Source organism: Phoenix dactylifera, chromosome 1 (assembly GCF_051530095.1).
Source record: "Phoenix dactylifera cultivar Ajwa chromosome 1, Ajwa_hap1_PhDact_Kaust_v1.1, whole genome shotgun sequence".
Classification (NCBI taxonomy): domain Eukaryota; kingdom Viridiplantae; phylum Streptophyta; class Magnoliopsida; order Arecales; family Arecaceae; genus Phoenix; species Phoenix dactylifera.
In genome coordinates, this window is record NC_143190.1 from 2,462,086 (window position 1) to 2,596,933 (window position 134,848).

At 39.2% G+C, this 134,848-nt stretch overlaps 10 protein-coding genes and 1 pseudogene across 18 annotated transcripts; 6 read left to right on the plus strand and 5 right to left on the minus strand.

Moving 5' to 3' along the window:
* The first annotated feature begins 4,891 nt into the window (after positions 1–4,891).
* On the plus strand, positions 4,892–15,174 carry LOC103702717 (uncharacterized protein At1g01500-like). 5 transcript variants are annotated; one of them, XM_088716904.2, is made up of 3 exons: positions 4,892–5,008; positions 6,055–6,913; positions 14,606–15,174. In XM_088716904.2, the coding sequence occupies exons 2-3, from the start codon at positions 6,215–6,217 to the stop codon at positions 14,831–14,833; spliced, it is 927 nt and encodes a 308-aa protein (XP_088573030.1). In that variant the 5' UTR covers positions 4,892–5,008; positions 6,055–6,214; the 3' UTR covers positions 14,834–15,174. The 5 variants fall into 5 exon arrangements, with proteins under 5 accessions (XP_088573030.1, XP_088573048.1, XP_038970432.1 ...); XM_088716922.2 differs by having other exon boundaries at positions 4,901–5,008; positions 6,097–6,913; XM_039114504.3 differs by lacking the exon at positions 4,892–5,008 and adding an exon at positions 14,152–14,396 and having other exon boundaries at positions 5,015–6,913.
* Positions 15,175–18,068: 2,894 nt separating this feature from the next.
* Positions 18,069–23,741, minus strand: LOC103702716 (cholesterol 22-hydroxylase CYP90B27-like). The gene is made up of 8 exons (XM_008785259.4): positions 23,039–23,741; positions 22,617–22,941; positions 22,374–22,526; positions 20,860–21,111; positions 20,687–20,779; positions 20,508–20,586; positions 20,316–20,425; positions 18,069–18,792 (listed from the first exon to the last, which is right to left on the minus strand). The coding sequence occupies exons 1-8, from the start codon at positions 23,245–23,247 to the stop codon at positions 18,565–18,567; spliced, it is 1,449 nt and encodes a 482-aa protein (XP_008783481.4). The 5' UTR covers positions 23,248–23,741; the 3' UTR covers positions 18,069–18,564.
* A 3,436-nt stretch (positions 23,742–27,177) lies between these two features.
* Positions 27,178–27,594, plus strand: LOC149768476 (cholesterol 16,22-dihydroxylase CYP90G4 pseudogene; annotated as a pseudogene).
* A 2,404-nt stretch (positions 27,595–29,998) lies between these two features.
* On the plus strand, positions 29,999–32,318 carry LOC120104091 (cholesterol 16,22-dihydroxylase CYP90G4-like). Its single transcript, XM_088712557.1, has 5 exons — positions 29,999–30,011; positions 30,152–30,201; positions 31,399–31,477; positions 31,613–31,719; positions 32,088–32,318. Exons 1-5 carry the CDS (start codon positions 29,999–30,001, stop codon positions 32,316–32,318), a joined length of 480 nt encoding a protein of 159 aa, XP_088568683.1.
* Positions 32,319–34,728: 2,410 nt separating this feature from the next.
* On the minus strand, positions 34,729–36,245 carry LOC103702751 (BTB/POZ domain-containing protein At3g50780). Its single transcript, XM_089927455.1, has 2 exons — positions 36,060–36,245; positions 34,729–34,980 (listed from the first exon to the last, which is right to left on the minus strand). Exons 1-2 carry the CDS (start codon positions 36,243–36,245, stop codon positions 34,729–34,731), a joined length of 438 nt encoding a protein of 145 aa, XP_089783581.1.
* Positions 36,246–44,798: 8,553 nt separating this feature from the next.
* LOC103702750 (uncharacterized) lies at positions 44,799–51,492 on the plus strand. Its single transcript, XM_017841709.4, has 5 exons — positions 44,799–45,025; positions 47,539–47,600; positions 47,686–49,977; positions 50,242–50,350; positions 50,541–51,492. The coding sequence occupies exons 1-5, from the start codon at positions 44,914–44,916 to the stop codon at positions 51,146–51,148; spliced, it is 3,183 nt and encodes a 1,060-aa protein (XP_017697198.3). The 5' UTR covers positions 44,799–44,913; the 3' UTR covers positions 51,149–51,492.
* Positions 51,463–69,639, minus strand: LOC103702714 (succinate dehydrogenase [ubiquinone] flavoprotein subunit, mitochondrial). 2 transcript variants are annotated; one of them, XM_008785256.5, is made up of 16 exons: positions 69,340–69,639; positions 68,130–68,288; positions 66,371–66,458; positions 65,939–66,085; positions 65,694–65,834; positions 57,559–57,644; positions 57,381–57,473; positions 57,226–57,289; positions 56,890–57,033; positions 56,615–56,802; positions 56,333–56,507; positions 56,062–56,232; positions 55,809–55,878; positions 55,605–55,725; positions 55,471–55,508; positions 51,463–51,826 (listed from the first exon to the last, which is right to left on the minus strand). In XM_008785256.5, exons 1-16 carry the CDS (start codon positions 69,454–69,456, stop codon positions 51,724–51,726), a joined length of 1,905 nt encoding a protein of 634 aa, XP_008783478.3. In that variant the 5' UTR covers positions 69,457–69,639; the 3' UTR covers positions 51,463–51,723. The 2 variants fall into 2 exon arrangements, 1 of the variants encoding a protein (XP_008783478.3); XR_005506538.2 differs by lacking the exon at positions 55,809–55,878 and having other exon boundaries at positions 69,340–69,637.
* A 5,355-nt stretch (positions 69,640–74,994) lies between these two features.
* On the minus strand, positions 74,995–83,667 carry LOC108511131 (uncharacterized). The gene is made up of 2 exons (XM_088716972.1): positions 83,485–83,667; positions 74,995–75,711 (listed from the first exon to the last, which is right to left on the minus strand). Exons 1-2 carry the CDS (start codon positions 83,544–83,546, stop codon positions 75,504–75,506), a joined length of 270 nt encoding a protein of 89 aa, XP_088573098.1. The 5' UTR covers positions 83,547–83,667; the 3' UTR covers positions 74,995–75,503.
* A 5,560-nt stretch (positions 83,668–89,227) lies between these two features.
* LOC103702713 (glucan endo-1,3-beta-glucosidase 7) lies at positions 89,228–92,349 on the plus strand. The gene is made up of 4 exons (XM_008785255.5): positions 89,228–89,539; positions 89,760–90,757; positions 90,829–91,123; positions 91,884–92,349. The coding sequence occupies exons 1-4, from the start codon at positions 89,473–89,475 to the stop codon at positions 91,916–91,918; spliced, it is 1,395 nt and encodes a 464-aa protein (XP_008783477.3). The 5' UTR covers positions 89,228–89,472; the 3' UTR covers positions 91,919–92,349.
* Positions 92,350–93,205: 856 nt separating this feature from the next.
* Positions 93,206–107,572, minus strand: LOC103702711 (uncharacterized). The gene is made up of 9 exons (XM_008785254.5): positions 107,283–107,572; positions 102,520–102,568; positions 100,033–100,121; positions 99,825–99,881; positions 97,874–97,936; positions 97,719–97,784; positions 94,399–94,485; positions 94,122–94,215; positions 93,206–93,991 (listed from the first exon to the last, which is right to left on the minus strand). Exons 1-9 carry the CDS (start codon positions 107,385–107,387, stop codon positions 93,477–93,479), a joined length of 1,125 nt encoding a protein of 374 aa, XP_008783476.1. The 5' UTR covers positions 107,388–107,572; the 3' UTR covers positions 93,206–93,476.
* A 4,546-nt stretch (positions 107,573–112,118) lies between these two features.
* On the plus strand, positions 112,119–132,488 carry LOC103702710 (Sugar isomerase (SIS) family protein). Of its 4 annotated transcripts, none has more exons than XM_008785253.5 (24): positions 112,119–112,340; positions 113,904–113,960; positions 114,059–114,135; positions 114,302–114,383; positions 114,454–114,501; positions 115,005–115,160; positions 115,237–115,333; positions 115,452–115,494; positions 119,785–119,852; positions 119,954–120,038; positions 120,135–120,183; positions 122,670–122,742; positions 122,828–122,888; positions 124,614–124,680; positions 124,763–124,819; positions 124,944–124,997; positions 125,092–125,220; positions 129,167–129,230; positions 129,366–129,439; positions 129,520–129,573; positions 129,660–129,728; positions 131,533–131,622; positions 131,807–131,914; positions 132,232–132,488. In XM_008785253.5, exons 2-24 carry the CDS (start codon positions 113,910–113,912, stop codon positions 132,277–132,279), a joined length of 1,704 nt encoding a protein of 567 aa, XP_008783475.2. In that variant the 5' UTR covers positions 112,119–112,340; positions 113,904–113,909; the 3' UTR covers positions 132,280–132,488. The 4 variants fall into 4 exon arrangements, with proteins under 4 accessions (XP_008783475.2, XP_008783474.2, XP_088573119.1 ...); XM_008785252.5 differs by having other exon boundaries at positions 112,183–112,495; XM_088716987.1 differs by lacking the exon at positions 112,119–112,340 and adding an exon at positions 112,486–113,136.
* Positions 132,489–134,848: the final 2,360 nt, after the last annotated feature.

Genomic DNA, 134,848 nt, shown 5'->3' on the forward strand with positions numbered 1-134,848 from the left:
ATGTAAACAGATATACTTGCATTGAGAGGAGGGTTGCCAACAAATGGAACCAAGTCCCCTCGACCCTCGCATTTAGCCTATACATGTTCTGTTTCCTGGTTATTGCAGAACATTTTGCTAGATTATGCACTCCTTCTGGGTTCCTTAGTGTGAAAAAAGAAAGAGGAGGTTATAGGCTTTTAGCATTTCTTGAAAATATTTTTACTTATGAAACATTGCTTCAATATTCTTATTTGTATTTAGAGGACTTATATTGGCATGTTAATGTCAATTTTATGTGAGAAATTTTCAATCACGCAAGTTCAATTAGTTAATGCATTGTTTAATTGATAATAAGGTATCTTTAAAGTTTCTTCATTGCTTAGTTTACTTATTCCAAGCCTGGTTTGCTTCCCCTTTCATGATATAGGATGCTCTTTACGCTTGCGACCAAGGTTTACTGGTTCTGTGTTGGGCAGCTAATTTATAGAGCCTCTCTTTTATCACTTTGAGAGCCAAATAATGTAACAGCGTAGAAATCTCTTGTTGTAGTAAGCAGCAAATGGAAACCAATGTTACCGAATTATTACTACTGATGCATTTGAAAGAGAGCATGTCATCTTTTCAAAATAAGGCTACTTAGTACTATAATCGTTGATTGAATTTTGGTGCTTTGAGCATCATGGAATGTATTCTTTGTTGTTTCTGAGTGACATAAACTTATAAATACTTGCTTCCAATGTCAAAATGGAAGCTCAAGCTTATCGTTCGAAGAGTTCAATTTTCTGCAAGTCCTTAAAAGTGGTAATCAAAGAACTTCATAAATGTCCAAATGTCTAATACGTATTCAACTTGGATATACATTTGATGCAGATTTCTGGAGCTGGATGTGAGCGTCTAAGTAACATAGTTATGAAAATGATATCATGAGTCTCTAGCATAGAAACATGATATTTGTTATCCATGCCCTAGGCATCCCCAGGTATCGCATTTGATGCCACACCATCACCAGCACAAGAGATTGGAGCTTGCAGATATAGCCGCATCTAATCTCTTTAACATTGATATAGTATTTTTCATATTTTAGTTCCCTATGCTGCAATAATATTTAGTGGATCTTATAGGAATTATACTGGTTAGGACCATTCTGTTACCACAAAAGGTGCCTTTAGGAACTCAGGGAACAGATTGGACAGCGCACTGGACCATGTAGAACTCTTCAGTTTGTGAGTGCATGAATGCTATGCAAAATACTCAAAATTTAGGGGCTTGCTTTAGTGTAGCATACTATTGTACATAGAGATCAAAAACAATAAAAAAAAGCATGCAACTTGCATCTGTTGTGTTTATCTGACCACTGTTCAAAATTCCATATTTTGTTATAGTAATTCAGTCTCTAGTTCGGTCGTAGCAATAGTGTGATATTCTTTATCTATGGTCAGCAGTTGGAATCATATCTGTTTTATGCAACCCCTGATCAGTGAATTCTATTGTCCATTTTGTTTACTTATGCTAGACTAAGTTTGAAGTTGAGGTTGTATCAGAAATACACCAGTGTTTCTTTTTAAGGTAAGCCCCCATTTGTTGTTTGACTAGTAATCCTTTACCACCACATTCAAGGCTTGGTGAGTAAAATGGTAACTTGTTGCATATCACCTATAATTCAGCACTGGTGCAGCAAGAACCTGTTGGCAACCTCAAAATCCCTTCTGTTAAAACCATGATTTGTCCCTATGTCTCTTCTCTTTGCTACAGATGATCGAGTGATAATTCTTATTGTTCGTCTGTCTTGGTTGTTTCTTCAAGAAAGTGAACTTCATTGCTCCACATAGATTGTCCTGCTCAGGGTTTTCTTGCTTATGTTGCCTAGATGTTGCTGGTCCTCGGTGATAAAAGATAGAAGGCTGCCCAAGTTTCAAGCAACTTGAGCTACTTGTTATGCTTATTCAAGAGCAACTCTTCTTCAAAACCCTGTGACTGTGCTCTATAGGAAAGATGGTACTTCCAAAATCCTCCTTAATACAGGTCATGCTTGTTGAGTCGCTGGTGATCCTTGAACTTCACATATTCTGTTACTCCTTTTCACTATTGCTATGCTTTGATTGCATTTTGGGGATGTTAAATCGAAGAAATACCATCGATTTGTGTAACGTCAGTCTTATTCCTAATCTTTAAAAGGATATTCTACAATTAAAACCTGTTTTGATCATGTTGCACTTTTGAACGATAAAATTGTCGAAGCAAAATAACATGGACATGTCTTTCCTTCTATCACTTTCAAAGGTTTTTTTGGTGTTAGATATGACAAATCCTCAACATCTAAAAACATCAAAACTCCGGACATACATCTATATTACCGTATACATAGATACCTAATGCATGGTTATATTAATTTATGGAACTAGTCGGAACGCTCGGTTAGCAAAAAGAAATAGTGAAATAAAGATGCCCTAGGGGAAGTCGGAGCCCTGCAGGTGGACTGCTGGCAACTCGAGTTGCATTGCAGCTTGAGCTACACTATAGGACTATCTACAATGCTTCAAATGGCTCCTTAACAGTAAATTTTTTAGCACCATGCAGTCATGCACTGTATTTATGATACACTTTATATGTGTGCAAGACATGTCATAACACATCCTGGCAGGTATTTTCTTCATCTCTGCTGGAGTGACAGATCTACAAGTATAGCATATCAAACCTAGCAAGGGTGCAATTACTGTCACTTCACCTTCAAGCTAGCACCTTGGTCATGCCGGACCTTCGCCTATCTTTTACTAAATTTTAAATTAAACTCCTTATGTCAAGGACATGGATTTGTTATTTTCAGAGGAATAAATTAAAATTTTCTGTTATTACAATTTTCAAGCATCCTCTTTGTAATTTGTGATTTCAGAGACAACACAATTGTTGTGAATCAGCATTACTAATATATACATGTAATTTAATTGTGGCCTTTGAAACCCTAACACATTATACTGGCTGTTCTTTTAAAGTATTATCCTTCTACCAGGTAATCCTGCTTCTATTCCAATCTCTCTGTATCTTTCGAATTCTATCCTTAACAATGCCACTTCTCTCAAACCCTTCAGATTAACTCCTTTCACCATCTAATCTTCCTCTTCTAATTTTTTTTTCTCTTTGAGTCACTAGTTAAAGAAAAAAGGCAAAATAAGCATGCATCATATGTGAAATGTAGCTCGTCGCACCACAAGCGATAATTCCCGCTTGCTCATGCAGAATGCTAGTAAACAGCTGAACATTGAAGAAAGACATCACTCCTATGCATGCCCAAAATGTACCTACCTGCAATGGGCAACTGCATTCTTTTTGCAATTCAGCTGAGATTGGGGTGTTCTTTGTGGCCTAGACGCTGCAATGGGCAACCTCATAGTTCACCAACAATGAACAAACCTTGTTTGCACTCATTCCAGGATACATATACCATTTTCGAAAGGATAACATTCTTTGAGAGAATTTGAGAGGGTTAACACTACATATCCTTCATCAAGTGGAAGCAAATGATATTTTTTTTCAAGATGATGAATACCATAGGATGAGCAGACCTTCAGAACATCTTGGAATATGTGCATGATACGAAGCAAAAGCAGCAAGCACTGCTACAGAATAGAGAACCTTTGGCTATAAGCAACCAGAACAGGTTCCATCCAAAGCAAAAATAAAATCAGAAAGTACCTGCAGAAAGGGCAGAGTCAACCCTCCGCCAACATTCGAGCAAGGCAATGGATATGGAAGACACGCAAGCAAAGGCATTCGACTCACTTCTATTTCGACATTGCAGTCCTCCATGCATGGTAAACATCCTCTCTCTCCAAACTCATCTTCAACGGTATACCTCAACACTTCCCCTCGCTCTCCTTCAACGCCATCATTAATAGAAAAACTCAGCACATCAATCCATCTCCTCGGTATTCTTCTTCTCGGGCGATTCTTGAACTGGGTTGTGGATTACATCTATCTCAATGACCAGCTCCGTTTCTTCATCATCGAAATAATACAGAGCCATACTGCTCGTCATCTTCTCCAGTGATGTCTCGGAAGTCAACTCCATCGATCCCTTCATCAATGAACGACTTTGGGGTATTGTTGAAGGGCAGCAGCTTTTGCAAAGGTTTGAGGACAGTGTATAGGGCTTTGAGAAAATTTGCTTGTATAGTAGAAATTACTCCCTATATGGCCTCGTATTAAGCAAGGGCTATGCACATAACTTTAAGCATGGCTTGTCATGGTCGCTTGAGAGCAAGCATGGATGATTACGATCTTTTGTGATAAATATCTTTTTGTTTCTATACGGGGCATGCTTTCTACTAATAAAAAGTTTATTCTGACATATAACATCAACTTTCTCGATGTGCCTGCATGCGAGGGCTCACCATATATGTCTGTCATCTTCTCTTCTTATGTTTTTTTTTTTTTTTTTTTTTTTTTTTTTTTGCTGCTAAAGCAAATGATTTGTACCATTTTAATACAGATCCTTAAAAAAAAAAAATCAAAAAATAGTAAAGTATGAAGCACTCTAAGCAACTTTTTCTTCCAACTTAGTGGACATCTCTAACATAATTAGCTACATACGAGGCCACCCACTCGCGTCTCCGCTAGCTTCTCTGAAAATGTGCATGGCCTGGAACCATATTACTTGAGAATATATATGGTATATTATTAAAAATAATTTTAAATTGTAAAATATATTTTATAAAATTTTATGTTAAAAATCAATGTTGATGTAACTAAAAAAAAATCACCCATAAAAATTACTTGATGATGCGTGGCAACTTGAATTAGTCAAGTATTAAGAAAGGCACAAGATGAAGTTACAGATTAAAATTCTAGGAACCTTTCTCAATCATAGCCACCATGTTTGACACTAATCTTTCTTTAATTCTAGAGTTTTATTTTTTTTTTGTGGCTGTAATATATAGCTACCTAAATAAGCCTTGTACAAATGTTTTGGTCCCGGTATTAGGAATGAGACGGGAGGAAGATAGCATGGTAATTCCACGTTGCGGTGAAGGTAATCGCTCCTCCTCCTCCTCGTCTTTGAGCCTATCGAGGTCAAAAGACAAAAACCCGTTCTTTCGTTCTAATCACAATTGTTCTTATGAATTTTTCCTTCGTTGCCCTCCTCTCATCAACGCATGGTGAGAATTGAGAAGGGGATTGGGGGACGGCACGTGCTCCGATTCGGATTGTTCGTTAGCTGCTCATTTGTTGTAGATTTTGGACGGATTTGTTATAATTCTTTATTATTTCATATTTGATGTTGAAGGTGATGTTTTTCTTATCTGCTTCACCTGTTTCAGTCATGCTGGTAGGCTATCTCTCCTCTTAATCTCCTCTTTCTAACCTTAGCTTTTCCTTTTTTGTTTTTTCTTTTACATTTGCTTTCCTTACTTTTATTTGATGGAGGCCTTCTCTTCTTTGTGAATTTAATTACGTGGCAAATCGATCTTTTCTTCCTTTCTTGTTCATCTTCTGAATTTCCTGTTAGTCGTTTGACTTTTCCTTCTTTTTTTTTTATAAAAAAAACTATAGAGGTAGAAGTGTAAAAATAGGTCAGTTTCTGCCTTGTCGATTATTGTGATTATAAAACTGTTTTGCTCTGTATTAGAACTAGGTTTACACTATCTGTGGGCTCTTTTTCTAGATCTTAGTCTCTTTCTTTCTTTTTTTGTAGTTATCTTCTATTTGTAGCTTTCGTATGTTATGGCTTTCTTGCAAAAGGAAGAAAGTGTTTTCCAAAGTTTTGATTGGTATCAGTAGTAGCACTGCGATGCATGAGGTGAGAATACATGTGACCTGATCGATTTATTCTCTTCTGTGAGGGATTCTTTTTATTTAAACTTGAACTGTTAAACAAAACCATTTTCTTCAGAGATCAGTCTTCTTGTCATTGAGTTCTGCTGGTTTCTCATTATTTTCCTTTTTTTCTTTTTATTGGCTTGTGCTTCATTTAATTATACTTATTTTATTACATCCACATCCACCAACCCAGCAACTTCATCTCAGTCTGAATATCTAGTTTAGGATTTCTTTTAGTTGATTATGTTCTTCCTGCAGTTCCTTAGCATCAGCTGTTGATGCTGTTGCTTGGCTTCACAGATGAAAGAACTGTGACGGGCCTGGCACTTTTGTCCAATTGTTAACTCTTTCTCTTCCTGGCATCCGAATTAATGTGATAAGAACTTTTGCTAAGAGGGTGTTACTTCTTACTTCAATCATGGAGTCTCATCATGATCCGCTCAGTAGAGAGTCATCGCAGGATTCTGAAAGGAAGATCATTATGCACCCCCTTTACCTTCCCAAGTCTTCACCTTGGCTCGACCTGAAGGTCTTTTATGTGAGGGCAAGCAACTTTGAGGTTGATGAATCAACACCAGAGCATCTCACCCTTAACCATATTCCACTGACCCCCGACACCATCCTCGAAGTGAATGGTCGTAGAAGTAGCATTTATTCAGAATGCGTTTCTTCTTTGCTTAGAAGGGACAGAGTTGACAAGAAATCAGAAGAAGCTACATTTGTCAGCACGGATAATATAAGGATGACCGGAAGTGTGAGATTTGAGGTCTTTGATGGAAATAATCTATTGCTTGCTGGAGTCCTAGAGTTGTGCAATAGTAGTGTCCTGAAAGGGGAATCAAAAAATCATGGCAAGAAATGGAGCATGAGATGCCAATCTGTGATGTCGGTTGATAATGGCTTTCTGAAAGGCAAGCAATATATGAGTCCAGAGATTCCTTCACCCGTGCTAGAGGTGTATGTTGCTGGGTGTTTCTCGGGCAATCCCATTATCTTGACTAAGACTCTGCAGCTGGATTGCCGGAGGAAGCAACAGAAGACAGTGGGGCTAAATTCAATTCTTGAGTATGAGACAGATGAAGTGAAGAAAGAGGTGCCATCTGAGGATGCTTTGCAGGTAATAGATGATCTCCAAGATTCTCATTATGCATGTGATAAACGGATATGTTTTTATCATTCTTTGCGTTGTTCGATGAATGAGCCAAGTTTCTTGAATTAGCATGATCTTTTCCAACATATTTCATATGTTGGATTATGCTCTTTAAACTGCATAGTTTTGCTTGTGGGCACTTATCTGGCAACATAATCATGTTCTTATATGGATAAGGTTATGAGCAACACATATGATTCAGTCTTTAAACTTCTTGTTTTATGTACTTTTTTTCGGTTCGAAATCCATTTGATCCTGAATCATATCACCTTTTTCTTAAATTTATTTTAGTGATTATACATACCACTTCCATAAATGATATAAGATAACTTATAATATTTAAGCTGTGGACAGATTCACATACTGTAGAATGTGTCTACAGAATGTAAATATGAAAGAAACTAGAAAGGATCTTGTGATCCGTGATCCTATACGATCTGACCCCTCTATAATTTGCCACTTGATCTCGATCCAGACAACATTAGTCAAAATCCACATGGGAGGCACTAATATTTGTTTTTATAATGTTTTGGCTTCTGGTATGGTTTATAATTCTGGGTTCTAAGGTTGGTCGAACCCTTATCATTTCTTTCCTTTTTCCCCGTTTATGCATTATAACACTGTCAACCTGCTGGATTTGGGCTTTTTTTCACATGTAGATCATTGCTGGTACCTTAATATTTACTCTTTATAAGTCAAAATGTTTTTAATTTTTAAAAAATCCCTTTTTAAGATTATTTTTCTTCATTGTGGGACTTGACATCTTTTAGGAGGTTTTGGTTGTTGTAAGGGAAGTTTTAAAGGTGGGAAAGAAATGTAAGATTGTAAGGATAGACAAATGTGGATTTGAAAAGTTCTACTCAAAGTAGACATTCTCAATTTCATAATTATCTTTTGTCCAATTTCATCTCACAACCAAATACCCCATATTATCATAATGTTAGGTACCTGGTTAAGACCTAAGCCTAATGCACCTCTAATGCCTAGGCATTTTTTTTGTTGTACTTGGTTGGGGGTCTTAATGTTTGGTATCAAATCAAGCCCTATGTCTGGAGTTTGAGTCATGGAAGAGGCAATCGGTGGAAAGGGTTGCCTGGAAAAAGAAAAAAGGCTAGAGCGAGAGCCACTGTGGAAAGGGCCTAGTGTCATTGACTCACAACTCAAAAGCTTAAGCTGTTGGAAAAAGGACTAGCCCAGGCTAATAAACCCATGTGGCATCTCTTTTATTAGTTATTATGCGACTACGATAATCTCCCCCACCCAATGTCGTGACGCTTTCGTCGTGGTTGGCTCCTACTCAAGAGAGGGGGGGACCACCCACAGTTGAAGTCCTACTCAACCCTACCTAGTCTACCTTCGACCCTGGTATCCCCTAGTGAGGAGCCCACATGATCAATACAGGTGGTGATAAACCATGGGCCTAGCTCTAGTACCACTTGTTATGGACTCGCAACCCAAAAGCTTAAACTGTTGAGAGAAGGACTAGCCCAGGCTAATGAACCTATGTGGCACCCCTTTTATTAGTCAATGTGGGACGATGGCACTAGTGACAAGGGTGCAGCCGCCATAGAGAAAGGGCTACCTGATTGTCCTAGAGTGAAAGCTATCATATTGGAGGGGCTGCCTGGACTAGAGTGAGAGCCACAATAGATTGGGTTGCCAGGTAGGCAGGGATATAGGCTACGGAGTGTGGTGGTTTGTTATGTTCCTAGTTTAGATCTTAGCCTAACACACCTCCAACGCTTAGGCATTGTTGATGTATTGGTTAGGGTCTGAACATATATCTTGTAAGTTTAAAAATCATGAAACTTTATGATTTTCTAGAGCATCCAAAGATTCCAAACAAACCTTCAAAGCTATTAATTTCTCCAAGACTTGTTTTTCTTGGATATTTCTTGAGGTGCATACTCGAGCCCTTGTCCATGTACTAATTTTCTCGAAGATAGGAAGGTGATGCACTATCCATTTTCTGGATTTGGAAATCCATTGATTTACAAATATATTTATACTAAATCCTACTGAGAAGGAGTTAAGCCACTACATTTTTTAATGTGCTTTTCTTACCAATAAATTGTTATTATATGTAAATAAACTATATTATATGCATACATACCTAGTATATATTCGTGCACATGCATATATACATCTAGTGTACACACATGTATAAATCTTTGCTTTGAACAAATTATCCTTTGGACTTCACATCAAACAGTCATTTATTAAGCAAGTCTTTAGACAATGATCTTTCTCTAAATGCAATTGCATTTCTCAAAGATTGATGGTTTTCTTTTTCTTTATTGATGAAGTGAAAAATATGAATAATCTGTTTTCTAAGGCCGCGAATTTTCATTTGTCCCCTCTAAACCATCACAAGCAAGTATTATTCCATATATTTAGGGTTGCTTTTATTCTCTATTGGCTCCTTTCTAGAACAGAGTCTGGTAAAATTATATCTTCTAATCTTTTTTCATCCATATCTATCAGAGTTTTATGTGATCTACCCATTCTTTTGTGTGAAATTAGAACCAAATTATGAGGCAATCTTCTTATCATGATACAAGTTACGAGGCAACCTTCTTATCATGAAAAGTGTGAAATCATTTCATGATTTTGTAGTGGCATCCAAACAAATCCTTAATGCACCAGTATATAGTTTGAGCTTGGGATAGACTTGCATCATCTTGTGTCCTGGTGTGCTCCTCTACAATCTCTCGTAATCTTGTGATCTGAAAAAGGCTCTCGTTGACTTTACCAAGTGCCAAAGTTGCCCTTGTAGAACTTAGGAAGTTAAAATGGAAAATTTCTGTTGGTCATCTCCTTTGTCACCATGGATCATATGCACTCATACCACTTTGTTGAATTAATTATTTAGGAATATTGGATTCTATAAATGTCTGTTGCTTCTTTTTTTTTGGATGGCAATTTGATCATCTAGAACAAGTTCCTTAGTCAAATTGCATGACTAACACATGAAAAAGATGACTATATACTTGGGTTCAGAAGTAGAAAGTGTCACATTTATGTATGTATGTATGTATGTGTTTGTATAAGGAATTCCAGGTAAAGCATATAACAAGCCTTACCATATGCAGGATAATGTGAAAAAGTCTTAACAAAATCAACAACTAGAGGAGAAGTTTTTAAGGACAACCAAATATACGTTAGAAGGCATAGCAATAGCATGTGCAAGAAAAAAGTTGAGTATAAATGTTTGTTAAATATAATGATATACTTCTATGGAGAAAATAATAACTGTATGACAATTGATCCTAGAGAAATTTTTATATAAAAAAATTATCATCTTGTAGAAGTCATGCAATTGAGAAACAGAAGTCATGCAACCGAGAAGAGGTTCAAGTTGACATGTTTAGGAAGCTTCAGGCTTCAGCATAATTGTTATACAAAATCAAATAGATAGAAACATTGAGTTCTGGCTGAAGATTGAGAGTACCAGAATCTGAAACTGTGCATATGCATGCACAGGAGATGAAAAAGAAACTTAAACAGAAAAAGAAGAGCAAATCTGACTATTATGTATATGAGAATTGATAAGAAGACCTGAGAAAATACTGTCTAGATTTTTAGTTAATTTGAAGACATTTTAACCTTTTGCGAGAGAAAATAAATAAAACACCCAAGCTCTTTCTCTATTGAGCCAAAACGTGAAAAGCTTATAATTTCTGTAGCTTGCTTTTTCTTAACTCCTAAACATTGCATAATGATATGCAATACAAAGCAACCAAATGCTGATTAAAATTGAGTTCTTTAAGATATCATAACTGATTATGCTTAGTTAAATGCGAGGAACTTGGTCTATTCCACTCATAATGAACATCCCATTTCAACAAGCTGGAATTTAATGAGATCATTTAAATTAAAAATAGCATCAAAAAGTCTAATTAACATTTATTTTCTTTTTCTTTCTTTTAATTTGAGGATTGTACTTAGCACTTACAAAGAGTGAAGGATTGTACTAGCCTACATCAAGTAACCCAAACTCAAAATACTGTATCATGCCACTACAACTATATTTTTGGGATGACGTAATGTGTAGGCATTTCAAAACATATAATTTTTTGTCCAAGGACATTTACATGTTGTAGATCACATCCAATGGGTTAGAGTTTGATTTTGCAATTTGGACCATTTAATTTTATGGTGGGTATAAAGTTCTCTCTTTGTACCCTATTCAATATATTTGTTAGGTCAGATTAGATCTTGATGGGCTGGATCAGTTGATATATTCTTATTAGTCAGGTTCAATCAAGACCTGAAGCCAAGGTACGCAGTACCGACTGTACCGACGTACCAGTGGGCATCGGTACTGGTACGGTACCGAACCAAACCGAGCCGAACCGGTACAGTACCGATGGGGTTAAAAGCCAAAAAAAATTTGGAGCCGGTACGGACTGGTCGGTTCGGGTCGGTACCGGTTCGGTACGGTTCGGTACCGGTCAGTACGGTTCGGTTCGGTACCGAAATATGTAGCTGTACCGTATCGGTAGGGTCCGGTACCGGTATGTACCGGCCGGTACCGACTCGTACCGACCGGTACGGCAGACCATGCATGAAGCCTTCCACTAATCTAAAATTTTACATATCCAATGCTTCACTTGTTATTTACTTATGTTTGGGTTCATAATGCCTATGGGTGTAATTGAGATTTTGTGGGAATAACATCATTCACGTACCCGATTCCTTCTGATACCTCAATTACATCATTTCAAATGGTCCCGATTTGTTGCCGAAAGGGTCAATATAACATTCTGCCTACTGGATCCCATGTGTATATGTTTTCAAGACTCATTACAGTATCTGATCTAGAAGGATTCTTTTCTTTCAAGTCATGTAAGTAATGATTCATTTTCATCTAAACCAATGACATGATTTTTGTAGTTCTGTTATACCTCAGAATTGCACAAAGTCTTCCTAGTTTTTCAATCACAATTGAATAGTACTTTAGTGAATTAATCAGAATAAAGATGTGCTCAATTTGATTGGAGTGAGATTTATGTGTAAAGTTTCATGTAAGAAAATTCAAAATTTCACTTCTTGTACTTGTCTTATTGGCTTACTTGCACTGATAACTAATGTCAATTTCTTGTGGTTTGACTCCTTTGACAAGGTGCTCAAACTTTTTTCTTTTTTCATAAGCTCTTGTCTGATCAGTGCAACATAATCAAGTCAGTTAGGATTTAATGGTTTAAAAGTAAAGGTGATGTGCTAAATAGGGACTCTTGCATGTGGTTCATTGAGAAGCTTGAGGTCCATAATGTTTGTTTGAAAGGAGATGACGATAATACATATCCAATCCAAGGTGCGTACGAACTCCCATACTGTGAGTATGTAAAGCCTTGTATTGAGGCATTTCAAGCTATATACTGTGGTTTAACAATGCCATATCATCCTTTATCTACAAAATGTGAATAGGTATGCAAGCATACTGGGGTAAGTATTCTGCTGGTATGTAACCCTCATCACCATACTTGAAACCTTGATCAAATCTCATTTCCCAATGTTTAGAATGCTGTAAGGGTGTCTAGGCTCACTAATGATGTATCCAGAAGTGACAAGAAGTTACAAGATATATGCAGATCTTACAAAGAGTTTTTTTTTTTGTGAATGTTGGAAAGCTATTTGGAAGGTGGCTGGAAGTTAGATAACTAGTCCAAGCAGTCATTTATTTCATCAGGACTTGGCATATTATTGTGTCAAACAACTAAACTTGTGACCAGCTCCAAGTATTTTTCTTGATGTTGCTGATGTGGCCGCCTCTCTCGTATATAATTGAGAAAGTATGTATTTGACTGTTTGATGAAGTGAAGCATTATTACCAAAAATTAGCAAGTGAATGTGGGAGATAAAAGATAGGTCTTAGAGGTTTTTTTTTTAATTTTTGGAGGTACAATATCTTAACATATTATACATATTATATTGTTCTCATTATTCTACAGCTGTTGTGAAGTTATTTTACTTTGATATAGTCCTAGGCGATAGTCTGGTGGTTCATCTGGAGATTCATTCGATTGGGGAGTAGGCAGATGTGCTTGTTTGAGAGAGAATAAAAAAAAAGCAATTGGGACTTCATGACTATGGGTGTTACATTTGGTCATAGGATGGATTATTCCACTGGTTAGGTTTAAGGATATATTCATATTGATGATCCATGGTGCTAATAATTTGATTTTTTTTTTTCAGTGGAAATGGACTTAGAATTTGTATTTGGATCGATTTCTCATTAGTGAGTTATACTTAGTCCAGAGTAATGTGAATTAAATTCTTGTTATGACAATTCTATGTATGTCTAAATTGGCTGGATGCTACAAGGCATGTTGCCCCTGTCCCAGTCCATTTTGATAGGCAATGAAGTTCATTCATATGCAAAATTGTCAAGTGCCATCAGTTACATCTTCATCACCTATCAAAATGGACTGAGACAGAGGCAACATGCTTTGTAGCATCCATCGAACTCAGAGATGAATGGAATTGTCTTAACAAGATTTTTATTCATATTACTCTGGACTAAATGTAATTCACTAATTCTACAGTAGCATCTGCTGAGCTCCATAGCCACAACATCTCCCTTGCCTCTGTTGGAATGTACTGATAGAGGCTGTAAGCTTTGTGGAATCCATGTGATTCATTGATTTACAAGGTTTGTCTTGAAGTTATTTCATTAGTCTGAATGAAATGTACTTTACTGACAATTCATGGATCATCATATGTTCTAGTATGGTTTATCATACAATGATACAATTCACTTTTGAAACTATATTCAGCTGACAATCTTTTATTGAATCATGAGTATGAATGTTACGTAACTAGTGGAACAACGCAGTCCATGGCATGATGTAATGTTTATTCACCTATTTTCATTTTTTTTTCATTGTCTCTCAAATGAGTTCATCTGTCATTCCTCAAAGTATGGTGTCTCTTGATGCATTGGTAACTATGATGTAAGACAATATTCAAGTGAAGGAACTATACATCAATTGTAGAACAATGTAGAGAATATAATGTGAATACATATGTTAGATAGTTACCATGTCATAGTTCCAAAAATAGAAGAAAACCTCTAAGACCTATCTTCTGTCTTTCATCCCTTTCTTTTTTGAGTTTTTGCCAACTATTTTAATAGATGCCGAATTCTATTTAAGATAGTGGCAACATCATCAACTATGTGAAATGCTTGGGGGTGCTTGTAGGCTTTGTTGTTGGGCACAATAATTTCACGAAGTATTGACAGAACAAATGACTACTTTGACTGGTCTTATGTTTTGCCAACTTCTAAATGGATTTCTAGCACTCACGATGGAACTCCAACGAGTGTTTTTGTGTGCCTTGAAAGATGGTTGCTCCACTACTTTAAAGGCGCAGCTGAAGTTGTGCTTATAATGAGCAACCGCTTGGCATTTTGGAACAATTAAAGGGCAACACCCCAGATGGCAAGGTTTGATACCGCATCCTTCTCTAAGGCACAAAGTTAAAGCCAAACAATCAAATTGAAAGACGGTCTCTATTTGTGTAGGCTACTTAAATTCTTAGAGAAATTCATTCCATTTTTTAGGTACTTACTTTTTGGCTTTCTTAAATTTACTCTATCAAATTTGAGCATCTTATACTTAAAACAGATTCTACTCTTCTGAATTTGTTTTGCAGGTGTCAAAGTTCAAGGACTTTAAACCAGAGAATGATGTCGATGTGGATTATAACAGTATCTATTCTTGTGAAGACTATGCAGAAGGGGAGGATGGGGAACTCTCATGGTTCAATGCTGGTGTCAGGGTTGGAGTGGGTATTAGTCTCGGCATTTGCCTTGGCATTGGAGTAGGTGTCGGTTTGCTAGTTCGTACGTATCAGGCCACTACCCGAAATTTTAGGAGGTGACTTATTTGATCATTTTGGTGGTACTGGCTTCCCCCTACCCCTTGTAACCACTGATTCGTCCTTGTTCTCATCAATTGAGCAACTGACTTGGCGGTGCTCATGTGGTACTTGTCCAAGCTGTGAATTCTTATTGTATAGGGATCTGCTTGTGGATGACTAGTTCTCTCTGTGATTTTGCCATGTTAATGGAGTCTTTTTTCTTATTAAAAACAATTATGGTAAGAATGTTTGGCAGAAGTTGTAAGCAGCTAAGCTTTTGTGGGCAACATATGCTGATTTTTATATGTTCTCATGATTTCCATAGTGGAATATAAGATGGGGATTAATCTGTCTCTTCCTAAGATTAACTACTCTATTCTGTGATACATGGACCATTTAACTAGATCTCATGATGTGGATGTTTCAGTGGGGAAAAATTCAGAAATAATTGGCTTAAATTAGAATTCCTTAGTCAGATTTCTGCAGTTACAAAGACCATGCCTGCTTTTTATGTCCTGATCTGATATACAAAGGCATGATAAATATTTTCATTATGGGCATGAGGTCTGCAAAGTTTTATATAAAAGATAACAATGATTTCAATTTATGTGAACCGGGTTACTTTGGAGTCCAAGAAATGCATAGCTTAACTTCTTATCATCTGATCTTAAATTTCTTCTTACAACAGTTTTTGAAATAATATGGCGACAATGGTTTTGTTTATTTTCTCATGAATTTTTTTTTTTTTTTGATAGAACGGCGACTCACAGATCGAGCATGAGTGCGACTAATAAAATCAGAAAACTTTAAAAAAAAATTTATTGATCAATCAAAACAGTCTACTGCAAATTAAATCTGCGGCTGTCTTATATAAATGAGATTTACAAAGTAAACTAAAAAAAGAATTATTCGGCTATAAAATCTGAAAATTAGGTAAAAAAAGAGGGTAAATTACAAAAACTACCTCCTCTGATGGAAAATGTCATGGAATTTTAACATAAAACTCTTCTTCTTCCCTAAGCATCTCTAAAAATAACTCATGAATTGGCATCTCTCTAGGATGCCACGATCTTGGGCGCTCCATACGCACCTTCATCTTGAAGAATCATTTGGCAATAATCAGCTGTTTTCCTGCAAGCTATAAAGTGAGTCATCTTGAAAAAACGATTTACAACGGCAAACAGAGAGTCTAATCCCCTTGCATCCTCAGCTACCCAAAAGTAAAATTCATGCTCATATTTTCCCATGGGGCTGCGGGAATAGTAAATAGAGAGCACAAAGGACCAGCATTTGTAGCACTCTCCTTTGACATCCGGAAAACATCACCTCTCTAAGAACTTGCTGACGTGACGCTTCATTACTGGAGACCAATGCAAGTGTCCTGTTCCTGTACAAGTGTCTCCCATGGAGCTCCTTAATGATCTTCTCCCTCAATGAGCAGTCTGGAATTCAAAGCCAGACTTCCTTTCGCACTCTGTGGTCAAGCCTCTTCCCAGCCCCTAGTTCATCCATGCAAGTTCTTAAAATAGGTGCCCTTTGCATGCAGATCTTTGAAAGCATCAAAACCAGCCATCAAACTGTTAGAGCCTGGAATAAATCTTCTATACAAAGAAGCTAGACCATGGAAACTCCGAACCTCATGGATGTCGTAAGGAACGGGCCATCCTGAACAGCCTGCACCTTGGAGGTTATCTGCCTTCAAGCCTTCAAATAAGAATACATATAGCCCAAGAATTTAGACCATCAACCATGGAATTGCACTTCTTCAGATTGGCATAGAGCATTACTTCTCTGAGATGCTACAAGTGAGCTTCCCATGAAGCACCATGCACCAATATATCATCAAAGTAAATTACGATGAATTCACCAGTAAGAGGTTGTATAACATGATTCATCAGTCTTATAAATATTCTGGGAGCATTAGAGAGGCTAAGAGGCATCACCAACCACTCAGGGAGATCGTCTCATGCCTTAAACTTGGTCTTTCACTCATCCCCAGGCTTGATCCAAAGTTGTTCATATCGACTTTCAAATCTATTGATTGATTGATTGACCATCCAAACATATACACCATGTCTCAACCTTCTTTGGAGTCAGCAAAGTGGGTACTGCACAGGGGCTCATGTTGGGCCAAATTAGTCCGTCAAGCAGCTCCTGAACTTGTCTTCCAAGCTGCTCATAGTCCATAGGATTCATGCAACAAGCTTGTTTTTCAGGCAAATTGGCTCCAAGAAAGAGAATAATATGGTGTTGGATATCTTGCTCTGGTGCAAACCGACCTGTACATCTAAAAGAACATCTTCGCAGCCTTCGAGTAGGGGGAACATCTTCAGGAACAACAAAAACTTGTTTGACTCTTTCTTTCCACCATCATGAGAACAACTCTAGACTCCATAACCTCCACCATGAAAGACTTCAAGCTGAGCAAATTGATACTTCTTGGCTTGGGCTTGGGGCTAATCTTCCTCTCTCATCGGGATAAGAACAATTTTCTGATTATCCTTCTAAAAATAACAGGAAACTATTAGGTCCACTCAACCACCAAAATTTGAAAATTATGCGACAAACTAATGCTATTTAATGAAAAAATCAATGAAATTTTGACCACAAACGCGAAATCTCGTTTGTTGGCTGTGAGGACCCGTGTGGACGGATATTTAGTCCCAAATCGGTTATTCATTGGGTAGATCTTGGGTACTTATATAAGATCAAGGAACCCAAATAATACATTCCGGTTAACTATCTTGGATGGGGTTCTGAGTTGTTACAAATGATATCAGAGCAGACCCAACCCATAATCTATAGAAACTAGGGGACATTGCAGCATAGATCCATTGGGGCCGACCACGGGTCGATCGTAGTATTTGTAATTAGATTTGAATAGCTTTGAACTCTTAGTCTAATGAGGACGTCAGGGCTTAAACGGAGAGAGTATATGAGGAACCGTGTTGATATTTTTGGATAAGGTCCTACATTGTTACATTGGCACTCTCGCTCACTAGATAGAATAGAACTAAATTAATTGTTGAATTACAGGTCGGGTAAGACAAATGATCATGGTACCCTGTCTTGCATTGCACCACTTCTTTTTCATCCATCTGTTTATTTGTTTTGTTGCGAAAGGAAAGTGTTCTGCGTATGTATATACTAGATATTCCATGATTTGTATCTGGCCTTGCGGCTGGATGGAAACTTGACACCTCATAAATTTATTTATTTATCATGCAAAAACTTTGCCACCTTATAAATTTATGGTACTAGCAGATGGTGGTTGTCTCTTTTAATTAATTAACCTGAGAATTTAGTCTAGTCTCTCTAGGAGAGAAGATAACTGAGGCTGAGCACGTTCTTCATGAGGCAAATAGAACTGTAGATTAGGTTGTCATATTTGCTGCTCCACACTTTGGCACGATCCTTTAGACTCGGCACACTTCGGTTCCACCCCCCCTGTGTAGTCTTATCTCTATGGATTTAGCTGGCCATACTCATACGAAAATAGTATGAGCAACCGATGTCCCAAAAAAAAAAACCACAAATTTATAACTTGGTGCGCATGTTATAAGTTATAATACACAAGGTTGAGAATTCAAGCATTTGCCCGTGTGCCACTGAAGAATTAATAGCATCTGTTTTCCTCGATCACAAAGATTCCAACTGCATTCATGCACCCCAAAATCAAACTGATCTTGGTACAATCATTTAGGGACCTAAATAACATAAGCAGCACTAAGAAAGTGTGAGGCTCCTACGCTTCAGGTCCACTGGAGAAGCCGGACTTTGATGCGCAAGCCTTTGGGGAACCCAAGGAAAGGGAAGGAAACAGGGTAGTCATGCTCTGCAACCTCCCACTGGTATCTCCGAACAAGGTGGTGGAGGAAAACTGCAATCTCTAACTTTGCGAGCTCCGCGCCGGGGCACAGTCGTGGACCACCGCTGAAGGACATCACATTGCTGTTCTTCGTCAAGTTGGCAGAGATAGCCTGCATTTGAATGAGGATGGTAGAACATAGTATAGATCACATAAAAAGGAACGATGTACCGCAAGATTAAAGCTGATAAAATTTTATATAGGCCTGGCCCGAAGCCTGATTAGAAATAAATAGGGTTTAGGTCCGAGGCCCAGCCCATGATCAACTCTACAAGATGACGATGTTTTGTTGATCAACAGAACCCGCTACATTCACAGTTCCTATATTTAATGCGACAATTGTTGAAAGAGACCAAAGTAAACATGATTACGAAACATTTGTTGCAAATCCAAAATGGCATCAATTGTTTTCTGTGATAGGTCGCTACTCATGATTCACCTTTCAAATTGTTTTTAATAGTGATCCACATGACTGAACTGTTGCGGTTTATTTTTTATAGCTAAAATCATGTAGTATAGGTCACTAATTTGAGGAAGTAACAACATAGATTCTTGTTTGTCTTCCTGTTTGGAAAGAATTTCCATATGTAGGATCATTGGGCACATGATGATGGAAGTTACATCATCATGTGACATTGCTTGTTATGGCATTATGACAAATCATGCATTAGTCATGGTAGATCCAATAAGATTTTTCTTGAAGATTAGGATGAGGGAAAGACCAGCCGAGTGCAGAAATAATGGATGAGTCTAAGTCTCTTCTATCAAATTAATGCAGCCCATTCTCTCTCTCTCTCTCTCTCTCTCTCTCTCTCTCTCTCTCTCTCTCTCTCTCTCTCTCTCTCTCTCTCTCTCTCTTCCAAAGCATGATTTCATGGAGGATTTGTAGGTAAGAAGGTGTCAATAGAACATCTGGTTATTAGTATATCCCCCTGGTTTGACCAATTCATTTCTATGTTGGCACAAATTGCTGCATGGTTCCACTAAGCTTGAGCATTTCAATTTAAGCAGGCCTTGTATTTAGATTGCACATAAACGTCCCTATTTGTGAAGTTAAAAGTGATCAAAGACAGGACAAGACAACAATGGTTCTACTGCCTGATGAACAATTTAATTAAGTGTTAAGTCTTATTGGCAGATCAATGTATAGGCAAGTGCTTCGAAGACGACTAAAAGTGTCAGCTTATCAAACTGGTAAAGTTATTGGCAGTGGGACCAATGATGAAAATAAACTTAGAAGAAATAGATCTGACCTCCAGTCATAGAATCCATACTAGTCTATGTTATTGGCAGAGCTCTCTCTCGAGACAGACTTCTGCCAATCTTACTCTCTTCTCGTGCGGATCTTGAAGTGCGGCAGACTTTCTTCTTGCGCAGATTTTGAAGTTTGATAGACTAATCTGGATTCTATGACTCAAGGTCAGATCTATTTCTTTTAAATTTATTTTCATCATTGGCATCAAATCAAGTGATCTGAGATCAAATCCTGCCTTCATCAAGGTTTGGAGGTTAGGAATATTTGGAGAGGGAAAGCTACCCTTCTCCATTGGATAGCTCATTATCTAGGACCCTTCTATTTTACAAAGATAACCATCTCATATATTAGTAGGTGTACATGGCTTGGAGAGAGCTAACCTGCAGCCATCTCCATGGATTGTAGCGCTGCGGATCATCGTAAATGGATGGATCCAAATGGGCTGCTGATATGATTGGCACCACCTCCCACCCACACGGAATGTGATACCCTTAAAAAAAAAATGTAGACAAAAAAAAAAGTCTGTGTCATTTTGTTGATATATAAAGTACAGCTAAAGAGCACCAACGTACCCTTGAATTGAACATCCGTAATAGCCTTCCTGTGCAAGAACTTGACAATATTGCCCAGTCTAAGGGTCTCGTTGATGACCTTAACAAATTAAAGCACACAAGATTAATCTTCTATGAGAACTAGCTTTCATCCGCCCTTTTGTTTTTAAGGATAAGATTATGTGCTCATGGGAGGTTACACAGTGGGTGAATTCCATTTGCTTGTAGTCATCCCAGTTGAGTCCAGTCTCGCCGCGTTCCTTCTTCAGTCTTGCGATCTCCTCATGCTCTTCCTGTGAGGTAAAATGGAGAATAACGGCTATAAAATTTGAAGCACTCTTATGAAAAGTTGAAGGAGAGATAGGAGGCATACTTTTAGTTGCTGGACAGCTTTGGGACATGACTCGAGGAAGTAGATGGCCAAGGCGATGGCAGCGGAGGAGGTTTCATGGCCGGCGAAGAGCATGCTTAGTATTAGGTCAAGGATCTGTTCTTTGGAAAGATTTGTGTTTCTAGATACTGAAGCTAGAAGGTCATCTTCTTCCAAGCCTTCACATTTGTCATTGACCTTTTGGATTCTCTCCTCCAGCTTTTGTCCCATGATCTTGAGGATTATGGCTCTTGACTGTACAACCAGGAGGAAAGAATTAAAACCAGAAAAAAAAAATATTCAACTTATGATAATAAGATATATATAGATATATACATATGTATGAACACATATAGCTGTAGAAAAAAATGCTTTCAAGATTCAAACTTTTTCTACAGTTACTAGAAAAAAAAAACTCTAATTTTTAATGAATATTCAGATACATATTTTCTGAAAAAAATTAAAAGAGCAAGAATTACATAGACTGCATTTCTATAGTATATGTTTTCACATATATTTTATTAGTTTTTAGTAATCCACTCGAATGACCCTACGAACCAATGTATTGATAGAATTCCATGTGCACCATTTTTTTCTGGATTTTTCTCAGCTGAAAACATTTTTGGTGTTAGTAATCTTCAAACTAAAAGATTTTTCTAATATTATGGCTAACCGTTGCATAAATTGGACGATCAGACCCAGTGAAATATTTTTCTCAGAAAGATTATTCGTTGACACCGGTTAAGGCCAGAAGATTTGCTATACCTTATCTATGTTAGATGACGACATCTAACTCTTTTCCTTTGGGGACAAAATGGAGTCTGGACGACTCATTCTCGGGTAAAAGAAAGTCTGAAAATTCTCACTCTCAATCTCTAATTGAAGAGGGGTGGGAATTGATCACCAACGTCTCAATCTTTAATTTTTCCCAAGAAAGGAGTTTTAATTTCTTTGTTCTCCTCAAGGTCTGCCATCCAGCTGCAGCTAAATATATTTCATACGGAAAACTAACAACCAACTTTCTAGCGAAGGTCACGTCTCCAAATATCGTAGCAATCAATCTTCCAGTCTTCCCTGTCATCATTAATTTCCTATCAGACAGGAAGTACTTTCCCAAGGGAAAGAGAGCTTAAGTTGGAGGACATATTCGCCACGCAAACTCTGCTTCCAAGAACAACAGGCTTCAAAAATAAATTGCAATGTTACGTATAAGGTGGTCATTTCCCCCTGAATTTTTCTAACTAGTTTACTAAGATCCCATACTTAGGATGAATCTCAAGATGTGCCGTCTTTCTCGTTCTTTCTCCAGTGGAAACTCTATATCTATTGCATGGCGGACGTAATCAACAAGAAAAACTCAAGACTAGAGCAACATGGGAGGTGATTTAGTTTGCAGGTTCCTGCAAATTAATCTTTGGCATAGTGATACATGCCAGTAGCACTATTCATGGATCAGCTCCGACTCCTCCTCCCCCACAATGCAAGTTGGGATAAGGTAATTATTAAATTAATTATACCTGCAGGGCTTTTCTGTATGCCGTTCCAGGTAGATTCAAAGGGATGGAGGCCATTCCCTTCATGAATGCATGGTACTCCAGCCTTAGCTGCTCGGTTTCCGGCATCCCTGGATCCAAGCTCATCAGATGCTTCACCATCAGATTGAAGGCAAACTGCACCCATATTAGTCACCTTTCTATCACTATCTATCTTCGCATGCAGTACAAATAATTGTCACAATGATACACTGGTTTTAGAGTAACCTTCTTTCCTTCTTCTTGGGCTGAGAAGGTGGAGCGGTCCTCCCAGGAATGGAGAACCTCCAGCGCCTGCTTCTCGATGTCGGGGAGGAAGAAGGTGCGGAGCTTAACATTGCTCATGAAGTTGACGGCGATGGAGCGCATCTCCTTGTGCGCGTCGCCCGCCAGCGCCAGCATCGACCAAGGCCCCATGATCTCCTTGATGCTCGTCGGGCAGCTGTTCTCGAAGAGCCTCCCCTCGCTCTGAAGGATGAATCGGTTGAACTCCGGGTCCGCCGACACGATCGTCGCCTTCCCCAACAAGTTCGTCCTAAAGATCCTCCCGTACCTGCCCAGAAATGCAACAAAGAGAGAGAAATTTTAGAGGGGAAAGACAGTTGGACTTGGCATGTAGAGAGATGCGAGGGAGAGAAAAGGGCGCAAACTTTGCGATGTGTTCGGCCATGAAGGCTCCCAAGGAGGCAGAAGAGTGGGGCTGCATGAAAGGGATGGTCTCGCCGATGAGAGGCCATCCGAGGTTCCCCGGTGGGAGCTTCGTCGACTTGCCATCGGTCCTACTACTGCTCTTGAATCTAAAGATGAGGATAAGGGCTATGATGGCAGGAGAAAGCACAAGGAGAAGCTCCAACGCCATGGGAGGGGCAACCTAGGAGAACCTTCACTGTTCGCAGCTCTCTCTCTCTCTCCCTAGTATAGAGTTCCGTGGTCGCTGCAAGATTTATGATAATTGAATATTGAATTGTTGATCGTTTAGAAGAATTGAACCGGAAGATCGGACCCACCATCTAAAGTGGTTGACTTGAACCATCTAGTTAGAGAACCTCAACGCATTTCGGGGAGAAGCAGCTAGCTCTGGGTTCGAGTGGCATTTCAAGTCGAGAGGAAATAAGTCTGGCCAGGGGAGTGGTTTATCTCTGGGCAAAGAAATGGCTTTCCAGGCCAGACTTTTCCGGCTAGTCTAGGGCCCTAGACCTGGCGAAGATTCTTCCACAATGGACTCTGATAAGTGATATTTCGAGTAAGTGTTTACAGAATCTTCTTCTGTCCGAAGAGATGATTCATCGAAATAATGAGTCACCCGTTCTTGGAGGTTTAGCAAGAGACGACAAAGGGGATATATGCGCTCTCTCAAGCAGTTAAGAACCCCTCTCACCTTCCCTTTTCGCTTCGTATACTCCACTCGTTATAACTTCCTTCTTCCTTCGACAAGTTCCTAAAAATGCTCCGGGGGGAAAACCTTCCCTTCCCCAAATCTCGACGGTGAATTCATAAATCAAAACACTACTTGATCCTCATCTCAAAGTTGAGAATAATCTCGCAGCATTACCGCCGCATATTGAGAGGCGCTGATCTATCTTTTAAGAAAAAAACTGACTCATATCAGGATACAGAGCTTATATAAATTACTTATGAGATTGTTCAGCTTGTTGAATAGTTTAACAGATTTACTTACAGACCACTAGCTTCTATAAAAAAAAATTTATTATTTTTTTATGTTTTTTTTTCTTGCCAATTTTTTATAAATAGTTTTTGTAAATTCCATTTTTCTAATAAAGTTCGGGTGGCTTAGCCTCCCTCTTCATTAAAAAAAAAAAAGAAAAAAAGGAAGCCCACCCACGCATGCACATGCACGAGGTAGGATGCCCCCTTCGGCCGTGCTCATTCTATAAGAATAAATAAAAAATAAAATATGAAAATATGATGCAAACAAACACTTATTCTATTTTCGTAGAAAGCTAATTTAGTGATGCAATCACAGTACTGCTAGAAAGACTTTCAAGATATCATAGTTATTTATTATTCTAAGCTTATTTTTTAGAACAAAATAATAGTTATTACAACATTAACTTTTAGCCATTTTAATGGGACAAATAACCTAATACAAAAAAACAACAAATATTATATTACAAAATTACCAAATTACATTATTATTTCAATAATTATCTTTTTCATAAAAATTATTTGCAAAAACCATGTAACTGAGAAAATGCAAAAAAGAAAGAAATCAAAAGTCTATGCATTTGTTGCTCCTTGCCTTCTAATGCGCGTTATTTAGATATGGTGGTATATCCACCGCACTCCAACACTATGTACGTAGCATAAAAATATTAGAACATAGTCTTCAAACATAGTTAGTATCCGATATTTGTGGATTAGAAATATATCTAAAATATATCTAGCAAATAATCGATATAGGACTAAATACACATCTGCACAGATTTTGATAGGATACCACCATAAGAAATAAAACTTTAAACGAGAATTTAGATGGGCATTTGAGCACCATGTTCCAAGAAGGCATGAAGAAGCGTAGCGGCAACTTCTCGCCTCCTCTCCGTGCATGAAGTTCTCATGAGCAGCTTGCAATTTGCCTGATTTTTGTTCATGATGATCCCGTGGACGACGTGCGGAAGGCATGAGCCGTCGCCTAGCGATAGAAGAAAAAGGAGGTGCAGGGAGAAATAAGAGGGTTTTTTTTCTCGATAGAGGACGTATCTACCTTCGGAAGAAGGCCGTATCTATCTTTGGAGGCATAGGAACGTTTCTTGAACCTCTAGTAGCCGGGATAATGCCAGATGTGACGTACTCACACGTGGGACTCGAGCTAGAGCCCATAGGGATAGCTGAGACGGGCCCACGGATGGAAAGAGTATGAGTAAAACCGATCGGGATGCCCAACACACGGCTATTTTTGCCCGCATCGAACATTCTCCTGGCGGGACGGAGGCTCAGTGAGGACTGCTACGTGGGGTGGGCTTGTCCCTTCCTCCTCCTTTTTCTTTTTTTTTAGAAAAAAAAAGGGGTCTATCATATCCAGTTTCCATCGAGTCGTACTTCCAATTGAAATGACTGATGTGTTACCATCAAGTCTTACTTCCAATTAAGCTCAAAGTCTGATTTCTTTTTTCTTTTTTCTTTTCTGAGGGAAAGGGGGCTCTGGAGTTTGATAGCAGAGGAGAGAGGCGGAGCACCTCTATTTATTAGCTCAATTTGAGATTTCCATTCTTTTGAAATGTTATAGATTTGTTAGTTAATTATCATAGTCCCATCCCGGCTCATAAGAAGTGTGATACGGATTTATAAACCCGGTCTTCCTTTCAATAGTTTAAATTCTTTTGAGCTATGAATATGTGATAAATAGAATTAAAGTTAGATCCAAATATGCGTTGTGACGAGGGTATGATAAAGATGATTGCTCATAGTCTAACATTAGCTGATATAAGAGTGCCACAAAAATTTAAACTTTTAGACTATAAAACTACGGCATAACATATTAAATAATATATGTGCTGAGAAATAATAGCATGGATAAAGATTTTTATAGTGTTTGCATATTTTTAGGCCCATCTATCTAACCATAATTTTTAAATAAAATTTTAACAAAATATTATATTTATATTAGAATGATATATATTTAGTTGCAGGAAATTTATCATATATATATATATATATTTGGTGAAAAATGGTAATTCATATAACTCTAACGTAAGTACATCCTGCCAAGTCAGAGGAAAGTAAAAAGTATAATGGGGACGAGAGCTCTACTGTGGACGTCCATAAAAACTTTCCGAAGTATCGTACAACATAGGAGGCGACCCATTCTGCTGCCCTATTCGCCTTCCGAAAAACATTTGCTACCTGGTACTCACCCATCTCCACAACCATCCTGCGTGTCTCACAAATAAGTGGATGACTACCTCCATACCTATCCATACCCTGTATCCACTCGATCACCATAGATAAGTCCCCTTCGATGTACATCCACTCGACACCAAGCGCCCGCCTCGCATATAATATACCCTCTCAGGCAACCCGAAGCTCTGCCCCAACTATGATAAGACCTTGCGTGCGATGACCCTCTGTTGCGACCAGACGACCACGATGGCCTCTGATCACAAGTCTAACACCTCCGGACCTCCCATCTATCAACTATGAATTCCATCCGAGAAAATAAAGCCTAATCTGATAGAGTTTAGATAGAGTTTATATTACGGTTGTAATATAAGGCGGACAGTGAGATGAGGACATGGATTAAAATCCTAGAACTCTCTCGTATCTGGCACTAAACTCTACTGAAATTTAATTTACTCTGGATGTTTTGAATTTCTTTTCATCCAAGTATTTGACATAGAGGAAAAAACCAAAGCCACAATGCAATGCGGCCTAAACTGTTTCCCCTTGGGCTCTCTTTGGAAAACATTGCACGAAAATAACACAGCACCCATGCAATCCCTGCTACGGTTTCCAACAAACCAACGAAATGAAGAATTGCTTGCTCAAATACCATTCCTCCCGGCGCAATACATGAGCACTTCGTCTGGTACTGGTCACCAGCACTACTTCCCCATTCGTACTTCTTCATCTGCTACCAGTCACCATAGAGTCATTTATCAACACTTTCCCACACGCAATTCTTCATCTGGTGTTTTGGCAAAAATCTGGTATTAGTCACTCTAGAGCTAGCAGCTATATTATATATCCACCAATACTTCCCCGTATAAAGCTCTTCTATGCATGATCCTTCTTCCTGCAAGAGAGGCGAGGACGACGAGGGAGAGAGTAAATGGAGATATCTTTCTGGTTATCTCTGGTGTCGCTGCTTTTTCCGGCGGTTGTAGCCCTCGCAGCCTGGGGTTGGAAGGGAACTGAGAAGAGATACAATGGACTCAATATACCACCAGGAAGCATGGGGTGGCCTCTCCTTGGAGAGACCATTGCCTTCAGGAAGAGCCACCTATGCACTCGTTTAGGAGAATACATGGAGAAACGCATCAACAAGTAATCTCAAACTCCACCATCCAGCACACTGTTTTATCACAATAGGTAGTAATATCAATAATGTACCTGAGTTTTGTCGAGCTGCACCAACTGTAGGTATGGAAAGATCTTCAGGTCAAACCTGCTTGGGACACCTACAATAGTATCAGCTGATGCAGAGCTGAACAGGTTCATACTGTGCAATGATGGGAGGCTATTTGAGCCAAGCTGGCCGACCGCCTTGGTCAACATCCTTGGAAAGAAGTCGATGCTCACCGCCTCCGGGGATACACACCATTACCTGAAATCCCTCGCCATCAACTTCATGAGCATCCCCAGGCTCCGCTCGCATTTCCTGGGGGATGCTGAGCAGTCCATCCTACAAACTTTCAGCACTTGGATGGAGCACACTCCTTTCCCTCTCAAAGCAGCAGCAATAAAGGTGAGGAGCATGTGCAAGTCCCTGTTTTCTTGATAGTATTTTCTTTTCAGACCTATGTTGAGACATTTTTGGCTTGTTTGCAGATCTCATTTAACCTGATAGTGAAGCATATCTTAAGCATGAAACCTGGAGAGCCAGAAACAGAGCAGCTTCGCAAATTATTTATGTGCTTCATGAGAGCGGCAGTATCCATGCCCATCAATTTGCCAGGCACTGCATACAGAAAGGCCTTAAAGGTATTCAGGATTTCTTCTCTCTTTCTTCCTCCATTTCTTCCTATTTGGCGCACATATAGGTCACAAGCATGACTTCTCTCTTTAATGTATATGTGAGCAATCAAGTCGCGAGCGGCCATTTTGAAAATCATCTATCGGTTGATGGCGGAGAGAATCCGCCAGAAGAAAGATGGATGTGATGAAGTCGGAGAATCAGACCTCCTGGGATTCATTTTGCAGCAATCCAATCTTGATGCTGAGCAGTTTGCTGATCTCCTGCTTGGTTTGCTCTTTGGTGGCCACGAAACCTCTTCCACAGCGATGACATTAGCCATCTACTTCCTCAGAGACAGTCGCAGAGCCTTAGAAGAGCTTCGAGTATTAACCTGGCCACCCTAATTTATATTCATTAATGTTGTTATCTTGCATGAGCACAGCTAACCAATAATAGTAGATGCACCTAGGCCATAATCATAACACAGGTAGGACCAACCATGTCAAGTCCTCCACTCCAATAGACATGTTCCAGAAGACGATTAAAGTTATGTATATCTGATATCTTATCTTTTGATAGGCAATAAAATTTTAAACATGAAGTGTTTCTCATGGTTTCAGGAAGAGCACATACAGATAGTCAAGTTGAAAAAGGAGAGAGGAGAAACAGGAGCTCTGACATGGCAAGACTACAAGAAAATGGAGTTCACTAAATGTGTAAGCTCTTGTAATAACCCGGAGCTCATAGAAATGATCTGATAGATTAAATAAGAAGGCAAACCAAGTCCTGAATACCAAAGGAAATGGCGACGCCTATTTGTTTATGAAGCATTTTACCAAGCAATAGGATACCATGTGTAGAGGCTTCTAAAATAAATTTTCCTTCCCCCTAGCCACAGAAAGCAGTAATACTACTTGCAGCCTGTCTGCACAATCCTTTTTTTTATCCTCTTTATAGGGTTTTACAGCAGAACTCTCACTGTTGGATTAGAGGCTACCCGGTGCTGGAGAGTCACATATAAAACCTCATATAATAGTAAAAAGCAAGCAGAAAAAGATTTTCTAACAAACTAGTCTATGCAAGTAATCTTTTCCTCCTGTAACATGTCTTAGTGCCTACTGTAAGCAAATCACTTCAAGTTCCAAAGACCTCATTCACTGACAAAGAATGAATAATAGAAAGAAACAACTACACCATATGGATTACTCTTCCTATTAGCTTCATCTGTAAACATCAAAATTTTGAAGGTCCTACTATGAGACCTTTCTTATACAACTGACGAATATAAAATACTTGTTTGTATAATCATTGCATTAAATGCCAGATTCTGACGTAAGTGCAATAGCAATGACCAACACAGTATGCCAACTGAATCCTTTGCTTGCTTTTAAACCTTCTGAGTAACAATTACAACCACAGAATCTACACAAACAATAGACACTTGGAGCCACACAGCATGTCAGCATGCATACAATGGAAGAACCATGGCATTCTGGTCCAGAAAACCAATTGGCTTTATGCTTCCACCATCTAAAATTTTTAGTTGTCTATTAATTGCAAAAAAACTATATCCACATAACCAACTAGCTCATTTACACCATCATAACAAATCCAGCACTATAAGAATCTGCCAATTAAATGTGAGACAATTACAATCTAATGGTCTCTACTCAAATTTGTGATACATCAAGTTATTACTTTCACTGCCACTCAACTCAAATAAGCCTTAGTCCAAACTAGTTGGGGCCCAGCTTCATGAATTACTTTCCTCTGTTCTGCTCTGTTTAGGGCTACATTTTCTGAAAGATGTAAAGATATCAAGTCCTTCCTTACTACTTCATCCCATGTGAATCCCGGTGTATATCATGTAAAAGTTATCACCTTCAAAACCTTTAAATTATTCATTCTAGTGCAAACCAAGGATCCAAAGAGGATGAACCATGAAATTCCACACATCTTTTGGTAATCTAACTCAATGCAGGAGGAAGGTAACTCATGGATTTTGAAGTACCACATGGCTTAGTAAGTAGGACTCTTCACATATATCCCTTTCACAACTTGTTTACATATAGCAATTCGTATCTGACTGCCTATGTACATCTTTGTTTATGTACATCTTTGTCTGCAGATACGGTCATTGTATCTGATTTAGCCTCCACTGTTGTCTTTATGTATCAAGTTTGTGTTCATTTTCTTATAGTCCTCTTTTTCCTCAAAAATACTGTAGTTCTCTCAGACTGAGGGCTTTTGATGCTAGATTAGTGGCCAGCATGTGCAAGGCACAAGCACACCTCTTAGCCCCACCAGTATTCCAAACATTTTTTTTCTCCTTTCCTTATCCTAGATTTCATTTCTATTTTCCTTAATTGATTTGTTTCAATCCATTGAGTTGTGAGTTTACATATAACAACTCAATTCTTTCTATAAAAAAAAAAAATCGAAACTTTAAAAGATTTAGTAAAGGGAGAAATAAAAATAAAAGACATGAACCAAGCACACAAAACAAACTATCAACAAGAACAATATATCTCACAACCTTCCTTTTTAGCCATTTTATTGTTACATTACTAAGTGACCTAACCAAGGTCTGCAGTATCAGAGCCAACACTCATGCCAGTTTGGTACAATACATCTCCATGCCGTGTTGTTCCGACGTGAATTGATAGGAAAATCGACAAGGAAGGGGGATAGGAAGAAGAGAGAGAGGGAGGGAGGGAGAGGGAGGAAGGAAAGAAGAGAGTGGGAGAGCGTGGCAAAGAAAGAGAGAGAGGCGGAGGGAGGGGAAGAGGGAGAAGGAAAGAGAGGAAGAGAGAGAGAGGGAGGGAGAGAGAGAGAGGGAGGAATAGAGGGAGAGGGCAGCGGGGAGCAACGGCTGCTAGAACAGGGCCAAGGTAGGGAGGAAGGAGGACTTTCGAAGACCTCTCTCCTCCATGCATTGGAACAGGAGTGGAGCCCCTGTTTCAAAAGAAAAGAAAGAGACCTCTCTCCCTCGACCCTGTTCTAGTGGTTGTCGCCGCCCTCTCCCTCTTCCTTCCTCTCTCTCTCTCTCTCTCTTTCCTTCTCCCTCTTTCACTGCTCGTTGTTTTCTCGATTTTATTGCCGAAACTATCCCAATACGCTGTCGGTACGGCTCGGTATGCCCCTAACTAGGTGCACCTTCCTTGGATCAAACAATTGTGCTTTGAAGCATGAAAGTTAACAAAGAAAAGACAAAGGGCCATGAGATTGAATAAATCACGGTAATGAAGAGGGCCCCACTTAAAAAGTCCTCGCACATAACATCTCTCCTAAAATTTAGAAAAAACTCAAAAAAAATAAAAAAAATTTGGTTCCACTTGTTGACCATCCTCTTTTTATTTTTTTTAATGGGTGAAGATTGTAAGGGAGACTCTTCGTCTTGGCAACGTTATCAGGTTTGTTCATCGAAAGGCAAGAACCAATGTCCAATTTCAAGGTACAAGACATCTGTGTAACCTGCCTTCTTTTATTTCAATCAGATCATAGAAGTATATCTATCATAGACTGATTACTAAATCAAGTACCTTGATGTGTTTTGTAATTTACTATGTTCTATATTTTTTTTATCAAGGATATGACATTCCAAGAGATTGGAACATTATTCCAGTCTTTGCAGCTGCACATTTGGATCCCTCTCTGCATGATGAGCCTCACAAATTCAATCCATGGAGATGGCAGGTGTGTACCTACCTAGTATGAATGAATCAACAAGGAATAGAAAGATTAATGTGCAAACAATTCATAATAGTTAGAAGCAATTTTACAAAGAAATCCCCAGTTACCCATAGATAAGATTGGCTTGATCAAAAATCAAAATCAGAGGGAAAACATTCAATTAGTCTCTCTCTTCAGTTCTCCCCCTTTTATCGTGGTTCCTCAGTAAACTTCTAATAAGGCCAGTGGCATGGCTTCAAAGGATAGGATAATATGCTCCAATAAAGTTTCAATGTTCACCAACTATATGTGAGTCCAATGATTCAGATTTGGTTAAAAATCATGAAATTCTGTTTATATCCACTTACTTATCTGTCTTCTTCTCCTTGCAGACTGTCTCTGCCAGCACTACAAGAGATGACAGCTACATGCCGTTTAGTCATGGCATAAGAAGATGCCCAGGACAAGAGCTAACAAAGATGGAGATTACTGTTTTTCTCCATCATTTTGTCCTAAACTTTGACTGGGAATTAGCAGAGGCTGATCATCCACTTGCCAGTCCTTTCCCTGACTTTCCCAAAGGCCTCCCCATCAAGGTCCACAAGTTGTCACTTGACATGTAAAACACCAAGAAATGTGTTGAAATGGACTAAAAATAGGCCTTACAAGACTTGCGCTTTGTAGGGGCTTTGGGGGCTCTGGTGTTGGAGTTCTATTCTACATTTCTGTGTTGTAGTTAAGGAAACTAGAATTCTATGCATGCTATGCATGTGATGTGATCCCAAGATGATCATATCTATATTTGATGAAACATGGAGGGATGTGATTTATATTTTTCCTATTTCATTCAATTTTCTTAAATAGTAAAAAAAATATTTAAATAGTAAAGAAACGGAAAGATTTGCTTCAGCAGAGTCTAGGCATTTTCCTAATAAGATTCCAATGGACTTCTTAAGAAACGTGATTGAGTTTTTAAAGAGTTTAATGCCCATAGGGAGTCTCTATCTTACAGCATTAAATTCTCATTGTGCTCAACTATGACTTTTTGGTGAATCATTAACCATCTTTAGGCTAATAATAGGTTAAGGTCCAATTTATCATTAGTGCCTTAGAAAAAGTCACTTGAGCTTACCTGGTGTTTGATTGCAATTCATGCACTAAAAAAAGTGTTGCAAATTATGAGTCACAAGTAAAATATGTCAATCATCAAAAACATGATTGCATGATTCAGTTACAAGTATAATTCCTTTCCAGAACAGTACTTACAAGGTGATCAACCAACCGCAATTCGTCGTCATCGTTCATCAATAAACAAGAACCTTGCGTGATTATGCATAAAGATTTCTTCCTTATACGAAAACACTTATAACCTTGACAATCCATCAGACTTGGGTCTCAACAAGTTTTGATACCATTTCAAGTGATCCTCATTTCTCCTCACAGATCAACCAGCCTTAATACTGTTTTTTCATCTCATGTCTTTTAAATGCAGGTAAGCTATGACAGAGAAATACATCAATCTTTTCTTCTTCAACCAACCCTTACCATCTGTAAATAGTTCATTTAAGATCCCACTGAACAGATTCTTATTTTTTATCATTCCTCAAGCTATAAAGGTGTTGTTTTGGAAAAAAAGTTAGAAGTTTCTATTTTCTCACAATGCTGGTTTGAACCTTAATCATAACAAGTATAATGTATACACCTAAAATAACATGACACAATTAACTAGTTTATCAGCATTGTGGAACCTGACTGCAGTACCTAGAAACCATTCTGTAATAGCATAGAAATATGGCTGAAATCAATTTTCTGTAGGTTAAAATGATTAGCAGATTTTGTTGTTTTTGATGTGCCTAAATCCTGATACCAGCGGTGCATATTTCGATTTTGTTATTTCAATGCCCCTCACAGAAGCAATGGATTTTATCTGCTGCAAAGGAGTGACAGGCACATATCCGAAAATCCGGTACATCAATCAGTTGAAAATAATATAAAAGATCAACAAGAAGGTAGGTTATGAATGATTTTAGCAGCTTCTACATCCAGAGATAGAGAAAAGAAAATGATTTCAGCAACAGGCAGTAATAGGCGAATTGATCTCCCAGGTAGTCGTAGATACCAGTATAATGGTATTCAACTGGAACTGCATTTCTAGTAAATTTATCACAAATCAAGGGAACATAGAAAAGGAGAAACAACAACAACAGCAAGTTATTGCACCAAGACATAAGAGTCAAAGAAAAACAACAAGAAGCAATCACATGATTGAGCATTCACAATGAATCATCTTTAATAATTAAGACTTTTCCCCTTAATAAAAGGTAAAGAGAGTTACTTTCCAATTCTTGTGCAAATATTGTGGTTTAAATTGTTGACACTACCAGAAGAGAGGCATAGTAAAGATGTTAACTGAAACATTGAGGCCTCGTATTCTGATCCATGCCTATCTGCTTCCTACAGAAAACCAGAAGGTTTCAAAATTAGCCCCATGCAATAATAATGGATATCAGAGATTACCAAGGGAAGTGAATGCCTGTGCGAAAAGATATATATAAAGAAAATGACCAGATAACATCCTAGTTCATCTAAGAATAAATTATTGGGTGTTCATACTGAACAATTTGGATTCGTTGATAAAAAGCTGGGTCCCATGGATCAGAGGTGGCTAAGAAGTGATAGAAAACATGTAAATGTCACAAGCTTGCCAAAAATAATTAATACAAATATTTGGTTACTTCATCTCCACTTCGTATCACAAAAATGAAGATTTAAGGCACGAAACAGACGAAGTTACAACAAAGGAAACTATTCACAAAGTATGACAGCAAAAGCAGATCAAAAGGCAGTCTGACACAAATATGGAAAGAACAATATAAGACAAGTTATCAATATGTAAGTTACATGTGAAGTCTACTGTAGCTCTTTACTAAACAATAAACAACATCATCGACATGATCATATATTCAATAGTCTATCCACATTTTATGCCACTCACATAATCTACTTTCAACCGGTACTGCCATCGTGTGGCGGTCACTTTGCCCGCCTAAACCAGGTATTAAATGCTGAGATCAGGTGTGGGCAGTCATCAACATTGCGGGTGGAGAAGCTGAGGCACTGCTGCAGCAATTCTTGGGCATCTGACATTGGCAGGGTGGAGATAATCCTTAGAAATATTTCTTCCATCTCCTGATAAAGCATTTTGTGACCAGATGGTATTGGTGAAACCATATCTCTGCAAACATTCAACACAGGGAGCCACTCCTTCCCAAGATTCATTCTCACCTGAAAAAGAACATATAACAAAAAGCTTAAAGTACAAAAACCCAATGTCCAGCATGCACCACTACCACTATGCAATATATATACATATATATATATATATATGGGATGTCTAAAAGCTGTCTTGGCTTCCAAAGTGGGATTAAAACTGGTAAAAGCAGAACCCAAAATTACAACATAATCTGCTATGTGTTTGATAAAATCTCTAGCATCAAGGTACTGCAAAACAGAAGACAATTTTTGTATTGTGAAAAAACAAAATAATAGAACTTAACAAATACAGATCCACATATACTGATTGAGTTTGTAAAGACACTCACAGTCAGAAGTGGTTAATTATACATAGTTTGACATTGCATCAGACATGATCCATATTTGTCAGTTCAAGACAGAGAATCTAGTTCTTGAGCTTTCTCAAAGGTTTAACATACAGTAAAGTTTTTGTCTAGCAATGAGATAAATACATCAAACAATGTGGAGAAAAAAAAGGAGAAAAACCAAGTATGTACTGTCTATATGGAAAGACAACTTTGACATACCTGAACAACTAACAGCCTTTCAAAGTCCAGCATACACGATCAGATTGTTTCATATTTGAGGACTAAATCACACTTCAGCAGTACACTGTGGCCCAAAATTTCCACATACTGTCAAAATCAGATCTTGATTCCAAAATCACCAGCATTGCAATGATACACTAGAATCTGTTAATGGAAAAAAATTTGTGGCATTTTATCATTGCAGTTATATGACACAGACATAACCGAACAATGGGATTTAATTAGAATGCTTGGTGAATCAGAATTCCTATAGCCAGCACTTTATACTTTGTGATAATTCTTGGTATCGGCGGTTAATGTTTATTGTTTATGTTATACAGGCAAAGTTAGATTAGGAAACAGCTATTTTAGCTGTTGAACTATAAAGACGGAACTCTCAATTTACAGCATTGAGAGCAAGAAGAATTCAAGAAGGAGGTGCAACCACAAATACTAAATGATCGTCCTCAGTGGCATTAAAACAAAAATTCAACAACTAAAGCTTAATCCTACAAGGAGAATGAAGAAATTCCAAAGCAAGACCTGTCTGGGAGCCAGGATCGACCCAGCAGCCACAGCATTGGCGAGCCGGCTGGTGCACCTAGTGAACGTCCTCTGCAGGTCGGCCACGAGCGCAGCCTGCTTGCTCCACTCCCTCACCGCCATGTCCGCCACCCTCAGCTCGATCATTCTCTCCACCAGCCACAGCAGGTGCCTTGCATTCACCATTGCCTTGTGGAGGCTCAGCCTCTGTATCGCCTCGGTCTCGTCGTTGTCCTCCGCCACCCTGAAGTCCGGGCTTGCATACTCTCCAAGCAATTTCTTCACCGTTTCCAGGTTATCCAAGAATGCTCAGTCCAAGACGCTTCTCACCGAGTCCCGCCAGGGGTAATCTCTCAGTAACTTCGCCACAAAGGCCTTCACGGTGGCCACCTTCGGATGGCTGTGCACGGCCGAGAGGATCAGGCCGTGAAGCATCTCCTCCGAGGGGAGCTTCCCGTCGGGTCTCGTCTCCGGCCGGATCCTAGCGAGGAGGTCGTGGGATTCCTCTTCTTCGAGGAAAGGGATCAAATTGAGCACGGCCTCCTCTTCCTCCTCGGTCCACGGCACGGCCTCAAGGAATCGTACGCAGGCCTGGATGCAATCGTCGAAGAGGAGCTCGAGGGCGACGGGAAGAATCTCCAGGGCGTCGGCGGCGGAGAGGATCGACCCGGAGAAGTCGAGGGTGTAGAGAAGGCGGAGGACGGCAACGTGGGACCCGAAGGGGCAGCGGGAGCGGGCGGCGGCGGAGGGGACCGTGTGGTTAAGGCGGAAGACAGCGTCGGTAGAGTCGCCGGCGTCAGGAAGCCACAGGTCGGAGAGAAGGGCGGCGAAGTAGCGGGAGCGGCGGAGGGCGAAGGAGTGGAGGTGGAGGTCGAGGAAGGTGGGGTGGGGGACTGGGGAGAAGGTCGAGGAGGAATCGTCGAGGTGGAGGCGGAGGAGGACGTCGGCGGTGGCAGGGTCGTTGAGACGGCCGGCGGTGGGGGCGGAGGAGGGGAGAGGCGTCGGGGGAGGAGAATTCTCGGCTAGGGTTTCGTCGGGATCGGGGTCGGGTTCGGAGGAGAGGCGGGCGGTGCTGTCCGCGCGCGGCCGTTTACGGGCTCCTCCGCCGCCGCCGCCGGGGGCCATAATAACGGGAGAATGTAGGGAACGGAAGACGTCGGACGGGGAGATCTGGTAGCCGTTGGGCGGTGACAAAAGGAACGGTTCGGACTTCGGGTCGGGTCGTGTTTATTTATAATCGTCTTGGGTTCGTGGCATATGGTTGATTTGGGTTCGGACTTCGGATCGATAGCCGGTTAAGGATTTTGGCCCAAAGCTTCGTGGGCATCTAAAGTCCCTCGTAATTGTACCCAAGGAATGGGTGTCACGAGGTTGTCATATAATTAATGTTCGTAATGATCAGTGTTTGACATGATTCCTGTTTAAGAATTATAGGAATGTTGATGCTTATGACAGTCGTTGATCATTGTTTGACATAATTGATTAATGTTCGTAATGATCATTAATGTTCATAATGATCATTGTTGGGCATAATTCCTGTTTAAGAATAATACAAATGTTGGTGTTTACGACAATCCTCGCTTCGCATAATTACGGCTTTTTGCTCACCAAACATGAAAGCTGGTGGGAACAAGAGGATGTCATCTTTATCGTATTAGTATATTACCGTCCCTCTTGCAGAGATGAGGCAAGCCTAGAAGGGCCATGTCTATTTGGTTATGATCTTGAGAGCCCCTAGAGAAGGATTCAGAGATAGTTATTAGTTGGTTATCGGAATTTCTTTCAAAAAGATGATTATCAGAATTTCTTAGAGAGACAAATTGAACTACGGATCGAGTAGCTTCCTTTATAGGTTTGGTATGTATGTTATATGTTGATATTGTTGATTCTATTTACATGTATGTTATAATCACATTGCCGAAACACAACGAAAAATTCTATATTATTAATTTTTAGTGGCCTCAACATTTTGGGCTATCAAGAAGAAAACATAGGGTAATTGTCCGTTACATGCAGCGGGTTTGAAGTTGATCTTGATCTGCCAATCTGCATGAACTCACCTAAAATAAGTAGGTCTTGATTGTGCCCCTTCAAATTTGGATTGAAAAGGGGTTTATAAATAGATGATAGGCATGAGTTTTAAATTTGGAGGGTGCGGAATAGGGCATGCATGCTGGTATACCTTCTGACCAATACCATCCTTCCGAAGAACCTACTTACATACATACATACAAATATCCATACATACATACATACAAATATATATATATATATATATATATATAGATGGATGGATGGGTGGGTGGGTGGATGGATGGATAGATAGATTTTTTTTTTTTGAAAACTAGTTTTCATCTTCTGTGAACAAAAAAAATTCAACCAAGGGGGATTTCAAAGGCTGCAAAAAAAACAAAAAATACATTGTTACAGTCAGAACAAAAAAAAAAACTCTAATTCTGTTCATCTAATCATTTTTTTCCTCAAATCATGATGATTTAAAGGGTGGGAAAAAAAATGCTCTCGCTTCTTTGTGTCCCTCAGCTCATGCATTTTTTTTTTTTTTTTGGTGAAAACGGCTACTCATATCATATAACTCGAACGTGAATACATCCTGCCAAATCACGGGAAAGTAAAGAATACAAAGGACAGGGAACATCTGAAACAGACGTCCAAATAACATCCCCAGAATGTCGGGCGATATAGGAGGCGACCCAGTCTGCTGCACTGTTCGCCTCCCTAAACACGTGTGCTGCCCGAAAGCCGCCCAGCATCTGAGCCATCCTGCGAATCTCCCGGATAAGGGGATGACCATCACCAAACCTATCCGCCCCTCGAACCCAATCAATCACCATGGAGGAATCTCCCTCGAGGTACACCCGCTCGGCACCAAGAACCAACCTCGCATAGGATATACCCTCCCAGGCTGCCCTCAGCTCAGCTCCCACTACCGTAAGTCCCGGCGTGCGGCGACCTCCTGCAGCTATCATCCTACCAAAATGGTCCCTGATCACAAAACCAACCCCTCCAGTCACACCATCCACTGACCTACTGCCGTCGAAGTTAACTTTGATATAGCTAAGGGGTGGGGGTACCCAAGAAATAAGGGCAAATCGGGGCGCTAAAAAAGCGTGACGAGTACCCCAGGTGTCCCTAGCCGTCCCAGAAGAAAACACATCGGCAGCCATCAAAACCTCCCTCGCATGTGTCAGTGCTCTATCCACCACCATCCTCGGTGACATCCTCCTCCCCTCAAACAGACCAGCATTCCTGTCCAACCAGATGTAGTAAGATAAGTAAGCCATCAGAATCCCTACCTCCAAAGACCGAGGGCCCCGCGTGGAATCTCTCAGCAGGCGGATCAGGTCATCCACTGAAGCCACCGTGTCAGGGAGTAGGACCGGTGACCTCCTCCATATCTCTCGGGCTCTAGGGCACTGCACAAGAACATGCTCGATGGTCTCCTCAACATCTGCACAAACCTCACAACACTGAGAGATCCGCATACCACGATGAACTAACAAACTCCTAGTCGGGAGGCAGCCCCATGCCACCTTCCAGATGAAGAGCGCCACTCGAGGATGGATCCGCAACCTCCATATCCAACCACCCTCAATCTGCCGATCTGGCTCCGATCTGAATAGGCCGAGAAGATCTATCGCTCGCACTCGCGACCGTCCCGTCGGCATCCACACTAGCCTGTCAGACTTCCCCCCGATAGGAACCGGCAAAGTCAGAACCAACGCTGCCAACTGCTCTCCAAAAGTCTCCCGAATCAGCTCCTCCCTCCAGCCACCGGCCTCTGAGTCCAGTAGATCGCTCACCCTCCAGCCGGCTAATCTCGCCGAATCCACCATGGTGGGCATCCGACACATCGGCTGCTCAGTCACCCAGCTGTCCTCCAGCACATCGATAGATCGTCCGTCACCAATAGCCCACCTAATCTCCGGGAGCACCACCGCAGCTCTGGCGCACATCTCCCTCCAAATCGGAGAGTGGTGACGCCCAGATCGTGCCCCAGGTACCAAGGCTCCATACTTGGCCCTCATCAACGAGGCCCACATACTCTCCAGCTCCAACACTAGTCTGACTGCATGTCTGGCCACTAGGGCCTCCCGTCGCGCCACCAGGGACTGCACCCCCAACCCTCCAGACCCGGTCGGCTGACACACCACCTCCCAAGCCACCAGATGGATACCATCTCTGCCACCGCGCCTGCCCCATATGAAACTCCTGAATAGCTGCTCAAGGGACCTCAAGACCGCCACTGGAATAATGGCGTTAGAGAGAAGGTAGATAGGGACGGAAGTAAGCACTGATCGAACCAGAGTGATCCTGCCCATCATAAAAAGTGTATGCGCCTGCCACCCCTCCAATCTGCGTCTGATGCTAAGCTCAAGAGCAGTGCAATCCCTAATCCGTAGCCGTCGGCCGGAGATAGGAATCCCCAAGTATGTCATAGTGCCCTCCTGCTCTCCTACCCCCAAAATCTCCAGTATAGAGTGCCTCGCTGCCAAACTGGTCCTCGGGCTGAAACTAATAGCTGACTTGGTCAGATTGACCCGCTGTCCCGACACTGCACAATAATCTCGGAGAATCCTCCCTATAACCCGTGCCGCCTGCCGAGACGACCTGGCTAGAAGCAAACAATCATCAGCAAAAAGCAAGTGAGAAATCGGAGGAGCCTCCGCCACCGGTCTATAGGCCTCCAGCTCCTGAGTGGTAACCGCCTGCCTCAAGGATCTAGACAAAGCGTCCGCACAAATAATGAACAGTAACGGGGAGAGGGGGCATCCCTGGCGTAGCCCTCCTGACGACACAAAGAACTGGAAAGGAGTGCCATTCACCAAAATAGCAAAGGAGGGGGCGTGGATACAGCCCATAACCCATCTGATCCATGTCTCATGAAAACCAAACCCCTGCATAGACTCCTGCAAAAAATCCCACCTCATCCTATCGTAGGCCCTCTCCATATCAAGCTTGATCCCCATCAGACTCTTCCTCATCGGAGCTCTACCAAGATCAAACATAAACTCCTGGGCAATGAGTACATTATCAGATATACTCCGCCCCTCCAGAAAAGCCCCCTGCTTCGGACTAATAAGTCTGGGGAGAACATCCCTCAACCTGACGGCAAGTATCTTCGCCGTAACCTTGTACAGAGTCGTACAAAGGTTGATCGGGCGAAAATGACTCGGCTCCGTAGCGTCCTGCCGCTTCGGTATCAAGGTGATGAAAGTCCTCTGCCAGTCTGTCGCCATAACTGTTGTACTGAAGTACTGCTGTATGGCCGCCGTAAGAAAAACAACCTGCAGTACATCTTTTGCAATAAGAAAAACTTTAAACTACAGAGATTTCAAATGCTGAAAAAAAAATTCTCTTTTTCAACCGACGATAATTTTTAATAACAGAAAAAAATACCTTTTTTTTCTTTTTTATTTTTTCTCATAAAAGGAAAAAAAACTTTCAACCTATAAAGATTTCAAACGCTAAAAAAAATTATTTTTGCAGCCAACGGTGAATTTAAAACAACAAAAAGAGCTTTGGTTCCCTTCTTTTTCTTTTCTTTTTGCTAAAAAAAAATTATTATCATTTTGGGGGGAAAAGAAGATCTGTTTCCATTCTTTTGTTAATCAAAGTTTTTTAAATATTTTTTACGAACGCCCTCTGCAGATCCAAATATTAAAAAAAAGAAAGAAAAAATGGAAACTCAGCAAAGGATAAAATTAAAAAATGGAAGCTCAACAAAGGTTCTAGCCATTCTTATCTAGATCGGAGAAGAAAAAATAAGAGAAATTCCCCCTCGGGGGGAGTTGCATGTGTTAAAATCAAGTTATCGTTTCGTTCGGACTTCCGGTCCTCACTTCACTTGTTTTTTGAGGGTGATTTCTCTATCGAAAAAAATCGGGGATGGCAACCCAAAACAGAAGATGTTGTCCTTTTTTTCCGAAAATATGGTTATTTCTCCATCTATCATGAACCAAAATATTTTTGGGGAAAAAAATTTGAAAATGCTACGTTTCTAACATGGAAAGAAAAAAGAGAAAGGAAATCGAAGTTTAGCGGAGTATCTCGCCATTCTTCTGTAAATCGGAGAGAAAAACAAGCAAAAAAAAAAAAGAATAGAAATAGAGATGAAGAGGACGGTTCGCGACAGATGGATCTCACCAAAATGGGACGCTGTTGAGCGAATAATGACGGAGGAGAGCGGATGGGGCATCCTTCCTTGGGTGCCCTAGAATTGCCATTCCGAGTGAAGGAGGGAAGAGAAGGCCGGATGCCCTAGGGTTTTTCGTGGGATTCTCTAGGGTTTCAGCAAACAATGGGGGTTGGATGGGCTCCAGTTCTCAATGGGACCCTCGAGAATCCAAAAAGAGCGTGGGTCATCCTTCCGTGTATGGATATGTAGATTTGCATGATATTCCGCTTCATCCACTCAGATTAATAGTTGAAGCAAATTTTTACCGGATATTATTTTTAAAATTTATCTAAATATCAGATCGATTGGAAAAAAAATAATAGTTGATTCTGCCCATCTAAGCATCTTGTTGTTTTAGCTTTTCATATCTGCATCATTTATTTATTTTTAAATATTGATATAGAGATGTTATATAGAAATTATTACGAGATCCATACTAAAAGTATATGAGTCATCTGGTATAACAAAAAAAAAAAAATTTACATGAATATTTTTTTAAAATTCAAATTTGTATAAATACCTTCTTCAAATTTATATTTATTCGTGTGCCTCATAAAACATTGTTTTTGCACAAATACTCCTAATATAACGGTTCTTCTAACACGGTTTAAAAAAAAAATTAATAAAAAAATAAAATAAAATTTTGAAATTACTTTTTTGTCCCCTATCGCGATAATCTTATAAATTTTTTCCGCCCATCTACCTATTAAGAATATTTTAATCATTTTAATTTAAAACTATTAATTTTTTAACAGCATTATATGATGTGAGTATATATGCAAAAATAAAAATAAAAAAAAATAGAATAGCAAAATAAGTATTTTAATATTAATTTTGAAAGGATATTTGTGCAAAATTTGATATTTAGAAGCATATTCCTAAAAAAAAATTCAAAAAAAATATTATGAGATTTATTTTTTATTTTTTTTGCAAAAGTAATACAAAAGCCGCTGCAAGGCGCGGCTTCCTTGCCATTCTTGAATAAAGAGGCGACACCAAGTGCCCGGCAAAAGGAAGGGAATGCTTGGATAACATGTTAACAGAACCAGAACTATATGACCAAATATTAAATGATATTTGCATACCTTATACGCCTTTGTAATCTTGATATCGTCACTGCGATGAGAAAGAGTAGACGGCACGTCTATCTAGTCCATAGATTGAGTACCAAATACATATCCATATACATGCATGCATTCACTGGTGCATGTCACGTACAATACTTTGATTCTCTTGATTCAATGAAAGAAAGGGAACAGCAGAAGAGATCGTGGATGCATGCGACTCCACAGTCCTAAGAATTCTGGAATACTGCAAGGCACCAGTAGTACTGGTAGATTCCGATCCAAGTAAAGGAGCATGAAGGTGTGTCCCCTCCATGTTATTGCACTTCATCCTTAGTACGTCAACCTTCTGTGTAGGGGATCACCAGGAGATGTCATAGTTGGGCATCAAAGACCACGTTAATGCGAATGATATTATTATTTTATCAAGCGGAGAAAAATTAAGTTTCTGGATGGCCCAAACTTAGTGAAGAATTCTATATATAGAGAGCCTATTACTTAATGCATTGCCACCGACTAAGAACAGGCTCAATCCAATTTACCTAAAACTTAACCCTTACCTACCAGCATGAATGCGAGTGAACTAAATCGTAAGTTGGAGACGATCTCAGAAGGTGCTGAGATTGCGGACCAAGTTCCTCCGGATCTATGTTTCTAGAATATTTTTAAAGTCTCATTTGGTTCACGAAAATATTTTTTCTGAAAACTGATTTCTAAAAATATAATATCTGAACAAATAATTTTGGTATATTTGGTTGACTATAAAAAAAAATGGTACATTTCAAAGGGAATTATGTTTAGTTGGATATCTATTGTTCTGAAAATATTGTATGAAATATCTATTATACCTTTAATAAAAAAAGACCTTATCTAAATTTTGATGGCTTAAAGATATTTTTGAAAGAAAAAAAAGATCCTTATTTTGATGAAAATATTATTTTTTTCATCTTTCGCTTTCAAAAACTTTAATCAAATAAGAGGTCCTTCTTCTGTTCTTACGAACCAAAAGAGTCCTTTGAAAGCGTGGATTACGTCGGTCCCACGGCACCAAGGATGAATTACGTCGGTCCCAGGGCACCAAGGATGAATAGCTAATTCAGTACCGGACCGGCACAATGTTCATGCGACAGTCCATCTCTACTGTGACCTCCCACCATAAATGGGTATCAGGATCTCAAAAAGGTTTCGCATTTTAATTATCGATCCTGATAAACAGCCTGATGTATCTCCTCAACTGGATTCTCAAACCAGAAAATTATGGGATGGAGAGACTTCTCCTCGAAGGATTTTGCTTTGCTTAGAATGCGGTGGAAGTCGGGCACTCATGCAACAACAGGAACGGTCACCAAATCTAGCGTTCACGTCAAACTTCCCCGTAGAAAGAAAATGCAACTCTCCTTCCTTCTGAGAGGACAGCCCACCTCACACCACATAGCCGAAAGCATAGAGAGATATAACCCACCAACTCTATGGAAAGAAACACCCACTCTATCCTCTCTCTCTACGTCCATTTGCCGAAGCCTCAGGAGGAAAGGTCCTAAAGTTTGGACATCTGAAAAGCTGGGAGAAAGGAGAAGGGTGGTCTCATTACCAAATGGCTAAGAGATCGGATTTTGCACAGAAGCTGCTGGATGATCTCAGGTTGAGGAAGGAAAAGATGGGGTTCGCGTCGTCGAGCCAACGGTCGACTCCGGTGACCTCCGGCGGTATGTTGTCCAAAGAAAATTTGGTTTAAAGAAATACTAGATGGTTAAACATTTAGCTTCTGAATGTAGTATATATAGGAAGATATTTCAAAGTTCTATGACTCGGCTATCAAGATCCAATGCTGACTGACCCATTAATTAAGTGGGCAGGATTATGTTGGCAATGGTTATAGCTTTCCTTGTTGCCTCTCATATTCATCAGAGAGATTGTGAATTTCACATGCCAGTCCAAGTTCGGCCATACATTTATAGACATAATATATCTTTACATGTACTTTATTTATTGATATTCTGTATTTTGCCCTTAATTTACAGAGTGACCATCTATGCAGGGATGTTAATTAGGTTTTGTGCATGATTACGGAAAAGTGAAAGGTTTTTGTCTGTAATATAAATGTTTTACAGGTAATTAATGGGAAAATTTTCTTAGCCTTTCAGAGGGCTTTATGTAGAAAGTCCTTTAAAACAAGTGAAGACAGCTTCCTTTAGGATGAGAGATGAGAGTCAGGTTCCTCCGGACCAAACAAAAAAAGAGAAGAAATCATTGCTAAACATGTAACCTTAAATTGTAGATGGGAGTCCGCATAATATATCAATATATCAACAGCAAATTAATACTTTTACATCATATATACAGAACTGATATTTGATAGCACGTCAAACTACTCTGCAATGGCTTGACAAAGACCCCATCTAATAACAATTCTTATATGCAAGATCAGAATCAGATTATATAGGAAATCAAGATCTCAAAAATATTTTATTATTCAATCAATAGTCAAGTTGCATCATCAAGTAATATATGAAAGGCCATATAATAATCATCAGATGACTTTGGAATCTGGTACCAGACACATGGTGATTCTAATGGATGAGGATGCTGTTACTGAAAGCAAGCTCAGATTTATGACCATGATAGTTGTTGAGTTTGTATCTCCGATATACATAATCACAGATGGTGATTTATGATTCCAAAATTGTTCTTGGATCGCAGAATCAATTGCCTCTCCAATGCCTTTCTGGCATCAAAACCTGCAATGGTCTATAGTACTTTGCCAGAATCACTTTATCATAGTCACAGCTTCTATCCAAATTGGCACCTCACTCTTCTCTGCAACTATGCTACTCAAGCTCGTCCTGCCAATGCCTTGACTTAAGACCCAAAAATCTGAAACCGTAAGGCAAAAACCCAGTTCAACCACTTTTCATGTCAGCCAAACTGCTGAGCCACCTGATTTCTTGTATAATGTCCATCATTTGAGGCCCAACCTATAAGAAGCATGTGCAAGTTCAACATCCGTAAGTTTCTACTATAATCTCGTAAACAAGATTGGTGCTCATTAGAATTATCCAGAGTTTCATATTTGTAAACTAAACCAGCGACCACCTCCTCTACCTCCTCCTCATTTCTAATTCTTGGAAGCACTGCACAGTGTTGAGAATTCAGTTATTACAAAGATGAAGACAGATTAAATTCTTGATATCAGGTGGCTTCAGCCTCCCATTCCCTTGGAAAATTAAGGTAGATTCTTGAGGATTCCATTTGGTCTCCATTTTTTCTCTCTTTCAGTTGTACAGCAACCCTTCCTTGAGCACAAAGTGGTTCTGCTAATTATCCACATATATCAAAGAATCAAGTTTCAAAAAAAATATCATCATGATACCTTGAAGGCAAATGAACATCCATCATGTCATATCATCCAAAAAGAATTTTCAGCCAAACCATTAAGTAGAATTCGTTGTTTCAAAGATCTCACAGGTTGTTTTTAATGACCGGTCGTAAGTTAAAAGTTGATCAATGGATAAAACTTCTTCCATCAAAGCAAAAACAAGAGCCAGTTTTGAACCAGCAATGCATAACGACCACTTTTGAACTCAACGATTGCACGCCATATACTTGTATATGGTTATTCCCCTAATTAGATAAACAAGTTCCTAAGTTGTTGATTCTTTAGCAGTGCTGGAAGCAATACAAATGCCATCCTCTTACTATCGTGTCTATTTTTAAACAATTATCTGTTCTAGTATGATACAATCTCAGAGCAACAAATTACAAGTGTCCCATAAGCTTAATCCTTGCATTCCCAATCAATAATATAATTGATATTATGGAACCATAAAGAAAAGAATGAACATAAATACCTCCAAGATTCTTAGTTGGATGAAAAAATAAACTCCATGGTCCAATACCAGTTTCACAGACTTTTGACTTACTGAAGGATAGGAATCCTAAGTGGTAAGTTTATCATATGAATCCTATGCTGTTCAATGTAATTGACAGATAAGTTGCCACCATACATTCAGCAACAACTTAATCATGGAAAATAAGTTCCTAGAAAAGAAATCCTTCAGCTACCCCGCAATTACATCTGAGTAACAAGCACAGATAATTGCATCTGAAGATTATGCGGCAAGGGTCTCATAGAAGCTTGGTTCCAGTGCTTTTATCCTCACCTAATCATGCAATGGTCTGAGAAACTTCTGGCTATCTATTCATATATTGTGCTCTGCAGGGGCTTATGTAAACTCTCAGAGGTCTTTTCGGGGTCCAGTAGAAGCAACCACAAACAAGTTTGTAAGTTTCTTAACTTTATTTTGGAGATTATATCAAATGTCTGATTAACTTTTCCAATAATTTTTTTTCTTGGGGGACCTCACAGAGTGGCAAGAACATGGCTGACACAGAGGTCACAAAATTGTGGATTGGTACCAGCAGACATCACAAGACAACTGCTCAAGAAGGTGCTTCACGAGCCATTGTTCCTGTTGGAAGAGCCACAAACACAGAACGCACTGTTGATGTGTCAATGGCTCTTGCCCTAGCCCTTAGCAAGACTGGGAAACTGCAAAACATAGAACTTTTTACCAATGCCACAGTTGGCAATGAGCGTATTCTGCACCGTGGATCAATATCTTTCAGAGAAAAGAATGGTCGGTATATGTCAGACAAGAGGAATTTAACAGATCAATACCCTTTCCTATCCCATCAACAAATCAGCGAGATATCAAAAGGGGTTCAGAAGTTGAATAAGATCCTTGAAATCTGCTCCAATGGGCCAAAATTCAATAGGAATTCAATAGAACTTGGAAGGGAACTACTGAGAGGGGCAGTAGATTTGGAGGGGTCATTGAGAATGCTTGTAAACCTGCTAGAAGCTTCAGACCACATGGTTGGTTCTCAGGGAAAGCATGTTAGATTGTTGAAGGACAAAGATGAAGATGAGTCATCCTCTAACACAACAAGTAGAAAGAAGTCAGTGAACAGGCCTAGATTTTCTTCTGATGGGTTTCAAGAGCAGAACATCTTAGCGTTATCTTACCCCAGAAAATCCAAGACTGCAACAGATTCTAATAAAGGCTCCCCAAACCCTTCCATGCAATTCACTTCCCACAGGAAGTCCCTGAGTTGCGGTCCTGGTTTCAGACCTGATGCCCAGTTTTCAGGCATTATGAGCTCCATCAGGGAGGAACCCAGGAGCACCTCAAGCGGTAACAATTCCTCTACTCCAGAAACCATCAAGCAGTTGGGTTCTAAAGGAAGTCCTGCATGTGAGAAAGTGAGAATACCAAACGTTGTTGCAAAACTGATGGGCCTTGAAGAACTTCCGGTTCCACCACCCAAAGCAGATGTGAAGAATGGTGAAGCACAAAAGGTCCCCAAGTTGAAGAAGGAAACAGAGATGGGTAAGACTTTAATAGCAAACACAGGAGTCAGTAAAAAGGAAGTTGATATGATGACATCTTTGCAAAAGAATTTGTTCAAAGCAGGTGGACAGAAGAAGGTTCCACAGGAAAAAGGCATTAGGGAGGATAAGGTAGCACATAGCCAAGGCAAGACAAACTTAAAAAGTCTAACTGACATTGAGAATACCAGTCCAGCTTCAAATTATTTACCAGAGTCCAATCTCAAAATCAGTAAGCAGGCAGATATTGCCAACATGGCTCACAGTAGAAAAGATAGAGTAACCAAGAAAGAAGTGAAGGAATCGAGAGAAAATGCATTCATAAAGGAACAGATAAGCAAAGTTAAAGTTGTACAGACCATCCATGATGTCAAGAAACCAATTCTAGTAAACCAGGATGATGCAGCTAGAAAGAAGGATTCATTCAAAAAATATGAGATAAATGTACAAGATGGATTTTCTGTTCAGAGTAATAGCTCAATAAATGCAAATGATAATGTACCAAAGCATATATCTACAATGCATGGAGCGAAGTCCAAATATTCAGTTCATGATAGTGCCATGGAAACAGACAATGATGCGGAAAACAAGCCAGAAACCACAATAACATTGAAGAGGGACCCGAAATTGAAAAAAGCAGAAAAATCTACCTATGAAATGAGCAGACAAAAGATGTTATCTGGCAGCACAGTCATTACTGCAAGGAAAAGAAGTTCATTAAAGAGTGCTACGATAGATAAACCAGAAGACGATCCAAAGAGATGTCATCAAGGAAGACCAAAAAAGTGGAATAGAAAGTCTACTTACCATGAAGCGGAGAGGAAAACAGCCAGAGGGAACTTGGAAAATAAAAAAATCACGACGACAGATCTAAGAATTGATAAAGAGAAGACCATGCCTCCAATTCCAGTGACTGCAAGGAAGACACCTGTGCATATCCCAACTGTACAAAAGGTGGATACTACAGACACAACAGTACGTAGAGTTGAAATCAACAGAATATTAGAGGACAGGTCTGAAAATATTGAAAACCCCAACGCAGAAGGCCAGCACTTCAAGGAACAAGCCTCATTTTCAGATGAACAGGTGCATAGATGGAAAGATAGAACCAATAAAGCTGATGGAGCAAAAGTCGACATTCATGCAATGAACTCAGACAAGCATTTGCAGCAGCAAATTGAATCCATCACCATTTCAAGCACTAAGCACATAGATGATAGCAAACATACAACAAAGATGCCAGAGAAGAGATCAGCTGCAGAGACCAATGTAGGTTTGATTCTCCTTTATCAGTTCATTAGATGGAAATGCTTGTTGTTTCGTATTTCATGACAATAAGTATTTCAGAAATCCTATTTATTTTGGGAAATCATCTGGAATAACTATAACCTTCATAGAACCAAGAAACTTGGCATTAGTGTAAAAATTAAGAATGACTTGCGGGGGTGGGGTTGGGGGCGGAGGCAGTAATTCACAAGCATTTGCATATGTTCTATTCTGCAATCTGACAGCATTTTTTTCATGTTCATGCAGAGCTATACTACCATCAACTTAGCTACTGATACCCAGCAAGCCCCACAAGTCTCTCCAAGTAATGTTCCAGAACTAAAACCTTTCAAGTCGAAGGGGAAAGAGTCAGAAGGTAACCAAGATGTTTCATTTAATGTGGCTCTTTACACAGCATGCAGCAATGAGATGCAGAAAATTACTTATGCCTTAATCCATGAAATAGAAATCTAACATAATTATTTTTAAATCTGAAAGTTAATTAAACAACTTTAACAGGAAAATTAGGACGAACTTTAAGGGTCACATATTATTTTTTGTTACAGGTTCAATTGATAGCAGGGAAATCAGCAGCAACTCTAACCTGTTAGAGTGGCCGACTCGGGCAGCATCTGAAATTGATGGACAAGATTCACTTACAAACAACCAATTCCTCGTGCAAGTTCTAGTAAACAATCAGCATTTCCTCAACACTGTACAGGCACTTTTCAAGCTCAAGATTCCAATTGGTTTTCTCAAAGCCAATGACAATTCATGCCCAGACAAAGATAATAAGCTTCTTTTAGACTGTGGATATGAATTACTAAGAAGAAAGGGCAAAAGAGAAGAAGTAATTTATTATACACCGGTGAAAGTCAGACGCTTGGATACATTGATTACAGAGTTGAATGATGATCTTGAGAGTTTGAAGTTCCCAACCAACATCGAGGACAACAATTATGACACTGCAGAATTTCTGCATGAGATGCTTGAAAGAGATATCCAGAACAGGAATCCAGATGTCAACTGTATGTGGGATCTTGGCTGGAATAGCATGATACTTGCACCAGTTGAAAAGGATGAAATCATAAGAGATATGGAGAAGCATGTGTTGAATGTACTTATTAATGAGCTTGCTGGAGATCTGATGGAAGAAAGTATCACCGTTTCATAGAAAATCTACGAAAAATTTCTGCCACCTTACTTCTAGTAGTCATGTCAGAAGATCAAATCTATGTATTGAGAATCAACATTACCGCAGTAACACAAACTACTCTAGATGCAGAGAATACTTCTACTATTTACATACAGCATTCACAGAGGCCAAAACTGTGTAAGCAATTACTCTAGACTACAAAACTCATGATATCACTATAGTGAATGCTTTTAAGTTTTACCACATTGTCAACTACATATGAAAAGACCTGCTTGTATAATCATTATTTAGAGAGACCAAATTACTTTCTGCACAAACAAAAATCAGAGGAGTAAATGAAACCTGTTTTATATTTGAGATAAGGCATCTTGATCATAATTCAGAAATATCAGCATTTCCCTATGAGATAGGACACAGCATGTTGGCACTTGGCATTTCCCACTGAAATGGGTTGCACTTTTTCCCTTTGGAGAGAATGTTGCAATTTAACTACTTTACTTGACCATCAAACTCTTGTAATTGGGTTGCCCTCAAAAAGCAATTCTTTTGTGAGCAAAACTTCAAAAAGCAACTCAAACAAGAAGAGGAGTGTTTTAGTAAACACGTGCTTTTGGTGGGAATGACTCAACTTCATCATCCAGGGTATTCATGTGGACGGGCCTATATGCCAGTGTGACCTTCTCATTCTCCCAGTATCTGTCAACCAAAACAAAAACACTCAAGTTACAAAGACTGAAGATACATACGAAGAATAACATGTGCATTTTGTATTGTCAAGATATTGCGTATATATCAAAGAGCATAGGACTTCTTAAGAATGAGAACACCAAAGTCCAGTTATGATGAATAAAATTATTCAGATACATAAAATATAGAATAATACATGTAATGATTCCAATTCTTTCCTTAAGTACCACAGTCCTGCATTAAAAGTAACTCAGCACTCCAAGGGGCAGTGGATCATCCTGCCAGGGCCTGAGGCCTTGAGCAAATGCATAAAAGCTTTAACAAAATTTTCATGTACAGTGAATACTGGCCTAACTTTAGTATATCAAAACGTTCCGGATTTAATGAATTTTACATACTACGATACCATGGGCACTTGCATCTCATTGTCTAATAGGCAATATGCTGTCATTAAGGTATTCAACAGCAAGTATGTATGCTAATAACAATCTAATGCAGTAATCAAGATGACCACCGCTGCGGTAGTCCAGACAATTTAACTTGAAAATACATCATTATTTAACCATGTAATGCCAAGCAAGTGATGTCAATACTCCATTGAAATCCTGACAGTGATGTCCTAAAGTGACGTATTTGTTATGCTTCCACTTTAGCATACCAAGGGCTGAAAATTTTATGGTCATCTACGAAATTTTTTATGCTCAAATGTTCACCAATATCTTCTGATGAGTCAGTTGGAGCTTTAGATAAGCTTATTAGTTTATTTCATATATGATTCTAGAGGGATGCTAGATAGGCATGTAGGTCTCTTCCACCAACATGCTGTGTAGATCCGCCACTTGGCATAGTTGACTAATCAACAACTTAAATTAAAAAATAATAAACAGTTGGATGGTTTTGTTTCAATTTCCCAAACCCTTCTCTCTCACCATCTCCCTTCTTTCCTCCCATGGCTGCCAACTCCTCAAGACGAAGTCTGCCTTGATCTCCCTCCATGGACCATAGCCATGGATTTGGTGATGGCCATGGGCCTGGTTGGTGGGTGCTCCAGTTGATTATATTATTTCATACATTAGGTGAACAACATAAAGCCAATGCTTGGCATAAGCCTGATATAAGCTTGATGTTCCTACAATGGATATCATCTTTGAGACATTGACCATCCCAACCTGGTGAACCTTTAGTGCATCATCCATGACCTTGAGGCTTAACATGTTCTCAGCACATCTCCACAATCATGATTCTTATATATAGCTATAATGGTGAATTGGAGGTGGAGGTCTAGGAAGATGTGAAGATGGAGAAAGGAGGAAAGTAGAGGCAGAGTTGAAGGTGGGAATGGAAGGAGAAAGAAGGAGGTAAGGAGGATGAAAAATAGAGGTTGTAGGTTTCTAATAAAGCAAGCGAAGAGTTTAACTGGTCTAGGAAACTCATTCTAGCAGGTTACTTTTCTCACTTATGTTTGGATAATTGGGCTGAAAATCTTATGAGATTCGTGGGTTGGGACAGTACGGCCGCCAAAATAATAAGATTACAAGCTGGGTTAGGCCTATATTCATAAATACCCAGGAATAGTTTTGGAGTAAGCCAGCCCAAATCCAAAATAATAGGATTCCGGTCTTTTTTTCTCCCTATGGAATTCGGGCCAGCCCACTCCGAAGCTACTCCTAAGTATTTATGAATATAGACCTAGCCCAACCTCTAATCCTATTATTTTGTTGGTTGTACTAGCCCAATCCACGAATCCATAGGATTTTCAGTCCAAGCATCCAAACAAACCCTATACGATTCGTGGTTAGGTGGGTGCTCCAGTTTTATGCATAAGAGATTATCAAAATATCTAATTCTTGTCAAGTCTTAAATTGGATATATGATTGCATTGGATCATCTCTACTATTATAATGATAGAAGAGAAGCTTTTGTGACTGGGCACACAAAAGTTGCAGCCTTGTAAAAGAAAAAGCTTGTGTTGCAATGTTCATATGAAAGCATTATTGAAAACCTTTTCAATTATGTGAAACATACTCTGTGAGATTGTAGTAGTTAAAATGATTGGAATGGTTCGGTATGATTGCTAGTTTAGAAGTTTAGTCAGTTGTTGGAAAACTGAGATGTCCATGCTTGATTTCTGTTTTTGCCTTTTTATTGCTCTTAATTGTTGGAAATGTTGAAAAGGGTAACATAGGGGGTGGGGGGGGGGGGGGTGGTTTGCAGGAGGAGGGAATGATGGTTTGTTATCCAAACATAGGATAGGATCAGTTATACATGGGATTTTTCTCCCAACAGGATTTCATATATAATCATATAGGATTAAAACCTAAATCCCATAATGAATTTTATCCTAAGGTTATAAATCCTAAGTACCCAAACAGGCCCTTAAATGATAAATTACCGAATGTGATAGATGTTGGACCTACACTGCGTGTAGGTGGAAGAGACCTACATGCCCGTGTAAGTCTAGCAATGCTCATGATTTTAAGAATTTACAGAGTTTAGCACCTTTTTGTCCCATGCGGCATAAAATAAATTTGTCTTTTCCATAAAATACAATGCATGAACCATTAATGACCAGAAGTCTGAAGTATTACTCACCACGCTCTATAATATATATAATCTCAAGCAGGATTTGCTGTGTCGGTATTGGGCATCATATCGATTGCCCGGCAGTACAAGTCGGTACGGATCCACGTCGTGCCGGGCCGAGCCTATACCGACACAGAAGACCGTGGGAGAGAAAAAAAGAGAGAAAGCGAGTGGGGGAGGGAGGGAGAGAGAGAGAGGGAGGGAGGTAGGTAGAGGTTGGCGGAGCCCGGCGGGAGCCAGCGTTGGTGCAAATGGCGGAGGCCGCGACTGAACCCCTGTTTCGCAGCCTCCGCCATCTGCACCAATGCCAGCCTCCGCCGGCCTCCCTCCGTCTCCCTCCCTCCCCCGCTCGCTCTCTCTTTTCTTCTCTTACTTCTTCTTCTCCTCCAGCAACGGCGTCTTATTTTTTTGCCAAAATCGTCCCGATCCACCGCCGGTATGGCTCAGGACGCCCCGAACCAACTGGGTGGTTCGTGACGGTTCCACCGACCTTGATCTCAAGCATTCTTTTTCGAGGTAAGACTTTACTTGCAAAGTATTTTTTACCTCAGATTTTATGAGTATAAGTTTTATAATTTCTTTTGGGTCCAATGGCTACAAGGGATACGCATATATTATACCAAGTGATAATGCAAAAATTATCAAAGGTGGCCCTGAACAGAAGAACTACTGAGCAAATGAGGATCCGTAAACCCAACTCCAAATATTTGGGAAAAGGTTGTAGATGATTATGATTATGACCATCCCTTTATCTTTCTTCTACAGTTTCTGAATAATTCCCTAAAAACTCTGCTGCTGCCTGTTATTCATGTACACTGAGTCTCTACAGCTGACATTCACCTCCACAACTTCAACATCAATGGATGTCTCACATTACCCTAAAAATAAAGTCCCTCTACAGAATAGATTAACACATTGAGATCATGGAATTTTTGCAAGCCTTGACAAAGCTTTTGACTATGACATTAAAACTACTTATAAAAAGAATACCAATGTAATGGTGTCTCTAATGTGATAGAGATTGACAATTACAAGATGCTAATGTCAGAGAGGAGATAATAGATACTGACCCTAGTGAATGTTTCAACCAGTTCTCATCGTCTCTTTTCTGCAGAAAAGGAATGTAGTAGCCTCATGTTAAAGAAATTAATCAGGAAAGGAAACAAGTGATAAGTTTTTATTCCCTGCAGAAAGTAAATCTGACCGTAAAATCTTCACGAGCATGAGCTCCTCTACTCTCCTTCCTTGCCTCAGCTGAGTGCATAGTTATACATGCATTTATTAGAAGATTTTCCAGCTCTACTGTTTCTATTAAGTCAGAATTCCTGCAACCATACCAAGTAATTAGATACCTAAGTAATTGGAAACAATGAAAAGACATCACTGACAGCATGAATTGAAAAACAACCATATCAAACTCCGATCACGAATTTTGACATCATGAAAACTCTCCCAAGCTTTGTCAATTAACTGACAACCTAAAATGAAATTCAGGAAACTGTAAGCAGCCCACTGAATTCACCAGAAGAAATGTCAAACTACTAATGCTCATATGGGTAGAAATATATCCTTATCATAATGACAGAGATCCCATAAACAATGAGGAAAATTACCCAGCAAAACTTGAAAGGAAACAAAAACTTAATTTTACTTCAACTTACCTTCTTCTAGTGTTTCTTGAGTTCGAAAAACAGCAGCATTGTTTTGCATTACCCGTTGCATGTTGAGACGAATTTTTGAAGTTGACAGTGAACCATTTGAGTTTCTTAATTTATCAAGCCAGGCAATGGTCCTTTCTCCAGCATATTTTTCAAGAGGTTTCTGTTTCTCTCCTAAAATGTTCCATAATTGATACAGTATATTATGGTGGGAATTCCACATTTTAAAATTGCTTATTACTTAAAGAAAATGTTAAAAGAGGGGTGAAATTACCTGGCTTGCAAATCTCTGCAACCCTGTTAGCACAAGCTCTGCCGAAAACCACTATATCAAGAAGGGAATTTGCACCAAGTCGATTTGCACCATGAACAGATGCACAAGCTGCCTCTCCAGCAGCCATCAGACCAGGAACTATGCAATCTGGATCATCACCTTTGATATGAACTACCTGCAAAACAAAATACATGGTCGAAAAGTGTATATATAAACACATACTGAAAACAACTGGAAGAAGTTCTCGGTATCAGTTCCATGAGCAGCGCAGTTCAACATTACCTCCCCATGATAGTTTGTGGGGATTCCACCCATATTATAGTGCACTGTAGGCAAAACAGGGATGGGCTCCTTAGTGACATCCACACCAGCAAAAATAGCAGCTGTTTCAGATATGCCAGGAAGTCTTTCCTTGAGAACATCCGGTGGTAAATGATTCAAATGCAGATAGATGTGATCCTTCAGTGGTCCTGAGGAATATTAGAAGAAACCGGATGTTCTAGGTGAGCATTATCCAAATTATTGTCAAGAGATGTGCTCAAATATTAAGCTCTCACCTACACCACGACCTTCTCTTATTTCCATTGTCATTGATCTTGAAACAACATCTCGTGATGCAAGATCCTTGGCAGTAGGAGCATATCGTTCCATAAAACGTTCGCCTTCACTGTTTCTAAGGATACCACCTTCACCACGAGATCCTAAAATAGCAGCAAATAGCTAAGCAAACAATAGAATATACATCGAAAGATTGGCATCCATATAGACAATATAATGTATCATGAAGCTAGACAGGAGACACTGGTTAGAATGTGAGAGTAAGATCATATCGCATGAGAGTACGGCATATTACAAAATATAAAACTCAGAACTAGGAAATAACAAATAAGAACCTTCAGTGATGAGGCACCCAGCACCATATATGCCAGTAGGGTGGAACTGAACAAACTCAAGATCCTGCACGTTAAATAACCAATAAAGCATAAGCAGAATGTTTTATGCTCTGAAATTGCAGCTTCATCCATCTTGGTGAAACCACTGCACTGACCTGGAGAGGCAATCCAGCACGTGCAACCATAGCATTGCCATCTCCTGTACACGTATGAGCTGAGGTTGCAGAAAAGTATGCTCTGCCATAACCCTGAGACCCAAGCCAAAACATGGTTACAAGACCTCTTTAACATCTAAGAAGAGACAGTATATAGTTTGAAAGATAATATAGCTACCCCAGTTGCCAAAATTGTGTTGGCAGCATGGAAACGGTGAAGGGTCCCATCCTCCATGTTCAGTGCAATCACCCCCTGGCAAGTCCCTGAAACATAGTTGATGAAGTACTCTAACAGAAAATGTGAATACAATCACTTTTCTTCTTCTGCCAAGCAGAATGAGAAAAGAGGCAGAAAACAAGAAATAGAGCCACATTCATAAAAAAGATATGGGACACATAAAACAGCACAGTTAACAATCCAAATCATAACAAGCATGATATTTCCAACAGTAATTTGTAATATCCCACATGGGTTTCATGTAAGCTGTTAAATGGGAAAGCTGTTCTTGAACCAGCTCATGTTTATCTCGAAATAAGGCTCAAATTCAGGCTCTTTCAATTAGAAAATGAGTCAAGCTATGCTACGCATAGCACCCTCAAGCTCAGCCTTGAGCTAGGCTTAGCTCACTCGAGCATAGCTCACTTACATCTTTTGTTACAAGATACCAAACCAGCAGAAAATGAAAATAAATAAGCAAATTAAGATGCATGGAACCAAGAGACTCCAAAATGGTGCACCCTCCCAACTCTCTGATAATCAGTAAACAACAAGAGAAACCCAAAGACTTGTACCAACCTAGTGTGCAATGCAACTTCATAAAGTAGCATCCCATTTTCAATTATGACACATAACTTGCTGCAAACAACTCAGTCCCCTACTGGAGCTGAATGAATGCCACTTTGAATTAAAAGAAAATTCTGTAGCTGAATTATCTTAATAAATTTAAAATGCCAGCGCCTCTGCAACAAAAAAGGTCTGTGGATAATAATGAGTCGCCCCAGTTAAGCATCCCATACCAAAAGTTGTATGAGGATATCTGTTATCGCAATCGAAAAGATTTTATAACCAAATGTCATATCAAGTATCTTCAAGTCAACAAAAGTTGCAGCTTTTTATTAGCAAAAGAAACAAAGAAGAAGATGACCAATTATCTCTAGGCAGTGACAAAAACAACAACTCCAAGGAGCACTAATTCATTAGAAGAGATACAACAACAATAAGTAGATATGGACTAACAAAACAATGGACCCAACACTTGAGACATTATTCCACAAGTCATCTGCCATGAGTAATAATGCAATACACCAACAGCAATCGATCACCTCAGAAGGGCCAAGAATCCATCACAACATTGTGCCAAGACATATCAGGAGGAACCTTGAAAAAGAAACTATGTAACTTCCAAACTCTCGCATCAATGCCAAATTGTTAGTTTATAAGATTTCATATTTGTGCAATCAAGGTTCGCCAAACTAGTACCGTGACCCATGGTACGTCATACCATACCGAACCAAACAGTACAGGGCGTACCGTACTGTATTAGTTCACGGTACGAGGGCGTACCGACACTCGATAATGTCGAACCGGCCTCCATATCGAACATACCAACACAGTGACAAGTGGCACCAATACGGGATCCGGTACCGAGACAGCGTACCTTGCCAGGACCCGTACTAGTCGGCTACCGGTATAGTACAGTACAAGTTCGTATTGTGCCATACCGGAACGTACCAAAACAAAAAGAGGGAGGGGGACAGGGAGAAAGAGAGGAAGGGGGACAGGGAGAAGGAGAGAGAGAGGAAAGGTCGAGGCGGAGCCACCATAGAATCGCCCTGCCAATGGAGGCGAAGGAGGGTCGATGAGAGAGGAAGAGGAAGAGAGGGAGTGAGAGGGAAGCCAGCGAGATTCGGCTGCCACTTGACCCTCACGAACGAAGAGAGCAATTACTGAGCAGTAGGTTTCGGCGGTCTACAATACTAGAGAGAGATGAGAGATGAGAGCTGGAAAGGAAGACAGAGAGATAGGGAGACAAAGAGGGAAGCCTTATGGTGGGTGGAGAAAGCGGGCAAGAGAGCGGAGATGCTGAAGAGAGTGGGCGAGGGAGAGGAGACGCCAGAGAGCAGGTAAGATGGTGGAGAGAGCGACTGAAAGAAGAGGCATCTCAATTTCTCATGACTTTCGTGAGAGAGCAGAGAGAACGAGCAAGAGAGAGCGGACTTGTCCATGGGCCACGACTTTGTTGAGTTAATCCAATATTTTCAACATGCCCCAACTGGTGACACAATCTAAAACAATATGAAGTCAACACAGGGACTAGCTTGATGGCAAACCCTAATTATCAAAAACAAGAAAATGCAAAAAAAAAAAAAACAGCTATAACCTCACAACAAAGACAAAAAAACAGATCTTTTTGCGATGCATGATCCATCAAAATAAGGAAAAAGACATGACCACAAAAGCAAAGCATAAATAGACTAGCAAGATAGAGGCTTGAAAAAGCCTAGTACTGATATGCAAATTTCTCTATAAACCTGCAACTCCAGCTTAATGCATTCCAAATCTTAAACTACAGAATGAGAAAACTACCATATACCTCCAACTTCCTTGGACTCTCCTTAAAATCATAAATCCACCACAACTTTGACCGCAAGTTAATCAAAACTTCACTGATATATTAAGCACATTTCTAAGGGCTTAACAAACTAGATACAACATCAGCACACAAAACATATACCTAAATAGTAAGATAAATCTTGATAGTAACAGTAATGGTTGTAGTAATGAGACTTGTGAAGTTGCTCCTGTGACTTTTGAGTTATACTAGTTATAATGCACATGCAGATGAACATGGGTGCAAAAGATTTTAAATTTGAGATTATTTAACTAAATCTAAATTCTAAAATGACTTGAAAATAACTAATTGATATCCCTTGGTTCAGAAGCATTTGTCTTCCTCCTACCTTGAAAAGTCTTAGGGTCCAGATATACTAAGATATTCTTTTAGTTTTTTAACTCTTTTCTTACTAATTGGTGTTCACAAGTAGCATGAATAGGTCTGTTCCAATGTATTATCCCTGTTCTTTTTCTTATCCCTGTGGGGGTCGTATGGAGGGGGTCACGGGATGCATCTAGTGGCATGGGAGAGTGTCTGCCTACCAGTGAGTGAGGGTGGCCTCGGGGTCTCGTCTCTGGTGGAGCGACGTGAGGCGCTGATTGCCCGACATGCAGTTCGATTCACGCTGGAGCCACAGGGTTTCTGGAGTCAGACCATGGCTACCAGATATGGCCGTACTGGCACTACAGGGGCGATTCGCAGTGGGCGTCGCTGTTCATTCATGTGGCGAGAGATTGCCAGATATCTTCCCATGGTCGAGGAGAACACTAGATGGTTGATAGAAAATGGGCAGAGTATTGATGTGGTTGGTGATCCATGGGTGGGTGCCCTACCCTTGAGACGCTGGCCGACTATGGTTGACATTGAGGCAGTGGAGGGACTGCGGGTCTGTGACCTCCTTGTCCCGGGCGGGACTGCCTGGGATGAGGATAGGATGGGTCACATGTTTGGGGCACACTTGGCTGAGAGGGTTAGATCCCTTCCGATCCCGGGGCATGTGGGTCCGGATACCCGGGTGTGGAGCACGTCGTGTAGGACCGGAGTGAGGGTGGGGGACCTCTCCCGTGTGCTCCGGCCAGAGCATGAGCCAGGGCCGGATTGTGCCTGGATCTGGCGCCTAGGCCTCCATCCGAGGGTCGCACTGTTCTTATGGAAGGTCGTTTGGGTTCGACTTCCGACAAGAGCAGTATTGAGCGAACGGGGTTTGAGGTTGCCCCCAGAGTGCGGGGCATGCGGAGCTGATGAGTCGGTGGACCATGCACTGTTTCAGTGCATATGGGCGAGGGCGGCGTGGTGTGCGGCGGGGCTGCCATGGGATGGTTGGACCCGTGGGGACCAGTTCCTACGAACTATCCGCTGGTGGTCGGGTAACCCATTGACTCGCCAAGAGGCGATTAGAGCGACCTGCACAGCATACCAGATATGGCTGGCCAGGAATGCTCGAACCTTTGGTGAGCAGAGCAAGTCGCCTAGGCTCGTGGCGGAGAGCGCCCGGGCGCAGGCGGCAGAGTTTAGTCATGCTTTATCCTTAGATGGTCTTTTGATAGCTCGGGATATCTGGGGTTCTCCTTCTGCCTCGGCAGCTCCTCACACGGTGTTTTTCACCTGGGAGCCCCCACCCCCAAGCTTCCTCAAAGTTAATTTTGATGGGTCCGTGCTGAATGGTGGCACGAGAGGTGGAGCGGATTTTGTTATTCGGGACCCGACCTCCAGGGTAGTGGCGGCAGGAGGCTGTCAGGTATTTGACTGTACGGTCCCTGGAGCGGAGCTGAGAGCTACCTGGGCGGGTCTTCGACACGCTCAGTATGTGCTCTCAGCTAGATCAGTCATCTTGGAGGGTGACTCGGCTACGGTCATTAGTTGGATCCAGGGGGGTCTGAGAGCCGGTGCTGCCGACCATCCCTTGCTCCGCGATATTGGGTTGATGATGAGGGACGGAGGGGTGGTCCAGGCGAAGCATGTGTTTAGAGAAGCCAACGGGGCTGCGGATTGGGTGGCCACATATGTGGCTAACCATGCCGGTAGCACCTTATGGGCTGGGGACGGGGAGCTGCCTCGGGAGCTCCGGGATGTTTTGTTTTCCGATTTTATTGGGTGTATCCGTACACGTGTGGTATAGATCGCCCGGTTTAGCAAAAAAAAAAAAAAAAAAGTCCAGCAATGTTAGATTCCCTTATTCTATAGAAGTGGAGCATGTTTTATATCATTTAAGAGAGAAATCTAGTTAGGCTATTAAAGGAATATTTTTAAATCTTTAACAAGTAATGATAAAAGTTATTTTTGAAATTGAAATATTGGGAAATTAAGCTGCTACTATATAGTTTAAGGCTGCATTTGGAAGCAGAATAAGAGGGAGTAGAAGGTATTTAAGCCAGTTATTCCGCTCTTTTTCAACCAAAAAAACAATGGAACTTGGGTTAAATCATTTTCAGAAGGGCAAATTGGGTATTTCAACAATGGTAATTTTTTTCCTTCCAAACCAATTTACTCCACTTAATCAAGGAATAAATTAATCCACTATGTAGAGTGAGTAATTTATTTCGGTGTAAAGAAAAGTACGAGTAAGTTGGCTTATTTACTCCAGGTTAACTTATTCCGCTTCTAAACGCGGCCTAAGGAAATTAAGTCACTTCTGTAGTTTAAGGATTTAAAGATATATGTAATACCCGACTTTTAGCGAAGTGGGCTTGGTCCATTTGACTGGCCCAATTGAGAAAGGTTTGGCCCAAAAGAGAAAGGAGAAAGAAAAACAAAAAGAAAAGATAGAGAAAAAGAAAAGGGCTCACACGTGCGGAGGAGGAAGAAGTCTTCTTCCTCTTAATCTCATCAGATCAGACGGAAGCCAACCTAGGGGCGGATTTCGGCCTTCTCTGGCTCTATTTAGAGCTCCTTCTCGCCGGAGAGCCCAAGTCCCCTGATTGAAGCCGTCGTTTGGAATTTTTCTCCTCAAACGCCGACCACTACTGGCGCTACTGCCGTTGCAAATCGGCGCCGGAAGTCAGGTAAGAACTCGAAAATCTTTGGTTAACTCTTCTCTCCCTCTTTTGTGATCTCTGGAAGCCCAACCGGTGATCGCCGAATTTTGGTTGAGCCTTGTTTTCCTATGTTTTAGGAAGTTCGGGCCTTTTTTTTCTTTTTCCAATCATTGTTTACCGCCGGCGCTCATCACCGGAGTCTACTCTCAACTCCCGACAATAATTACAAGTGATGGCCAGAGTCCCAGCCGCCGAGATGTCACAATTCCATGAATTATGGGGGCAGAACCCCAGTTTTAGCCAGTTTTCCCTCTTCGCCGATAGCCGGTTGCCGTCAGCCGCCGTCCACAGTGGGCAGCCATGGGTCTCCTAACCCTAGGCTCCACCGCAGCCATCCTTTCTCTCTCCTTGTTCATCTTCCTTGGCTAGAGAGAGAGGCTCTAATCTCTCTCTTCCCCCTTCTCTCTCTTTTATTTCTCTCTACTTGAACTTTCTCTTTCTAGTCTCTCTAGAGACGTTAGATCTAGTAAGGTACTCCTCTCAATAATTTTGAATCAATCCTGGTGAAGGGCCCTGATCCATGGTCGTCGGGCAGCATGCCAGCCCCACCTTGGCCCTTCCCAAACACTATTAGACCGGATTACCCCAGATCTCTATTGAACCAACTATACCCTAGTATGAGCATGATCGAATGAATTTCACTTTGATCAGGGCCGACTGAGGTGTCGGGCACTCCCACTAGGTTAGCTCGATGAGGGTGTTGAAATTAGAGATTATATTTTCCGAATAATCATGATAAAATTCTGATGAGTATATAATTTTTAAATACCAAGATTTGAGGAGGATTCTCGAAATTGATTAGACTGGTAGTTTGGATTCGCTCGCAAGATAAGTAATGTTTCATTTTTCCTAAATTTATTAGCAATTATAAAATTATTATATTCATAATTTTTAAATAGTATTATTCTTGATGCATGGATTTGATGAGCAATATAATATTAATGAATATATTTATTTTAAAATATTATGATGATATATGATCTTATTATTGATACAATTGACCGATTTCAACACCGCATGATTTTCGGTCTTTTTTTAGAATTGAAATACAAAACTCTAAAGCTATTTGAATTTTGACCTAGCTATGTTAAGGACCCCATCAATGGAGGCTAATACACTGGCACTTGATTTGTTCTGAAAGTTGTGTCGCAAGAAGATGCGCGATATACCGCAAGCAAATATGCAGTCCTAAAGGACTTTGCTACAAGATGATGCATAGCTCACCGCAAGAAGATACGCAATATTATGACCCTACCACAGAAAAAATGTAGTCATAATCCAATGTTGATAAGATGAATTGAATATTTGAAAAAAGTAGAATCCATGAACAAAAATTTGTTTTTTTAAAAAAGAAACATTTGATTCGCATGTTAATATTGCATATATGCTTACTTTCTATAAATTATTATCTATTTAATCGCCTGATTTATTTAGCTAAAGTGATCATTGCTTATTAGGGTTGTCTAGCTCATTATATGATTTTTTATTTTTACATATTCAGATAACTAGCCTGACCGGAGTTCAATATGGGAGAACAACTAGCAAAACTTTGGCACAGATTATCTTAAATTAAAGTTTATTTAAATTGATGTATTACCTTAGAATATTGTTAGAACTATGAGACATTTAAATTTTGAATTAGTTAATGAAATAAAGTTTGCATATTATTATTTAAAATTATTCCACTGCATGTTTATGATATCATGTTGAGATTCCTTCCATGCTTGTGGGAAGGGTTTTCTATGAGTATGCGGCGGTTGATATAACTTCCGGTTCGCGAACTCAGGTCGGGGGCATGACAATATATATAAAGTCCTAAAGGATCAATCTAAGTCTTAATTTCATTCTATACGGGGACAAGTGAATTCTAATTCAAATAGAATTATATCAAAAATCTTCCCTTCTGCATATACATGTACATTGGGCATCATCGATCTAACATTTGCAACATAATTTTCAGATTTTTCTCTCTTCACCATGGGAATCTATGATGAAATTGCTAGCTTCTTCAACACTCAAGCGATGAATTCTGGGTCCTTTACCAATTGAAGACTCCACCAGGACTACTCTCCTTCATTCCTTTAACGATTAATTGCTAATTTTATACATCATTTCTGTATATTAGTAGAACTTTTGTTCTCCTCGTTTCCCCTAAAATCCCCATGGAGAATGAATATATTGTTTAACCTCTAAAGTATAATCTTAGTTCCTCAAAACCCTCATATGGCTCAAGTATTACCATATTTCAGATCCTATCAAGCAGACAAAGAACCTCATGATTCAGCTTTAGCCCCATGTAGAAACCTCAAACCTAACCCATACCCTTCCACCCTAGTTCAACAAACTTTTATCTTAAACCTAAATAAACCAAAAGCCCCTTTTTACTGCACCATAGATAGTTATCAGGTCATTGCACTTGGTTCTATTCCTCATATCCAATTAATTTAGGTGACAGGGCACTATCCTACCATATGAATATAAAGCCTGACTAACATTCATATTGACCAGTCTTCAAGAAATAAATTGTATAAGCTGTTTTAATCGGCCAAAATGTAGCCAAATAGAGATAATAAATCAAGTTATCCAGATGAACCAATTCTAAGATAAGTGGACACTCAGCAATTAAGAAATGATGCAGATATTTGGCTTGTACAGTAATTTACCATTGCTATCCATGAGAAGATCCAATGCAAAGTATTCCACAAAGAACTGGGTGTTATGCTTCATTGCTTGACCATAAAGCGAGTGAAGCAATGCATGACCAGTTCGATCAGCAGCGCACGCACACCGATAGGCTTGGCCACCTGTAGATGCCAAACAAGTGATATATATATATAAGTAAACAATGGAGAACTATTGCGGACAAAATGTGAATAAAATTTTGCGACAGCAACATCTGAACCTCTACCTTTCCCAAAGTTCAAACTTTGACCTCCAAAAGCACGTTGATAGATCTTCCCATCTTCAGTTCGGGAAAATGGTAATCCATAATTTTCAAGCTCAATAACTGCTTTTGGTGCTTCTCTGCACATATATTGAATAGCATCCTGATCACCTGAAGAACACAACATGCAGTTGTCTGTTACTTGATGCCATGGAAAGATGACATTAACATGAGTTTAATCGATCTGCTAGAACAAAAACAGAATATTCAAATATATGACATCACAGTTTTCTTTTTCCTATTGATGTTATGAAAGAGCTGCTTTGGGGATGTTCGATGTTATAACCATTATACCATTGGGGATGTTTGATGTTTCAACCATTATACCAGGAAGATCTTCTGTAATATGTGCTAAAAAATTCAAGTATAGAAGTTAATATGCTCTAGGCAAGTTACCTAACCAATCACTTCCTTTGACTGTATCATACATATGCCACCTCCAGTCATCTTCGGTCATATTTCCAAGGGCTGCATTTATACCACCCTGCATGATTTATACAACCCTGATTAACATCATATACAAGTATTGCTTAATAAATTGGAAGGTGCATTGATAAAAGTTTTATGAATAACCAATCCCATAAAACAGCCTCAGAGATCAGCATGTCATTGAAAATAACAGTTAACTATTAAAGCACACCTCCCTTCAATTTTTTTAGTTTCTTTTCAAGCATAATGTTGCAACTCTTAAAAGAAATTAGTGCAAGCAGATCTTAGTTTCTGCTGGTTACGACTAAAAGTCCCTCTGGGTTTTTATCTAGAACATGGTATTGTAATTTCTGCATATAGTGTGCATTTATGTATCTTTAAGAAGAAATATTAGAAACTCAATTATCAGCAGAACCATGATGACATGATACAGATCCACTGCAGAGATGCATGCCTCTAGGATATCAAGGAAAGCAAAAAGTAATTATGACCACTCCGGTATGGTATGCTCACATGCTTACCATGAGTGTAAACAGTTATATCAAGTGTAGAGCTCTCATCAGTCAAAATTGGGGACATATAATGGGAAGGAAAATGTAATTGGAGCCATTCACATGAAAAGGGATAACTCTGGTCCCATCCTGCTTTCACTTTTATGCATAACTATGTTGCATAATTTGTTTATCTATCTCAAAAGACCAAAACTATCACAGTCAATACGGAAATGCATGCTGACACAGACCAAAGCACTAGAAAAGAAAATCAAACTTAGGTCAAACAGTCAAAGGCCCATATATCACCTAAACATGGCCAGCAAAATTTAACAAGAGTCCCACTATTCTTGGATCACTCTGGTTAGACACAAGAAATTAATGTTGTTCAGAAACTTAAGGCAGCATTTCTCATGGAGAAACAAGTAAAACTGTCTGTTGGTTGCTTGTAATGGAATTTTCATATTTCCATGTGTGCCCTCTTCTTATTTTCTTTAACAAGTACTTGTGAACTAGGGTATTCCAGGGCTATGAAGGGAAGCCATATTAGATAAACTGTGTAATTATCTCTCATTGTCTTGCTGTATCTGTCTTTTGTTTCTTTATTCAAAAGGTCAAATATAACCCTTTTTTTGTCAAAAGTCAAGTACATACAGAAAGAAAAAGGGAACTCATATGCTGAACCTAATGGAACAACAGATCTTTCAAGAATTTCACTACCCACTGGTAGACAGTGATTGCCTTATTGCTGCATTTAAGAATGTCAAAATTCAAATGCATCACATTTCCGTGCCATGTTTGCAAATAGGAGCAATAATTTTCAACAAAATTGATGGTTCTTGTTACATGAACCAAAAGCCAAGAAGAGAAATGGTAATGACAACTCCAGTCTATAGCATCAAAGCATTATAAGAAACCCTCATTTATGAGTCCTGCCTCACACAGCTATTCCAAATTAAAACTCTATAACTTTTCACTTGGAAGTTTCATGCCTTCTTATACCTTGTCGAAATAGCAACTTGCTCGCACAGTCAACAAATCACACCAGTATATCAATCTTTTGCCATGGTAGATGAATGTACATGAGAATAACCCTAGCTCTAGATGATATACGGGCTGACCAAACCAGTCTATTGAACTCATCACAGCTACTCAAAAAAGAGAAAAAATCATCTTTATTAACCAAAGATAAATATTAAAATCTGGTCTAAAGAAACAAAATTAATATTCAGTACCTGAGCTGCAACTGTATGAGAGCGAGTAGGGAAGAGCTTGGTAATGCAAGCTGTGTTAAAGCCATGCTCAGAGAGTCCAATGGCAGCTCTAAGTCCAGCACCCCCAGCTCCTACGACAACTGCATCATAGGTGTGATCCACAACAGTGTACTGTCCAACCTTCATGACAATCCCAAAAGGCAATACTCAGTTTTATTTTTTATGGAGAAGACAAATGAAACTACTATCATTTACAGGAAATACAAGGGCAAGTAAAATAACATTTATCAAAATAGTCAAGATAAGATGTGATCTCATCTGAAAACAGTATAAGAAAGAATGAAAGTCAAAGAAAAGATACAGAGTAACCAAAAACCCTGATTTGGACAACATCGGGACTGTCATGTCCGAATTAAAATGCATTTTTTGATATGTAACAGTGTAGTAAACTACTGAAAATTCTAGCTACGAAATCCTCTATCTCAACAATCAAATGCATAAACATATTCAAGCATTAAACCTGATTGGCGACAAATAGCAGGACCCCAAATATAAAAAATAAATAAATAAATAAAAATCAAATATCATTGTCAAATATGAATTTTCTAAAATGTAATATGATAAAATAGGAAATTCTAGCTTGTTTCATTGCAACCAAAGGCATCAAAACATAAAATAGAATGATATTCATAGGAAGTAATTTAATAACCGATTATAGCATGCTGAAGCCTTCAATTATTCCCAAAAAAAATTGCATCTCGAAAAAGAGGACTTCAGTCTGAGATCGCAAACAAGATGAATCAAAAAGAAAAAGAAAAAATCGAATTAAAAAAAAAAACTTAAGTCTGAGAACGCAAACAAGATGAACCAACAGGATGGGAAAAAAAAGCAAAATCCTGGCTTTCAACTTTCAAGAAAACATTAATCCTGAAATCAGATGAATGATCTAACTTGGCACAGCTCGCACAAATGACACAATATAACAAAGATTAAAAAGAACCACTCAAGAAAACAACGAAATAAAAGGATAAATCCACATACAAAGCAGCTCGAGAAACACGCGATCAAATAAATCAGAAACATTCCAAACATCGATAAAATAACAAATTGAAGCAAGAATCCGTGATCGTATCAAGAAGTTCCGCGGGAATTGGAGCAAGAATACGTGACCGTATCAAGAAGCCAAAACAAAACAAAAAAAATAATAATAAATAAAGAATCGAATTAACACCGAGTTGGTGACAAGAAATCTGGGCGTAGACGGGGAGTGGCGGATCGGCTGGCGTCCGATCGACGCCTTCTTGGAGGAGAGGAGGCGAAGGCCTCGGGACACGCAGCTCTGCCACATCTCACGGTCTCTTTCTGTTGCTTTCCCTCAAACGATTGAGGGAAGGGGATTAGTCTTCTTCTATTTATATGAGAAGCCTCCTCCGGGTTTGGATCGCGGAGAACGGCGAGAAGGAGAGGAGCCGGAAAAGCGCCCTCGGGAGAGTGGAGTGAGGCTGTAAAGGGTGGTTCTATATACACCCCCCCTATTGCTAAGGACACCCCCCAAAAACCAAAAATAAAATACCCAAACTAACCTTTAGTGTAATTACCATATTGCCCTTGAAATTTTCTCAGTACACCCCCATTCCTCCTCCTCCGTTTCGTTTTGAAAAGAAAAAAAAACACCCCTCAAACCCCCCTTAAACCCCTCGATCCATTTACATCGTTTAGGCGATCTTTGAAGGAGATTTAAGCCCCATTCGAAGCATGGACAAGCAACTAGTGATTTGGGACGAAGAATCGGCCGCAAAGGTACGTGTTCCACCTTGTTTCGAATTTTTTTTTTTCACGGTTCGTGCTCCGTTCGGCACTGGATCGCCGAACAAAAGGCTTCTGTTCGGCTGAACAGTGCCAAACAGAAGCCTTCTGTTCGGCAACCCTCAACCGAACTCTTCTGTTCGGCTGCACAGTGCCGAACAGAAGGCTTCTGTCCGGCTCTGTGCAGCCGAACAGAATGCCGGCGACGAGAGGGAGAAGGGGGAACGGGGGGGTTTTGGGCGTTGGCGAGGTGCTTTGGGCGGAACAGTTCAAAGGGAGACGGAGGGGGTTTGGCCGCCGGCGAGGTGCTTGAGGCGAGGTTTTTTGGGCGGAAGGGAGAAGCCGGCAGGTGTTTTGGAGGGGAAGAGCGGGGTGGGGGAGGTTTGGGGGGTGTAGAGAGCAATTTAGGTGAGGGGGTGGGGAGGGTGGGGGGTAATTTAGGAATTTTTAATTTTTTAGGGGTGTCCTTAGCAAATGGGGGGGTGTAGAGAGTATTTAATTTTTTTTTAATTTTTGGGGGGTGTCCTGAGCAATAGGGGGGGTGTATATAGAACCACCCGGCTGTAAAGGGCGCGTGGTCAGTTGTTCCCAAAACTCTGACCACGGATAGTTATAGAATTACGATATTACCACCCGCTGGCTGCTACTTCCGGTTCGGCCCTATCCTGCCCATTTCGGCCTTCTGGGCCAGGCCGGGTTAACGTTTCAAAAGTATTTATTAGGTCCAGGTCTGAATCGCGACTACGTACACAGGGAGAGGTTTTTTCTTTTTCTTGTTTTTTTCTTCTTTTTTTTTCCTCCTCTTTTTTTGGGTCTCCCTGGAGAGAAAAAAAAAAAGAATGGAAGAAAAATTAAACTTGGTTGAAAAGCATGCTTTCTTTGCAATGATATAAACACCAGTATATTTTTTTCTTCTTCTTCTTTGTCATCGCTAGGCTTTGCAAATGAATTTTCCAAATATCAGAGGGAATAGGTTAGCTGTTTCTCACTATTTTCCCTTCTTACGCCGCACAAAAAGACAGGCAAAGTGCGTGAAAAAGATGTGGCCACTCTCTGTCCATCTTAAGATGAATTTCGATGGTAGTTTGCCCGCTGACAGTGGTGTTCGTGATCAGAGACCATGCCTCCAAATTGATTGTTATAGGAGCTCTAGGCTACGTGAGAAGAACTCACCTATGTGAGATGTGTGCTAAAGACTAGGTACATCATCCTTGAGGGGGGGCTCAGCCGTGGTAATTGAGCATATATTGAAGGGAGGTGGGGGGAGGCAAAGCGCCCGTTTATAGGCAACATCCGGCTGATACTGAGAGAGTGCTGTGCTTTCCAAGCCATGCATATATTTCAAGAGGCGAACAGAGCACTGATTGAGTCGCCTCATCTTCTGCCCAACATGCTGGAGAGATTTTCTGGACTCGGCATGCTTCTGTCCCTCCGGCACTGTGTAGTTTTATTTCTATGAATTCAACTAGTTGTGCTCATGCGAGATTAATATAAACAGCCGATATACCAAAAAAAAAAAGAAAAAGATGGCATCACTTAGATTTTGACCATACCATGCCAATGCCACATTGCATTATATGATTCAACAAGCATTTTGTAGATATTTCTTGTAAAATCACTTCAACAAAAATGATTATAATTATATCCATGACTCAACCACTCTGCAAGTATAAAGACATACAAGTGAGTTGTGGTAACAACTTAGTTGCATTAATTAATTGTTCACGGGGTGCTCTTGGTTTGCAAAAACGTTGATTTTCTAACATGTCCACAATTGTGTTACCAGCATGTTAGTTCATAAACTGCCCATGTTTGTGGGAAAATGGGACACATATAGCTCCAGTAGATATAACTACGCTCCTTGAATTGCTTTGCTAGGATCATGTGAAGATCAGTCTATTCCTATTCTTGCGGTTCTTTGGCTGTATCTTCTGTTGCTCCGGCTGCAGCTTCTACCTCTAATTCAGTTTTTTTATATAATAATATTCTTCTTAATTTAATCAACTGCATATTCGAATTCAAAAATGGGGATAACGCTTTGCCTATTCGACCTCGTGGAATCGCCTTTTCCTTAAGAGATGAGGGCTTTTCCGGATAAACCGATGGAACGAGGTCTCTACGCCTGTGACCGGCTACTATATAAAAACCGCCATCCGTAACTACGTGACCATCAAGCTATGCCAACAGAGCCCTAGAAAGTTCATCTTGCTCCGATGAACCTTATTCATGAAGGAGCGAGGGGCGCCTAATCTAATAAGGGCTTATCAACCCAGCACCACTCTTTGCCTTCTTGCTTGGCTTATCCTTTTCTTTCTGGACAGTGGCTGTATCGGTTTACGTAAGCACCTGCGGTGAGCTAAGACCCAAGACACAGCACCTTTGCGTCAAGTCAACTGCGCCCGCTAACCAAAATAGCCTGCCTGAAGTCAGTCAACTGCCAATTAGGGCGAGGCGCTTTTAATAAGGCTCGTTTGGTTCGTGGGAAAAGAAGGAGAGAAAGTGTGGTCAACGGGAAAGTAATGAGATGCCTCTTGTTTGATTGGAGTTTTCAAAGGAGAGAGACGGAAAAGTTGTATTCCCATGGAAATATGATTCCCACATTTCATGAGGCGGGAATCACTTTATTTTTACTTTTTTCCAAAAAGACCCTTCAGCATTAAAGATGCATTAAAGATCTAATTTTTATTAAGGGTATAATAGGAATTATACATAACTTTCCTAGGAAAGTAGATGGCCAACCAAACATAAGCACTTTGGAAATTTGTCACTTTCCCAAGGTCAATCAAACATGCCAAAAGTACTTTCCTAGGTATCTTCTTCCTGCGAATTTATTTTTCAGGAATCATATTCCTAGAAGAAAAAATGCTTTCATTAAAGCATTATGCAGAGCACCACTCCATCAAAGCATGACAGGACATTCGCTTGGGTCACGCCACGCTTTTCTAAGACGGGTCTAATTGTAATCTTTAGCGGGATCAGGGGCAATCTATGCCGTTTGAGCAAAGAGGCTTTCATGGGGCCTCCAAAGTGTTCGACTACTTGCCCGGCGGAACGGTAGCTTTTAATATCTAGTGGTGAGAGCGATAGCAACGCCTGAAAGCATCCCATAATCCCACTGGCCGCGCGGCGCCGCCAACTTCCAAACATGACCATCCTACTCCCATTGTCACGTCTCGGCAAAGCCTCTAGGACAAAGATTCCCATAGAATTCTATGGGGGGAAAAATCTATATATATATATATATATATATATATATATATATATATATATATATATATAGAATTCTATGGAAAAAATCTATATAAAATATACAAAAATTCAATTCTACTGAAATAATTTTTAAAAATATATATATATAAAAGTTTAGATAGAATAGCATATTTTTTTAATAAAAATATAATAATTTTTTTATATTTTTTTTTAAAAAGTAAATGCTCAACTAAACAAAAGCCTTTCTGAATGTGTTAATTTTGATCGACAATCAAACATGCAAAAACTACTTTTCCAAACATCAGCTTTCACCACGAACCAAACAAGTCCTTGAATGCTTAAGCTTGTTCTCAGAAGAAATAGAGCCAACAAACAACAAAATTGTCATAATCAACAGACTTTAGAGATATTTTTTTTCCTGCAAAAAGATTCAATAATAGCTACATATTGAGCCTCGGCCGATAGAAAGGTGCCACAATATATGAAGGGATACAACTTGCTAGAGCAACAAGCAACAAGCATTCTTCATCATGATAACCCATGGGGACTGGTAAAAGAGAATGTAAGCCAATTAACCAGGAAAACCAGTACTTAATTCGAAATCAGTAGGTTTGCTGAGCCAACAAAACACTGTAATCAGTGTTCCATGGCATCATTTAATCAATAGTACTGAGTACGCCCGCTAAAAGCATAAAAAATTATAAATCAACCATCACATGCTTGTCTATGAACTTTCTAAAGTTCAACTGTTTATCTTACCTTAAAAATATAAATAAATTAAAAGAAAAGCTTTATCTACCACAAGCCTTCCTCCCAATTCTTAACCTGTCACTGTGTTTAATAATCATCTACTTCAGTGTTCAGGCTATCACTTCTCCTTTTGTAACCCATAGTTTTTGTACAGCAACTGTATTGATTTTATCAGCTTCATGTGTTCCAAACTACATACAAGTATAATTCAGTGAGACTCATAAAAGAAAATGGAATTTTAAGCCAAGTGGCATTCGCAACATTGACAGGTTGGTTCAATGAGTTCAGTAAATTCTTTTTTTATAGGGGAAGGAACAAAACTCATCCTACGTTTATTGAAGAAAACCCCCTTCATTAGAAAAACAAAAATCTGTTACAGAAAAATAAGAAACAACAGAATTACTTTTAAATAAAAGAATGCAACTTTTAAGATAAGAAACCCGTTAAACTAAGCTTTGTTACCATACATTGTTGAACTCATAGCAACAAATTATAATTCTAGCCAAACTTAACAACCTATGCAGCAACTTAGCAACAAATTAATGCAGCAGAGAATAAATTCCAGTATGATAAAAAATTCAGGAGTTCTAAAGGATTTAACTACTTGATAAGTCAAGATTAGATATAAATAGTATCTCTAAACATCAACAGATGCCGCCAAGGATTATGGTCGAAAACAACAACGGCTGTCACAAACTTCGCAAGGCATGCCCTTTTGGGTCTGGTGGAGAATTTTTATAACTATGAAAATCTTTATTTTTTTTCAAATCATACATGGCCATCTCCGCTTATTAAGCATATCCTTGTGTAATCTTGATCCGTCAAAAAAGTGTTCTTATTATCATAGAAAAGTAGTAACACATCTTATAAAAAGAAAAGGATGAGGATTTCGAACCTAAGATCCAAAACACTAACAACTGCTGCCAAGGATTATGGTTTGAGATGTAAACCAGAAAACAAGATGTAGTAACATTATTTCCCTTCATATATCGAGTTTGAGACAACCATAGTTATACCTACGTGGTGTTCTAAACTAAGTGTTCAACTAAATCAAGCTTATAAAGCCAGGATGAGAACTTCATTCCAGCTGATAAAGATGACAAATTCATATTGGATGCAATTAACCTATCAACAAACTTTCTTTTTTATATTCAACTCTAATCCTATAGAACAGAACCTTTTCAAAAGTAAAAAACAGGTCACTATGCAGAGACAAATTTGATTCTCTGAAACTCAGGAAGAATTACATCCAGCAAAAAGAAGATGCAACCATAACCATCAATTACATGAAGTGATATTCAAGATATCATAGCAAAGAATAACAGTTTCTGCTGAACGCCCTTGTAAGATTCAGTGAAGTCTGTCAGTTTTCCCACAATCTTCATTTTACATGACAAGGCGATTAAGATATGCTGGAAAAGTGTACAGGTAAGCCTCGCAAAATGAGAATCAATGTAGCCCATCTTTTAATAAGATTGAAAAGAAATTATCCTTCAAGGAGCGGGCAGATATGATGAGCAACCTAGACTAGTCCTTGGTGCTTCTTGGCCATCTCAATATGCTAGCCAAGTTAATCCTGTGTTCGACCAAGTTAAATGCTAAAATATGTGTCGAATCACCAATAATAAATCACATTGATAGAGGTAACAACAATCTTCTCTCTCTTTTTTTGGCCAGCTTTCTCTGCCTACAGACTTGAAGGCACACAGGAAGAAGAATTCCCAAACATATAATAACAGCCGAAAGCCTGAAGTATCTGAAATACAGCGTAACATAGGAAGAGATTACAAGAAAACACAACAGTAAACCACATGACAGAGCTCCAATAATGTCCCGCCTGCAAAAGTATTGCCAAAGTTTCCATATTTAGGCAGGTCAAAGGGCTAACTATTTGCATTTCAAGTAACAAAACTGCGTGTGTAAAGAGTGAAAAGAAATTAGCTGATACATAGTTGGCTATTTAATTTCAGCAAATGATATATGGTTCCTTTAAAACCATAGACAAGGAGTTCATGCAGTCAAAGAAACCTCTATCAATCAATAATTATCAGTCGTATAGTCCTGACAAATTTCAAACTTATCCAGATTTTTCAAAAAGCTTACATGTTGAATTCAAAATATCTCGAGTAGTATAGTTCACAACAACCCAATTTCATAACAGACTAGAAAACGCTTGGATCCATAGTTTTATGAGTTTCATAGCAGAAACCAAACCAACTCCCGCATTCATTAGCTTTGGTTCTCATTTTGCCAGTCCATATATATGAAATTAGAGTAGTATCCACCCAATTTTTTATCACAGAAAAGCTTGAAAACTTATCAACAAAGATGATCATAAAAAGAGTATCTGAAAAATCACATTAATTGTGGTCTAATGACAAAAGAAGGATCAAATAGCCATTACCAGCTAAGGATTAGGCACCTCTCCACTAGGACCACTAGCCACCTAAGGGCAGTCTCTGTTCAATATTAAAAAGATTTTGATATATAAGAAAAGGCAAATGAACTAAAAGAGAAATGAATAGAGAAGGTCTAAAACTTTGTAATGCCACAATTCTTTGTTGGCACCAATTGGATTTAGACCTAAATTAAGTTTCTTCCTATGTGCCACAATTCTTTGTTGGCACCAATTCTTTATTGATTTTAACTAACATCATGGGTCTCCATATGAAACCAAATGTTTAGGTGCCAAATGCAGGTCTACTGTGCCGGAACAGGGCCCGAACCGGTTATCCAGCAGCACGGATCGGTACGCCCTTGTACCGTTCCGTGTCGGGCCCGCATCGACACAATAGAGGGACGGGGGAGAGGGAGAACAAGAGAGAGAAAAAGAGAGAGAGAAGGGGGAGAGAGGGAGGGAGAGAGAAAGAGGGTGGCGGTGGTCAACAGGCGAGCGCATGGAAGAGAGGCTCCACCTCCGGTCCTTTTTTTCGTTCGAAACAAGGCCCCCCTTAAATTTGGCGATTTTTAAGTGAAGCGGCAAGTGTTTGCCGGCCTCCGCTTTTCCTTCCTCTCCCTCTCCCTCCCTCCCCAGCTCTCTCTCTCTTTTTCTCTCTTTCCTTCTCCTTCTCCCCCTCCGCACACTCGCCGGCCTCCGCTCTTCCTTCCTATCCCTCCCCTCCCCCCTCGCTCTCTCTCTCTCTCTTTTCCTCTCTTTCCTTCTCCTTCTCCTTCTCCTCCTCCGTCAGATGCCTTTAATTTCGGTTACCGAAACCGTCCCAGTCCACCGCCGGTCGGTACTCCCCGAACCGCCCGATTCGGGATGGTTCCACCGACCTTAGTTCCATACCATACTAGCTAAAAACAGATGTGGTACACTGGTTTTAGGTCATTTTATCATGTATGAACTTGACACATGCCAGCAAGAATCAACACCACCTGTTTCTTGGGAAATGAGAATGAGAATGCATGGCTCATGGTTGGCACCATATGCTACGATACTCAACAGTGACAGTCCATAACCAACATGAGTATCTCATTTGATTCTTAAATCTTTGTTTCAAATTCTAATAGATGCATAATGCTTGAAGGTTGGAATATTATCTATTCTACAATATAACGTGAACTCCTCACAAAACCATTTATGAGGCATCTCCACTGTCCATATTATGCCTACTGTTGGTTCATATGTGTACCACAGTGTAGTGTCTGCACACGCACGGATGCACAAACTTCATATTTGCTTCTCTAGTTTCATTTTCCGCGATGGGTGTTAAACACAAACTGGATTACTTAGTTATTAGGCAAGACTAGAAGATAAGCATAAATAAGAGAATGGTCATGCTTGATAAGAAGCATCTTTGCATTCTGCTGAATTTTGATCAATTATTAATGGTAAACAAAGAAAGTGGCTCAAAATAGGAGATAAATGGTAGAATGGTTGCAACGGTGGGTGGTAATGAAAAACATATCAGAAAATATTTTGATGGAATATACAAGGTTATGCAAAGAGGCTCGTAGGATCATGATGAAAGGGTTTTTTTGAAAGTAGACGAAGTTAAGTGATAAGTTTGTCATAAACAAAGTCGCCCCCCCCTTTTTTTTGAGGGATTGTGGTAAACAAAGTCGAAACTTGAATGATGAAGAAAACAACATGTAGAGTTAAAAACATGGAAACAACAAAGTCGAAACAACATGTGACCTAAGTATCATGGGTTCGAAACATGGAAACAATCTCTCTACACACATACATCTAACCCTCCGCAGAGCCTATTGTAACAGGAACTTCGTGCACTGGGATGCCATTTTTAGTGATTGTTAAAGTTGAATCAGGGTTTAGAAAGAACATAAGGACAGTTCTTTGAGAAGGGATAGGATGAGTCTATATGGTTTTAAATCAGATTCCATCCAAATATCATTTCTGATATTATGTCAGTTAACAAAATGAAAAGGGAAGATCAAATGCGAGAGGGGGTTAATAAAAAGGACAGATAAAAATAAGAGAGTCCAGACCTCAAATATATGATTCTATCACAAATTTAATAAGATAAACTATGGTTTCTCTATTGGAGACATCAATAAGTCTTGCAAGGAACAAGGGGGGTAAGCAGTGTAGTGCTCATCCCTTATAAACACACTAAGCAAATCTTCTATATCAATGTGGAGTCCATCTAACTAAGCAAATCTTCTATATCAATGTGGAGTCCATCTAACTAAGCAAATCTTCTATATCAATGTGGAGTCCATCTAACATAAGTGTGAAGTGGAGAAAAAAAATCTCAAATATATGAGAAACTGATAGACTGAACAATAAAACTGGGAGAAAAAAATTGCAGGCAATTGCGCATCAAGGAAACCAATCTTTTCCAAAGTGTGGTCAAATAATATCATGCTTTTAGTTGACAAGATGAGGAAAAATTGTGATGTGCTATTTACAGAAATCTTTGTTTAAATAGGACATGCGACCAAAAGAATATTGTCTAATTATTTTTACTCAAGTTATAAAATTTCAAAAATAATGATCATTGTTCATGATTACTCTGATCCTTTTATAAGAATGAAGAATCCCATATTGCTGCAATGGGCTTATTCTACCTATAGATATACATAAGGTTTGAAGCTTGTTATGGATCCAAGGTTCTGATTCAGATAATTAGGTTCACTGCTGGGCCCAAATTCATGCATGAAATATGAAGTTACCACTGCTCCTATTGTTCCAACTGTCAAACAAGCTGATCCTCTCCCTCTTCTTTCTTCTATTTTGGTAGCACTTGTTTACCCATGACTTCTCATAAGCTGGTTGTTAGCCTGGATGACCTCTAACCCGCTCAATGTAAGAATTCCGAAACGACCAAACTAGAAAGATACTTTGATTTGTGATTTCTAATATGAAGTTTTGTTCATGGATTTCAATGTTTCTCGATACTCATTTTAAAAGGTCTATAAATTCTCATTCATGGGATAAGTGAATCCATGGTCTTGTTACCTGTATATCAGTCAGGATTGTGCAAATAAAAGATACCACATGTTTCTCTGTGAGGTTGGATTTGACAACACATGATTTGGCAAGCTATCCTCTTTTAGGCCCATCCTTCAGGCAACAACAAACAAAACTATATTAGTTATGTTTAGTCAATAACAGGTCTATAGATTACCATACCACTTTCTGTGTGGAGGAAACTTCTTTCATATTTTTCTTTATTAAGTGGTAACTGCACTAGCAATATTTGTTTAAGGAACAAGGCTCTCCTCTACACTCTCCATTATGTACCTATATAAGAACTCAATGATCTACTTCACCATCATGACCACAAAATATATGTTACTATTTCTGCAAACACAAAAGGATATGTGCAACCCCCAACATGCACACCCCTGTAACAAATTAACAGTGCCTTTTTTCCCTTTCAGAACTGTAGTGAGTAGTAATAGACCTGGGAGCTTATAGTCCTAGTACCAATGAAGGTTATGAATAATCAACTATAGGTTTCCTTTTCTTGTTTTCTTTCCTACCTAGAAGGCAACTGCATATATTCTCACAGTATCGGGGCAAGCAACCTGATCATGTGACCCTTCATGGCTAGCCTCAAGCCTTCCCATGATGCCAATGTTGCCATGACTTCCTCAATCTCACAATGTTAGAGATGCTGCAGATTCCGAAGAATTTCCAGACATAGAATAGCCTGAAGCAGCAATTAGTTTTACCCCATCTAAAAGATTCAACTTCTAACAAGCTCAACTTACTCAATCTAATATGCCAAAAAAACTATCCATTTGTCACAAATTCTGGAATTGGGAAAACAACTGCAGAAATACTTATCAAAATGGAGTGTGAGGTATTTCTAATTTCTGCTTGCAAATATACTTCTCCTGCACCATTCAACCTTTTTTTTCTTGACCCCAACATACAAGGGGTGTCCAAATAGTGATCCGTAGCCCCAGGTTCCCACTACATATAAACAGGCTGTATAAATTTTGTGTTGTTTTTAAGAGTTAGGAAAATCAATTCGCAGGTGAAAGCTTGACATATCGTAGGATCTTCCAAAGAAACTTTATACATACTACCATGCAAGATCAGTGGAACCGTCCTGAACCGGGCGGTTCTGGTCGTACTGAACCGTCCCGGCGGCAAACTGGAACGGTTCCGGCAACGGAAACGAAACCCGTTGCCGGAGAGAAAAAAGGAGAAGGAAAGAGAGAAAAAGAGAGAATGAACGGGGGAGGGAAGAAGAGGGAGAGGAAGGAAGAGAGAGGGAGGTGGAGGCCGGCCGATGAAGGCCGGCGAGCCGCGCGGAAGACGCTCCTCCAAGCTCCATGGCCAGGTCCCCTGTTTCGTTCAAACAAACAGGAGACCCAGCCATAGAGCCTTCCTCCGCCATCTGCCCGGGTCGCCGCCCTCCGCTGGCCATCTGTTGGCCTCCGCCACCCTTCTCTCTCCCCATTTTCTCTCTTTTTTTCTCTCTCCCGTTCGCCCTCTCCCCCACCTCCTCTACTATGTTGGTACAAGCCCGGTACGGCACGGTACGAGCCTGTGCTGCCAGACAACCGGTCCAGAGCTTGGTACTAGCACAGCAAACCATGCTACCATGGAAACAAAGCAGATCCAGCTGACCATATTTTTATATCAATTGCTGATAATAATTGGCTTCTTTGAATCTGAATACTGCAACACTTTATCATCTTTGATAGTCCAATTCGGCACTCAAAATATCCAAAATGAGTTTGGCTGTCCAAACTTTACAGCTGACGCGTAATAAATAAGACTAGCTTAAGCGGACAAATAAAACCATCATGAGGCATTGAGGCCTTCTCATTGAAAACCACAGCAGAATATGATTCAGGAAAGATTGTCCAGAGATGGATTAGTTAGTGGAGTTTACGACATCACATTCCTACATCTAAAAAGTGACATGCTTGTGATATCTCCTTCAAGAAAATATCTGTCATCTTCTCAGGACAAACAATCAGTTTTCCTTCCCTCGAAACCTCTGTCATGCAACCTCTAGACGTGCTTCAAGACATTGTAATCAGCATTGCTCCTCAACCACATTAAGTTAATTAGAAAGGAATTGCTTCAATGATTCACATGCTTTAATACCAGATTGATTCAATCTTAACACAACACGAAAGAAGGACTTGAACAGATACAGAATAAACCAAATCTATGCAAGTTTGGGATGCTGTCCGTGAAGCTCTATACACGCCAGATCAAATTCAAAGCGCATTCTAAAATATAGTACAAGAACAAAAATATCAGATCTCAGATCTGATCTCTTAATCAAAGTTGCAAAAAAAAATCAAGGAGAACACATGAATAAAAGAAATATTGAATGAGAATTCATCCACATTGATGAGAACAACAGCTAATTTTCTTTCTAATTACTGAAGGGCACATATAGGGGGAAATCTTCATCCAGAATACTTTTGTCCCTGATGTAATCATATTGCTTTGTCCGTAGTATTGCAAACTTCTCAACTCAGTTTTATTATGTAAACAACAATCTAGGCAATTCTTATAATTACGCTTATTGGTTTTAAATACTGTATAAATCTTCTAATTCTCTTTATGTGATAAGGAGAACAATGTTTGGTTTCTGGTTTGGCATTTTGCAATTTTATGCATACAAAGGAATTCTTTGAAGATGAAGTTTAGATGCTCCAAGAAATGCTCTTCATTTGGTCTGAATTACTCTTCGTATAATTGGAATTACTCTTGATATATCATAAACAGGATCAAATAGATGTTAAGCTGTTATCGTCCATAAGTTACTACATAATGACAACTTGTCATCCATCTCATAAACCATGGTAACTCAGCTACCAAATTTCTAATCTTATCTTGAATCAATTCTCCAAGTTTGTCACTCAACCATTGGGAGAGAAAAGGAAGATAGAAATGAGCTCAAACAATCAGCTGGAAGCTATCCAGACAAAATGAACCTAGATTGTGACAAATTCATTGACAAAATAATTTCCTTGGAGTGTAATCAAAGCTATCTCAAACTTTGGCCAGTTTTAAAATCTAGAAAGGTATGCACTCCTCCCCTCCATTTTATACCATGAAAATATCTAGACTATGTTTCAACTGACTACAGCACATGCAGTCATATATGAGCACCAGTCAGCCTGCAAAATCAACAGATGCTGCAAAAGTTACATGAATGGTAATTAGTAAACATCGATAGAGGACAAATGATTTAGAAATTTTTTGGAAATCCCATCATCCAAGTTTGAATCTTAACGTCTCCCCAGCACATTGCACTGAGGAGGGCATCGCTTGCCCTATGACCCATGTCCTGTTGGCAAAATGGGAATGCTTTTAAAGATTTAAAAGGAACCAGATGAAATCATGGTACCACATTAAGTTAGGAGATTATATCACATAGGAGGCATATCCATAGTGAAAACAACCAGTGATGCAGTAAACCATGTTTCTAGCCCAAATTCAAGAAGTCAAATCCAACCAATACTTGTTAAGTAATAATATAATCAGTAGCTGAGCTATTAAAGTGTATTTTGAATTTTTAACATCTAGTGGTTCCTAGGGAACTCAAAAATCTTGCCTGAAATTGAAGCATAGGAAAAGCTGCCAAAGGGTTATGAATAAGATTTGCATTTGACACCCGCCAGACACAGATCCTGTGAGGAGAATAAGACCTCCGTTTGATGGTATGAATAATGATGTAGGACAACTTATGTTAAACTGCCTTTGAATTTAGTGGTGGATTCCTTTAATTATGTCTTTCCTGCTTTTCATTTTCTTCTGATTGAGCTCCAAATTGTAAACTGCCTACTCTACATCAATATCATGACCATATACAAATCTAAATTTGAAGTAAATAATTCAATAAAAAAAACATAGGCTCGTTGGTCATATAATTATACATATGCATCAGAAAAAATTCAAGTTTTGAGCGACGAAGGCTGATTTAATCAAATCTGATGAGTCTTTTCTAGGAGATCTTGAAAACAGAATTGCAAACTCTGCATCATTTAATCGATTATCATCCACCCAAAATTCTTGCGAATAACTCGTTTCATAGAATCATAATTCGAAAATAAAACAAAAACTACTCTTTAGATATCTATAAAGCAATTAAATAAGAGGGGAAAAAAAAACAAAAAGAAAAGAAAACCTGGCGGTGATATGGGATTAAAAAGAGCGACCCACTTGTGCTGAGAGCGGATCTGGTAGTCTCTGAGCTGTTCCACCAGCTTCGAGCGTGTGATCATTTCCCCCCCAACCCCTACTTCTTTGCCCCTACTCCCCCGAATCGATCTATCCCGCGGAGAAGAAGCGGGGAGGGGAAGGGCAAGGGAAACAAGGGCGAAAAGTTCGCCCAAACGGATCCGGATCCGGATTCGAAATTCGGAGCTGTGGTGGTGAGCTCACTCGCCGAGGACCAGGAGTTTCGGATTAAGGTGCGCCTTTTTAATTTTTATTTATTTATTTTTATATTTTTATAGACGAGCATTATACGAGTACGGATATATTCAATAAAATCAAAAAGAATTTTTTTGCATGGATACTATGCTAAATGTCGGATTTTACATAAATATCCTTTTAAAATTGATATTTGCATGTATACCCTCGTAAACTCTGTTACTGTACAAATGCCAGTAATATAACGATTGCTCTAACGGTGTTAAAAAAATCATATTTATATTAATTAAAAATAAAATAAAATTTTAAAATTATACTATTGTTCTTGTCTTCTTCTGCTATCGAGATCGTGCTCTATTTGTATGTCTACCTATTAAGAGTATTTGCATGTCTACCCATGCTATCGGATTTTAATTTGAAACGTCGTTAAATAGCATGGGTACATATGCAAAAACAAAAATAAAAAAAGGGTAAAATAGTAAAACAAGTATTTTACGAGGGTATACATGCAAATATCAATTTTAGAAGGATATTTATACAAAATCCGATATTTAAGAGGATATTCATGCAAAAAAAATTAATAAAAAAATAGTGCATCTCAAAATGCCCTAAACAACTCATCATTTTGGATTCACAATATACTGCCAGAGTGATTAATCATATAAACGGCTACCCAGTCTACAGTACCATTGGTCTTTCAGAAAATGTGAACGCCACCCTGTCCGGCCAAATTAGGGTGCTTCACAACTTTACCCCGCTGGGCCATCCAGGTGGCTGCGGAGTACAGCATGTTGACCATCGGTCTGGGATGTAGGCCCCGCCACCCGTAGAAGGTGGTTCAATTATTAGGGTCGACAGCTGAAGTTGCCGGTAGCTGGAATACAGAGGGGTGCGTCCTTTCTCATGGCGGCGTGAGAAATTATTAGTTGGACGTGGACCAATCCAATAGTCACTCGCCACGTTACCCTTTTCTTATATTTAAACTATTTGAGCTCAAAATAGGGGTATGGGACACTGGATTTGGATTGGTCCACTAGGCTTATTCCACCAAATAATTTCTCGAGAAGCTGCGACATGCACGTGGCCGGACGAAGCCACTTGTCTTTCTTATGCCATGGCACCAATTTGTTATATGTTTGTTTTAATAGATAAATTTATACGAAAATGTTATAAAGAAGATATATGTTCTGCTCTTGTACAAATTTATAGGTTGTAAAATTATGGGAATTTTTTAAAAAGACTCTACTTGGCTATGATTTTATAATAAAATGTTGAATGTATTATTTTTTTGAGTTTTTTTATAAATATCCTCCTAAATATTAAATTTTATATAAATACTCTTCCGAAATTGATATTTGTATGTATATCCTCATAAAATACTTGTTTTGTTATTCTACCTTTTTTTATCTTTATTTTTGCATATGTATCTCGCCATTTAACGCTATTAAAAAAATAACGATTTTAAATTGATATGACTAAAATACACTTAATAAATAGATGTGGAAAAAAAACATTTATAAGGCAATCACGAAGGAGGAAAAAAAATAATTTTCAAAATTTATCTTATTTTAATTAAAATAAGTATGGTTTTTATTAACGGTGTTAAAAGAATCGATAGATTAGAGGTATTTATGCAAAAATAATATTTATGAGGGTACATAAATAAATATAAATTTTAAGATGGTATTTATATAAATTTAAATTTTAGAAGGATATTCATGCAAAAAAAAAAAAAATTTGCATAGTAATAAATATTTGTGAGCCTTAGGTGCAATGAAAAACTTGCTCTATTATAACATAGACGTCAAGAGCTGAGATACGGAAATAGCCTTTTTCATACGCAGAAAGGCTGCATGTATCTAACTTTCTCTAGTCACCACAGTGGTACAAAACTGATTCACTTATAAAGTCCCATAGTAATATATGCTTAGAGATCCTGTAACAATTTTGTCCTTGCATCTAAGGATAACCTGAGCAATAATTTAAATAAGTAGTGTTGTGGTTCAAATTTGGCCCGAGGGTGACCACGCCAGAGGAGTCGAGAGAGCCGCCGGTGGTTGGAAGAAGAAGACGGAGGCCACCTCCTACGCGACGGCGGCGGACCTACACAAAGTCTACCGGTGTTTCCGATGAGGACCCTCCGACGATCAAGTTAGAGTGGGATAAATTTGTTCCAGCCAAAAATTCCTTAAAAGTTACCTGACCGGGCTATTTATAGTTCCGGTGGAGAGGTCCAGGTAGCAGAGGTATTATCCGCCCTCATCATGAGGGGGTGTGACTTTAAGCCGAATGGCACGCAGGTAAGGCTGGTTGGTGGCGTATGGCGCTATCCGTTCTCGAAAACGGTAAGGTGCTGACAGTCACATAGGGTATAGTCGGAGTAGTCATGGTGTCGTCCTTTGACTGTCGAGGGCCAGCTATCGAAGCGTGGTATGGTGGTGCTGTGATGTAGGCCACGTAAGAGGACGTAGGCGCGCACATGGATGCGATTGTTGGCGAGACTGAGCCTGTTGAGAGGTCGCATCATGTGTCTGGCGAGATCGGCTAGACGGGTGCTGAGGGTAGCTCGGCTTCCTGGGTTCCAAGGTGTTTTCAGTGGAGCGCCCCGAACTAGAGGGTCGGGGTGTGCTATTGAAGTAGCTGCCCCGAGCTTGGTCGGGGCAGGTCGGCGAGTATTAGAGACGCCCCGAACTTAGTCGAGGGAGTCGGCGAATATTCAAGGCCGATGGAGCTTTTGGCGAAGTCCGAGGTCGAGCTAATTCTGGGCCGAAGTGAGGATTCAACCGGTCGGCGTTGATGTTTATTGGGCCGAAACTGAGTGGTCTTTTAGCTGCAGGCTGCACGATCCATTTTGCCCCCCATCAAATAGGTAGCAACTTTTCAACATATGTGAATTGTATAGTCAACATATTTGCCAAACAAATATTCAATTAGATATTTATCTTCTGTTCCGTATTCCCAGGATTAAATTCTCTAGATATTCTTAAATGTGTATCATTTTGCAAAAAAAAAAAAAAAGAAATTGATTTTTTAAAAAAACAATAGAAAGATAGCTTTTTATTCAAATTTTACTAATCTTTTCAAAAAAACTAGTATAGGAAAACTCAAAAGATAGCCCGACAACAATATCGATCTAATGTTTCCATCCATGTCAATCCAATGTTATTTGCTGACAGTGTTAGCCCATAGAGCTAAATCACATGTTTAGCCAATACGCTTCATTATATTAAAGGCAAAATCTTTCTACTCTGGAAAGAGACTCTAAATAGTTATATCACGGATCAACAGAGGGGCAAAACATTGGGATGTTGGTCACCCCTTGTTGATGGACATCCGAGACTGACATCGAATACTATTTATATGGGCAATCATATCTACAAAGAGATCTATTATGGGAAGGGCCTGAATATAGTTCCACATCGGCTAGTAGCGAAAAGATTCTGTACCTTAATTGGAGAGCAAAGCCCTTTCCTCTCGAAGCGCCTTTTGAAGGGCAAAACCGTGAGGAGGGCTCCGGGTACGCTCGACCTCCAAAGCGGACAATACTTCGGGAGGAACGCGGTTCTCTTTCTCTGCTAGCTTAATGTGGGCTATACTGTTGCGCGAGGCTCCGGCCAAAGTGCCGTCCCCGCAACAGATGGCGCTAGAAGGAGGGCCTCCCGTACATAGAAACTCTCCTTGGACTTGGGAGGCTGTCACGAGTAAAACCGGCACAGGACCTTTCCGCTGGGAGGGCTATGTTGTGGGAAGGGCTTGAATATAGTCCCACATCGGATAGTAGCGGAAAGGTTCTGTGCCTTAATTGGGGGGCAAAGCCCTTTCCTCTTGAGGCGCTTTTTGAAGGGCAAAACCGTAAGGAGAGCTTCGGGTACGTTTGACCCCAAACGGACAATACCTAGGGAGGAACGCGGTGCTCTTTCTCTGCTAGCTTAATGTGGGCTATGCTGTTGCGCGAGGCTCCGGCCAAAGCGCCGTCCCCGCAACAAGACCAATAGTACTGCTAACTATGTGGCTACCTATGTGGCCGACCACAATAATTCTATTATTTGGGAGACTCTTCAGTGTTACCCGGATGCCTTAAAAGATATTGTGATGATCGATGCAAAGGGCTATATGTATATAAGGAATTTTGTAAAGCAACTGTTTCGACAAAGAATATATATATATATAAAGAGATTAGAAGCAAAAGAATTAAGAGGAAGAAGCTAAAAAGGACAATAACTAGAAGGCGAAGAACAAGATGGAATGGAACCCCTCGACTAACTAGCCCATATAAGTCAATTGATTCTTCAAAAAGAATTCAGACTAACTCTGTTAGAACATGACTCTTTGTTGTTGGAAGTATGAGAGCAATTAGTTTGTAACAAAATGACTGTGTGTCAGTGTGTGTGTGTGTATGTGTGTGTGCCATGAGTTCATAACTGCAGCAATTTCAACATTATTTTCCTTCTCCTTGTGTTTGGTTGCAGAGTAAGTTACCTAAGAACAAATAAGTTAACTTACACGTAACCAACTCCATTCTAAAATAAACTACTCTACATGGTGGAGTAGTTAATTCGAAAAAGTAGCACTACAAAATTTCTATTTTGTAATCCTTCGGACAAATTACCTACATTTCTAGTATTTACCGAATTATAATGCAGTAGATGAAATGGAAGTGCTGTCATGTTCCACTTTAACCCAAAAGAAATGCAGTCTAAGAATTTTAATGTATGCCTTACTACATACATTGCCTGCGAAACAAAGGCCACACTCATGAAAGTTTCCATATAGAAGCAAAAATTATATAAACCAAAAAATTCATATAAAAACCCTCTGCAAGAGCTTTCCGTGACCCATGCAAGGTCAATAGAATGGGAGAAAGCCGAAAATATAAAACGTATATACGTACGAAACCTTTCCCCTTTGCTCTTCCTTCCTCAGGCATGACTCATGAGGTCCAAAGGCTGCAGGAAAAAAACTTTTTAGCTTTTTTTTAGATTCTTTTGGAAAGCTTTAGTTTGCTTCCTCCCTAATCTAACGTTTTCACACGTTTACAAGTCAAGCGATGAACTCCACTTCTCCCTTAATATACTGAGAAAAATAATGACTCCCGAGATTCATAACTTATGTGGACTAGAAGACACTACAGCACGGATCCATTGAGACTATCCACGGGCTGATCGTAGTATTTGTGATTAAATTTGAATGGATTTGAACGTTTAGCTTGATGAGGACGTCAAAGCTTGAACGAAGAAAGTATATGAGGATCCATGCGGACATGTCTTTAGTCCCACAACGATTATTCGTTGAATAAATCTTGAATACTTATACAGGATTAAGGAATCTAAATAATATTTTTCGGATAGCTATTTTGGATGGGGTTATGAGTTGTTATATTTTTGTTTACTTTGGTTTTTTCTCTTACTTGTGCACTTGCACGCGTATGATATAAGTCATCGTTGTAAAAAAAATAAAAAAGAAAAACAGCAACGTTACAGCAAACGGTCAACCCAACGGATACTTCTCCGGGGACGCCTGTCCGGCGGTTGATCGGGCCAACACGTGGGCACCGTCAACAATGGGAAAGTTATAGAAGTAAAAGCTAAAAGAAAATTCCACTGCAGTCGCCAGCTTTCACTCGGTGGAAATTTTTGAAAGCCTAGGGAATTACGAATCTACCGCACCTCATCTCCTCCTACGACTTATTTATTTATCGAGGAGGCCTCTGGAAAGCTCACTTCGTCTTCTTCTCTCTCTTTTTCTTCTTCCTTCTTCCTCTCGGTCTCTGAAGCTATGGAACAAAGGAATCACCTTTTTCTCACAATCTCTGCTCTCCTTCTCGCCTTCTTCTCCTTCGCAAGTAAGCTTCCATCTCTTTAATTCTCTGGATGTAAAGAATTCAAGCAAAGCATTGAACAAATCTTTACTCCTTCGTCGTCTTCTTCTTTGTTTGTTTCTCTATTATTTCTTCCATGAAAAGATACGAGAAAGCTGTATGTGAAAGAGAAACCGATAAAAGAGAGAATTTTGATATTAATTCGGGTTTAAAAATTGGATTTTTATTTTATTTTTGAGGGCAGGGTCGCAGACGTTCATCGGAGTGAACTACGGCGAGGTGGCGGACAATCTCCCGCCGCCGGAGGCGACGGCGAAGCTCCTCAAGTCGACGACCATATCGAAGGTCCGGCTCTACGGTGCCGACCCGGCCATCCTCCGGGCCCTCGCTGGTACGAACATCTCCGTCATCATCGGCGCTGCCAACGGCGACATCCCCTCCCTGGCGTCCGACCCCGCCGCCGCCTCTCGCTGGGTCGCCGCCAACGTCCTACCCTTCATCCCCGCCACCACCATCTCCGTCATCGCCGTCGGCAACGAGGTCCTCAACTCCGGCGACCCCGGCCTCACCGCCCAGCTCATCCCGGCCATGCAGAACCTCGCCTCCGCCGTCGCCGCGGCCGCCCCGAACTCCAACATCAAGGTGTCTACCGTCAACATCATGACCGTCCTCGCCCAGTCCGAGCCCCCCTCCTCTGGAGCCTTCCATTCCGATCTTACCTCCGGCCTCAAAGGAATCCTTCAATTCCTCACCAAGACCAATTCCCCCTTTATGATCAACCCCTACCCCTACTTCGCCTACCGCGACGATCCCCGCCCCGAAACCCTAGCTTTTTGCCTGTTTCAACCCAATTCCGGCCGGTACGACGCTGGATCCAAGATCAGGTACACCAACATGTTCGACGCCCAGCTCGACGCGGTGAAGTCGGCGCTGAAGGGGCTGGGCTTCCCGGAGACGGAGATCGTCGTAGCCGAGACCGGGTGGCCGTACCGCGGCGACGCCGATGAAGTCGGCGCGACGGTGGAGAACGCGAAGGCCTACGTCGGGAACCTGGTGGCCCGCCTGAAATCCATGGTGGGGACGCCGCTGATGCCCGGGAAATCCGTGGACACGTATATCTTCGCCCTCTACGACGAGGATCTCAAGCCCGGACCAACGTCCGAGCGATCCTTCGGCCTCTTCCGGCCGGATCTCTCCATGACCTACGACGCCGGCCTCTCCAAGTCCAGCTCCACCGCTCAGGTTCGTAGTAGACCATGAATTTTCCGAATCATCGTGACCGTTTTGATCTTGATCAGGCGGGTATCCATCAGGGGAACTCGTCATCGGCTGCGGCGCCGGCGAAGAGGTCGCCGGCGGCGGCGGCGACTGGGTGGTGCGTGCCGAAGGAGGGGGCGACGGATGAGGAGCTGCAGGCGAATCTGGACTACGCGTGCGGGCAGGCGGGGGTGGACTGCGGGCCGATCCAGCCGGGAGGGGCGTGCTACGAGCCCAACACGCTGCGGTCGCACGCGGCCTACGCCATGAACCAGTTGTACCAGGTCGCCGGCCGGAACCCCTGGAACTGCGACTTCTCGCAGTCGGCGGCGCTCACGTCGGCCAATCCTAGTACGTTGCCCTTTGCTTCCCCCCTTACATTATTAGACCAACGTCCGTCCATATCATCGACTAACGGTTCCCTCCGTTACGGATATTTATCGTTAACAATAAAGTAACCGTTGTGCTGGAAAATACTATTATTATATTCAAATAATAGATGAAATAGAGAATTTTGCACAATGTAAACAAAAAAAAACTCCTGCAGTTTTAATCAGCTTTTTTTTTGAGAAAAATAAGTTATTTTTAATAAAATAATTTTAAATTTTGATAAATTATTATTTTTTGAGCAAGATTCATCGTTTTGGTACCGGATCGGTACAGTATGCAGTTTGTTGGCATATCAAGTGTCGATACACCAGCGATATCGGTATCGAACCGGTTGTTTGATACCGTTCGATTTAGAATGGTATGATATACTATGCTTTGAGGGATACTCATTCTTAATGCCCAATGTTCTATGAACAACTTTTAGTAATGAATGTGTAGGTAGGGTTAGGGTGGTACATATTTTCTATAAAAAATGAAGATGGGATGGATTTTTCTCTTGCAAAAAACCTTGTGACGTTCGAATAAATGTCATTTTCTAAATGTGCATTATCAGTGGATTGACCGTTACAACAGCCGTTATAATAATGGAGTAGGATTAACGGCCCAAGTGGATTGGAAGGGTTCTGGTCCTCCGCAGTGCGCCGTGAGGAGAAATGCTTGCTTCTTTCTTTCTTTTTCTCTAAGTGTTTTTTTTTTCTCCCCTCAATTCCTTGTGACGTAGGTTACGCGACGTGTGTGTACCCGGGAAGCCAGTGATCGGAAGTGGCAGGAGAAAGCGTTAGCTGGAGGGAAGAATAAAAGACGGTGGTCTTTTCCTTTTAGCTTTTCTAAGAGAGATGATGCGTTCCTTGATGGAGGAGGTAGGTTGATAGGATTCGATGCGTGTTTCTTCTTTCGCATGGAATGGATGCAATAATAGAAGGAGGGGAGGAGGTTAGTCTAATAATTGATCGTGTGGGCCTCCATCTGTGTGCCTTCCCCGCTGATTGGTATTTATTTCTCTGTGGTCCTGCAAAGTTTCAGTACCCTACGTGTTTGTAAACTAGTTTGGGGTGTGGTTATGCTGACCCCACTTTCTATAGTTAGAAAGCAATGTAAAAGTAGGGAAACACGCAACTCTATCTGCAAGTTGTGTTGGTCTTGGTGTATGTGTGTATCTAGATTTTAATAAATTAACTTTCAATGAAGCTATGATGCAACTTTTGTGTATCTAGATTTTAAGAAATTAGCTTTCAAAGCTATCATGCGACTTTTGTTGCTCTAAAGATGTTTCGCTTTCATATGTGTGTTCTATTCTTTCGCAATTTACTCCAGTTTGTCAGGAAATCTAAGCGCGAGGGACATGTATTGTTATTGCAACATGCTGAATAATGATGAGTGATGAATAGTTTGATGAAAATTCCCTTGAGTAGAATATGAGGGCATCAATGAGAGCACCTTCTTGATTTCCTAAAACTTTTCTTATTTATTTCTAGCAATGTGAAACCTTGTTTTGAGGAATCTGAGCCAATGTAAATCTCCAATAGGTCTTAATAAACATATCATCATGTTAGATGGGCATTTGGAAATGACTGCTTACAATAGGTCCATTTTGAACGAGTATTTTTTTTGGCAATTGCGTATTTTCTTATACAACTTAATTATGATGATACTTAACAGAAGGGAGTTTTACATGGATCATACATTTTACATTCATTTTTTATAGATTAGATGGTGATGAGGATGACGGGGTTGACCCAACTCGAAGATAACGCACGGCATCCAATGCGTGATTCATTCTTTAAGAGGCACATAAATGTAGGAAAAAGTTAGACCAGTTTTCATTTCTTATCAGAATATCAGTTTTCACCGATTTAGGCTGGAAAGAAGGCCTTAACAGGAAAGAAAGAGTAGGTGACCGTGCCGTCAACATCAACCAACTAAACCCTGCCACGCGTTTAAGCGATGGAAAGTTTTTACACCAGGGCTGTAGGAGATTCCCTGCCAATTTGGAGCAACATTGTTGACCTGATGCAGTCTATAAACGTAAATGCAACGCATGAATTAAAAACCAAGTTCTTTTTTTTTTCTTAAATAGCGTGAATGACCCTCGAATCTACATCATACTGTCGCATCACCTTATCCGAGGATGATAGATCTTGACACAGACACAAGCCAAAAAAATTCTCATCACACTTTATACCTCTTTGTTCAGCAGGCTCTCCCTCATATTTCAGTTGTACAATACTTTCATTAGTTTAGCCCCGTAACATTCCAAAAGCCCAAATGCGCATAATCATCCATACCAATTTCCTTAGCCTGTGCTTCCGGCAACTCATCCTGTAGAATTTGGAGCACCAGGGGCTGAAGCATTTGGTGGCGGCGGTGGCGGCATGGACATCTGAAGCATGGGCATCGTCAGTCTTGCACCAAACTGTTGAGGTGGTGGGGGTGGCCTCCACATAGCTGGCGGTGGCACACCTACCCCAGAAGAAGGCGGCGGCGGTGGCGGCAGCCTCATCATGCCTGTAGGTGGAGGTTGCATCGGAGGCCTGAACTGCTGGAGCTGCGGCGGCGGCATGCTGGGTGGTGGAATGGGCTGGCTGGGTGGTTGTGGTTGGCCAGGCCATGATGGAGGCCCTGCCATCTGCAGCGGGGGCGGAAACTGGCCCATCGGTGGTGGAGGCCGAACTGGTGGCATCGCACCATTGGCATAAGGTCGCGGAGGAATTGGTGCGCCAGCAGGACCGTTCGCCTGAGGACCATTGGGGAGCGTTGGTGGGCCACTTGCAAATAGGGTGTGTGGCCGGTTCTTCTGAGCTGCTGGGTTGCTTGAAGCTAGAATTCGCTCTGCATAATGCGAAACAATACATAAAGACATCATTTCAGGATTCATGGAATAATGATCAAAAGGTTTTCATGATGAGAACCTATTCCATTGCTGGCCAGACCCTAACTTTTGGAGACGGAAGAAACATACCTGCTGGAGTGCCATGACGTTCTCCTTTAGTGTCTTTTTTATATGCATAGGAAACCGTAATTTGCCGGTTACAAAGGTATTGACCATTCATAGCCTGGATAGACAAACAACACAAGCAGAAGAAAAAAAATAAGAAAATAAGATGTGAAAGCAGCAGAAAGCCCTAACACCTAAAGTATCATTCAGCCAAAAAAAAAAAACAAATAACTTGCATAAAATATAAGGCACATCTCATTCAGAATATGCTAAGTAATTTAAATGAATCCAAAGAAATTACCTCTATTGCTGCATCAGATGTCTCAAAGGAATCATAGCTAATAAAGCCAAAACCTCGTGAATTTCCAGTTTCAGGATCCCGCATTATCTGAACAGGTAAGAAGAAAAGAAATATTCTGTTTGCATTGTCAAAGGGCAGATGTAAAAGCAAAAGCAACTAAAAAGAGGGGTCTCCATGCAATGGAATCCATGATAGTGAACATAAAGAAACATATGATAAAATATTGAAGACAGCTTGCCTCCAGAAAAGTGGAAAAGGGGATTATAGTGGGAAAGAACATATAAATTTTACTCAGTTTTACTTGTCAGTCAATACAATCCACACCTTCCTTTGGCTTAAGCACCATCAGATCCCCAGGGGTGGACCCAGGGCTTAACCCCTGGGGAAGCAAATCACCTTGAGAAATATCAAAGCTTCCTCTAATAATAATAACATTTTTAACCTAACAAAATATTAAAATTTTGAAGGGAAAATATGTACAACTAAAGCTCTAAACTGCCTCTCCAAGCTCATTATTAAAAGCAAGCTGAGTTCAAGCTACATTTTCATGCTTATCCTAGAAGCAAGATTAGTCCTAGGAATGCGCTCACATATAACTATAATGTATCGATTAACACGTAAATATGAGTTTACATCTATTGTTGGGTGATACAAATAATAGAGTTCTTTGCATGCTTTTATGTACTAGACTCGTTATATTTATGTGCATGAAACTGTGATCCAAGGATGTAATTTGAATGGATAAAGTACTTTTTACTGGTAAACATTGAATATAATAGTGTTTGCAATGCTCTTCATTTTCTTAATGAAGCGGGTGGACCTAGCCTCCTTCCTTTTTTGACAAAAAAAGAATAGACAGTCTTTGTTTGCTATATATTGGACAAAAGCAAGAGGTTCTTTCAAGTAAAGAATAATTTAGAGAAAAGCATAGAAAAGCTTATTTAATATTCAAGAAACACGACAGCATAACCAATTTTTTTCCAAAACAAGTATTTACTTAATTAAAAAAAATCAGCAAAGTATCTAGTATCATAGAGATTCATATTAATGATATTCAACTTATAGCTAGTATACAATTTTCTGGGGAAAAGAATCTATATGATGCAATGAAAGAGCCAGTTACCTTTTTATCGGATAATATGTCAAAGATCCGTTGAACAAGAATGAATAATCTTATGATTCAGACCTACCGCAGGGATCTGAGTTTTGAGTCTTTGACTCTTGAGCTTGAGAGAAACGATCATTCACCAATGACTAAGAGTTTTAATAAAAAAAACCTACTATCATATTCTGACTGCACCATACTGATACCCAAGAGGGTTATTCTTGCCACTGTTTTTGTGTTGGTGTTGAGACTTTTTTTTTATAGAAGTTTTTTTTTGAGGATATTTCTGAATAGAAGTTGGAATGTGGAATTTAGGTATTTGAGATTGTTCCCTGTTTTCTATTTTATTGTTAAGATTTGGTGAGGCCAGTGCTTTGAATTGGGATAAATAGCAGGAAGAGTCTTAAAGTACATTAGAATTCGATTATGATGAGGGAAATATAAGGGAAGTTACTACAGAGCCAATAGAACAGTTGCAGTGATTGGTGGCCTAATATTCCCACAATTCATGTTCATATATGGTTTCCTGAAAAACAGGAAGGAGGGGCCAGCTCTATTGGAGTTGGGGCACCTAGTAATCCTAAATACAATGGAATATTGGATTGTGTGTATTTTGGGATTACGGGGGAAGGAGGGGCCAGCTCTTTGAATTTGCCACATTCCTCAGCACATGCTTTTAGGTCGGGGGCGTGACAGTTATGTCATTGGAGGTAATCCCAACATCAACTCCATAAGACATTCTCTTTCTCTGACTCTCTCCACTCTATTTGGCCAACGGTTTTGATGCTAACTACATCAGGGAGTAATTTCACAACAAATGTAGTCATAGTGACTACTCTTAACAAATATAGGTCAATAAATTTCAATCCATCAATAGTGTAAACCTGAATGGGCTTACAAGAAAGGATCGCTAAGTTATGGTGTTAAACTTGTTACCAAATGCACTCTAACACACATTCCTTGTGCCATTTTAGGTTAAGGGAACACAAATTCCCTTCATCCATTTGGGTCTTCTTTTAGCTCCATATTCCTAGCTTGCAAAGGCTTCGGTTGAGCACACTCACATGTAAGGATAAGTAGAGACACACATGACTTGGCTCAACCTTGAGTACTCCTAGGTTCAACTTTAGGTGAGTTGCTCCAACATAATACACAAACCCAGTCCAACATGCAATTGAAATGTACCAGCCAAACCTAGAAATTCTACATATCTAGTCATTGGCCCATAAAACAGGTAGGCCAGCCCAAGTTTGGGAATCTGGGATAATACAAATGTAGTCAAAACTAACAAAAAATAGGCATCACAATACATGGAACGAAGAATGTAAACAGCCAGTATTAAATAGTGTTGAACCAACAACATAGGCATCCTAATGCTATAAGAAAATTTGATGATCTCCATAAACATTGGGAATGTCTTTCAAGCTTCTGAAAGGATGGACTCTAGCATTTTGGTAGCATGAACTTTTAACTCTTATGGTTGGCTGGTTTTATAGAAAGAGATTTGCCAATCACACATCATTGAAAGTTCGAAGCTAAGTTTATTTAAAGCATAGAAAATTTGCAATATAATCCCATCTTATTTCTGAAATGTAAAGATTTCAAAACACTGTCCACAAGCATCACCTTTGAAAATCAAACTGTGTCCGTGCAATCATTTCAAGACAATGTTAGAAAGATTTCACACTAAGAATGTTCATTCTGTTTCAGAGAGAAGAGAGATGGATGAGAGAGAAAGAGAGAGAGAGAGAAAAGACATACTGATCAAACTTAAAACTCAACTATCATAAATTAGTTCCTGAAATACTGTAACCCCAAGATAAGCAACAAATGAGGATTTTAATTGAAAGCAGTTATTCTACTAAAAAAATAATTAGCATAGACTAATTTGACAAGTCATTTTGTGAACATAAGAGTTATACTAATAAAATTAAAAGAAGATTTCTAGCCTGAAAATTTTGGCTTACAAATAAAATATTTTCATTGCACAAATAAGCATTCAGCTTCTAAACCAATAGAAGATTGTACATCTTTTTTCCAAGATTCCTTTGTCAATCATTTATTGCACACATGCATGGCATGTTATTACTAACAGGAATGCAGCAAATTATCAAACTACTAACTCAATTATCAATTCATGTTGTAATTTTCCTCCAAATATGAAATCACATTGAATTAAAATTTCGCCAATGAGAATAGTTAAAGAAGGCATCACCTTAGGATTAGTCACAATAACTCCGAATGCACTGAAAGTATCATAAAGAAGTTTCTCGTCTACATCCTGCAGCAAATAACAAGAAACATACATCAAATCAAGAAATATCACATGGATGTCTGTGTGTTTAAATTATGGATGGAAAAGACTTTTACCGGGTCAAGATTACCAATAAAAAGGTTTGCTCCCACGTCCAAGCTTTTCTTGTCTTGGGAAGCCTGAAATAGGAAAAAAATTAAATGAATAATCTAGGTGTTATCTTGTGGAAAATAACTGTCTCTTAATGCATAGAGACAGTTCCTGTAGGGGATTATTTGCCAGAAATTTTGTAGACATGGACAACAGAACAATTGCCATTATGCAGTAGCGTAGGTGACAAGGAAGGACATCAAGCAGTTTCTATCAGGGGTCTTAATGTGAAAACCTCCTCAACTATTCATTTCAGTGGACATAGATGGCAAGACAGTATGTCCATACCCCAATGTAGTGAGGGCAGGGTGCAGTTTTTAGCCTCAGCAGAACCAAAAAACAAGGAAAATAAAAGGATATATGTCCCTACCTAGGTATGTTTTAATGAAGAGAGAGGCAGTTCCAGAAACTCAGAGTAGGGTAACAAGTGATTTGCAAACAGCAGTTAACAGAAACCAAATGACTAAAACCAGATAATTAGTGACTGGTTTGGAAGATAACTATTTGGCAAACCCGGCTAGTGTAGTTAAAAACCTAGTGACAGTGACGTAGTTTGACAAAACTGGGAAGAAATTCAGAAGAAACAGGATATTTAAAAAAAAATATAAACTGATAGAAATGGAATATGTAGAAACATCTTAATTCATTGGGACGTTCAGATAAAGTTTGATATTCTTCATGACATATAGGGCAAAAGGATATGATTTAGTCAGGAAAGGTTCAATTGAAAGAAAATAAAATCACTTAAACGTGTAGCAAAAGTTGGTAGTTCTTATGGGCATAGGATATGAATGTTATCCACCATCAGAAGGCATCATTTCTTTTCTTTTTTGAAAAAGCTCATGCAATTTGAAATACCCCAGCACATAAGCATCTAAGCTGCTGCATAATTCTGCAGACATTCCTTACAGCATGCTTAGCATTGCCTGGAAAACCTAGCGCATGTGGAAAATTCTCTTAATGAAATGAGGCTGCATGACTTTAGGTGGAGAATTTTAGCAATTTCTTACACCATGGCTTGAACATAGGATGCAAATTCTGTATATACAGGTTTTCAACCAGTGTTGGCTTGCAAAATCATTCGAGCCAATATATATTGCCATAGTACTGTGAGATAATCACAGAAAAACAAGAAGCACCAAGAAGTTCATGTGAAAGCAACAAACATTGAAGTATTTGCATGCACTATTGATCCATCATATTCAGTGTATCAAACTGAAAGGAACCATATAGCAAGCAGTTGCACATGATTTACCATGATCGTGACAATAATGCATATTAGATTTGGATAAATTTCCTAACTTGATGTACTTTTTACCAAGGTTCGGCGACTCGGTATTGGACCCCGTACCACTGCGCCTACCTATCCCCAATCACACAGGAATGTTCGCTTGGCCGCCTACCAATGATGCCTTTCACTTTCAGACAGTTCCTCGCGCATCAAAGGTTCAACGCTAGCATTGCATTGTTACGGTACGGTACAGAATCTTTTCGGCGTACTTAGTGCTGGTACGCCTCCTGTACCATGTACCGGTATCGAACCGGTATGGTATGGTATGCTCCATACCATCCGGTTCGGGCCAGTACAGCGAATCATGCTTTTAAGAGAGATAGGTTGAATAAAGAAAAAGGAAAACAAATGCATTTAATAGTCTCCACCATTTAAAAATGGTATAATTGAGGGGAAAAATAAGAACATGAGTGGCAACTTCGAAGAGGAAAAAGGACAGCTTGGTCCCCATATGGGAGTCAGAGAGTCAAAAAAATTCTAAATGCTCCATTTTAAGTGGATTTTTTCCTCTAAGAAGCTTAATGTTTAACAAGTTGCTGAAAAAATATACATATATAATATTGATTTAAAAAACATGAAGATCACCAAAATGAGGAGTGATATAGGAAAACAGAAATCAATTGCACCTTATTTACACGTATTGGCTTTCCATATAGTTTGATCATGTTCAAAATCTTGATAGCCTGCAAAAAGTTAAACCAAAAAAGGAGTCCTCATCGTTGGCGATAATATACAGCTTGAAAGCACCAGCAAATTAAAGCTACATGAATAAAAACAAAATATGAATGCAGGAAAAACAGACAAAAGAGAAACGAACATGTGTGCAATGCTTACATAATCTGCATCTTCTTCACTCCGAAACTCCACGAATCCATATCCTTGATGAAGATTTGTAACTCTATCTTTTGGAACATAGACATTAACTGCACAGAAAAGTTAAAATTGTATTACTGAAATGAAGACCAAGTTCAATTTTACCAGTCTACATAGCACTAGGGCTGTCAATTGATCCTAGCAGCTCAAGTTTTACTTGAGCTTGACTTGAATATAAGCTCAATTAGGCCCAATTCAATGTTGAGCCAAGCTTGGATTCAGTTCTTAGACTCAAAACTAATTCCAAATCAAGCATAACAAAAAAACTGGCTTGATCAGGCTCATCTTATTGAGAATGTACCCTTGAAAATCATTATTTACATATATAGCCCTCAAATCATCTTATTTTTGCAATGATGGCTGACATGTTAATGAATAATCATGTTAAATATGAAATAACTTTATTCCCTTTTGCACTGATACCCCTGAATAATTTATGCAAAATCATAGCTCTTTTTTTGCTGAAACAAAAACATAGCACTTCACAATGTAAACTGAATGTTCAATTTTTTCAGCGGCATTAATGCAAAAGGATAATATTTTCATTCTACACTTGAAACAGTATTTATTAAAACCATTAGTCAAAAATCTAATAGAAGGGGAATTGGTGCAAAAAAATAATTTAAGGTATATATAAACATATATGCAAATAGTGATTTTTCACTTTTCAGAGGGTAAATCTGCAATAAACTATATTTGCAGGGGTTAGAAAAGCCCTTTCATGTGTGTGTTTGGGGAAGGGGTGGCATTTTTCCTTAAGATGTATATAAATGCATGCGCTATCAACCACTAGAATAAATCAAATAGGCTAATGTTTATGGCACATAATTGAATAAAACGTATGATAAATAATATTTTTGATATTATATTCTGTTTCCAGTTGATTCTATGGTTCATGACTAAGGTTTTGATTAGTGGTCTATATAAATTTTTAGAATCAAATAAAACCTTTATTGAAGCTTGAACTCAGCTCAATCTTGATAGGAATTTGAACCAATGTTTGCTCAATTTTAAGGTTATCAAGCTGATTGGAATAGGCTCGTATTCACCTCAGTTCAAGATTAGAGGCTCAAAAGCTCAATCAAATAATACATGAGTTAAGCTTGCACTCAAACTTCAGGCTCAAACTTAATTTCAAGCTGAGATGGGTCAATCACACCCCTATAAATACCCAATAGACAAGACAAGAAACGTTCTTTCATGCTATGGCTTTTAGGACCTTAAGGCATAGATGAGAAAGTACTAAAAGGTTGTCCTTAAGAAAGATGCACTCCAAAAATATCAATGCATATGTTGCATATATACTTCATCATTAAATTAGGCTGCTCTCACTCGTTTATCTTTTAGTCTATTAAGTTTGCCATGTTATCCTCAGTTTCAAATGAGATAGAGGTAGGTCCATATCAGCCAACTCTAACGTAGTGTCTAGAATATTCCACACTCTTTTCATGTATAATGACTAGTGACAGGAACTTATCTTACCTATGATTGGACATAAGGTTCAATTTTTTATCAGATAATCCTTTATGTAGGCTTCAACATATGAGGGCCAAATTTGCTAGATTAAAGATCTAGAAAGTTTTGAACACAGTCACCTTTTTGAATGGTTTGATAAAAGGGCATCCAAGTGTTTGAGGCTCTCGCCACTATGGGCTCTGGAGAGGGTGGGATGTACACAGTCTTACCCCCACGTACGAAGAGGCTATTTTCATGTTTCAAACCCATGACACTCAAGTCATAGTGGAGCAATCTTTCCATTGAATTAAGGCCCACCCTTTCTAAATGGTTTGGAGTAGAACAAAAATAATTGAACACCCATATTAATTCAAGGCATGCCATATGTCTCTTCTCTAGTCAGAGCAAAAATAAAGCTCATCTCACCGAGTTCTTGTCCGTCTAGCTGCAATCAAAACTGCCAAGGATTACAAGCACATTAGATAAGCAGTCACAGGTTCTCACCAAACTCATCTTAACATATGCGGATAAATTACTCAATCTTGAGAAAATGGATGGTATAAGAGCCAAACAAGGTTGTGAAACATGGACAGGTACAGGAATCAGATAGAACATGATACAGAAATGCTGATAAAGCATTCAGGAAATCTTGAATACAAGCTATAGCTAAAATTTTAAATGAATGACATTTCTTATTTGCCGTGTCCCAATATTTGAGTTATTAGCTGCTTAGAATTTTCACATGTAAGTGTTGGAGTCTAACATTTCTCTCAAACACTTTATGAATCAGAAATCTCTTTCTGATGTATTAAGTGGAGTTTACAACTGTCCACTCCATTGCTAAAACATGCTTGTAATGTTCTAAGCTTACAACATTACCCATTTATGAATAAGGTTTAGGATGTGCTAAAGGGTAATATGCTGTTTTGCACCAAGCATAAGTCCAAAATAGTTTAACTAACATATGATATCACAAAACAGCACTGAACTTACCAACAGGACCTGCCTGGACAAATAATTCCCACAGTAGCTCCTCAGTAACCTGTAAAATTAAAAATAATATAATCAATCATGAGTATGAGAATATGCATCTATATAAGTCACCATAATGTACCCCTCTCTCCCCCCTGCCCCCTCCACCTCAAAAAAAATGGTGCCTTTAACTAAAGTATGCACTCCATTTGATGGGAAACAATATATAGACTGCTTCACAAGGGCCTATAATAACAATGACATCTTGAAGATGTCAAAGCTCTACCAGAGTTAATTTTGAGAATATAAAATTATTCCTTATAATCATTATGCTCTGCATCTTATAAGCTTTTGTTATCAAACAAATTTGCATAAGGAAGAACTATAGCTGAGCTAGCTCAAAACATAAGCAATAATCATTTGAAATCTAAGGAGAAGTAACTATACTTCATTTTACTGAATATTGTTGAGCATGTGCAATGCACATGAGGAGGATGGGTGGCAGTGATTCAATAGCTTTTTTTATTTAACTAACTATATTGATACATAGAATACGATATTTTATTCATGCACTTCCCTAATCTTTCTCAGATTTCACTAGAAGATAGAGAACTAAACCAAGGCAGGTGTATTTTTTATGAAGGGAGCATCTATAGAGTGAGGAATGAAGAAGTCACCTCAAGGATTCACAGACCCAGGATAAAAGCCTTTAGAATTGCCTGGTAAAGATAATAGAATAGAAAATTTGGAAATCCATCATGCCTTCATCAAATCACGGCATGCTTATACAAAGCAAACACGCCAAATTTGAGACTCAATGCCAATACGTCAAAAGAACAGTTCCCGAAAATATAGCAGAAAAATTATATTTTAAAACTACAAGAATAAACATGAGGAAAATATTGTGTTGATTTCATATTATTAAAAACCAAAATCATGCCAATTTTATACTCATAATAGCATGTTGAGGCTTTGTTTGATTGATCAAGAAGCAAGGTTGTCAAACTGCATAGGTCAAGCAAATGGTAGAACCCCTATATGGCCTAAGCAGGCACCTAGGCATTTAGGAAGCCACCTAGGGAGGAAACCCTTCCAAGCTATTGTTGAAATCATATGCATGTATCATATATATATTCTTTTGTCACCAATATTAGCAACATGAAACTTATTTTCCACACTTAAAAAGTCCAAAGACCAAAATCCACAACAATTAGAGTAGCAGCAGCATTGCTGTTATTACGCAGCCAATAGGTTGCAAAAAATAGCCAATACCTGGCAAGAAGCAGGAGGAGGAAGAGGGTAGTAAGCAACAACCAACAAGTTATAGGGACACATCCAAGAACCATCAAGGAGGAGGAGGCAAGTAGCACAAAGGCTAGAAAGCTGAACAAAAGGGAAAATCCAGAGGAAAAAGAGAAAATGGCCAGATGAAGAAGGGGTACAAATAGAAGAGGAAGAGAACGAAACTTTAGAGGAAGAAGAGGAAGAGAATGAAGATCGATCTAAGGAAGAAACAAGAATAATATATACAAACCTGGTACTAGTGCTGGCCACTACAACCAGTATAACTACCTGTGACTGCTGGTTAACCTATCAATGGCCACTGATCGGCTTGCTAGTTGCTACACGGTTGGCAGTAGTCTTCACCTCTTCCATTTCCCATACAGGGCTCAAATAGGGGAAAAGAACAGACAAATAAAACCTTAAAGCAATAGGGTTAAGCGAGCTTGGCCCAGGCAGCCCGACCAAATTAAGCACTTACATGACCACTTTTTAGCATAACTGTCACAAAGTGAAAGAAAAGAAAAGGACTTTTTTTTGTTTACATTGTGAAATTTGTGTGACAAAAAAAAAACCAAGAGAATTAAAATTCTCCAAAAGTTAGGGACCCTGAGCTGAAAATAACAAATATGCAACTAGTTAAAAATAACATGGTCATATCTTAACCGTTTTCTCTACAATTATCTCTTCAATTTTCTTAGGGCCCACAACTAGCATGGACCTGCTAACCAATCTGGGTAAAAAGCGCATTTAGATTGACCCTTTCACAGACCCACTTAAAGTCAAACAACCCAAACCCATCTAGCCACTGTGCAATTAGTGCTCAGGTTGGCTTGGACCCAAATAAGTCTTAATAGTTAGGATGAAGCTCCTTTCCTAACCTTTATTTGCCTCCATAGTTACCAAAATCCTCACTAGACCCATCACACCTTCAATATTCTCATGCCAATTTTAACCCTTCTCTCAGTTCTCTTCGGTAAGATCCCAACACTCCCATTCGTTCCTTGTATTTCCCACAATAAAGCCACAACATTGCCCTTCCCTGTTCTCGACGAAACCTTAGGTTCCTCCACAGCCCTTTCAACTCAAAAAGTCAAAATTAATATTAGCACATAAATGTCAAGAAAACCTAACAACTCTCCTTTGATCTCTATGATTATTGCTTATAATCATTGATTCCATGATTGAATGCAAAGAATAGTTGCATGAGAGCTGTTGTTGGTGGGAGTCACAACTAGGAGGGCTTTCAATTGGGACCAACGTTGGGAGAGACGGAAGTGGCAGAAGATCTAGGGACGGTTAGGCTTCTGTACCTTTTCTAAGTAAAACAAAGAGAGGTGTAAGGATGTGTGTCAAAAAGCGGAGGGAGAAATAAGTTTTTTAATCATTTATTTTATATTTAACCCATTTAGTATTTTTTACTTTAATCAGCTGAGCTAAACCCAAGTAGGTTGGTATGGGTTGGCATTATCACAACCTGATCAAATTTGGGCCAAGTCTGGGATAAGTGATTTCAAATCTCACCCTGAATTTAACCAAACCGGACCTAACTCCACCTACCTATATTCCCACCACCAAATTTTCTTAGATCAACCAAATGAGAGAAAAACCCAATTTTATTTTCTCTCTTATGCTAATTCTCTTTTCTTTACCTTTCTTTCATTTTCTCAGCAACCAAACAGAGTCTAAGAGAAAACAAAATGAAAAAGAATTGGCATAGTGAAGTACTTGGACAATCATAAAAAGGAAATGATTGATATAATTTTTTAAAAGGATCCTTTAGCAACAATAAATTAATTGCAGACCATGAGACATGTTTTCTATTTCAAGTCCATCTTTGTGGTGTACTTCCATGACATAGTACGGATACAGTCAAAAACACTTGGAAAAGTTTGAATTTCGCATGTGGTTTGTAAAATTTCCTAAAGACTAATCACTAGCCTTGAATTCCGAAGCCGTTTTACTAATTTTCTTTTATTCTAAGAGAAAAATTACTAGTTTGTGATATTCCTTTCATGGCTAGAAACATAAAACAAAAGAGAAAGGTAAATAAAGAAATTACCGTAAGCAATTAAGCAGAAGAAATTCACCATATAACTGACATGGAAAGAATGCCTTTTTGCTAACTTGTGAATGCCAAACAAGTAATATCATATACTGAAAAATGCAGCATGGGCGAGACTTTTCTGGAGAAACTATAGGTTCTATGAAATAAGTTTGTGCAACATGGTTCTCTAGATCAATTGATTCCAGGGATTGGTTGTGAGATCAGTTGATAGAGTCCTTGTTTGAGGCGTTCTACAGTAGTGTCAGATGGTGGAGTCCTTGGTGGTGGTGGAGCCACCTTGGCATAGGGACGGTAAGTTACTAATTATTCCCTAGACAATTGAGTTCCTTAACTTCCCTTAGCCTTTAGATTTTAATCCCCTTTTTTCGCTTTCTTACTTCTAGGTTTAGTTTATTTTTTGCTCAGTAGTTCAGAATATTGCTTAGCTACTCAAATCTTCCACCAAGTAGCTCTGAAGTTAATGTCAAGCCTTCACCACCTCCATTGTCAACACCGAGCCCATGTCAGAAGCTTTAGATATGTGCTTTGTTTGTGCAACCAGCTGCAGGAAATTTGTTGCATTATCGTATGGATATTTCACTTGGTTGCATCAAAGTAACTAGATAGATAAAAAGTGACCAATCCTAAATAGTTGTTTGACCGTCTTTCCATATCTCCCACATTTTTTATCATAGGACAGGGAAAAAGCATGTTAATGGTTGTCTTTCACTGATAATGTAATTCTTAAAATGGCTTAAATATCCCCAAGGGAGAGAACATTTATAGCAAAATCATCATCATGATAACCACAAAGCATCAACTCACAAGCTTTGGATAATTAGGGAATTTTTTTTCCATGTTACTTGAAAACTTCAAACACTCTCTATTCTGCTATACAAAAAGACAATGATAACAAATTTAGACCACCAATAAGCAAGAAAGCACGGATACAAGTGCAGCCATGATCATATGAATCATTGCAATCGAAACAGAAAATATCATCCAAATCATTATCACCAGCATACCCATCAACTTAAGAAAGAAAAATTAAACAAGTACTAGTTTAACCAGTGGTCTCACAAGCCAAGTTAATTTGAGCAATTTCACCAGATTGTCGAGAAGCCCTGATATACTACAGCATCCCCGAATATTTAAATCTAACGTTCCAATCAAAAAACCTAGCAATAATTTCATTGAGACACGAACGTTGTGGAATAATCCCGAAAACCGAAGCGATTACACACAAAGAAATCCCTACCAGTCCTCTTTCTTCTTGATGGAGAAGAGAAGAGATTTGGACCCCATCAGTCTTCTTTCAAAGACAATATCGACTCTATTCCACAAAGAACATGAACAGTTCAGGAAACCCTAGATATGAAACGAGTGCAAGAAGAGCTTCTGAGATCGAGATGAGTGAGAGAAAGAGGAGGAGGAGAGAGGAGAGGGGGATGAGTACCTGGGGGTCGAGATTGCCGACGTAGGTGGTGGCGTCTTGGTTTCTCTCGGCGGCGTGCTGGCCGAGAAGGTTGGCTCCCACGCCGGGAGCGATGCGGGTGGTCATAGCAGCGCGTCTCCGGCACTCTCGCTGGGACTCTCGCGCTGGGACTGGCTGGTTTTATAGAGACCGAGACCCTCCGCGCCGACTCTCGGCGAAGCCCTGGAGCTCTCGTCGTAACGCCCGGATTCCAGGCCGGTGTTGCAGCTGTTCACCATATATATTGGACTCGCTTGCATACAGCTAGGCACGGGCCGAGCGGAGCCCAAGGCTCCCGTTTTACAAATCCTCAGGCTTGGGCTCGGTACCGACCACCGAGTGCCATATTGGGCTCGAACTCGAACTTGCTTAGCAAAGCAAAGGCTCGGGCTCAGATTCGGGCTCGATTCGGCTCGTTAACAGACCGGCCGCCAACACCACCTCCTCTCCACCCCGACAGAGAGCCAACGTCCCCACCGGGATCTAGGGACCATCCGATCCCGAAGCCGCCCCCAAAGTCTTCTTTAGAGTTCCACACCAAAGAAGACAAAATGGCAAATGGGAACAAATCTAAGAATAGAAGATAACGAGAACCGCATTAGAAGTCTAGGGTTTGGGAGGAGGTACCTCTCTTGGCCAGCGGTGTCCCAAATCTGGGCCTTGACGCTCTTGTGTTGGACATGGGACGTGGCTCTTGTGCTGCTTGGGCTTGGCTCGGCCTCTTGTGCTGGGAGGAGCATACGTTGGTCCCCTAGTTAACGGCGCCTCTTCCTCTCCTTTTTCTCCATCCCTTCCTCCTCACCCTTCTCCACCGTGTCCCTCCTCTTCCGCTTCCACTTCTCCTCCTCAACCTTCTTTTCCCCCTCCTCCTCCTCCCCCTCCTCTTTCTCTGCCTCCCTGCTTGCCTCTCCTCCGGTCGCTGCCTCCTCCACCGCCGGATCCCTTGCTGCCTCCCCCTCCATCGAAGGAAATCCGTCCTCCGAGCTCTTCTTCTCCTCCTCGAGCGTTTCGGAAACCATCGGATCGAAGACGACGAAGAGAGCGCACAAACCCTAGAGTATAGAGGAAAGCGGAGATTGTGTGAGAGCCAAGGATTTTAGTCTTGGACTGAGGTGGCGAGGGTCGGGACTGAGGTGGCGGGGGTCGGGGTCCTCGGGAAATAGAAATGGCCAAACGATTAACGGGGCGATGGAAAATTTAATTTGGGCTCGTTCGGGCTTGAGCCCGGGCTCGAGCTTATTTGACTAACGAGCCGAGCTCAAGCCAAGCTTTTACCAGGCCGAGCCCGAGTAGCTGGGCTCATTAACAGGCCTACATACAACAAACATGGATAGAGAATAAGATATCCCCGAAGGAAACATCGAAATAGGAGACATAAATCTACTTCTTTAACAAATATGAGTGTCTAGTCTAATTATTGAAAGGAGATATTTTAGTTCAAGGCTTTATGTTAGTGATGGAACGAAATATGGTGCATTGCATCATTGATTTAAAAATAATGAAATTTAGTTTATCTAATCAAAAATTAATTTTTCAAACTAAAAATCTATATAATGAGTCAAGAAAAATTACAATGGTTTTATAAAATTTAATGCAACTCTTTATAGCCTTGAGAAGTCAACTATGAAGAGAACCAATGAGTAAAGTTGGACTTTCAAACTTGAACTCAGGTAGATTGAATAATTCATCTATTTTTTATAATATTTGATAGATTATTAGCCATGCATAAGTTACTATACTACATAACTTAGAGAAAGATCTTTTGTCGTTAAAAAAAAAATAAAAAAAAAAAAGATTAGGGTCGTGGGACTTCACTTAAATAACATGTTAATATGGCATGAAAGAATGATGTGATTCCTAAGGAGTGGTGCAAGTCACCTGGCTGTTTTGAATCATATATTGGCATAAGGAATTGTCAGTGACCCAATAAAGCCTTAGAGTATTTCCGAAAATAGAAAGAAAATGGAAACAAATGTTGACAAATATAAAATTATAAAAAATCTAAATTGATGCGAAATGCTCCTCGACAATCTTAAAAAATTAATAATACCTAAGTGACCATAGTTGATGGTGAAATTCATGTGTCGCATGGTAAGTCCCCATTTTTAATTGTAGGTTAGGAGACTTATTACTCTTGTTAATTATTCTGTTCAGGCTAAATCTCTCCACAATCCTTAACATGTTATACTTTACAAATGCATACTAGCAATATTTAAGGTATGGTGCATGTATTAAAATTACTGCAGTGCATTTTAAGATGGAATTGATGGAGAAGAGTGTAGTTTGTGTACTACCTATATAGTAATAGTGCTACTTTTCTAAAATATATAACCAATCCCTCTTCATTGATTCCATTTCTTAAGGGAAAAAAGTGAAAAGGTCCTAAATTTCTTTCAGAATTATAATTTTATAAAAATAATATATATAAATCAATTGCTAATTCCTAAGTATTACTTTTAAATGTAACATTATTTTATTTATTTTTAATTTAAAATAATATAACTTAAAAATTTAATTTTATTGTTTTCTTTTCTTTTTGCGAAAATTTTTACTGTTTCCTTCAAATTGATATATTATGTGTCCCAATACTAATAGTTTACTAAAATTGACGAACACTAGAGCTGCACATAGTTGAGCTGATATCTCATTGCCAAGAGAAAAACAGTGGTGTGGTGCACACTCCGTAAGCCCTCTAATCACAAAATGACACCTGGTTGACAACTAACATCTCTTGATGCTTGTTTCCTTAACTTTGGCTCAGAGAAGCAGCCGGTTCAAAGAAACAAAAAAGGTAAAGAAGTTAAAAAAGGTCCAACCCCAAAGCATCCCATGCCTTTTCCTCTTCTTTGCATCGATCTCTATTTTCCTACCCTAGATCTTCTCTCCTAACATCCATTAGTTTGTGCTGCTGAAATAATTGTGGCTTCAATCATGAGATAACTAGGAAGGTGAAATAGAAAGAAAAAAGGTGAGTGCATGTTTTTATTTATTGTGAATATATATATATATATATATATATATATATATATATATATATATATTGGTTAAAAATGACATTCATATAGTTCTTACATGAGTACAATCTACCAAATCAAGAGAAAGAAGACGATACAAGGGGTGAAGAATATCTTCGACTCTGGTCCAAACCATGCCGCCCAAATGTCGTGCTATAAAGAAAGCAACCTAGTCTGCCGCACTGTTTGCCTTCCGATAAACGCATGCAACCTGGAAGGAGTCTGACTCCTTGGCCAGACAACGGATCTCGCGAAGCAGCGGGTGCCTGTCTCCATCCATATTCACATCCCATATCCAGTCAATTACCAAGATGAAGTCCCTCTCTAGAAATATCCTGTCGGCTCCTAGGATTTTCAAGATTGTTTGGTTGTTTATATTTTGGCAATTTGGACTAAGAAAGCCTATTTTGATTTTTTGGTTAGCCTAAAATGGGGCAGAATGGAGTTCATGCTTGGTTTCTCACAACCTCGTTCAACTTGGACCCTGTTGGACGATGCCGAGTTTAGTTTAAAAAAATTGGTGAAGACTACAGCCATCAATATTTGACCAATTTCATTTATGATTATATTTCAACTTTGATTTGATGGTCATGGTTATATTTTATATTTTTCCTTGCTCGCCCGCTTGTGTTAATAATATGGTCGGATCTTTTAGTCTTAGATTCGAAAATAGTTTGGCATGGAAAAAGGGAGAGAACTTCGGAGAAATTATTGGATAGATCTGGTCTATCAGCTTAGTTATAAGACCGAACCAATAGTATCCTGCCATTAAAAAACGCAAATAGAGCATCGCCCTCCTCTTCCTCTTCATCTTTCAGTCCCGCCTCTCTTCCTTCTTCCTACTTCTCCTCCCCTCTTTGTCCTCCACTCCCACATTACCTCGCCCCTCCTTTTTGGCCTTAACCTATGCTCCATCCTCCCTCATTGCCCTAACCATTTCTCCTTCGATCTCAGCTTCCTCTTTGATGACAACAACAATGACATCTTCGATGGTGCTATCGGCAACCACATCAATAGGCTTGATGTCCTCAATGAGGACGATGGCCAACAACACTACTGCTTTGCGAAGCAGGAAAAAGAGATCGACGGCTATGGTCCCATTGGACAAAGCTTTTGGAGGGCCAGAAAACACTTTCTGGCCCTCCAAAAGTACTTTTAGGTGGAATAGGAGTATTTGGTTAAAAATTCAAGAAACTGTTTTAGCTTTGCTAGAAAGCTAAAACAGCTTTTTGGAAAAAGTTGAGAGTTTCTCCGAAAAAGCATTTTTAGGCTTCACTGGAAAGCTGTTTTGAGCTATAAATTTTTTTTTTCTTTTTGGACCAAAATACCCATAATAAAACATAATAATTACAGAAAATAATAATATTAATATATAATGATAATAAATATAATATTTTATATCTTTATTATTTATAATATTATATTACATTATATCATAATACATTGATATATTATGATGTATAATATCAAATTATGTTCTATTATTATGCTATAGTATACAATATTTTATTATAGTATTATAATAATATTATATATTTATGTATATAATATATATTATATTTTATTATGCTCTGTTGTATAATATTATGTAACGTTCTTTATGGTTGTTTTGTTATAAAGTATTTTCTTAATTTGCTTATGGAAGCTCTATCCTCAAAGTTGATTTATTTTTGTTAATTATTTTATTTGATGCACACGTGGTGGGCTACTATTGGCCTAGTCTATAGTTGAGCTTGGAGATCGGAACTTTTCCAGATGGATCATATCGATCGTAGATCTAGGATCAAATGAATCCATTTAATGTGAAATTATTAGGTGCAATCATTTCATCGGAGGTTATCTCCCCTTCAAGATGCCCTTGCCAACCTGGGCGATGAACGGCTAGTTTCGCCCGTACCACTTCCACGGGGCTGCCATGGCGAAAAACTCGTGGTAGATCTCGCCGCGTGGCATCAAGAAAGTCTCGACCCACCGGACTCGACGAAGGGCTCGCTGGTGACCGAAACCCAGGAGCGAGGAGCCAGAGGTATATTGTATTCTAGGGGCGTGGTTGTAAACTATGTAATATCCCATATTCGCATTCGATGGGCGTGGGTGTGGTTATAAAGAACGAAAACAACTGATCTCTAAAGTGCGAACCAGAAATCTCATCTCATCTTCCTTCCGCTTCCGGAGGAAGTGGTAATTTCTTCGATTTCGTCTCGATTTTTTTCCTTCTTGGTAGAATCCTATGCGCTAAGCGATTGTTTGATTTTTTGAAGTGATTTGTAGTCCAATCTCACGGTGTTGACGGCAAAGAAAGCCTAGATTTTTGATCGGGGTTAAGATCCCTAATGGCTCCGATCGCTGATGATGATTTTCGGGTGGAATTGTTTTACGATTCAGTAGATGGATTATTGGTTTTTTTTTTGTTATTCGATTATAAGATTGATCGTTTTTTTTTAAGCTCAAGATTACTGGGATATGTTTCGCATGTTCTTGGAAAAATTTAATCGTCTAATGCATTTATTTTTGAAATAATCTGTCTCTATTCGACAAGGTTTCATCAAGTTCTTGTTTTCTTTTGATACAATCATAAGATGGTTAAAAAGAAAAGCATCATTTTTCTTTTTTATAGTTAGCGAATTCTTGCCCATATATTTGATGACTTTTTTTTGGTCGGTAAAGTCTCCTGTTTTTGGCCTAGTAACGATGCTACTGATTTCTATCTGGACTAAATTTATTGCATCCCAGTTCCCAAATAGTTTACCAGTTTCTACTATCAAGTCATCATCCAAGGGACAAGTCATATGTGACAGTAGTTAGCTGTCAGCCTCTTTGAGGTGAATAAATCATGGACTATTGGTTCTTTATTTCGATTATAAGATTGATCGCTTTCTCTCTCTCTCTCTCTCTCTCTTTTGAAAGCTTATGATTCACAGAAAAATAGCGACCAGGTTAGTTTTTTCACATGTTTTTAGAAAAATCTAAACTTCGAATGCGTTTCTTTTTGAAAGAATCTCTCTTTATTCAACAAGTTTTCATCAAGTTCTTGTTTTCTTTTGATACATTCATAAGGTGTTTGTGAAAAAGCATCTTTTTTGTTTTGATAATTGGCGTATTGTTGCCCATATATTTAAGAACTTTTTTTTTTTTGGTGGTGGATAAAGCCTGTTGATTTCTGGCCTTAGTAATACTACTGATTTCTATCTGAACTAAATTAATTGGATCCCAGTTCCATATAGAAATCAGTTTTACTATCAAGTTATCATCCAAGGGACAAGTCATCTCTGACATAGGCTGTCAGCCTCTTTTGTGTGAACAAATCACACGTCAGAGGTTCTGTAATGCTCATCACCGGCTTCTGTTTCGATGATTTTGAAAGTAAACCTTACTTTGTATGAGACATATAGTGCTCATCACTAATATTTAGCTTATAAAATGTTGTTCTCAACTTAAGATGATACTCCTGAAAAAACAAATGATGATCTTTACTGATACATCTATGCTACTTTAGGACAAATTCATGGTCTCAGGCCAACTTCTGTGTTTTTTACTGATTTTTGCTTATGTAGTGCGAACATATAACAAATTCTTAGTGATATTGCAGATTTCAATGGCTTCAACCACTCTTATTTGTGACACAGAGCCCTGGAAGGACTTGAAGGTGTCATTTTGCATCTTACAACTAATGATTCTAACTTGTATAAACATTTTCTTTTCCCCCAAATGGTGAGAACTCATTCAGTATTATGTGGTATGCAGGGTCATGTTAAGGAGATAGAAAAGACACATTTACGTGATTTGATGGCCGATGTTGAGCGGTGCAAGTCAATGATGGTGTATGCTACTTACTGAATTATTTAGCCATCTAAATTTTAAGAATCTATTTATAGAAAAACACCATAGATGAACTATATGATGACTACTTGAAGTTCTTTTTTTTTTTTTTTTTTTTGAGAGCGCTCCACATTTTTCTTGATTTTTTTGTTCACCTTCCCCTAATAGAGAGTTTGATGGAATACTTCTGGACTATTCCCGGCAACGCGTTTGTCAAGACACTATAGAAAAGCTATTCAAACTGGCAGAGGTGTGATTTGCTTTACTTGTATTAGCTATGAATTCTGAGATAATTTTCTAAACACTCTTATGTTTTGCAGGCAGCACATCTTAAACAAAAGATTGACAAAATGTACGGTGGAGAGCATGTACGTAAAGTTTCGGAACACAGATTGTAGTAAATGACACACAGATTGTAGTAAATGACTCTGTAGGATTTTGTTATATATCCTTGTAAACCTCTAGATTGGTGCTATGAAGTATATGTGAAATGATCCTGCCCCTTTTTATCCTAAAAAGAAAATATACTTCCTGATCTTATATTCTCAGGTTGACCTTCTGGATATTGCTATATGGCTTATGTGATTATTGTCACATTACTCTTGGAAGAGCTCCTAGGTTACTCTTTAAGTCTAAATGCTTTCGCATTGTGCATTTTGCATTTGTCATGACTATTTTATTCATTGACATAGTGCAAGTATTGACATTTGGTTGTCGAAATTGTGTAGGCAAGAAGCTTATATTGTTATGTATGAATCCTGAGACTGTTTCTTTCTCTTCTCCTAAAACAGTTTGTTTTATGCTTTAAATTTGGGCAAATTTTGTTTGAATAGAAAATAGTGAAATATATAACTCCTTCTACATTTCTCAGATAAACAGTACAGAGAATAGATCTGTGCTGCATATAGCTTTGCGAGCCCCAAGGGATAAAGTTATTTGCAGTGATGGGAAAAATGTGGTGCCAGATGTTTGGACTGTTTTAGACAAAATCAAAGACTTTTCAGAAAGGGTCCGAAGTGGTTCATGGGTAAGAAGTAGGCCCAGGTATTGTAGACTCCATGTCTATTGTCCGAAGCACTGATGCGATTGGGTGAATGTCTCAGGTTGGAGCAACAGGAAAGGTATTAAAAGATGTTGTGGCTATTGGTATTGGTGGCAGCTTTTTAGGCCCACTATTCGTACATACAGCCCTTCAGACAGGTATCTCAGCATAACCCATAAAATCAGTGCATAATTTATTATTGGAGCCAATAATCAATCCTGTCTGCAAAATAAGTTCCCCTTTTTATATAATTCTTGCGATCTTTAAATTTTTCAGATCCAGAGGCTGCAGAAAGTGCAAAAGGACGACAGCTGCGATTGTAAGTGGACCTATTAATTATTTGCAAATTTTGTAGATCTATTTTACTTCATGATTGATAAAGCAAAATGTATGCTTGATGCTATGATTAAGGCTTCAATCTTGTTTTTTCTCCAGCCACCAGGCTCGACTCTTGGTGATCCAATGTTTCCTACATTCTTTGTTTAATATAATCCTCATCAGAAATTGTCTGATACTCAGATATAGGATTATCTTTCTGTCTTATTTGTATTCCCCTAGTTTGCTGTCATCAGTGCCCTTCTAGCATCTAGTAATGAAGTCTTAACCAACTTCTACTTTAATTAACAAAATTTCTTACCTATGCAAACCTGTTTTATGCCCATCTTTGGTTCATTCATGCAACCAAAAGCTACCACTTTTCAACCTTCAAGTCAAAGCTTGTAGGCTTAACCTATGTACATGTTTGTCCATATTAAAAAGACCCTTTAACTTCATAAATTTGGTATAAGATATTTAATGTGGTGTTTGTAGTTGTAGACCATGAGGAGGGCATTTAGATATTTAAGGCTTTTAGCTTGTTCAACAAAGGGTATTTGCCGTTTTTGGCAATAGTTGCTTCTCCTTGCCAAGGCGCTTTTTTCCTTTTACGAATGCTGGGGGCAACCTTTTACCCCACTGCCTGGGTGCCATCTTAAATATTTTTTGCTTGTGGGGCAAGTGCCTCAATGGTTACATCCTCCCCAAGTTCTAGTTTGTCCTCTTAATCCTTGGAGTGGGGGGTAATTTCAGATCGATCGAGAGGATGACCTGTTGAAGAATGTGAGTGTACGAAGTCAGCCCAATCGAATACTTACCCACTCTTCGGTTAGCAACATGCCAACTTTAGAACCCATATTGGATTTTGGACGAGCAGATCCTTGGTTAAGGAGAAAAAATGTTAATATAGGAGTCACAGTCATGGGACAAGTCATTGTTCCAATTGCCAATTTAGCACCTCAAAATATGGTTGCAGAGTAATGTTTCATCTCACAAGCGGGACATATTCTCCAAAATCCATGAGCTAGGAGGCATCAACCACCTTCATCTAATCAGCCATATCCTCCAAATTTATGGGTTGGTGGGCAAGCATGGTGATGGATCTTCCTTCACCAGATTCTCCATGGTTTCTACCTCCTACTCAAATTTATGTCTTGCCTCCATTAGATTCTCCATGCAAGCCACTCATGTTCACCTTTCCAAAGAGGTAAACCTATTAACCTCCTTAGTAAGTGAAGCAAGTGATTGTTGATATTGGTTAGCTTTTCCTTTAAATCGGCCAAGTTGGATGACTACCAAGTCCAAAACTAGGCCGACGGATGTGGTGCTAGATATATCCAATCATCTTTCGAACCATCGGCTAATGGGATGTGGAGAGTATTATTTACATCATATCCATACCGCTAGTTATGATACGAAGGCCGATGGACAACAAACCTTGGAAGGCCATCTATTATAGATCGAGTACTAGTAGGTCTTCAAAAGGGGCATCATTTGCAGGCTGAATAAGAGGTTCTAAAATGATATTAGTCTTTGATCAAATACATGATAGGTTGAAGTATTCGGCCAGTAGGATAAGATACCCGACTAGTAGGCTAAGTTGTACTTAATTAGCAAGCTGAAGTACTTGGCTAGCAGGTCGAAACATATGGCTAGTAGGCCGAAATACATGGCTAGTAGGCCAAGGTGTATTTGGTCAGTAGGCTGAAGTACTCAGCTAGCAGGCAAAAATACACAATTAGTAGGCCGAGTATTACTAGAAGGATGCCAACCTTAGACAAGTATAAAAAAAAGTCAAAAACACCAAGGATGTTGGCCGTACACTAAGGGGGCAGGTCGAAACACCAACGGTATAGGTCAATACACCAAAGATGCAGGCCGATACACCGAGGATGCATACCAAGTAACTAGGGTGTAGACCTAGGGAGGTGAGAGTTATCAGCTTATGATCAAGCCTTAATGGAGCCAATCCAAGGATGGTGGCTAGCCAATAGTTGCCATTAATCATGATGTGGGAGGAATGGTTGCACTACTTATTATGCATGGCAGTAGTGGTCTATATACATAATAAGAAGAAGTTAAGGACAATGGTCCAAAAAAGTAGTGGTATCCATGTCCCCATTACTTATGACATGAGAGGAGGGGTAACACTATCTTTCATATATGGCAATAGTGGCCCATGTGGCACACAATAACAAGAACAATTGTCTAAAATGAGTAATGGTATCCATCTTTCTACTACCTATGATACGAGAGGAGGGCGGCACTATCTACCATGTATGGTAATAGTGGTCTATATGGTAGATAATTGTAAGGACAAGTGTCCAAAATGAATTGTGGCGCCCATCTTTCTAGTTAAGAGGAGCCACTTATAAGTATTAAGTTGTAACAATAGAAAAGGCATCCTCCGAACATCATAATGAATGGATTTTTATCTTTAGTATTTTCAATTCTTCTTTGTTATTCTTTAGTTTATCAGTAATTTTGGTAGCATTCGAGTAATTAAAAGTCCTTGAAGGTTCAAGGCACTCGAACCGCGGCACTTTCTCCTCTTAATTCTAATGACAAACTGGTGTCACACTTGCGCAATTATCCAACCCAGCGGCAAGCTTGTTCTCCCATCTCGATGGACGAGGAAAATGGTAATAGGTGGAATGTTAGTTTTTTCTAAGAGTACTTGATAAGACTTGCTTTTGGAAGAAAATTTGAGAAATTGTATCATTCATATATGTTGATTAAAGGCAGGGTCGGCGGAACCGTCCCGAACCGGACAGTTTCGGCTGTTCTGAGCCATATCGGTGGTTCACCGATATGGTTTCGGCAATGGAAACGAAACTCGTTGTCAGAGTCGAAAAAGCAAAAGGAAAGAGAGAGCGAGCAAGGGAGGGAGGGAGAGGGAGAGGGGGTGCGACCTCACCTCCCGCGGCCTCTGCCGGCGTCCACCACCCTCCGCAGAGCTCCCTTCCTCTCCCTCTCTCTCTCTTTCTCTCTCTCATGGTCTGCGTGCTCTCTCCTCCGTCGGTATCGGCCCGACACGGCCCGTACCGACTCATGCCACCAGAGAACTGGTACGGTGCCCAGTACCGGTTCCGCTGACCTTGATTAAGGGTGTTCTTGATAGTTTCTTTATGGAATAAAAACATTTCCATTTTTTAAAGCAAGGTGATGACCTTTCCTTCTTTCAGTTTCCATGGCTTGTAGATGTTTTGAGCTGATTGATGGTTAAGGTTATTAGAAAACTTGGTGTTATAAATGGTGATAAAGCTAAAGATGATTTTCTTGAAAAATAATGCTTGCTGTATGGATGCATTACTCCATGTTCATATGTGATGGGTTGTCTTAGATCAGTGCTTCATACTTGAAGCAGCTTTAGGCTATTATGATTGAACAAAAATTAATTTGAGTAATTCTTCAGGATGAGATTTTGATGGATGAGGACTTGATGCAGGTTTTTCCCAATTATGCAGATGTAGGTTTTTTTTTTAATCTTGCGTTCATTATTGTCAATTAAAAATTGTTGGTTAACAGCATGACTTTTGCAGTGAAATCTCCTAGGATGAAATTTTTGTGGAATTTAAACACAACAGCGACTTTCATGGGGAGTAGAATAAAATGAGATTTTGGTTAATGACCATGTTGACAGACTGAAGCCATGGAGCTTGGTTACTTATTATTGAAACTACCTGGTGAGCATGGACCAGGTCTTCATTTGAAATCATTTCTTGTGATTCATGGAATTAACATGCCACCTCTTTAGTGACTAAGAGCTAAGATGGTCATTTGCAATGAAGCCCAGAAGGTGTCTTAATAGCAGAACTTTATAGGAGTGAAAGAGAGGACATGTGACTGAAGAAATCTAGACAGAGAACAGAAGTTGAGATTTTGAAAGTGCTTGCATAGATTGCTGATGTTGCCTTAGCAACAACTACTCGTGTTAAGGAAATCATTAGCTGGAGCCCTGATAGACAAAATAAGATAGGCTTATGCAATGAACTTTGAGATGTTGATTTTGTGCTTGGAAAACAAATTGGAATACTAACTTCTTGTCTTAGGAAACATGCAATAAACTTTGAGATGTTGACACTTTAGGAGCTTAAATTTCATTTATCATCTTATTACCTGCTTATGCTATTGATATCCTTAGCTAGCTAGGCTGAAAATTTTAAAGATCCTTTATATCCTGCACGGTTCAAAGTCTTCACAGGATATAAGTTCTTTGATAAAGTGCATTAGCTGAATATTTATCATGTCCTACATCTAATAAGCTTTTTCTTGTTTTTTTTTTTTTTGCCAGTCTTGCAAATGTAGATCCAATTGATGTTGCTCGTAACATCACTGGGTTAAATCCTGAAACAACCTTAGGTAACTACTACTTTTTTGAATTATTTTTTATATTCTTTCGATGCTACTTATATATCTTACCTTATCCTCTTTACTTCTGGTTCTTCTTCTGACGAATGCAGTTGTGGTGGTTTCAAAGACTTTTACAACAGCTGAAACTATGTTGAATGCTCGAACATTGAAGGAATGGATTCAAGCTGCTCTTGGGTTAGCACAGCTCAACAACGAAATCATTCATGGAGATTGTTCTTTCGCCTTTTGTTTTATTTACATGTATACTTATTTTGTTCTGACTGGTTTCAGGCCTCAGGCAGTTGCAAAGCATATGGTGGCTGTCAGCACAAATCTTCCGGTACTTATTTTCAATCATTTTAGCTTCACCACAGAAAATTTTCAGTTAGTGAAGCAACTATTTATGTCATGCCATGTCATTATCTTCCTTCATGTTTGATTTCAATAATTGGAGGTTTTAATTCTTGAAAGTTTTTTTTTCTGTTAATAGAATATTATTGTGATAGTGGTGTCGGCATAATTAGGTCATCTTGAACTTGATTGAGCAATAATATTATGTTGGTAAAAATAAAATTGAGTTTAAAAATATTTGGTTTGGTTCAAGACAAGGAAGTATAGATGGTGTTACTGAATACTATCCAATAACATGCTAATAGGGGTGTAAATGGGCCAGGGTGATTGAACAACTTTCCAGTTGGTCCTTCTTAGGATGGATTTTATTTCTGATGTTTGAAAGCATGGGTAGGGGTGGCAATTTATGACTCGACTCGTCAACCCGACCCACAAACAATCCGCTTCAAGCAAGTTTGGATTTGACATAGACAGATTTGGGTCATAAACGGGTTAACCCATCTAAACTTGTTTATTAAATGGGTTGGGTTTAGGGTTAGACTTTTGACCTGTTTAACCCCTTTTGACCTGTTTAATTATTGGGTCGGATCATAACCCGACCCATTTAATCTGTTTAAAACCTATTTAACCTGTTTAAACCTACTTAACCTATTTCTGACCTGTTTAATCCGACCCGCTTAATCTGTTTAAATCCGTTTAATCCGTTAAACCCATTTAACCCGTTTAACCTGGCTTGACCTGTTTAATAAATGGGCTATGTGGGTTGCATCGGGTTATCTATTTTATAAACAAGTTGGATTTAGATATGAAATTTTGACATGATTAATAAATAGGTCGGATTCGGGTTGATGAATTTTTGATTCGTTTTGCATCCGATCCGACCTGTATCTGACCCAACCCAACCCGATTGCCACCCCTAAGCATGGGTCAGGCTTGAATTTTCTCCCTATGCTAAGAGGTGGACCTTAGGATTACCACAGTCGGTCCATTGACCATAATAATGCCATTAGGACAATTAAAACCATTCATAGACACACAACATGCCCCCCCCCCCCCCCCCCCAAAAAAAAAAATCCCCGATTCTTTTCCCTTAAATTACTTGTACATGCCTCTTGGTAAAAATTGATTGTGGATTTTTGTGCTTTTATTCAAGATATGTGTGATTTCACATCAAATCCATAGGAAATCTCATGACCTATGCAACACAAGAATGCAAATTGGTCAAACTAATCATTATCAGTTGGGGATAATTGATGTAATAAAAGTTAATTAACGAAGATGAAAAACAACTTCCAAAAGGAAAAAAATTTCAAAGGGCAAACATTCTTATTCTCATTCGGTTTAAAAGGTTGTTCAAGGCATATGCAATGCCTTGTAGATGACATCATGTCCCACATGATGTTTTACATTGGAAGTTGGAATTTTAAGAACATGAGGGTCAGTATCTGCTTCTAAGTGAGCATGTGCTTAGCACATGATTTTTAAGTAGTTGGTATCTTAAAAGCTTGTTTAGCTATGATGAGAAACAAAAAGATCAGTTGTGAGGTGGAATGCCAAGGCTGAAAATGACTATATTGGAGGAAGCACAGGATTACAGGAACTACACATTTAAAGATGGCATAGTTAGCTGATTGAAATAGCATGGGGATGAGCAAAGGCCTAGGTAAGAAGAGGGTCATGAATTTGCATCAAGGAATCAATAGGGAAAGAGAATAATTAGGATGACATGGATAGAATTTGTGTTTGGATTTATATTAGTTTAAACTGTCAAAGGTAACCTCTTCAAGTTGGTAGGTAAGCATGTTTTGAAGCTCTCCCTCAATTGCAAGGGTGGTTAGTTAATTATGTTAGGTCCTGATGATAACAAAATAATAGTAAGTTTAATTTTAAGATCCGGTCCCATTTATTTGGAGTTGTGCTAATTTGGATTTTAGTTGTTTGCATATGTACTATAAGAAATTGTTGGGTACTTCAATAACATTTGTACGTCATAAGTAGGGTTATGGTGTTAGATTCCTTCTCCTGCTACATGTAAGTTTGGACAAGGACTCTGCTTCAAGCCTTAAACATATGCTCATGTAAACACTGATGTTGTTTGTGAGAACTGAGAACCCAAAGGAAGTTGTTGATTGCTTTGAAATATTTAGTACTTCACCGTGGATTCTGTCCGTATTTTTTGTCTTTACATTTCTGTGCATGTGTGAGTGAGCAGAGCACATAATTGTTTATTTACTAATTTATTTCTGATATCAGTGCCTTAAACTAATGTCAGATTATTTCTTTTTCAACTTGTCTGCCTTACCTGTATCAACCGATCTCCATTCCTCGAATAAGATTATCTGCATTCAGAACATTACTATTTATTTATGTTTTGAAAATCAGTGCACAAAGTGCGGATGGGAACCAATATTAAAGCTTCAGTATCTTTTCGTACTGTGTTCACTGACACTTTGGTTAAAACTTTTTAACTGACAGCTTGTAAAGGAGTTTGGGATTGACCCTGCTAATGCTTTTGCATTTTGGGACTGGGTTGGTGGTCGCTATAGTGGTAATTATTCTTATGTTTTTGGTCTGCCTATTGAAACTTCTGGTCTATTTCACATCTCTTTATTGATAATGACATATTAATCCAGTGTGCAGTGCTGTTGGCGTGCTGCCTTTATCTCTCCAATATGGTTTTCCAATTGTCCAGAAGTATGGTGACTCATGCTTATATATGTTTCTTGATATAATTATCTGGATTAGTAGCTCAAATGCAGTATATAACCATCACTTCTTTTAGATAAGCTGTGGTTGGGCTCGTGATTATTTCAGATGATGCACATATTTTATTATGAGAACAGGGTCGCTGCAAATAATGAAGAACAAAATCTACCTGGAATCATTTGTAAGTTGTAGAAAGTAAAATAACTGTTGATAAATATAAGGAGATTTTGTGAATAGGAGTCACCCATAAATCCATAGGAAATATCTTTTGTACCAAATGTTGTTTTTATGTTCTTGCAAATTTTATAGCCCAGAATTCCGTTTCTTGCCAAAAACTGAATCAATTTATTTTTGTATGTTTTCTAACCAGACATCTGTCCTTGGTGAATAGCTTTACCAACAAAACTAATCATCTTTAGGGGAAAACAAGTTCAAAAGCCAGAAGTTCTATAAAATGCTTTGCCAAATTATCTACTATGGACTATAAATATTTTTTCTGTCCTGGACCACCATAGATAGAAAAATTATGAGACAACGATGCAGTAAATTTAAATGTGTGAATATCTTTTTCTGATTTGTGCAAACGAAAAAAATTTCCTGCTGCAGTGCAATTAGTCTGAACAAAATCTAAATGTCTCATTGAGAAGATCTTAGCATGGGGAACTTCCAGTTTAAGAGAACAAAAAATTGGAAGAAACAAATAAAAATTTAGATTGTATAGATGCATGAGAAAAAAAGCACAAAGTTCAATAGTAACAACTAAAACACAGTACAAATCTATGTTGTTCCGTGCATCTTTATGATAACTATCACAGAGCAAAACCTGTCTCTAAACATGGATAAAGGAGCACTGAGATTTGTCACACATTTATGGTGAGATATCAAGTGGAGAACAAAAAAGTTATACAGTTCATCTAAGGACATCTACAAAAGTTAAAGAAACTCAGATATTCAGAAAAGAAACATATGAACCAATTTTTTGTCACATAAATCATCACACTTTAGACTTGGAACTAACTTCCTGAGACTTGGTTTTGCTTATGATGGATGTAAAGTTTAGCACATGCTGTTTCAATCAGATGCATGTGTTCTAAAACCAAATAATGGATCTATTGATTCGTCTACTTCTTATGATAAATCTGGTACATCTTTGTGTGTTCTGAAATTTGAGGTATTTTGTAGATCTTCCAGCTTATGTAGCAAAATGAATTATGATGTCTTCCTCTGATGATATAGAATGGAAGCAATATTGAGAACCTTTTCTTCTCACCAAGCAGATGGATGACCATCAACTTTGAATCTACTTGGTATTAAAAGTTATGTGTGAAGTTTCCTTCAATAGATCTTTAAAAATTATGGAGCTAAAAGGACCCCACCTTTTCTTTCTAAGTTCGAGCCAAATAGGCTAGTTCAGATTATCTTTCATTTGTACAATGTACCCGTGGCTTGTATCTCCACCGAAGTCCAGAAGGATGGAAACCCTACATCCTATCTCTCTGTCTCTCTCTTCTCTCTCTATTGTCTCTTCCCCATCTTGAAAGCTAATTGACCTTGGAGCTAAAAGCACATTTTATTTGATGATGTATTTGCAGTCTTGAGGTCATGGGTTCAAACACAGCTTACCTGTTAAGATAAATAACCTCACAATCTTTGGTTTTTACATTTTGGTCCCTTAATGAAGTCATGATTTTTTTTCTCTTTTTCTTATTGAAGATTTCTGAATGGAGCTTCTAGCATCGACAACCATTTCTATTCAACTTCATTTGAAAAGAACATGCCTGTAAGTTTTATTATCTGTTAAGGTCCATGCCATCTTTAAATAGCACGTTTTACTAACAGATTCATTCTTTGCACTTCACCAGGTACTCCTAGGTTTGTTGAGTGTATGGAATGTTTCTTTCTTGGGATATCCTGCGAGAGTATGTAATATGTTACATTTGCTGTTGTCATTTGAAGTTTGAACTGTTGAACACTATCTTTATGTTTAATTTGAAAAATAGGAGCAGTTTCCTCTAACAAATGACTCCTCTCATCTCCATTCAGGCCATATTGCCGTACTCTCAGGCACTCGAGAAATTTGCTCCACATATACAACAGGTATTTAAATTTTGTTTTCAATTTAACTTGAAGATCAAGATCTTTTTCTCCTGTTTGATTATAATTCCTGAAGTGAAGTAATTATATATTAAAGGTTAGCATGGAGAGCAATGGAAAAGGTGTATCCATTGATGGTATTCCCCTTCCCTTTGAGGCTGGTGAAATAGATTTTGGAGAACCTGGAACAAATGGTCAGCACAGCTTCTACCAGCTGATCCATCAGGTAATTATGCTCCTTGACATATTTGATTAGAATTTGGCAATTTTTTAAATTTGTCAACTGTTTTGCTGAACTCCAAACCTTTTTTTTATCATGGATGTTATATTATCTTGCTTACCATAGAGTTCTGTTTACCTTGTATATCATTACGCTCGTCTTCCATGCATGGTCTGTAGTGGTGTTGGCAGGATGGTTAAAGTCCAGGAAATATAAGTCTAATGTTTGGTTCTCTTGAGTATTATCAGTCATTGTTTCTGGAGGTTTGATTTTCCATTCTTTTGAAAATTACCTAACTTCTCATATGTTACCCAAAAACTAGAGTGTTGATAATATTCATTCATTCATATTAATTCTTTAGACTGGATCATATGAAACATATGATGCTACCAAGTTACAGTCTTTTAAATTAAAAATTTGACAATCATCTTGGAATTTCAAATCTTAAAGGTTCCTGTTAAGCCTCCTTCACAGTTTTATCTTAATATGGTAGAAACAGAATTGAAAAGTTGAGAATGGAACGAACATGGACTTTGGAAGCTTTGGGAGATAAAATTTGGAAATCATCATTTTTTTTTTCACAAAACATGAGAAACAGAGAGATGTTGTAAAGTTGTTTTTGGTGTGCTCTTCTTAGGCTCCATTTTTTTTCAGCATCGCATTGCCTAAAGTATTTGACCTTGGATTTTTCAGCATGCAACTTTGTTGGTTGATGACTCCAAGCTGGTTCGTAATGCCCCCATGAGAGCATCACTGATGTTAACTAAAGCGGTTCACTTGTTTTCATTAGTTTGCATTAGTTTGCTAAGTAGAACTGCATAATGTTCTGATGGTATCCCAGTGGTGATCCTTTATTAGAATCTTGTTGCAAACATGTGGGAGATTAATTCCTGTTTAACTTGTAATGCATTTGAAACTGAAGTTCAAGCCAAAAAGAAAGAAAGAAAAAAATAAGTTCTGTTTATGAAACAGGAATCTACGAATCCTGTTAGATCCCTCCACTTATTTCCGTCTAGGTGAGGTAAGACGAGAAAGGGCAAAAAACATTAACTTATTGTTCTTAATGGGAGAAAGATGAGAAGCAAACAAGCATAATTTTTTATTGAAGATGCAAGAACAAGAAGAAAAACATTTCAGAGAAAAAGATTAAAATGGATTTTATTTGATGGCCTATCCTTGCATCCTAGATCACTGAAAAACATGGTCCTATTGGATTTAGCAGCTAGGTATTGGATCTTTTAAGTACATCCAATCATATAAATTGCTAATCATGCTGAAAAGGAGGTCCCATTACAAGGTCTGCTGAACCGACCTGTACCGGTCGGTTCAGCCCGTACCGGACCGGTACCGAGCCGCACCGGTCCGGTACAGGGGTATAAAACGGTTTCGACCCAATATGGGTCGGAACCGTTTGGTTTGAGCCTCGTACCGGTGCGAACCGGCTCGGTTCGCACCGGTACATGTGTGAACCGGCTCGGTTCGCACCGGTATGAGCTCGAACCGGTGCGAACCGAGCCGGTTCGCACCGGTTCGCACCGGTTCGCTTCTGAAAAATAGTGCCAGCGCTGTGGCACTTTGAAAATGCCACAGCGCTGGCCAGAGGCTGGCACTTTCAAAAGTGCCATACTGGGGCACTTTTCAAAGTGCCACTCAACCCGATTTTAGATATTCGAGAGTGCTTTAAATGTATGTAATTGATTGTATCTTAATTTGAAAATATTTTATGTTCTTCATCTCATTATTTGAATCATTTGGAAGTAATAAGTTGCATCATCTACTTTTAACCTTAAACCTAAACATAAAAACATCAAAAAAATATCCAAAAGTGAAAGAACTCCAAAAAAAAAAAAACGACTATGGGGTCGAAACCAGGCCGAATGTGCTCCATCGGTACGGTATCGGTTCGGCTCGGTTCGGCACCTGTACCGTACCGTTACCGGAGCCGACCGGTACGTCGGTACCATCGGTACCGCGAACTTTGTCCCATTAGAAGAAAAATCCACTTCCCTAATCTTCATTTTTTGTAACAAGTAACAACCACAAACGAAGTTGTTATTCTGTGGAGTTAAACTAAAAGCTCAATTTTCTTATATCCAAAAAGTCTTAGAAACACATATAGGGAGTCAGTCCAACTGCAAATAAAATAAAAAAAATATGAATCCTATGACATTTATAACATGTATAATGCTATTAATGTTGAAAAATGATTCACTGATTTAGATGCTTTCCCTTTGCATTCATGATTTTCTGTCAGTGATTCGCATTTGAGTGTTAACATTGTGACTTAGCAATGAGAGGTGTGCACTTAGTAGTGTCTTATACAAAGTATGTCTAGTACAACCTCCATCACTATGAACGATCCTTGCAACCATCAAATTTTTGAATTCAATTTGCATCACAAATCTTCTCACCATGATAAGTTCTTCCTATCAAAATTCTCTAATTCTATTGATGTGACTTGAAACTGAAGACTCTTCTTTTCTTGTCTCATTTCATCCACTAGAAACTGAAGAGCTCATTGGTAAAAGATCAGAGCAAGATAATTAGAAACCTGTAGCTGAGAAAATGAGAAAGTGGGTATCTTAGATGCTGTTATGTGTCTCCCAGCATGTTTTGGTTCCATATTGATAGGGTTAGATACCAGGAAGGATTAGATATTTTATGTAGGGAGGATGTGATGTCCCACTGAATCAAATATTAGATTTTTCAAGATGGAGCTCCAAACTCTGATTTACTCCTCTATAATAAGAATCTCACTGGAAATAGGGCACCGATGTTTCTTAATATTTCTTTTTGTCTAAAAACTGATGACTCTAATCAACCTTGCTTTTCTACTTGGCCTTCTCGATTTACCAAAGACTTGAATTAATTCCTTAACTCATGAATTACTTATACATCTATACAAGATCATCTACGATGAATAACAGAGTTATTTCCTGTTATAATCTCCGTGCCCCATTGCATCAGAAATCACACTAACAATCATAGGGGAGACTTTACCTCTTAGCAAGGGGAAACTAGTGAAGGTTTTATTACCTTTTCTTCTGTACACCTATGTGGACACCGTTACCCCCTATCATTGGCTCTATAACTAGGCGAAATGGTGAGGAAGCTGCTTCTAGGGACCATACGAACTAGAAGGAATGATGCCTGCATAGGTGGGGGGTTGCCTCTACTTCTACATGTGGTGCTACCTTCACTGCTTTCAAAGTAGCAATTAGAATTGGACCTAGCATTTATCCCACATTGGGAATTCTCTCTGTTATGTTGTTGGTTTTAGAGAGTGCGGGGGCCTTTGTCTCTAACTGAACTAAAGGGGATTGGTTGTGGTGATGGGGGAGGGGAGGTTCTTTTACTGCTATAAATTTTGTAGTTTGTCACCTTCATTTTGTGCTCCTATTCTTCTTGTCATAGTCTTATATATACCTGAGGAAGAATATGCGTGGAAACATTTTGGAAGTACTGAGATCAAAACAAGGCTAGATCTGGTTCTTTTCCATATAAGTATTGCTGCCCAAGATTGTTGAGTTTACAAAACAATTGGGATATAAAATGCAAATGCGTAGAATTTGTATCCTTAATTTCATTATTTCTTGATAGTCGTACGTTGAATTTTAAGCAGACGCAACCTATTCCCGGCTTAAATCCACTGGTTAACAGCCTTTTACTTCTCAGTCTTTTCTTATCTTGCATATAGCAATCATCATCTTGCTTGCTTAAACTCATATAACTTCTCCCAGTCAACCCGTTACTCCATCCCATCCGAAATATACTGATTATTCTTCAATTTTTTAAGTCAAGTTTGGAGATGTAACCTAGTATTATAACTTAAGATTTTTATGAATGAAAAATGCTGCACTATATGACATTTTTTCTTGCAGTTTGTCCAAAATTGTTATGATACTTTACTTTGAAAATTGATCTTTCAAGTATTTCTTTTAAAACCATCCAGGGAAGGGTTATTCCTTGCGATTTCATCGGTGTTGTAAAAAGTCAGCAGCCTATTTACTTGAAAGGTACCTAATCTAAAGAATCAGTTTTTCCCTAAAAAATTACCATTCCCAGTAACTAATCTGCTCTCCAGTGCTGTTTTGTTGGATGTTGCTTTGCAACTTGTTAGCTCATGCCATTCCATTTCTCCTATCTTGCAGGGGAAGCAGTGAGTAACCATGATGAGCTGATGTCGAACTTTTTTGCACAGCCAGATGCTCTTGCTTATGGGAAGGTAAGTCCTGCTGATTATGCATTTTTTAAAGCTGGTTGTGCTTAGGTTGATCCCGTAACTAAGACCAGATGATGTTCCAGACTCGAGAACAGTTGCTTGGTGAGAAGGTCCCCAACCACCTTATTCTTCACAAGGTGATGTCTTATTTTCTTCAATCCTAAGTAGTTGTGTTCTATGTTTTGACCTTATTTCTTACTGTAAATTCTTCTGTGATCTTCAGACTTTTTCTGGCAATCGTCCATCACTGAGTCTACTACTACCCTCATTAAGTGCTTACAACATTGGACAGGTATGTGCAGTCTTGATGGACACCTTTCTTGTTGATGGTGTGCGAAATCTTTAGCACTCCTTTCGATTATGACCATGTACCTGCTTAAGAACAAGTTTATGTAAAGCTTATTTTGCTTAAAGCATGCCCTAGTAGGAAATTTTGATGCATTCCCTGCATAGTTTTCATTTTTGAAACAATTTAGTTATCCTCAAAAGAATGTTTGATTATTTTGGCATTTTTTGTCTCTCTCCCTGATTTTGATAGGATGGAAGCAAGGGAAAAATTCATGCTGTACTAAAACTCACTTACATTAGATCTTTCATACTGGAAGCCATACTTTATGACATGGTTGCTTGTTTTGTTATTATATATGTTCTTTTAATGATGCTCAACTAGCTTTGTCCTTAGAAACTGTCCATTGGCTGGTAGTCTAACAATGTAGGCGTTTGTTGAATTTATGACTTGTTTTTTTATCATTCATTCAATCCAGCCCCTGTTGTTATGTCATGATAGTCATCTCCATTCCTTTTTTGCTTCCCTACAACCTAGATCTGTGCACCTCTTTTAGATTTCATCAGTGTCCTTTCTCGTCATCATTTATATTTATCGTTCTAGGATGCAACTTTTGAAAATAGGAGAAACAAGGTAAAGAAAGGTGTTTCAGTGCACGAGGCTCCCACCAATGCGGAGTCTGGTAGTGGGGTGGGGGTTAGTTGTATGAAGCCTTGCCTTACATTTGGAGACCCATATCACAATGGAGCAACCTTACTGTTGCACCAAGAGAGCAACCTGAAAATTCATGATACTTACGATACATGAGAGGTATATAATTAACCTTCGTTCGTATGATCATATCCAAGTGTTTCCCTGCAGTACATGTCAATTGACTACACGATGCTGGAAACTTTGCCATATCGTGTTGTATACATATGCTTTGCTATCATGATTTGAATGTGTTAGAACACCGCCATGTTTGATTTTGGCTGCAGGTTGTGCATATTATTTGACACTTACCATCTGCATTAGATTGTCTGCACTCATGGTAGTTCATGCAAGTCTAGTGATGCATTAGCAATTAACTTGGAAGAACTTGTTCTTATGTGTGGTAGTTGTCTCTAAACGTCTTACGGGGCAAATAGCGGCCATTTGTTGCATATTTTTTCATCTGAACCATGTTAATTTTTCTGCATGGGAATTGCAAATCTTGCTATACATTTTATGTTGTTTGTCCCGAGCTTTAATCTTGTTATATTGCTTCTTGACTTAGTTGCCCAACGTTAAGGACTAGATTTTGCATACATCATATTATGACATGTCGCACCAGTGACAGAGCACATATTGAGTCTGTAGATATTTATTTTCATTCGACAAGGAAAATGTTACAACTGTATTCTTTTTTAAGCACTCAGCAAACTTGGGGGTAATATTATATATTCCCAGGAAGATTCTGTGAACAGCAAGAAGGAATTGTTAGCAAACTTTATTCTCAGTTAGGTACACTTTTTGAATACCGGTAACTGAAAGACAGATTAGTCATTTGTCTGGAATGGTAGCAGTAAATAATTTATTTTCAGAAGATTAATTTGTGATAAAAGTATCATGAGACATTTGTTCTTGTGCCATGATCCTAGTATTCTTGAAAAATTATTTGCTCATATCAAAACAAAATGGTCGCTGTTCTTTATTGCGATCTTCTGTAGCCTGCTTGGGTACTGGGTGTTTATAATTTTATATCCCTGCATTGATGATAAGACTTAGATTTGCATGTCTCAGTGATCTGTTATACTTGCTAATTGCTCTATTATCACATCATTTTTTTCAGCTGCTAGCCATATATGAGCACAGAATTGCAGTTGAAGGCTTCATATGGGGGATTAACTCTTTCGACCAATGGGGTGTGGAGTTGGGCAAGGTATCTTGAAAAGACTTTTCTCCTTGAAAATTCATTTTTCATATCTATAGTTGGATGCAGTCTACCTTTAAGTTTGGTTCATTTCTGTGGACTTTGCGTTGAGTCAGAAAGAATTCTTATTCCCCCTCCATATTTTTCTTCTACTTTCGATGCAACTTATGTGTTTTGCCAATTGAAATTTCAGTCACTCGCCACTCAAGTTAGGAAGCAACTGAACATTTCTCGCACACAAGGGAAGCCTGTTGTGGGTTTTAATTTCAGTACCTCCACTTTGTTAACAAGATACCTTGAGGTATGTTTCCTGCAAGTTGTCTTACATGCCATATTTCTTTCATACTCATGTATATCAGCTATCAGATATCAATTACTAGAATCCCCATGAAATGTCTATTGCCGGTTGATGAGATCACAGTAAAAGATGAATTTCTTGGAAGACACAAGGCAGTCCTGTTTTACTTCAGGAAGGCTAACATAGAGATGTTGATGTGCCATGTATTTCTATATTTTTCAACATGTTGCCATTATATTCTGCCTCTTCAGTTTGAACCTTCTTAAGTTGTAATATAATAGGACTCATGCCTATAATGTACTTTTTGACAAACTTTGCAGGTGGACTCTGGCGTACAATCCGAATCTACTGTGCTGCCAAAAATGTAATCCAAAGACAGTCTCATGCTATGTTGTTTTGATCTGATCTGTTAGCGAAGAAGTAAACCTTGGCTGAGTATTTATCTGCTTGTAATAAAATCTTCAAATTTTTCAATGTCCGTGACATCAATTTTTACTTTGTTTTGTTCAACTATAGTTTCAAGTGGCCTATGAAAAATGATAATCTACAATAATATTAAATTGAATTGCTTTTTGCCCGCTCCGCTCTAAATTATATTTGATGCCATGTGGCAATTTTGGATTACTTTTCAGTTTTTTTGTATATGTATTTCTGATAGATTCAAAAATATGCTGTCACATGCTGGGGCTGAAGTCAAGCTCTTTAATGCTTAGCTTGGAAGGAAATGCTTGGTACACCGATCTCTTACAACGCCTATCACTACACATTCCTACTGATATATGGTGCCCAAATGAGACACACTGGGTTTCATGTGTGAGCAAGATTGGTGGGGTTCCTCCAAAATGGGTATTGTCAAATGCTAGCTCGCTTGTGAAATAGATGATATGATATCAGTATCTGAACTCATTAGTGAGGCTGCAAGTGTATCTGATCTACCATGTTTGATCAATGCAATCAGAAATCATTTAGATCAGGCACGGATCAACAAAAAAGAAAAAGACTCATTATAATGTAGAATTGATGTATCTCATATGATATGACACATGATCTGTGAACTGCTGTGAAAGTTTTGTATTCCCCAACCAGCTCCAAGCAAGGGCGAGAGAGACTGCTCAATCATCAGTGCTTGCCTGACTGATAGATTCCCTTTATTTTGGTGCCCATCCTGGGACTTGGTGAAACCTAACTGACAAAATATCTAGTGACCCCATCTTGAATTTAGAAAGTAATACGTTGTTGAACTTAAATGTTCTATAGTTGAGCATTAGTTTGTGTTGTTGATGGATACCGATGCATTTGTAAATTAATCTTTGGGTTAAAAATAAATAATCTACTGCATTCTGTACTGAGTTGCGAATATCTTCTTGTATTTTGAACTGCTGCAATGTCAACATTGCATTTTTTATATTGTTCAAAATAGATTCAAAATTTACCAATTTTGATCACGTCTCACAGCAATTGCATATAATAATAACTTATGGATATCTCTCTGTTTTGATGCACATATTGCAACAGTTGCAAGTTTTGCAAGGGGTTCCTGTGAGTTTCCACTTGTAAAATGGGTGGATTTTAGACCTACTTGAGCAATAAAGAAAATGCAAGATGGATATTGCTGCAATTCAAAATGCAAGGGGCTATTCATAACTTAGTGCAAAATGTAGGAGGATATTCATCTTTAACCTCTAATCTTTTAGGGAATGTAGTTGTTTATCATACTGTGTTATTACAGTGGTTATTATCCTGCATTTTTTTTCATGATGCAATCAAGTCAGCTAATCATTATGCTCTTTTCCATCAGAGTTATTGCTGACTTTAATTGACCCCTTTGAAATCTGATATTAATAAAACAAATCTTAAATCCAATCCAACTTGACCTGTAAAGGTGCTGGTTCCTATTCATATTAACACCAAGATAGATTCCAACCTACCTTGCTGCCTACTTGGTGCACTTGCTATTTAGTTGGACAATGCTAAAGCTTATGCTTGAATCCAATAGCGTATCTATGATACCTATAGGCAGGTCAATGCACAAAACTATTGCCATTCTAGGATCTAAGGAGGTTTAGATGTATATAGTCTTATCTTTTTTTGCGAAGAGGCTATTTCCTTTGAATCTTTGATCTCTGGATCATAATAGAGCAATATTCTGTTGCATCATGGCTTACCCTCTTTGTATTTATGATACTTATTAAACCTAAATTATGTGGAGATACTAAGAGTTTTGGATGGCTCATGACATCCAAAACAATCCTTGGTCCTGAATTCATGCATTTTCTTTTTCAGAGAATGGATATCTTGATGCATCATGTCCACCTTCGCTGTGCAGAGAAGTGTGGCAATTTAGGTGGATGAAGCCCACTCTTCACCTTATTAGAAGACTATATAGCATGCCATTTGAGCTAATCTCGACACATTTCTCCATTCAATATTTGTCTGGCAATTTGAACCTATATCTTATCGACCAAGCAAGATTTCATAAGAAAAAAATGTCAGTCTCACAAATCAATTCTGATCTGACTAAACCTAACCTTCGATCTGTCTGTTCACAATTAAGTAAATCAATGTTTTCAGATTTTGTCCAAGCTCATGTCAGCAGTAGCCTTATCTCCACAAGATATGGGTGTGTTTTGAGTGGAACATAATGAGGAGTAGGAATCATGATGAGGTATTTTAGGGATCAACTATTATAGTAGTCATTATAATCAGTTTTGACTATCCAATATAACTGTAACTAACAAAGGAGTAAGCTATTATTTAGCTTTATATAACCTTATATTAAAGGATGGAGATCTTCTCCTACCAAGGCTTGCACCAAAGCTTCCAATCACAGCCATCTATGATAGGCATGATAGCGGTGATTGGACAAGGCGTTGTATGTATACCGCGGTGGATCCCTTCCAATCATGGCTCTTGCACCAATCACAAATGGTCATGAAT

Bases quoted from the DNA above. Each gene is read 5' to 3' on its own strand.
- LOC103702716 (XM_008785259.4), bottom strand. From the start codon at position 23,247: ATGGCGTTGGAGCTTCTCCTTGTGCTTTCTCCTGCCATCATAGCCCTT. The intron at 22,942-23,038 runs GTTTGCGCCCTT...ATTTCTGGGCAG, and splicing joins ATGGCCGAACACATCGCAAA to GTACGGGAGGATCTTTAGGA. The intron at 18,793-20,315 runs GTTAGCTCTCTC...ATTCAAATGCAG, and splicing joins ATCCATGGAGATGGCTGCAG to GCTATCTCTGCCAACTTGAC.
- LOC103702713 (XM_008785255.5), top strand. From the start codon at position 89,473: ATGGAACAAAGGAATCACCTTTTTCTCACAATCTCTGCTCTCCTTCTC. The intron at 90,758-90,828 runs GTTCGTAGTAGA...GGTATCCATCAG, and splicing joins AGTCCAGCTCCACCGCTCAG to GGGAACTCGTCATCGGCTGC. The intron at 91,124-91,883 runs GTACGTTGCCCT...CTTGTGACGTAG, and splicing joins GCTCACGTCGGCCAATCCTA to GTTACGCGACGTGTGTGTAC.
- LOC103702717 (XM_088716904.2), top strand. From the start codon at position 6,215: ATGGAGTCTCATCATGATCCGCTCAGTAGAGAGTCATCGCAGGATTCT. The intron at 6,914-14,605 runs GTAATAGATGAT...TTTGTTTTGCAG, and splicing joins CATCTGAGGATGCTTTGCAG to GTGTCAAAGTTCAAGGACTT.
- LOC103702711 (XM_008785254.5), bottom strand. From the start codon at position 107,387: ATGACCACCCGCATCGCTCCCGGCGTGGGAGCCAACCTTCTCGGCCAG. The intron at 99,882-100,032 runs GTAAGCATTGCA...AACTTTTTGCAG, and splicing joins GTGAAGAAGATGCAGATTAT to GCTATCAAGATTTTGAACAT. The intron at 97,937-99,824 runs GTGCAATTGATT...TTCCTATTTCAG, and splicing joins AGCCAATACGTGTAAATAAG to GCTTCCCAAGACAAGAAAAG.
- LOC103702751 (XM_089927455.1), bottom strand. From the start codon at position 36,245: ATGGTGAATGCAAGGCACCTGCTGTGGCTGGTGGAGAGAATGATCGAG. The intron at 34,981-36,059 runs GTCTTGCTTTGG...GTTCTTTTTCAG, and splicing joins CGATCCTGGCTCCCAGACAG to GTGAGAATGAATCTTGGGAA.
- LOC108511131 (XM_088716972.1), bottom strand. From the start codon at position 83,546: ATGATCACACGCTCGAAGCTGGTGGAACAGCTCAGAGACTACCAGATC. The intron at 75,712-83,484 runs GTGGGTCGCTCT...ATACTTTTGCAG, and splicing joins CAGATCCGCTCTCAGCACAA to GCGGGACATTATTGGAGCTC.
- LOC103702710 (XM_008785253.5), top strand. From the start codon at position 113,910: ATGGCTTCAACCACTCTTATTTGTGACACAGAGCCCTGGAAGGACTTG. The intron at 122,889-124,613 runs GTATGGTGACTC...TTCTTATTGAAG, and splicing joins GGTTTTCCAATTGTCCAGAA to ATTTCTGAATGGAGCTTCTA. The intron at 129,231-129,365 runs GTACCTAATCTA...CCTATCTTGCAG, and splicing joins GCAGCCTATTTACTTGAAAG to GGGAAGCAGTGAGTAACCAT.
- LOC103702750 (XM_017841709.4), top strand. From the start codon at position 44,914: ATGGCTAAGAGATCGGATTTTGCACAGAAGCTGCTGGATGATCTCAGG. The intron at 45,026-47,538 runs GTATGTTGTCCA...TGTGCTCTGCAG, and splicing joins GACTCCGGTGACCTCCGGCG to GGGCTTATGTAAACTCTCAG. The intron at 47,601-47,685 runs GTAAGTTTCTTA...GGGACCTCACAG, and splicing joins AAGCAACCACAAACAAGTTT to AGTGGCAAGAACATGGCTGA.
- LOC103702714 (XM_008785256.5), bottom strand. From the start codon at position 69,456: ATGTGGCAGAGCTGCGTGTCCCGAGGCCTTCGCCTCCTCTCCTCCAAG. The intron at 65,835-65,938 runs GTAGAGGTTCAG...TGGCATCTACAG, and splicing joins AAGTTTGAACTTTGGGAAAG to GTGGCCAAGCCTATCGGTGT. The intron at 57,290-57,380 runs GTCAGTGCAGTG...TTTAACGTGCAG, and splicing joins GTGCTGGATTGCCTCTCCAG to GATCTTGAGTTTGTTCAGTT.
- LOC120104091 (XM_088712557.1), top strand. The intron at 30,202-31,398 runs GTTTGTGTTCAT...TAATGGGTGAAG, and splicing joins CTGTTGTCTTTATGTATCAA to ATTGTAAGGGAGACTCTTCG. The intron at 31,478-31,612 runs GTACAAGACATC...TTTTTTATCAAG, and splicing joins AACCAATGTCCAATTTCAAG to GATATGACATTCCAAGAGAT.